The sequence below is a fragment of the Anopheles merus genome, chromosome 2R (assembly GCF_017562075.2).
Source record: "Anopheles merus strain MAF chromosome 2R, AmerM5.1, whole genome shotgun sequence".
In the NCBI taxonomy this organism is placed as follows: Eukaryota; Metazoa; Arthropoda; class Insecta; order Diptera; family Culicidae; genus Anopheles; species Anopheles merus.
The window spans coordinates 6155564-6261340 of record NC_054082.1 but is presented as its reverse complement, the minus strand read 5'-3'; the positions used below and the strand labels follow the sequence as shown (position 1 = coordinate 6261340).

Here is a 105777-nt window from a genome sequence, read left to right as displayed (position 1 = left end):
ATTAGAAGATCCCCTATTCAGGCAATACTCTTTTTACACCATAAAGGAAATCGCAGATAATGCCATTTCCGGTTTAGAGATCATTGCTTTTATTCCACCAAAATGGATTTCAAAAAAGGAGGAAATAGCAAATATTTTAGAAAACTATCACATGTCACCTTCGGGAGGACATGTCGGACAGTATCGATTATACCTCAAAATTAGAGAAAAATATAAATGGAAGAATATGAAGGAAGAAATTAAAAATTACGTTAGAGGCTGCAAAGTATGCAAAGTGAACAAAATCGTAAGACATACAAAAGAAAAAAGTGCTGTTACGACTACACCTTTAAAGCCTTTCGAAGTAGTCTGTATAGACACAGTGGGTCCCTTGCCGAAAACCAATAAAAATCATAGATACATCGTTACAATGCAATGTGAACTCTCGAAATACATTGTTCTTATTCCAACAGAAAATAAAGAAGCGAACACGATAGCTAGGGCCATGGTTGAGAACTGCATATTAAAATACGGGAGGTTTCTTGAGATGAAATCGGATCAAGGCCTTGAATACAATAACGAGGTATTAAAAAAGGTAGCGGAGTTGCTGGGGATCAAGCAGACTTTTGCCACTGCCTATCACCCAGAAACCATAGGTTCCTTGGAAAGAAACCACAGAACACTCAATGAATACTTAAGAGCATTTACAAATGAGCATGGTGACAATTGGGATGATTGGCTAAAATTTTACGAATTTAATTATAACACAACACCTCATACAGATACGAACTATAGCCCATACGAATTAATATTTGGAAAAAAAGCAATTCTTCCCCAAGATTTATGCCATGGTAATATTGAACCAGTATACAATTATGATGCATATTTTAATGAAATTAAATTCAAATTGCAAAAATCAAACGAAATAGCGCGTAAAAATTTAATTGAGCAAAAAGAAAGAAGACAGATTAGAGCAAATAGTAATGTAAACCCCCTTATCTTAAAAATAGGAGATGCGGTTTATCTAAAAAACGAAAATAGAAAAAAATTAGATCCGATATACTTAGGACCGTACATAGTAGTAAAGTTAGATAATGTTAACTGTACAATAAAGAATACAAATACAAACAAACTAAGTACAGTGCATAAAATAGATTAATTAAGGGATGAAAAGCATACGCTTTTCATTTCTAAAGGGGGGAGGTGTAGCGCCTGCAAGATAGGCAAAACGCGCGCAGAATAATTATAGCTAGCTAGGTTTAAATTATACACATATACACTTACACACATACACATAGTTAGATTTTTATTATGCATATATATATTTACACACATACATCTACAATTAAGGTTACACGTAGGATAGAATAGAATAGCATAAGATAGGAAATAGGAAATAGTAAAATAGGCGATAATTAGGATTAGCCAATGAGGAATAGGATTAAGGAATTTTGGCGCGAACGAGTGAGTATAAATTAAGGATAAGTTGAGGTTTAGCATGATTAACAAAAGTCCGATCTAAGAGGAAACGCTGCCCGAGTTAACATAGAAGAAATAAACTCCAAGTAACTACACAAATTCAAGCCACATTATTCTTTTGGGTAGTTAGAAGATTTCATATCACCACACATTCATTTGTTCAACTTTATTATTGGTAGTTCAATTGATGGATCTTCGGAGCATGGTTCAGGAGTTTATTTATATCGAAAAAATATCATCTAACCATCTCAATTTATTACGTTCGTGGAACATTATTTCCAAAGAATACTGCAACGTCTAGCATAAATCGGAATGAATGTTAGCAATCTCCCGCTGCTACCAGGAAGAAAACATGGTTCTCGACACTCGCCCTTCCCCCTGCTTCGATTGCTCAAAAGAACGACACCCGAGATTTCCGGCACCCAATATCGATTCCCCCTTGCTGCGTGCGATAGTATTGCACATCGATGACAGCTCGCAAAAATTATTTTCCCATAAATTACCCATCGTCCCGTTGGGTTTCGCTTCCGTTACAGCGGCGCTACGGGAGTAGACGTATGCCCATGCCGGAGAGGATTCTTCTTGCGAACTTTCCCCAAAAAATAATAGAAGGAATGCGTTCGTTCATTTCGAGCTTTCGCAACTATGGAAGTTTCTCCTTTTCATTTTTTTTCTTTTTAGTCGCCTTCCTTTAACAATGCTCGTTTTAACTGGTAGTGCTCTGACGGTAAAACTTTGTACTTACTGATGAGTTGGTGCAAAATCGTCCAGTGAAAAGTTTTTGGCTTCCCCAATTGCCGCGGCGAGTAGTGATGAAGATTTTTCGATGACATTTACGCGAAAGTTTCCATCGTGTCTCCCCTTTTACCTCCTAATTTACCGACACAGTCGGTAGTGCTTGGCCGAACTAAGTGGAAACTATCCAGCACACTCGGGGCGGCAAGGGCTGGGATAAAGTATTGGAAAATCCGAAAAGTAATAAATCTTTCATTTTCTGTGGTTGTATGGTATGGTGAGCGTACGGTATGGTTGTATGGTACGGTGAGCGAATATTTCGTACATTTGCTCTACGCACGGTGAAATACTACGTTCGGGTGCGTTTAATCAGCTTAAGTAGTTAGCTAAATTGCTGACGGTGGGGTAAATTAAGATTTAACATGCTGGCAGATGTTCCGGCCAGGAGGCTTTATCCATGAATGGACTGTACTTGCCGAACGGGATATTTTTTAAAGTTTAGAGGTAAATCTTTAAATGTTTTTTTTTTAAATTCGATTTTGAACGACTGACTTGTGGTGAATTATCTAAAAAAGACCACATGAGACGGTTAGTGTAATTCTTGATGATTTTTCAAAAACCAAATCAAAGTGGCACACAAAGTTGCACACAACTCGTACTTCACCATACAACTCACCTCAAAAGGTCAAAAACGATCCAAATCGGTACGATTTTCCCTCACTGGCGAGCCGTTTTGTAAGTCGTTGAACATGTTTCATGCATGATCACCATACTCCATGCATGATTCATATATGAAAATAATACGTGATATTTCAATACATATAATAGGTCTCGGATTTCTTTCCGTACCAAAGTTCCGGAAGATTTTCGCACCTCGGCTTGTTATTTGTTTTTTGCTCTTGGAAGACTACAGGCAACACTGCCATGATATCCATGTTCGATGGCAACACCATTTTCCGAGCCGTATAGACAAAAAATACTTACTTTTATCAAGTAAATTAAAATTTTCTCAAATCTTTCATTTTCCGCAAGTGACACATACTTTAAGGAAGTTTTTATCGTTTATTTTATTTTTTTCTTTTTTAATTACAAGCACAATAACGACGAAAAGCATTAAGAGTAAAGATCGTAGACAATTGTTCAATTTATTTCTACCCCCTTGAGGGGACAGGGATCGGGCACAACATCTCACTTCGAAACGTGCACCCTAACCAAGAAAAGGACGGGTAGAGAAAATGAGCGAGATGCAGCGATATTCGAACGTCAAAAACCCTCGCCATGTTGTACGGGCTGGGCGTCCATTAATTTTGACATTTCGTAGAATTGTGATTTTTACAGGGCTCGAAGGATGATTGGAGAAACATAACTATTTTAATTATTTTATTGCTATGCATTTGATGATTTTAAATAGCAAAACTACTTAAAAAAAGAACAAAAAGCTTTCAGTTTCTCCACGTTTTTCACTTTTTTTGCTGTTTAGAAGCAATTCCTTATCGGATGACATTGGTACATTCAGCAGCAACGTGCGACGAGCCCTGTATTATGTCCAGCGGGGATTTTGGTGATTTTTTTTTCTTCTACACTCTCCTCCCCAACAGAAGAAAGATATGCTGTTGTGTTGCGGCCGCAAAAGCAAATGAAAAGTTGAACAGAAACTTCCAAGCGCACAAAGTCGAGCCGTGAGGTGTTTTCCTTGTTTTTCCGTGTGTGTGTGCGAGTGTGTGTGGTGGTTCTGTGTTTCGTACGTGTGCGGTGCGCGTTTGTGTTGGAGGTGTTTCGGTTTATAATTTCTTCGTGTTTCCAGTTTGTTTTTCCTAGGTTTCGCTCAAAGGTAGGCAACGCGGGGGATTGAAGTGATGATGGGGCAGCGGGACAAATCTGACTGGCAGCGGCCCAAAACACGCACACACCGAATGGCCGGACAGGCGTTGTCCCTCGGATTGGTGTGTTTGCCCTTCTGGCAGATGCATTTTCATCGGTCTCGACCTGAATGTTGTCGTTTTCCACCGGCATACACTCACACACACCCGCACAGTTCGGTGCTAATTGGGAAAACCCATTCATGCGTGACAGTTGCTACCGGAAAACCCGTCCTTCCGGTTGTAGTACACCTGTGGCCCTGCCCCGGCCATGCGTTTTTGGCGTACGAGAGATGATCGTGTGTGGATGTTAATTTTGTCCTTTTTTTCTGCTTTTCTTTTCCATCACCGCGCCCAGATGTCATCCGGAAGACCTATCAAATGTGTGGTGGTCGGCGACGGCACGGTGGGGAAGACGTGCATGTTGATCAGCTACACGACCGACAGCTTTCCCGGCGAATACGTACCCACGGTGTAAGTGAGGCGATGTGTCATCGTCGCCACAGTGACGTAGTTGCCTTGGCACACCACGGAGAGATTGAAAGAGAGAGGAAGCGATAAGCCAAACGCATTGTGTGCCTGTGTGCCTGTTTGTATGCGCTCTAATTTACTTTCTTTATTGCGGCTTCCAGCTTCGACAACTACTCCGCCCCGATGGTGGTGGACGGTGTGCAAGTGTCGCTCGGGCTGTGGGATACGGCCGGGCAGGAAGACTACGATCGGCTAAGGCCCCTGTCCTACCCACAGACGGACGTGTTCCTCATATGCTACAGTGTGGCCAGCCCGTCGTCGTTCGAAAACGTTACCTCCAAATGGTATCCCGAGATCAAGCACCACTGCCCGGATGCGCCCATCATTTTAGTCGGTAAGTCGACTTCAGTCGGACGAGAAATCCATGACCTAACCACCTTGGCGCATTGCCTCCCGCTTCTTGTACCCCCCCGGGCAGGAACCAAAATCGATCTGCGCGAGGATCGGGAAACGATAAGCTTGCTGGCGGACCAGGGCCTTTCCGCGCTGAAGCGCGAACAGGGCCAAAAGCTAGCGAACAAGATACGGGCGGTAAAGTATATGGAATGTTCGGCACTAACCCAGCGGGGCCTAAAGCAGGTGTTTGACGAAGCGGTACGGGCCGTACTCAGACCGGAGCCTTTGAAACGACGCCAACGAAAATGTGTTGTGATGTAGTGTGTGCGTGTGTCCGCGTGGGAGCACTGGATGGGGAGGAGTGGAGGAGCACTCCATCATCCCCCCCTCTCACCACTCAACAAAGAAAAAACAGGAAAAGCGAACAAAACATACATTTAGCGAAAAAATAATTGTACATAAGTTTAGAATGGGCCGTGGTGGCAGCGAAGGAAGAACAAACACACGAGCAGAGAGCGGGAAACAGGGAACGGAAAAGCAATTGGAAGCAAATTTTGAGGGAGTGTGGTAAACATAGCAGGACCGGGGACAACAAAAGCATGTTGGAAGGACGGCGTAGACGGCGAGTGAATGTTGAAAATCGTAAAACGGTTAAGGAATCAAACACCAAAACGCAGCAAAAACCGTGAGCATAAAGCTGACTCTCCCCCCCCCTCCCCCTCCCCATCACTGCCCCTGGTCCTGGCAGAAGTGTCCCGTTGTGGTGTGCGTGTGCCATTTTCAGCGATAAACGGCGGTGTCGCGATAAAGCCGCCGTGTAAAAAAAAAAACAGAAACGAACGCAATCAAGCAAGAAATCAACGAAAGAGCAAACCTACGAAGAAGGGCGAAGGGCGAAACAGTGAAGACACACGTTATTAAAACAAAACAAAAAACGATCGCGTATGTCCGTGTGTGTGTGTGTGGGACAAAACATAGAACAAAGCGTAGTAACAAACAAAACACGGTAGAACTCTCTGCGCGATAAGCAATCGCACACAATGAAGCAATGAAGCAGGAGCAGGAGCAGGGCGGGAGTGATTTTGGAGTTTGAGTGATAGCGAAGAAACGCGAAGGGGAAGCTTATTCCGGACGCATCAGACGTAAAGTGACGTATTAGTAGCAACGTCCCGCCTCAACCCCCATTCCCAACTCCGGGAACCAACCAGCCGAAAATACCTCACGTAAAGTATTTCATTTTCCAAAAAAAAAACAAAACCGAACAGAACCGAAGGAGAGAAGATTGACAAAATCAAAACAATGCCCTGCTGGCACACACACACTGAAATTGCTATTTAGGGAAGGCAGGACGGCGCGCAGCATGTAGGTGAGGTGTGTAGTAAGATCGCCTGACCGACATCGATCGATCCATTGTTGTTGAGCAGTTTTCTTTCTTTTTTTACACATTTACACAACCGTTTATCGAGGGAAACGCTTCGTTTTGTTTTTCCTTCGATAGTCCCTTCCTTCGAAGCAGCGAAAAAACGTATGACAAAACATATTCCAACCCGGATCCGGAGATCAGGAGATAATTTGCAATATTAAACGTATACACGTGTGCCGTTTGGCTCCTCGTTGCGCAACTAGGAAGCGCTATTTTCCTATGCCACGGGGATAGATGGAACAATGTGGTGAATAGGCGCGACGGCAAGACGGATGCAAGATGCGTTTGTGTTCTTTCGCTCTAAAAAATGCTTAAGCCGCCTTGCTGCACACGTCTTCCCACTGTGGGGTGAGTGAGAGATTGTTCTCTTTTTTATTTACCTATTTCTTTCGTAGCTACGCGCCACGGAAGAGAAAAAGCGAATGCCGGTAGAACAGTAGGAGGGCGGGCATGGGCCTCTCATGAGTAAATCTCATTCCACATCCGCATCGATGATATGCAATGAATCTATCTATATATATATTATTTTTTTTACAAACTACAAAAAGCTACTAATGCTGCCTGAACAAATAGTTGCAAAATGCTTTTGTTTTGTGTGTGTGCGTGCGTGCCGTGTTGCGGGCACGCGTCGCGTAAAATCCGCCTTTCCGCGTAAAATATGCAACAAAACGGAAACCGAGTCAAAAGGATGTGTTGAAGGGAGTGGGGAAGAAGCGAGCCAAAGTGTTTTTTTTTTTTAATTACTATTTTAATCGGTTTAGAGTTTAAGTGCAATGCGGAGTCTGATAATTTGTGGTTTTGGCTCTTTGTGCTGGAGTTTTTGCGTTTCTTTTTTTTAAATATGAGATCAATCGAGCGATCACCTTTGAGCCAATAATGGAACGGATCGTAGCTCAGTCACATAAAAATGTCTCGATTAGATGAACCCATTCATAGTTTCTAGTCGAAGCGGGAAGATGAAGGCTCTGTGTAGGGAAAAGCAAACTACAAAAAAACTGCCAGAAATTGTGGGCGATTGCGTTGCAACGATAGGCGTCAATTATTTGCATGAAGTAGTGGATCATACAGCGTGAGAGAAGAAGGAGAGCAAATCATCATCATATCCTAGTCCGTTTGCTGACAGTTCGGCCACGCGACCAACACCACGTTCAGCGTGTGCAGGGCCGGAGATTGTTAAGGGCTGCCATAATGAGTTATCCTTTGAATAAGTTTTTTATATACATATACTATAAACAAAAGATGCACAATCATGACATTTTACATTTGTATTACAATTACCGTTAGGCTTACGTTACGGTTCGGTTAGTCACTCCTCGGAGCAATTCCTACCGGCAGCATTTATTAGGATCCATTTTCTTTTCCGTTTGCTTGTTTGAAGATCAGGCTTTTCGAAAGAGGAGAGAGAGTGCGAGACAAAACGACAGAACTGGGTGTGTGTGTGTGTGTGTGTGAGGGGACAGTGAAAGTGTGAGGGCATTAGGGAAAAGAAGAGAAAGAGGCGCATATTTCGATTATACAATTCTTTGTTGTATTTTGATATTTATTTTGCCTTTTGATTATAGAGAGAGAGAAAGATAGAAAAGAGAACAAAAAACCCCTAGAAAACCAAGAATTCTAATTAAATGCCAACGCGTCGACAGATAGAAAAAAGGGCTTTGAAGGAATTTCTTAAGAAGCATTGAACAAACCACACACACACACACACACACCGCGGCGTGCGTGCGCCGTAGAAAGAGGAGCAAAACAAACAAACAAACAAAACACACACAAGAACAAACAAAAACGTACTAACATCTTGCATCTTGCTATACAGAATAAAACAAAAACTAATCCTCGTGTTCTAGTTGCCGTTTGCAAAAGTCGTTTTCTTTACATTGCAGCGTCGTCGTGGCGTCTAGTTCGTTTGCAGCCAAACGTGTGAAAGAATTCCCACATAGGGAGGGAGCAATCTATTGGCAAAGGAAAACACTTTTGCACTAATGGGTGGGACTAATTAGAGTGTTGGTTAGTGTTAGTGTTAGGTTATCATCCGCATTGTTTTGTGTTTGTATCCGCGAGCCGGTTCCGTTTTAGACGCGGGACACACGCGTCGAGCTTCGGTTTAGGCTTAGTTAAGGCGTTACATAGCGTTACTCTGCACATCTCGTTGTTGTCGTTGTCTCGATTACTTGTCGCCCTATTTTCAGCTACCGAAAACAGTGGCACAGTAATGTCCGTCCTCCATTTGGGGCGATTAACGATTTAGCTTCCCTATTTTTGCATTTGCTTATTCTGGTCCGGTTTCTGATTTCAAATTTTCTCACCACCGGGAAAAGATGTTCAGTTGTTGGGTCGAAATCGGTTTCATTGACGGCTTCGCATTGGCTTTACGGAACGGCCTAAGACTTTTGTGGACACTCTAATTTCTTGAGCCTTGCTTGTTTTTGAATTATTTGTTTTAAACTACAAACATATAAAAGCACTAGCGTAACGGGTTTAGATCGTTTACTACATTAACTTAAAACGCTCCACTCTAAAAAGAAAAGTCTACAACCGTGACTATTAATGCCAAATGTGGTTCGCTTCGTGTCGGCACAGCGTCGTGTAGGCGTGGAAGATTAGGGTATCAATCGTTCGTACACCCATCCTTTGAAGGTTTTGTTCGATGTTGTCCATACAACGATCCCCACGATACATCATCGCACCGGCAAAACATAACCTTGTGCATCGTTTCGAGACCGTGCCTAGTACGTCCGGAACGGTTTCGGGTGTATAGCGCGGCCATCCTTGCGTATGTAGCACGGTGCGTCGGTCGGTTCCAGCTTCTGCACCTTGCGCTCCGGACTCGGCTCATCCGCCACGGACAGCACGATACACTCCGCGGGGATGGAGAGGGAAGCGGTCAGGGAAGCAGTGGCGAGCGGTGGCGCCCGCACCGGCTCGTAGTCGATGCTGCGACACAGATCCGCCCCCGACACGCTGGCCGTCATGCGGCGCATCGACGAGGAACGCTTAAACTGGTAACACGTGCGATAAGTTGGGGGAAAGGAAACGATTCCGTTAGTAAGTATACCCGAGCATTTGCGAGAGTGGCAAACACACACTCTAGTTATGCTAAATGTATGAAATGGATCAAATGTACCCTCTCACGATTAAAATGTGCTTTTGTTCGAATCATTTTAGGTGACCAGACGACTGTTTACGCTGCAATTATTACAAAACCAAGCTTCAAGTAATGGCACTAAATGGTGTGGTGTGTGTGTGGTGCGTGATACGAATGAACTACTTACGCAATACGGCAATACACTTACGGCGGGGAAGATCGGCACAGGCTCTTGTCGCAATACAGCACATGCACAACAGACGGGAGCGCTCTACATGGAAGCGCGCCGGAGGCTTGCATCGACTGCTGCCCCCGACTGCCTTTACTGCGCGGTTCCACGATTGCAGTGGATTTGGAGTGAGGAGGGGTCGCAGGTGGGCGAGCGAGCAGTGTGCGAGCACGGTCAACTCGGAATTAGTTATCAGATCAGAACTAGCAACTCACTACTACACGGCTACGGCTTACTGCTGTACTGCTGTTTTACTGCTAGTGGTGTGTGCACTTCAGGATAGGGGGAAGGACGGCGCACAAACAGAAGGCGGGAGGGACGCTAAATATTTCGGTAAATTTAGAACTTTTGAGGGGGGAAAAAACACGCGCCCCAAACCAAAACCAAGAGACCCCCGAAAGACGTTACAACGAGGCATCAAAAAAGGAGTGTTTTGATTAGTAATTGTTTCCGATCGTTACCGTTTATTATACCCAATCGATTTAGCCATTTTGATTCCATTTCCTTTTCCTTTTTTGGATTTGTTTTTTTTTTGTTTTCCTCTATGTATCGTGTTATAGTAATATATCGTTTTTTCTGTTGTATCATATTCATTCAGGTAAACTTTTATAGAGTTTTAGGTTCGCTTTTAGTAAAACGGTATTTCGTTCTGCTCACACAACGTCCACAACTTCCATTCCGTATTTTTTTTTTGCGTCAATCATCAATCAAAGTTTTAGTAGTCAAGTTAATGTATCTTCTGTGTCTTTTCTTTCTTCTTGCATGCACGTTATTTGCCATCATTATCAAACGCCTCCTAAAGGACACGGAACATCTTCTTACACCTCACGGATAGATAGCGCAAGGACGACGCCATAGTTGCACCGGATAGTTTTGGCGTTTTTTGTTTTTTGGTCTCCGCACTTACGTATGTTTGAACTGAAATCAACAATAATGTTGCAAATCGTTGCAGGGGATTATACCGCAGTTGGAAGATAAAAAGCGTGACAGCTAAATAATTATTTGCGTTTCTTTTTTACCCCGCATAAGCGCAAAACAGCTTTTGAGCTGTGTGACTAAACTGACGCAAACGAACGGGCGAATCGAAAAGGGACGCAAAATGGAACGTTTTTTTCCCCAAAAAAATATTTGGGACTTGTGTAGTTATTCGTGTTTCGTGTCCGTTAATTTGTGTAATGTTCCAAAATACCAAGCTACAAGCATTCCATTTTTAGCTCTCCTTTCGCTTCGTACCGTGCGTTTTGCAATGGAAAGCTGCGTTTTTTGTGTGCAAACGTAAGTGAAGGGAATTTAAAGTGTTTTAAAAAAAAGGATTACATTGTAAAAACTTTACACTAATATGCTTTACATATGCGCTGTGCTAATATTATGAGATGAATAATTGTGGATAATATTGTAAAGATAAGCAAACGAAGAGCGATCACTTCTTCAGACGCATTTTGCGGTGCTCGAACAACAACGATCACACATTGTTCTTATGGTTTATGGTATTCTTCTTCTGGTTCTATGGTCAACTGTTACTGTTAATACTACTGGGTGTGTTTGTTTGTTTCTTCTCTCCGTATACATCGGTTTGGTTTTTACCTTCATGTTCTACTGTGCTTGGCTACTATCATTTCTCCGTTTTACATTTGGAGACATTACGAATGTTTCTAAACTCTTTTGTATGCTTTTTTGGGTTTTTTTGTTTGTTTGTTTGCTGTGTTACTGCTACGCAATGTGCTAAAAATGTATTTAAACGAAGGTGGAAAACGCACTGTGTTACAACAATATAACTTAAATAACACACTTTTACTTTCCCCTCTACCAACTTGCCAATCAACTAGCTAACAAACAACGGAACAGAATTTGATAACAAAAAATCTTGCAAAAGGTTCTTATTTTCATTTTTCATTTTTGCACCCTAACTTCCGCGTAAAACGTAACACTTTAAACACGCGTAACACAGACATTAACGATGATGGATAACAATGAAACCAAACATACAAAACGCGATTCCAATTTAGAAAGGTACAGGAGTGGTTGGCTGTAAAAAAAGAAAAGAAGTAAAGAAAGAAACAAAGAAAACAAAATTAAACTGTAAAGTACAAACAACAAAAGGTAAAAAAAAAGAAACAAGAAATCCAATCGAAAATAAAGGGAGAAAATATACAAATTTAGGGGTAAACTTTAATTTTAGAACGCGAAAACAAACAACAACACAAACAAACATCACATCACGCACACACATATAAAGACACGCGCAAACAACATTCTTTTCCTCTTCTAGAACAACGGTTGAGCAGAGACACTACAATTCGAAATGAAACGAACAAATCGATGTTGTACTGGTGCCAGAGGTACTTTGTGTGCAGCAATAGCGATCGACTGCTCTGCCCAAACGACACTCTCTCTCTGCGGGGTAGAATCCACTACCGGTGGCGTTGGACAGTGGCGGGGCGGCGTGCACATCGAGCTACAGCAAGCAGATCAAGAGCAGTGTGTGCATGTGTGTGTGAGTATGTGATTGTGTGTAGATATAAGCCAGCATCATGATTTAGCAAAGCTCTCTACTCCAGCTCGGCTTCGGCGGCGTTGCTACTGTAGCTGCATTCTTCCGTTCCATCGAGCTGTGAAATTGATCCAGAAACACATTCACGGTTTGACGACCGCGCATTAGTGGACAGTTTCGTTACATGCGCCAAACAAAACAACTACAGAATGAGTGGCCGGAGATGGAGAGGGAGAGATACGTGGGGAATGACTGGAATAGGATCCGCTTGATCGTTGACAGATGGCGACGGAGAGGAACTGCGACTAACGACTCCAATCTCACAGGTTAGCGGTAGTAAGTGCGGCGTTCGATTGTTAGAGAGGACGCTACGAAGGGATAGGACCGAATGCCATTATTCTACATCATGTCCAATGGTCTCAAGGTGAATGATCATCACAAACGTCGTTACTACTTCACTCGAAAACCACACGCACACACAGAAACCGCAAAACTAAACACGCGTGAACAGCACGGAGTTGTAAACAGATAACTTACGGCGAGCAAACACGCTGTTGCTAGACAACACAACAAGCACTGGAAGAGCACGAACTAGATCTAGCGGAAAAGGAACGAAGATCGAGGAGCCCGTTTTGGGAGTAGCAAAACGGCAGAAGAAAAAGCTGGCAGCGTACGCGCGTCACGGCCATGCAGAGTTTAGAAGGCTGGGATGATGATGCTACTGCTGCTGCTGCGGTTTGGTTTCGACGGTTTCGGGGGAGGTTTAATACTAATAGAATTTGTACAGATACTCCTACAGGACGGAGGACGGTGGAAGGAGTGGTCGGGTGTGATCGGGCGTGCGATCGCGTGGAGCAGAAAGTAGAAAAGAATGGTTGAAACACATTAACATTAAGAGCAGATTTAAAGAGGATAAGGAGCTTAATGCTTAATAGGAGCATAAGGACGCAAGATGTGCCAATCGTATTTGCCTAACTACAGAGCTACGTATAGAGAGTTTCAGAATTCCTGAAGATCAGGAGACTAACTAAGACAAAGGAGTACATAACTAAACGAAAGATATGCTTTTACGCTACATAACAAGAACAAAACAAACACAAAGGAACATAAGGAACTAGGAACGGGAAGAGTTCAAATTACACAACAGTATTTATATATATATATTTAGCAAAGAATATCGCTTTTGCGGAGTTGAAATCAAACTACCATTGGTTTTATGCGCGGGAGAAGAGAGCGAACACAGGCTTCGGCCACGGACGACCGAAACGACTTTCCCGCGATTTAAATACGCGACCCAGGAAAGCTGCACCCATACACAAACACACACTGATGGAGAGAGTGAAGGCGATGACACTCTCCCATCTTGGGACGTGTGTGATTTACTCTAGCAAGTTTTCCGCCGACCCAGCGCCCGACTTTACCTGCGAGGAAGGACTGGGCGTGATCGGATGCTCAATGTTCTTCAGATACTCCTTGTCGTCGAAGATCTTCTTATCGCCACCGCCCGGCTTGTGTTTGAGGTTGTCCAGTGAGCCGATCTTACTTTCCGCCTTGATGTCTAGCTTCTGGTGTACGATCTAGGTTTTTTTTGGGAAGAAGTTGTGGGCATTACTATTACCTCTATTACCTTCAAAGTTTCAACCCTTACCTTCACGTCACCACCGCCGGGTTTGTACGTGATGTTATCCTTGGAACCGATTTTCGGTTTTGCCCGCTCCTTAAAGTCCGTCTTGATCGACTCGATGCGCTTGTCCCCGCCGCCCGGTTTGTGGCTGGCATTATCCAGCGACCCAATCTTGGGCTTTGCATTCCACTGCAGCTTTGTGCTGATGATCTGTGGAAGAAGACATGTGCCTAAAACCAGGAATCTTTATCCGCAACACGTACGTACCTTCTTGTCGCCACCCTTCGGTATGTACGCATCATTCTTCGCTTCGATTCGTGGGGCCGCCTTGATGTCGATCTTCTTCGTTTCAATCTTCACGTTGCCACCGCCCGGCTTGTGGCTGGCATTTTCCAGCGAGCCGATCTTTGACTTCACGACCTTCAGATTCGGAGATGGTGCCCCACCGACCTGTATTTTGTTCATTGGTACTTCTGCACAAACATGAGATTGAGATCGGTTTTGTTAGATGTTTTTTATGCAATAAACCCTTCACAAAACACACACACAGCCACAGCACACTCTGGGACACATTGCTTACTTTTGATTAGCGGCTGGTCGGAGGGCGTTTCCGGTGTTTTCGCGTTGGTGCGCTGCTTCGAGGTGCTCCGCGATCGGCTTTCGGACGAAATGTTTTCCGGCCTTCTGGCTAGTCCCGGTATCTTGCTCGGCGACTTCAGTGGTGACGCTGGCGATGCTAGCGCATTGGGACGATCCTGTCAAATGGTGGCGCAAAGATTAGTCGACCCACTCGGCACTCTTGTTTGGGTTGTAGGGGTTCCGCCCGTTCTGCTCGGCCTCACGCTCTCAGTGCTCTTCCTCCCCCCCCCCTCCGCCCCTCCACCCCTCGAACACAACTGCCCTCCACCCGGCCACTGCCTTTTAAAGCTTGATTTGATCGATTGTCGATCGTGTTTCAATTTCGTGCAGTTGGAAATAAAACGTTCCCAAGACGTCGTCGTCGAACGACGAATGATGACGGCGACGATAAAAAAGCATTAAACAGTTATCCACTCCCCCCACACCGGAAGGGTACCCCATGTGCCAGTAGTGCGTATCGGCGTATGTGTGTCCCATTTATGGAACCTACCCCGATCTGTTGCGGCATCACACTCCCTCCCCTCGCCGCGGCAAGATCCGATATCGCACGTTGTATTGTATGGTATGATCGTCGTCACCTTCGCCCAAACGGCTCGGGAGTTTTGCACCACAAACTTCCTAAACGGTTCAACAAACAACAACAGAACCGGCGCACCAACGGAGCAAACGATCGATTCGAGCTGGAAGGAGGCGACTTCTTTTACCTCTTCGTGCAAAGACGCGAGCATAAGCAAAAGGCACCCGACTCGGGTCTGATGGACCGGCGGACTGACTATTGGTGCGTAACTATTGGTTGGTTGCGATCGTTATTAGCGATCACAGTACCAAATGAGCACAGAACGCCGTTCGGCAAAGGGGGGAAATCTTCAGTTATTTCTGCAACTCTGCAATGTTGTTTTTTTTTGGTAATTTTTAACATCATAATCTTCGGGGCACACCCCGTTTGGTCTGGGGGGAACTTGGGAGCTGGAATGATCGAATGGAAAGGTCTATGTCGTGCCCTCGACGACGACGACCTATGAACAGGGTGCTCCACGCGGGAGTCTACCCCTTGGGGAGCACGGGAAATTAGTTCAAGGCGAAGTTCTTCATCTTGAACGGATGGATGGTGAAATTCAAGAAGTTGTTTTAACTCTACATGATCATGGGTGATCGTTAGTTTTCAAAATGGTTTAAACTTGTATGCTCGTGAAGTGATATTAGAAATAAATTGGAGCTATGTCCAGAGAAGTTGCTGTATCAAGAGGAACCAATACAATACAATCTCCTGTACGCTAGTTCTGACACACTAATTGCACTTAGCTGGGTCTACGTGACAGCTCTTCCCATACCCATCCCTATTCTAACCCGAGCACGAGTTGCGCATTGTTTGTACAAGAATTCCTTAACAAAGTTAATGTTCCCTTCCGCCGGCATGATAGCACCGGAAATGGTGTGGAATCACAATCCGCAGGACCGGGAAATTACCTCCGCGATGGATGGCAAGCAATTGCAAGCCTGATTTCTTCATTCTTTCCGTGGCAACGGGAAGCCGTGCGGTTTTGCTGGGAAAACTTTGCTCCAGTGTGTGAAACGTACACACGCTCCAACAAAGTAACCATTGCTTGCTTGACAGCGCTGTCTAGTTTTACCTTACCCATTTGCGTGTCGGGTGTGTTGTTGTTGTTGCGCTGTATTTTTGTGCAAAACTTACCTTTTCCTGAGTGTACTCGTCAACGCCGCTATCGTTGTCACCTTCTGGAGCGCGAGTGAGAGCCGTACGATGAAAAGATTAACCAGAAAAAAAACAGTGAAATTAGTGAAACGAACCTTGGACAGCTGTGTTTAGTTCTTTAGAGAAAGAGGATGTTTCTGCAAAAAGGAAATCGATTGAGAATGTTGCGTTCTGGCTTACTGTGATCGGGCGCTAGCGATTTCGGTCCAGTCCGGAGCATGCTGTGCTGCTGTGGAGGTCTGGATCGCGAGTTCCACTCCTGTGATCCCTCTCTACCACCGCCACCACCTCCACCACCACCACCGTTTGGAATCTGGAAGGTAACTTTATCGCCCTCGGTACGTCCTCCACCGGGGCTAACGGCCGATGATGGGTTCGGTGCGTTCGGCCGACCTCCAGGCGGGGGTTGCAGTTTGTATTGCTGTTGTTGCTGCTGTTGCTGCTGTTGTTGTTGCTGGCCAGAGTTTGGCTTCGCTCCTGGCCGGTAGCTAAAGTTTTCGTCCGTGTTTGCCGGTGACAGCGACTGCTGGCTGCCAGGGGAAGGTGATTGGGTGGGCGACTGCGCTGGACGAGGCGGTTCTTTGTTGATAAAGTCCTTCAGCGCGTGCAGTGGTGGTCGCCCACCGGAACTGTCCAGCTCGTGGTCGTTCGGCTTACCGTAGCTGCCGGCCACGGACGGTGGTCTGGAGGGGTTAGATTTTTCCCTCTCGCCAGTACCCGGACCCGGTCCGGGCATGGTGAAGTTGCGCGGTGGAGCTCTCGCCGGATTGGGACTGTTGAGGGCGGACGAGTTGTCTGCTGGGAGTCGTCCAATGACCACATCTTCATCATCATCAACCGATGGAGTGGCGGATGATGGTGGAGGACCTCCGCCCACGTTGTCGTTACCTGAGGGCGGTCTGCTTGTCGGGTCACCCATCGGACGGTTGTAGAAGTTGGGTCGCATGCCCTGCGGAGGACCACCAGGTGCTCCACCCTGCATTGGCATGGGAGGACGAGGCGGTCCTACCATTCCCGGCGGCATGCCACCGCCCAGGTTTGAGTTTTGGGGCGAAATTTGCGGTCTCGGTCCACCCATTGGGTTGGGCGGACGGATGGGCGGTGGCTGCCCCATCATGGGCGGTCGCTGCATGCCCTGTGCGGACGGTGGTCGGGGCTGCATTCCAGGCTGCATCCCGGGAACTGCTCCGGGTGGCATTTGTGGCCGCATAGGCATCGGTACGCCTGGAGGCTGAGGATACATACCGCCCGGGCGCGGTGGCTGTGGCTGTGTCGGTGTTCCCGTTCTGGGCGGTCCAACGTTACCGGGTGGTCGCATCATTTGTGGCCCCGGCGGCATGCCAGGATTGGGCCGTGCTGGATCCATTGCAAAGGGAGCTTGTTGGTGAGCGATGGGTGGTGGCCGATGGGCAATAGGGGCCAGAAACAGGGCCGGACCCGTGTCACGTTGATGCGGATGTTGCTGCTGCTGTGGCAACAAAGGACGCACCGGCGGTGTCTTGAGCGGCACCGAAGGGACAAACTTAACCTCGGCACCTGGTTCTGGAGCAAAGCGAGTCGTCGGAGGTTGAGATGCACGGGCCGGAGGCGCAGTAACAAGAGAAGGTACCACAGGAGCGAGTGGTGGTTGTGGCGCTGGTGATGCCGCTAACACCGTAGGCTGTGGACGCTGAAGCTGTGAGCTAACGGCGGAAGGTGCAAAGAGGTTCGGTCCACCGAGTACTGTCGGTACTGGCTTTGTGCTTTCGGTACCAGAGATACTCTGTGGCGTAAGACATAAGACAAACAGACAGTGGGTGAAAGACGGTTACTTCTGACATTCGTGTGGTCTGCGCTACACACCGTCACGCAGTAGCATTGAAAAAAGTAGATAATGTATTGTACAAAAACTTGTGCAAACAAAGGCCATGATTCCCCAGCGAATTCCCACGGTAGTAGGTACTGTAACTGTAACTCACGCGTTCGGCACGCACACCCGCACCACCAGCCTGCTTAGACGGCTGCTGCTGCTGCAGCGTGCTTAACTCCATCGCCTGCTCAACTCCACCCGACACGAAGCTTACCGTACGCACGTCCATCTTTAGCGACGCAGAGCAGAGCGTCACTCGCGAGAGTCACTCAAACGGCTCAACGACACGACCACACGAGTCTCAGCGACTCCAATCGGATCGCTTTGCGGACTGAAAGGACACAGAAATTGGGGACCGGCTATGGTTTTTTTTGTGTGTGTGGGTTCGTTTTCTGATTGTTTTGGAAACATTCCTATTTCTAGATGCTTTTTACACGCACACGGTACACACACATATATCGTTCGTTCTGTACAGTGGCCACCAGATACGCGGAGGATACGCATCACGCATTTGCCATCGTCATGCACCCTGATGGGGAGGCCCTGATGTCCGCTGCATTGGACAGATTGGCCCCGGCAAAAGGTTGGAAATAGGGATGGGATGGGATGGCGGTCAGCGTCGGTTTGTCACTTTGCTGGCGTGTCGTTTGCACGTGTTTGCCGCCCATCGTGGTATCCATCCATTCCAGTTTGTATCGGTATGGTGTGGTGGCAAGCATTTGCTTAGCTGGTTATGTACAATGCAGATACAAGAGGGTAAAAAGGGCAGGAGGTCCAAATCCTTTGTCCCTATCCAGCTTGCCAGCGACTTGTTTTTACAGCGTAGTTGTTGTAAAACGACTTCGACAGAAGGAACTATCCCAGATTAGTACTACGTTGAGTGTATAACAGTTTTGTGTTATACATTTGGCAAATGTTTATACTGCTTTTGAAGTGCCGTTGGGAAGTTTTGTTTAATTTGGGATCAATTATATACAAATTAAATGTTAAGCTACGTTTTAAGCACTGTTTACGACTATTTTAATTTTACTTTATGTCATTTACACTTATTTCAGTGGCTTTAACTCATATACTAAAGCTATAGAAGAATATTAAAAATAAGAACTAATTATAACATACAAAGGTTAAATAATTGAACAAAATAATCAAAATACATCTTTACATAGTTTGTGTTGAATTTCATACAAAGTAGCAACAATGTTAGAATAACTGTCTTCAAATTTCAGTTATTGATGCACTTCTATAACTGACTTACAATTTAAAAGTGAAGCCTAAGAACTGAAAACAATATGCATGTTTAGAATTTCATGTGATTTCTCTTACAATATCCATCGTTTCTAATCGTTCATTACCTAAATTAAATTCTTTATACAAAATGAAAACTAATTTACCATCTCTATCAAGGCAACCTCCTTCCAGCCTTCGCCAACTACGACTACGTATGAGCATAAGAAATCCTTCCTTGTACGACGGCCCCTTTACTAATGCCTCTATTTGCAGTAACATAGATTGCGACGCCCCACCTAATACGCTCTTTGGCGCATCGTATCGCACGCTCGCGATCCTAATCGACAAATAATGGAAATATCAATCACCACACACCACACGGTTAAAATATTCAACCACAGTGTGTGTGTGACGGTGGGCAACGGTAGATAGCGGTTCCCGGTGTTGAAATATGTATCGATAAGACCGCAGAAACGGGAGGCACCGCAGGAGACAACAAGGTTCCAGTCACCGTATTGACATTTAGATCATTAGTTCTTACGACGGTCGTCACGTCACGCCACCCGGTAGATGCGGCAGAGGAGACCGTAACGTGATACGGTCGTTTTCTTTTTGTGGGTCCTGGGATGGGCGTTGGGTCCTTTGCATTGCCAACAATTCAAGGCTCTCTGGCTCGCCGCGCACTCTGCACACCCGCAAACATATATATCATCTCATGTCCACCCGCTGCAGAGAGAGAGAGCAGAGTTGAATCGGGTCGCCTAGTTCGAACATTGGATGATAGAAATAACCAAGAAGGAGGGTCGATTTTGTTGACGGGTTTGTTTGTGTTGCTGTTTCTTATATGGGGCCGCATGCAATCTTTTGCAAAAGCTACACTCGTGCCCCCAGAAAGTTAGTTCGTTTCTTTTTTGTTGTTGCGTCCCCTCCTCGATCATTGTACTCAATTCGCGATATAGAATATGGATGGATTTTCGACCCTGGGGAGGCGGCAGATAAGCCCTCCCAAGCCCTTCTTCGAAGGACACAGCTACACATCGCAAGACAAACGTCTGCTTGGGCATGGATGCGGGCTCGTTCCAAGCTCTGGTCTGCAAGGTTTGCGGTCGGCAATCCCACGACCACCACCACCACCACCACCAGCAGGCAGCGGGTGTATGTTTGATCAATTGAATATACATAAAATTTATGCAAAGTGGAAGTCATATTTCTATGCGAGATAATAAATGCTCGCCGGCTTTCGATTTCTCGCTCCGAACCACACGGCCTTCGCCGGTGTGCGGGACACTTTTTCGTACCCAATAGTACCCGGTGACACGCCACCCCCACCCGCGTGTGTGTGTGTGTGTTGGGCCGTACTTGGGCCTGTTCCTGTGACTCCAGAAAAGCCTAAAGTAAATACGAGGAAGAAGCACACGAAGGTGGTTTTGTTGGTTTCGCAAATGTAATCGCACACAACACACACACACCGGATAGGAGGAGGGCACACCATCGGCCGAAATTCCCAAAGTCGGCCCAAAACACGGTGAGACCCCGAACGTCATGTTATATGGCACCCGTGGGAGTGCGCGGGAGGAGGGCAGGGGGCAAACAGTTACACGCGGAAAGCGGGTCAGTTCACATGCACATCCTTGCGGAGGAGCGGTGATGTGATTGAACATGGAACGGAGGAGCTTTTGGGGTCTTCCAAGTGTGTGGAAGGGAAGTTTACTGCTGGTGGGGTCTCCTGTCTTGGTTGGGTTGGTTTTACTTATTTGTTTTATCATGCTCTTTTCTTTTTTTTCTTTTTTTGCAAATGTCACGCCACTATCCTTCTCTCTTGTGGGGGCTTTTTTTTTGGGGAGTCTGAATTCTGAGGTCTGAAGTTTAATTTCCCGCTCGCCAATTCGAAGGTGAAACTTTGCATTTTTCACAGCTCATAATTAGAGCTTCGCGAGCGCCTGCCCTGTTTACAAATGGCATAGCGTGTCGAGCAGGCGTATCACACCCCTTGGGTCCCTTGGGTGGTCAAACATGGATTGGCGCGTTGCCCCCAAAATGGGGAATAAAGTGGTACGGTTGTCTGAAGCTTTTTCGCACATTTAAATGCTTTTTTTTTCTTTTTTTTTTTAATTTCTGTGGGAGGATTCTTTGAAGTGTACCGCAACCGCGTTGATCTACCGATTAGTAGAGTAACGTTAAACTGTAACGCGTCTTATTAGGAAACATACCGAAAATGGTGCTGCTGTACTAACGCTGGATCCTGGATTCTTTACCTCTCTCTAATCAATGATGATGTGGAATCGACATTTATGGTTATGGGTTGATTTGTTCTCTTCCTTTTTTCCTGTTCGTAACCACCTCGCAACACTATTGGTAGCACTGTTATACTAGTTACACTGTGCCGGACGTTCAGCTGCGTCTCAGGTAGTCTCCACAGGCATATGGCACAGTTTCGCTTCCGTCCCACAATGTGTCCCCCACACGTACGCGGGTGATTGTGGTATGGATTAAAGCACGCACGCAAAAAGGTCACTCAAGTAAATCACGTCAGTCCTCTTCATCAGTTTTCACCATCACAAACACAGCCAACGCTGGCTCTTCAACCGACTCTCTTTCAAACACACTCACACGACGACCACACGCCACTGTCGGAAGCTTTGTCTTGTTTCGCACTTCAATCGCGCAACGTTTCATCACCTACTATTTAGCACTACTACCATAGCGTGTACTACTTTTACCACCTACTTTAAAGTATTTGTGAATTGTTTTAGCACCTTCCACGCTACCTCAGAAAGCGCTCAGCGTGGGAAGGGAATGCGGCGGTGACCTATCACTTAATTAAATCGACACACTTCGATGAAGTTCGCGCACGTCAGCGGTGGTTTTTCCTTGCTTGAGGAAGCTTGTCGCGGAATGGCGGGCCCACAAAAATGCCGACACAGGGTGCGTTCAGCGGTTGCTGAATAGTTTGTACTTATGAGTAAGGATAAACCTTTGTAGATGCTTCAATCTTTAGGTCTCGTTACAATGTACTTTTGCTCCATTTTAGGGGGATTTTTTGTACAGGAAATTGAAACTTTTTATACATTTTTACCATTTAACAGGTACAAACTACCCAAGCGCCGTAATAAGTGGGACAATCTCGTTGTGTGGTTGTGTATGTGAGTGGGTGAAAATGAACCAAAAAGTACGGGTGTTATGTTACACTAACCCTTCGCACATTCCACTACAGTCCCTTGCGGTCGATTGAGCGGGGATTGAGCTGGGCGTGCGAATTGAAAAGATTCAAAAACAAAACAGCAAAAAGGTGAAAAATTTACTTCTACGGAGTAGCAAAAATCAAAAACTCAAATACTGCTTGCTTCGAATCGACCCACTGATTCGGAGCTCGTGGGTCAATGTGCCCCGCCAAACTTGCCCTACCTGCCTACCTAGCACTCCCAAGGAGAACGGCGAGTGCCTCCGGGAGATTTGTACTTTCCCGGGAAAGGTCCTCCCGGCGTCACCAAACTTCAAAGACTGAGCTGCCTTCACCGTGGGTCGGTCGGCCCGAGGCGGCCGTTAGGACCCGGCCGTGGAATAGGGCCGGAAGAATAGGAAGCAGTGAACCTACCGTCAAGAAAACCCGCAAGGGCTTGTTTTGTCAAAATGCTAAGGAGACGGTTGCTTCTTCGTGTGGCGTCGGCGCACCAGAGGACGCACCGTTCCGCGGTTAGGGCAAAGCCTTTGGGTGGCGATTTCTGGTTGAGAGGGGAGGGCTAAAGAATCAAAAAATCAAAACAAACTCGGCACCAGGACCCGAGCGGTTCTGGGTTTCGGGTATGCTAAAGGGCGCGGACACGCATACGAAAGAAAGTAGGGCTAAGAATGGTTTTCCTGGGGCCACAGGGAGAGATGGAGCTTAGGGGTACGCGATGTTGCCACAGGGTGACCATGAATTAAGCTTACACTGTTAATATGCTGTGCAATGAAAACATGTGCTTTTGTACCAAACCGAATAACAATTCGGCATATTAGAATGGAACTGTTCTTTTTGAAAAGTGAAGTAGGTCAAAAAGGTTCGACGATAATTAGATAATGTCTTAATTATCTTCCCCAAACATCCGATGGCAAACTTTAACTCTTGAGCTATTTAGGAATTAACCCTCATTAAGTTCTTGGCTGCCAGTCCCCTCGACGTTGCTTTAATGGGCGATAAATCTATACGTTTGGTTCAATTATGTTTTTGACGTTATGTCCAATTATAGAGCACATTGTGATCTTCTTAATTAGGTATCAATTAACGCTTTCTGATGATGGGCGTTTAAACCTAGTAGATATTAAGCTAACGAAACGCTGGCAGGTTCCATGGCGTGATCAGTAACGCATGGGCCTGTTAGATCACACGTCGCAAGATCAAATCCGATTCCAAGGGTTCTCAAAATATGATGCATGATGGAGTATTTTCTACTTCCTTTCTCTCTTTCTCTCTTTCTCTCTCTCTCTCTCTCTCTCTCTCTCCGTTTCGATTTCCTGTTTGCTGTTTCGCTTCCTTCTCACCCTCTCTTGCGCTGTATTTCTATCATCTATCATCATAATAAACAAACCAATTTTCCCGGTCATACTTCTAGAATTCCAGCAGTAGTTCAAAAAATACATCGCTATCACACAAATTCATCAAAACGGTTATTACATACCCCCATTTTGACATTATTAGCTTGCGCTTCGACACGTCCATTACAAAAACTTTACGCCCATCATCACAAACGAAGGCTTCCGAAAGTACCGCGCAAAACTGTGTCAAAAGTGGCGCAAAGACATCACAGACAGAGTGGTGTGTATAGCAGTTGCGTCCCTCGGAATTCCACCTGTCGTGACTGGGTGATTATGCCACTCATCGATTATATCCTGCTAGCAACATAATTGGTAGCAGCATACGTGCACATTGCTTTTTGGCGTGAGAGAATCACGGTTAGCCTTTTTTATGTGTTTTGACTCCCTATGGGAACCGGGTGTGTGCGGCTTCATGCCGGACAGATAGGACGATGACTGCTGCGCCTTCGGGCCGCTCGGTTCGGGTGTCACGCAATCAACATTTACCCATTCCGGAACGAGCTGGAAGCTTCCATAATTTGCAGCACCCACGTTCGCAACTTGATGGCGATGGAAGATTTGAATGCCCATCCCGAATTCTGCGACTTTTGGAGCTAGTTTTGTAATGACTGACGAGCTCGAAGGGAAATGTAGTTGCTACACGAGGCGTTGGTGAATACATTAGATATAGAGGATATGTTCAAAGTTCTCTGAAATGTTGTAATTCATTAAATGACAATGTGAATATGTTAAGCAATCGATTTGAGTTTGTTGAACATCCTCTTTCTCTGTTATTATTCAATGGAGCATTTATGTTGGATCATACCTGAAAAGAGAAAAGCAAAACAGAAGCTCGTATTAGTTCATTGTTCTCAGCACTTGGTAGCATTATTTTAGCTTTCACAATGCAATGCCCCTTCATAACCCATTAAAGACTTTGCGTGGAAAATCCGGAAGACAAAAATAGGCTGCTTTCTCCCACAACCCCTTCCCAACCACTATCCTCCAACAGCTCGTGCTTTCGAAATCGATTAAACTAATGAGTGAAGCTCTATCGCTACTAACGATCGTGACCACGCCTTATCTTGTACCCGTTGCACAGGGGCCGGCTAGATGGCAAGGGGACGGTGGCAGTGGCCACCATGCGGAAGACGTTGACGCGCGGCACGCGAAATAAATCGATGTCGAACGCGGCTATTTCTGTAATAAGCCATCCTCTCCAACGTGCAACACCGATAACAGGGCACATTCCTCAACATGTCTGCCACTTTCACTTAGAACACAACAGGCACACAGCAGAAAGCACAGAAGCACCGGCAACAAATGATAGCAAAAGGAGTTGAAGGAGCGAATCGATAGCCGAAATCACTGCACAGACTGCGGGGGAAAGGCCATAACATAATGCCTTGCATACAGCCTGAGTACTTTGGCGATTCGACGAAGCCCTTCGAAAGGCAAATACTTAAACAGCAATTACATCACGACATTAGCCCGGGGCTAGTACGGACATTATCCAACATTCGGGGACGGGGCTGTAGTATTCTAATTAAATTAACCACTTGTTGGACAAACGGTGCGCAAAAGTGACCCTTTTCAAAACCCCCTTTCACCTGAATGTGCGCGTTTGACGAAGAAAAACAAATCGGCTACTAAACGGTAGCTCTTTTAGGACTCCCTTTGGCTGCAACCAGGCTCGTTTCGTGACGGACACGGACGACACACGACACTTACTGACAGCACGGGACAACTAGTCCACCGTGCCGAGAAACAATCTACGCGTGCCGAGGCTTTCTGGCAGAGCGTAAACCATGTCCGGTTTCCAGTCCCCCCATCCGCAAGCCTTTTGTTGCTGTCGCTTTGGCAAATGCTGGCAAAACCTAGTCCCCATAGACACACACGGCACGCCACGATCCGATAGTCATCGAGGAAAACGAGGAACGGGTTGGATTCTCTCTTTTGCACCTGCCCTTACACGCACTACGTTAATCCCTTAGGCACAACGCATGGCGTGGTGATGGTGGAGACATGGCAGACGGGAAACTTGGGCACTGTTTTAAGACCCCCCAACCCACGTTGGATACATCGGTAGAGAACGCTTGGGCGAAATCAATAGCAGAATCAGAAGGGGGGAGCAGGTTTCGGAGTTGGGAGGCTTGAATTTCGGATTCACCTAAACTTCCCAGGGCAGACATAAAACGGGGAGCTTCCCGCGGTCATTAGAGTGCATGTATAGCATGGATCGGAAACCGGGGGCACCGCCACGTAGCCTAGCAACCGTGGGGCAACCGTTGTTTTCGGCGATAAACTACGGGTTTAGTGTCATTAACAAGGAAGTTCATTCACCAAGTCGCGTGCTACGCTGTGCCAAAGCATTTCCAGTTCGAAACGTTTTGCCCCGTTGGGTAAGCTGCACTAGAAACTGGAACAAAACACGGCGCTGCTTTCTGACATAAAAGTTTGCAAGAAACACAGCTGAAAACCCCTGTTCGGGTAGCGGGTATGGCGAAACAAAAGTCTAGCGGCCACAACGTAGGCGGTTCCGTTTGTTTGTGCTTATCAAGCGGCATGGGCGCAATGATCATCAGTGATACCAGTTTATGGTCATGCTCGGCACCCTCCACGGAGAGTGTGGTGCTTGTCAAAATCCGGTATAATCAGCACATTTAATCAATCGCTACAAGTATGCGGGAGCCGGCCGGCGCGAGAGAACTGTACGGAACAACCAGGGTTGTTTTACTCTACGAAGTCACTAATGCAAATTAGACGTGACAGCGGTGTGACGATGAGCTACAGTGTCTGTACAAATGAGTGTCAGTACATGTTCCCGAGTATTGTTAAGAATCGAGTAATGTAACATCTCCCGTAAACGGCTGTCTGTCGTTTGTTTATTTAGTGCATCTGTCACATTTTGACAGTTGCACTACTTCACTTAGTATCTTAGTATATCATTCTTTGTGTCTATAAGTTTCTGAACTAGCCCTATGCATCCTTCATTTGCGCAATATTTCTACAATACTTATCTCTCAATTGATTTTTAACCTGTTTCATAACATCAACCTCAGATCCTTACCTGTATTATGGCGCTGGAAGCTCGCAGCATCCGGTAGAGGCGCTGCTGCTGCTGGTTTATTCTCACTTGCCGTCGCCATGGTGCTTGGAGACCTTTCTCCCAGTCAAGCGTGTACTTCCTTTTATTGGCTCTCTTTCCTTGTTTACTCTTACTCTCTCTCTCTCTTGCGAGATGCTGTACAATGGACGGAAGCGGACGTTGTGTATGTGTTCCCTCCTATCCCGTTTTACCGCACGATGGAGACGCACGGTGTTGTGTGTGTTTGTGTGTATCTCGGTGGCTGGTCCGTCTGGTTCCTTTTGGTTGTTGTTGTTTTGCTTTCTATCTTGCCTGACGCCGACACGACAGAGCGATAGAGAGAGAGAAAGCGCGCGCGGGGACACGATAGAACACTCTAGAACCGCCAGTCGACACTACTTTTTCCTCACAAACACACCGTCACACACACACACACACGGACACTTTGTCTCTGTATCCTGGCACTTTATTTTTTGCTGGTCTGTTGGTGTATTGTGCCTTTTTGTGGCGTTGCTTTTGCACGTTTCACATTTACCGACGGCCAACCCTCTCTCACTTGGTGCCCCTCGTTGTTTGGCTTTGAATGTCGGTGTCGATTGTGTCGTCGGGAACTATTTTTAAATTGGCCGCTTTGGCGTATTGGCGCTGTGACCACTAGGGCACTGTCACACTAGGGCGCGATATGACCGAGTGTGTGTGTGGGTATGTATTTTTTATTCAATTTTTTATCCCCCTACCATACGCGCACTCTGCAGTTGGGACGCAATCCGTCGTCATCCGACTCCCCCTGCTCCGTTGATGGCGCGTTAATATTTCAACCCTCGCCCCACACACACAAACACACACTTCTCTTTTTGTCTGAACTTCACCTCACTTTAACAAAACTTCACTCCAAAGCGTCGCGATTACTCGTACCGGATGCTCGAGGACACACGGGAGCACAGGCAAACCGTGCCGTGAAGATTCGAAATGCAAAACGTAAATGGCAGCCAAGTGGGGTTGATACACAGCATCCGCAAGGTGTCTCTTCACCCCCACCCCTCACTCAATCTGGCGCGCGTGCTTCGTTGTTGTTTCTGTGTGTATGCACGGTTGGGTTGTTTTTGACGCCCCGACCCGTCGACCCTCGGGGGAACACACGTGTGTTTCGGGGGCGGATGAAGCACAATTTCAAACGGACAACGGACAGCAGTACAGTGCACACTGTTTGAATTTGCACCTTTTATGCGGGTTTTACTTTGCAGCACGCTAACCGTCTGTATCTTGCGCTCGGATGTCTCGTCTGGCTGCTGGAGTTGAAATGCTTTGTGTGAAGCAAACCGCTTGGGGACACACTACCGTTCGGGTAAGGGTTGAAGAGAGCGAGAGAGAGAGAGCGAAATTATGGAAAGCGTTTAGGGCTTGTCCGATAACACCGCCAAGAGCGAATGATAAAACGTTGATGAGCACAGAGGACAGAGCAGCGTGAGCGTGGGGGCCTGTTGGACGGATGCCCGCGGACCAGGTGCGCACGCGCGTTGTGGGGGAGATCCGTCTCCTATGGTCTCGTCCTATGGCATGAGATGAGATGAGCAACAACAAGGAAGTGTTGTTTCACTCTGCCTGTATGCTCACTATGGCGGCAACGCTTCTCACGCATTCGTTGATAGACAAATCACAAATGAGGAAGCGATAATCATTGAACTCATTATCGCCTTTTGCTTGTGCGTCTGGGAGATGCATTTGTTTACAAGGTTTACGCTTTAGATGGCACGTTGGGTGAACAATTGCTCAAAACAACAACAAAAATCAGCTTGATTATTGGCTTCTGTAACGTGATCAAAACGACTTTATCAAGAACAACGTTACTTTTTTGTACTGAACTTGTACTCAATTAACAATTGAAATGAGAAACGTTCAAGTGAGTCAAAATATATTTATGATAAAAATAGACATGTGAAAAAACGGAACTCACGATAAATATATGATTACTAATAAATATTAAGTACCATGTTCACTAAATCGAAGCAACATTCGAACCAATTTGAAAACATGTAACGCTTCTTTGGCGTTACTTCTCGCGCACCCAGCGACAGATGGCGCTGGCGTAGCAAAAAAGCACTATTTCGTGGGAAGCTTCGGGGAAAACGCTGCTTTTGCTTAAACTTTGCACACACTCTCGTGCAAAATTCTTTGTTTTCTAACCGTTTCTTTTACTTTTTATTCATTCTGGGGTGTTTTGCCACAAATTTTCAAATTAAATTTTCACAACAGAAGTTAATGAAATTGCCCTTTTAAATTTACAACACAGTCAATTGAACTTAAAAATAAATCCCATTTGTTCCTTGTAATCTAAACCATCTTTTTCGAGCATTATAGTTGCAGGGAAGTATTTGAAATGCAAATATTCTACATACAATCATAACATAATAATAGAAATATGGATATTATTTGAACTCGAAGTTTTCTCAACTACTTATGTGATTAAGCATCATTTTAGAAATAGAGAGAACTAAAACCATTTTTGATTCCAAACTGATTACCGAAACTCGAATCCCCAAGTGTTCGGACATGTTGATATTCCCCCCTTCCCCAAAGCAACAAACGCGCGCGCAACCGGCACGATGACCTCTTTATGTAGAAATTTATTTAAATCTTAACAGAAAAATAGTAATAACCGTTTCCGCATGTTCCCGATCTTGTTGGTAAACACGGTGAAATCGTTTTGCTTTGCTGTTTTGCACAAATATTGCTGCTGCACTTTGTTTGTTGTTCAGCGTTTGTGTTTGCTTCTTATTTTTGGTTTGTTTCTCTTTTTTTTGTTTGTTTGCTTGCTTGTTTGTTTGCATTTGTATGTGTGTTCACTTTGCTGCTGCTGTTGCTGCTGACTTCAACTGGAAAAACTCAGTGTTTGCTGGTGTTGTTCGCAGATGTGTTGCTGGTGTTGTCAAGTTCGCCAGGTTGTTTCCATCGTTGCTGTCTGTCTTGTTTCCGATAGTGAGGATGGTGTTGTTCTCTCTTTTGATATTTTGTATTATATAAATAGCTCGCTTAAGGCTTGTGGTCACACAATCTCTGAAGAAATGCTGAAAATAGCAAAGATGGGAAAGAAGAAAAGAAGAAGAAGAAGAAGAAATGTGTTATTTGTGTAAATGAGAGAGAAAGAGAGAGAGAGGGCAAATAGGGCGATAGGCTCAGCGCGAACGCCCCGTGCGCATGATGCGTTATTTTGCGACGGCGCACGGGCGCGCCGCATAAGCGATTGCGTAAGACAGGCAGGATTGCGCGAGTTTTGGTCGCCCCATTTTTGGCAACCGCTGCTGCCTACTGCTCCGCACCCACGCAATCTGGGCGAGCGCTTGTGTTGGGAGGGGGGGGGGGGGCGGTAGGCTCGGTAATGGGAAGAACAAGTTGGATGGACGATGAAGGGTAGAAGTTTTCTTAGCGTGTGACAAAATTAGCACAGGAGAGTTTGGTGTTCGTGTGTGTGGTTTTTAAAGATGGTGGAGATGAATTCCTCATGCAGCCGACGAGGAGCAAGCGCATAAGCGAAACAAAGTATTTTAAAACATATACTTACGAATACTCTTTTGTGTGTGTTTGCTTGTATGATGACATATTAAGTGGAGACTTTTGAAAAGTACACAATTGAGTTAGCGACGAATTTACTTGACGTGGTCAATGACGACCATGTTGTCCATCATCTTCTTGAGGAACGCTGTTGGGCGCCGATTGAAGTTCCGTCCGATTCGTTACATACATTCATGGTTTTACGTACAACATGGAAGGTGTGTGTCACATTTAGGTTCGTGGTATAACACAACAGGATGGGGGGAATACGGAATACGTGATGACGAGGTTACAAACAGTTTTGTTCCAGTGTGTCGGATACATGTACATGTAAATAGATATAGATGGTCGTAATTAGCACAGATTCCCAGGCTTTCCCCCTAGATCCCAAGAGTACTGGCCTTCAACAGGCACTGACAACGCTGACAGACACAGTCTGAAGTATATATATATATATATATATATATATATATGGGAAGATCTTGGTGGCGATACTTACGTGCGTATGGGATGTTGCCGTCATCATCCTCCGGGTCCATGCAGTCCTTCATGACGTTCTCCAGCTCCACATCATCCAGTCGCTCACCTACGACAGGGATGCAAATACAGTCGGTTAACGTTTGACTCCCTGGGCGAACGTCATTAGCAGCCCTCCCGTCCACTTACCGAGAGCCGTTAAGCTGTGGGTCAGTTCTGCGAGCAGCATGGTGCCATCCTCATTCTTGTCGTACAGCTTCAGACACTCCAGGAAGTCCTCGAAGCAGCCCTGTTCCTTCTCCTTCTTGACCTGCGAGAAGATTGGCAGGAATTCCTCGAACTTGATCTTCTTCTCACCGCGCTTCTGGGTGCCGCCCATCTTGCCGATCAGCTCGATGGTTGGGTTCAGGTTCAGGGCGCGAAGAGCGTTGCCAAGATCCATGGCATCCATCTGGCCGGAACCTTCCCAATCGTAGACGGAGAAGACGAACTGCGCCTCTGCAAGAGGTGCGTTAACACGGCGTTAGTAAAAACAAAAACCATCCATAACCACCACCACTGTACACTCCTGGCTACTAGCACACTACTCACTCTCAATTTCAACATCCTTCAGATCGTGGGCCTGACAGCGGGGAACGGATATGCAGCCAGATGTTCAGGGAATACCGGGATACCGCGGCCGGGAATGGGGGAAAAAGTGTCCCCCAAAGACAGGGAGAAAAAGAAAGATAGAAACCAACGTTAGCAACTTCATTTTCTGCGTGCGCATGCCTATTGCTGGGGCGGAGGGGCTAGAGTCATCTAGCGACTGCCATATAAGGTCACACCAAACGGGAACTTCCATTCCGTTTCTTCGCTTCTAAACTTCTAAACCACACAGCAGCGTATTTCGTACTTTCGCGTCTTTTGCTATCACACTTATCAGTCGGTCAGCACTGAATCAAATCGAACAGCAAGTCTTCCAATTCAGACAAACAATCAGACGTTGCGCGTGTATTCTCCAACCAATACTTTGGATGCAGCGCTGTAGCAAGACATCAACTCCCTTTGGATGCCTTTGCGCCAAACTCACCATTTTGTGATCTTGTGTAGCTCGCGGACCGACTCGGACTCAACTGCGTACTTTTCCAAACCACTGTTCACAGAGCACTGAAGTGATCACATTCACGAATTATATTTAGCATTCGCAGGTTGGGTAGACGGTGGCCCGACCCCGACCGATCGGTCGGTCCCGCTGCGCTTCCCTGTCGGGTGCGCCCGACCGTCGGACATGCGCCCTGCACGCGCGCCGTTGGTGTGCGCGCACACCGTTCTCGCCCATCTCTGTCCCGTCCACGCGGCAGAGGAAGGGTGGGGGGTGGGGTTCCTTGGCACTGTTCGCCAGTGTGTGTTGGTCAAGCCATTAGACACGACGATGATGGGGTGGCGTTTCCAACGGACATTTTCGGGCTAGTCCCCGTCGTCGTCCCCCTCCCCTTTTGAACCGCCGTCGTCTAGGGTTGGTGGGACTTGTTTTTCTGCGCGCTGTGTTTCTGGGGCGGGAGGCGATGTTTTCTCTCGCTTTCGTAACAGCGTTTTGTGCTATTTAGCGAACCAAAGGTGTGCGTAATCGTTCCTATCTTTTCCCGCTCCCATGCACAACTGCTCTTTGCCGTTGTCTGTCTCACTTCCTCATTCCCGCAGACGGCCGGCGAAAGGCCCCGCATTTGCCCAGAAACGGACTCGTCGACCGTTTGCATCCTCCCTAAGCATCTCTAAGCCGGCTTGGGCGTTCGGTGCCACCGCGCGCTCGCTGGTCTATTTTTAATCCCGAAGGCAAACTGTGCCGCACTGGCCGTACCATGGCAAACACACACACACACACACACACACACACACACACACACACACACACACACACACACACACACACACATGGGGCTAGTAGTTATCGGCAGGGAAGAACAGACCCGCCGCTACCACTCCCGCTTTGCGCCGCTCTCCCCATTGACGGAGTGTTCTGGATCTGAGCCGATCGTCGACCAGCGACTATTTTTACGAGAGTCTATGGCCAAAAACACAACACAGCGTTGCAATGGGAGAGGGGGAGGGGGTAGTGCAAGGGGACAAAGGAGGATGGATGACGATCGCATCCTTGGCATCGGCATCGGGCAACAGCAGCAGCAGCAGCAGCTATGTTGGGCCATCTGCCCGGAATGAAGATGATTGGTTGCATCGGAATGTACTGCGATCGTCGCTCGGATGGCAAAGTGCAACCGCATTATTCGGGGGTAAAGGGCGTTATGATGGATGATGGCGTTTTTTTTTTTGTTTTTTTGTTTGGAAATTTCGGTTGCTGCCCAAGAATAAGTAGCATTATAATATTTCTTCAACGGTGGGAACGATGGTTGGTCGGGAGAAACGCAAACATACATAGTGAGGCATTTGGCCTTGGCGTGTTGGGCATGGCAGAGGTAAAAAAAAAAATCACTTTAAAAAATGTGCGAAACGTAAACAAGTTGCTGGTGGTTTTCCACCTCTACATGAAAAGACCCTCGAGTAGCTTTAGGTGTGTGAATTTTGAACTTAAATTGTAAGTTATTGGATTTATGTTTTAATTATTTATGATATTAAACAGTTCCTAAACAGACACCTGTTATTCGAAAAGAACGTCTTCAAAACCCGTATTAAACGACCAAACATATGCGTATAGACAAACGTTTGTGGCTAAATGTTGACTCTAAAGTTCAAATGTTTGACCGATGCATCAATCTTTGCCTCTAACGCTCTTATTTTTGTCCGTAGGTTTTGAATTTAGTAGAAATCATGATGAATTCATGCAGAATTTATAAAAATATTTTGTTTTCGGCGGATTATTATTATTATTATTATTATTATTATTGTTATTATTATTATTATTATTATTATTATTATTATTAATATTATTATTATTATTATTATTATTATTATTATTATTATTATTATTATTATTATTATTATTATTATTATTATTATTATTATTATTATTATTATTATTATTATTATTATTATTATTATTATTATTATTATTATTATTATTATTATTATTATTATTATTAGCTTATTTTGAAGGAGATTTTTATTCATTAAATGCATGTCAATTAAGCGGACTCCACTGAAAGGTTCAAATTCTCAATGTTCATCATACTGTGTTCGTGTCTTTTCATTTATTTGAACTTAAATTCACTAATTTTGGAAGCAAATTGATGGCAACGACATCAAAACTGACACTTTAGAGGGACACATTTAATGGCAACGAGCGTAAAGATGTAAATTATACAAATTGAAATGCAAGCAACAGTTTCCAACCAGTTCTAAGCTGAACCAACCATCACAAACATAACCGATTGCAGCCAGTCTCACGCCACAGTCGATGCGCCTCGGACACAATATATTTAGAAACCGAAACCGAAGCTTTCCACACTACTGGTCAGCTGTAATTTAATTAATGTTGCTTCCTACAGCACTCTCTGCACATTCGATTGGACACTGCTGAGTCGTCCTCCGCATCAGAGGTGCCCATTAATTGCCGCTCGATGGAGGAAATATGGACCCGAGTACGCTTGGATATGCAGTTGAAACGCGATCGTGTGATGGTGCAAAAATAAATGTCCACCCATTAATGAGAAGGCGTGCGAGCATTGGTGAGGCTGAGGCTGTCGCATGCCCTAACCGGGTTGGATGATATATGAAGACAAATTAAATCACATCGAAGCGAAGGAAGCAAAAAAAAAGCTGAAGTTGCTTTCGGCTGGACATCTTCACTCGGCTCCCAAAAGAATTCCTATCGCCATCTCCTTCTACTACGTTGGCACCCGCGATCAACGTCACGTAGAGCTTGCCGACTCGTCCACACACACACCTGTAACCGATGTAATAATACGAGCGCATGCTGCTGTGCACATCCTCCCACACACTTGGGTGGAAAGCGGAAAATACCGAGCACAGAAGCAAAAGGGCACCCCTCTCCCCCATCCCACACACACACACACACACACACCCAAACCTCATCAAAAACCTGCCGACCAATCCCATTCAGTTCTGGCCGCAATGTGAACCCGGGCGGATTTTTGATGCTCGGTTTTAGTACGCACGGGCATACAAACACACCCGTGCTGTCTACACGGTGGCACGGAATGTACGAAAATAATACCTCCGTGATTCACCGTGTGTGTTGTGTGCTCCCCCACGATCTTGGTGTGCGTGTGTGCAAAGGCGGTTGCGGTGAAACGCTGAGGCAAAAATTGCGTAGCACAGATTCTATAAATAATCCTTCCCTATCGGGCGAGCGCGTCGCACACACCGTTGCACAGTGGTTTGAAGCCGGTCGAAAAAATGGAGGTCGTCCGGCACACACCGAAAGAGCAAGAAGAAGAAGAAGCAGCAGAGGTGCTCGATCCTCGGTACGGTGAGGAAAGTAGAAGAAAGTAACCGCCAGCTTCGCACTCACACGCGTACGCATCGACGCAGCAAACGATAGAAATAGGCAGTGACGGGGAAAGGCCTCCCAAACTGACACCATGGGAGGGCTTGGGCAGCGACGTGGCAGCTCTTATCAGCGCGGCAGAGACCCACCCAGCACTCTCACACACACACACACACACACACACACGCAAAAAAAATCTGACCTACGTCGGTAACGACCCCAGCCGTCCGTACCAGATTGGCGCTTTGCGATGACACAGTTTGTCCGCAACCTAAATTATCAATTTTATTTTTTTTACTTCTACGACTCCCATTCACCCCTCCCATGGCGAAGGGAGAGAGAGTGCTATCCAAAAATGGAAAGCGGAAAAATAACCGTTTGTTACGAGGGGTTGAAAATTGTCCTGAAAACATGACAAATTTAAGTGAAATATTGAAATGCCCCAGCTCCGTCGCTGTGTTACGCTTAGTTACGGCTGTTACGTGTAATGGCAATGCGTTTGTTACGGGTTTAAGCTTGATGCATGATGAAGATGAGTAAAGCAAAAAGACTACAAGCCATTTATGGAGGAATGGTACTTTAAATAAACCAATTAGACGCGGGGGCTTAGGCACGTCATTGGCGATGGCGCCAGACAAACCGAAAGTACATGTCCAAATATCATCCATCTTGGTTGGAGCTAGGTTTTCATGCATTCTAATGGTGTAATTGCTTTAGTACCTTGGTGTCCCTTCCAAAAACTCCTCATCTAACCTGTTTAGTGAGTCCACATTGTCGCATTAAATACATTTTGGATTCTAACATAATGCTGAGGAAACATTTCGCTCAAAACCAATCACTTACTCGTCAGCTTTAAGCTGTATGCAAGCCAAAAACAACTTCAACCTCCAACGGAAGCAAGGTTAAAGGCCCAATTTATGCAACAGCATAAGAAGCATTTCCGCCACTGCAATTTCATTACCAAACCAAGCACAGCAATCGATGGTGCATGTTGCATGTACGCCGCTAGATCGATGCCAGAATGCAGAATGCAGCTGCGAGGAAGCGCCACAATCGACGGCCTAACATACACCGACCGACGGCAATGCACCACGGCTGGGAATATATGCCTCTGTCTATCAAGTGTCCCTGTTTTTGAACGAGGATGGGGGAGATATATATTATTGCTCTTTCCAGTATGCCGCCGCTTTCACCCCTCCACAACAACAGAGCCCGCATGGCAACGGTGGTGCGGTCGGTGTCCATTGGTAACCTGTTTATCGAGCCAAATCGGTATCGGCGCATCGTTTCGGGCTCGACAGCGCTCGAGGCTCTCCAGCACCAGGGACTCGGCACAGTGCGCCACGGACGGAGCAGTGACCAGCGGTTCCAGAATGATAAAGGAGCTGTACCAGCAGACGGAACCGAAGTCACACCGGCCGAGCTACGCCAACAAGGCGGTCCTGCTGAGCAGTGCCAAGTGGGAGCAGATGTGGAAGAAGGTGGTCAGCCCGGCGGAGAAGGAAACGGAGGTGCTGTGCCAGCAGGAGCGCGAGTTCCGCGAGTACCTCAAGAACGGGTCAAAGAAGATGACCAGCACGTGGGAGAACACGGTGCAGAACATACGGGACAAGAAGGAGGCGGAGCGGTTGCGCCGCGACAAGGCCAAGGTGGAGGAAGGTGTGTTGGATAGGAGTGCAGGGAAGATGATGGGGCTTTTTTTTGTGATGCTAAGAATGGTGTTTTTGTTCTTGTTTGTTGTGAATGTTCCAACAGACCAACGTCACTACCGTGAGCTGAAGGCGGCGGACGAGATCAAGCGCCGGGAGCTGATACAAAAGGCGGAGGATCTGATCCAGAAGGACAAGGTGGGCCCGCGGGTGCTGGAGAGTGCGGCCAAGTTCTGCGAGGTGCTGAAGGGCCGGGAGATGCAGCGCCAGTTCCGGCTGGAGCAGGAGCAGCTCCAGCAGATGCGCAAGCAGTCGGTCGACACGCAAACCCTGTCGCAGGCGAACCACTGGCTGAAGTCGCACGGCGACCGGCTGCTCGAGGATCGGCAGCGCTTCGACAACTACAAGCGCGAGCTGAAGGAAACGATGATCCGCAACCAGCAGCTGCAGCGCCAGCGCAAGCAGGAGCTGATCGCGGAGGAGCAGCAAAGCCTGGAGGTGATCGAGGGCGAGATGCGCCGGCAGCAGGAGCAGGACCGGGCGGCCCTGGAGGCGAGCAAGGAGATGCGGCGCAAGAACGCGCTGGAAGCGATCCGGATGGCGGAGGACAGACGCACCCGGTTGCGCCGCGAGTCGGAGATCGAGGACGCGCTGCTGCAGATCTACTGCGAGGGGCAGCAGAACATTGCCAGCTTCAAGCAGGCGATACACGTGAACAAGCACCGATTTCGGGACAACTCGCACCAGCTGGTGGACGCGATCGAGCGGCAGCGGGCGGCCCTCGCGCAAGAGGAGCGCAACCAGGCGCGGGCGGCCGAGGAGAAGGACCGCCTCGCGTCGATCAAGGAGCGGGAGCAGACGGAGCAGCAGCGCCAGCTGCGGGCGGCCCGCATGCAGGCCCACCTGGACGAGATCGAGTGGCAGCGGCAGCGGGAGGCGGAGGAGGCGGTGCTGACGCGCCGCGAGTACGAGGAGCGGCTGCGCAACATCGACGTCACGTTCGGGTTCGACCGGCACAAGGTGGCGGACAAGACGGTGAAGACGTACGCCCAGCGCAAGCTGCTGCTCGGCCAGATGGTGGAGAAGGAGGTGCGCGAGCGGCGCGAGGCGGACACGGCGGCCGAGCTGCGGTACGCGAAGGAGCACGCGGACAAGGAGAACCGCCACTTCCTGCAGTACGCGCAGGATCTGATCAGCGACGCGAAGGTGAAGGGCCGGCCGATCCTCCCGCTGCTCAAGACGGTGCAGAGCTACAAGCGCGAGCACTATCACGACTTCAAGGAGGCGGACGTGCTGCCCCAGCACCTGCTGTCCCGCGTGCCCATCCACAACAAGCTGATGGAGCAGGGGCTGCTGGACGCGATGCCGGCCCGGCAGAAGGCGCTCGTGCTGCCGAAGCGCAATGCGCCGAAGGCGCTGGAAGCGCTCGTGAAGGACGAACCGAGGGAGGCGAGTGACAAGGGTGGTGGCAGTACGCCGTCGGGCGACGACCCGAAAGCCGTTGTCTGAACGTACATTCCATTGCTTGTGTAATTTTGTAATTTTGTACTGCTCGCAATAAAGCTGCGCACCGCAACGAAAAGCGTGAAAGTGATGCACCATTTTAAAATGGCCGTTTGCTTTTCAATTTCAAACTGACAGTTGCTCCCGAAGTAATGTGGTACGTGTTGTCATTGGATCGGAGGGCATGTCAATTGTCCTGCTTATCGTTATCTCCGAACTGACTTATCCCTGCAAAATGTCACTCTCGCTTCAATCACTGTGCTTCCCCTCCCCTCCCCTCCCCAGCTGCTCTATATTTCCGGCTGAGTAAAGCTTCTCTTTTCGCTCGCTCTCGCTCTCTCTCTCTCACGAGGACCGCCAGGGAAGCGTCAAACAGCCGGCACCAAGTCCACGGCAACGGCAGCATCGGCCGAAATCACGTGCATTTGTTTGTAAATAAAACGCTCCAAAATCGGGAGCCAAGTCGGGGGGGGTGCAAGTGCGCCGGCGCGGACCCACTTACTGCGAGCGAGCGGAACCACGCGCGAGCGAGCGAGCGAACGAGCGAGCGAAACTCGACGTTTCAGCGTTTGCAGGCACAGATTCAACAATTTTTCCAGCAAAACCGTAGCCGTGCAGCGCACACAGTGCAGCCATTACATCGTCCCGGGACGGGGGTGTGTTTTGCCTTCGCTCTAGCTGGCGGGTTCACTCTACCGTTTCACCGTTTTTTCAGCCCCCCCCCCCCCTTCCTATAAAGAGGGGGAACGTTGGACTGTGCAGTTTACTGGTTTCAGTTTCCTTCTCCATTCCATCATGTAACCGTGCTTCTGTTTTTGCCTGTGCACACACATTTCGGTAAGTGTAAGTCAATCCCTTTTGGATCGGATTGAAGCTGCAATTTGCTGGCCAGGGAAAATGTGCGGACGTGGTCAAGTGTGTGCGCGTGTGTGTATGCGTGTGTGCTTGCGTGATAAAAATTACAAGCAAATATCCATGTCAGACCGTGGGCGCGCGTGTGTGTATGTGGCAGCGATTTTATCTGCACGGTGTAATGGTTATATAATGTTCTCTCCAGCTGCTTACCTTACTGGAACGAACGGGTGGTTGCGAAAAATCGCGAAAAATTGTGCAAAAAATGCTGTGACAAAATCGTGTGCAGTGATGCTGGTGAAAATTTTCCCAAGTCAGTTTCCCCCCCCCCCCTCTTGTCCATCACTTCCGTGTTTTCTAATATGGCGGACGGGAAGTTGTAATGGCGATGGCTCTTATCTCGCTTCTGTAAAAAGCGCCTCCTTTCAGCGCTAACGCGTTAAAGAGTTAAAAAACGCTTCCAAATCCGTGCGAATGTTGCAAGATTTGATTAGACTTGAGCGGTGATAAAAATCGAATTTGATCCAAGTGAATGACCGCTGGGAAGTGAAAGTGCTGGCAAACAATAACCACCGCCCACCCTACGCGCTATCAAAAAACAACGACGGGATTAGAAGTAGCGAGTAGTAGTGCCCCGTGAAGGCCGTGTGTGTTACATAAAACTTTTATGCTCAACAGACAGTAAAAATTGAACCACTCCCCGAAGAAGAGTTGCTCTCGCCCTTCTCTCGCCCCAATTTCACCCGATTTCGGGGTGCCCCACCTATGGAGGTGGGGGGCAGGTCATACACGGCCAGATCCATCCATCTATCGGTCCCTCTAACCTGCTCTGCTGGACGAACGTGTGTGTGTGTGTGTGTGTATGGCATGTAAAACGCATCACGCGCACAGCAACGTTTCCGTGCTGCGAAGGAAAACTGAGCACCAGGGGAGGAAAAAAAGAACACCCCAAGCACAAGCATCGCGCACAGTTACGCTCACGGAAACGACGAAATCTCCAGCCAGCGAATGATAAAAGCAACCTGGATCGATAAAATCAGCTGTTGAATTTGACACTTGCTAGCGCTCTCTCGGGTTTGCTCCAACTGGGCACACACACACAAACACACACACCGAACTGCACGCCACACTCCGCTTCTCCATCGATGGTGGAGGCGCCCAGTACGGCATCACAACATCGAGCAGCAACAGCACAGGCGGCCGTGCCACGGTAACCAATACCAACGGGCAGCAACTACTTTTCAATGCAATTGTCAGTGCCAGTTTTGCCCGAGATGAATAAAACGCTACGATCTGGAGTGGGGGGGGGGAGAAGAAAACCATAAACCTGGGGGGGGGGGACATAATCGATGAAAATCGAATCAGATAATCCCTCGCATTTCATTACCCCCGGAACGAGCGCGAGCGCATAAACGATGCGGCCCCATCTGTTGCTGTGCGGGTATTGGTGGCGGTGTGGCAATTTGCTCATAGAAAAACCAGCAAGAAAAATTGAACGAATGAGACACACAAAAATGAAGCTTTATGTTGGGTGCCAAAAATTTTGTGATTTTCGTTTGCTTTTTGCTTGTTTTGTAAAATACCCTCCCATTCGGTTGGAGTTGTACGACCGCTACCAGCTCAACAGGTTCAAGTGTATACAGGGCTGGGTGGGGGGGTGAAAAAAAAAATGTATATGCATGTGTGTCAACTAGTGGCTGGACAGTTCAACTACTTGATGAATGCGGTTTCGGTCGCAAAGCGGTACGGCGCATGTTTGGCCTGGGAAACTTGGCACCGGATGATAGCATGCCCGAATGCAATTACCGTGGTCGGTGGCGGCTTCATGATTGAAGATAAATTAATTTGTTGTTCTTTGGGCACCGGTGGCACGGGGTGGCGCTGTGCCGAACGATGGCACCGAAACGCGGTGTTTATTAGTGCAGTTGAAAGTTGATGCCAACCATCGAGTCCGGGGGACCGAAAAGTTAATTATCTCGTTATTGGAGGCTGCTTCCGTGGGAACAATGTTTACGTACTTTATTGGAGCTCTATTAAAGGGGGGGGGGGGGGGGAGTGTGTGAAATTTAATCCGATTTTATGTGTGCAAGAACATTACTGTCGAGAGTTGTTTGAGGGCTTTCGGTTGAGCTACATAACTTATGTCCTTTACCTCGTTTCGACAGTGCTCTTCGTCATCCCCGTTATCTACGCTACGCTAAACCATGGCGAACGCTTCGTCCACCAATCCCATCGACGAGGGCCTGCAGGACCTGGGCGTCCCGGTGCCGGTGCAGACGTTCCTGTGGCAACAGATAGCGCCCTTCATCCGGCCGAAGCTGGGCAAGCTGCACGAGGCTAGCTGCATGGTACGTAACACGTTGCCGAACACGGTCCAACACAGTTCTTCCTATCTGGAAGAAAAGGGAACGTCATTCCCACAGTGAATTATTATCACTAACTATCATCACCATCTGCGTCCGGTGTGCAAGAATGCAAATTGTAAATAATCATACGAGATAGAGAGTGACAGAGAGACAGAGAGAGAGTGAGTTCTCGTATTTCATGTGGCAACGAGCGTCACGTTTTCAGTTCAGCTCTTGTTTCGAGCTTTAATTTGATAAAACAAAGCGATCAACCATATTAAAATTTGCTTTAACATTCCATTCTGTTCTATGTGAATTATTCGTGTTTCGACGTATTTGTTTATTTACCAACAAGCAAACATAAACAAATAGCGCTCTCAAGCTCTCTAATTGTTCCATATGTGTGTTAACAGTGTGACAAATCGGTGTAAATAATATGGAAAAAAACGAAGCGGTGGTGACGGACAGGACAGGTTCAAAATTGCATTACAAATATACATTTAAAAAATCGCATTTTTCATGCCCATATTACAAATATACAAAAAAACATACCCCTCAAACATATTGAACATATAGCCGTGTGAATTGATGTTGGTTTTATTGCTTCTTTTTTCTTTTTTCCTTTCCGCCAAAACCAAAACACAAAAAACGAGAACAAAAAAAAACACCATATCCTTATCTCTTTCTCTCTTTCTGTGTGTGTGTGTGCGTGTCGCTATTGTCATCATGTGTGCCAAAAACCAAAACCCCCTAAACAACAACAAACAACAACATCAACAACTGAAACCGACACTTAAAACAAATACAAAAACATCAACCACCCATGCGTCCTTCCAAATAAACAAACACTCCTTGTGCTCATGGTGTAATCCAACAAACAACTACACAACTAAAATAACATTAAAAAAACAAAACAAAAATGCTAAATACTCAATTCGAACGATGCAATACAAAATTTTGGTGTACGATAGTTCTGTCAACACGCACCAGGACACCATGTAAGTGTAAATAAGTACATGTCGGATAATGTGCTGCAAAAAGCTTATGCTTTGTACATCTTCGTTTTGTAGTATTTATTTTTTCTTAGCTTTCTGGTACTAGGAAATAGATAGTGCTGGATTTTGTTTGTCGATTGCCATTACACATCCACCTAGTAGGGCCCGGTAGAGCCACAGCGTTGACGAGTGTACAAGTAGTTGCTATCTTGAGTTTATCATTACCACATTTGTTTGTGTAGCTCTCTCTCTCCACCTCTACCCATTAGAGCAGTTGGATTTTCCACCAATACGTCCAGTAATGTGAAGTTTTCATCCTGTGTCAGTAAAGCACATGTCTAAATGAGCGTCTCATACTATCACCATTATCACCTTCATCTGTAGATAAGATGGTTGTTGTTAGACAGCACAATAGAAGTAACGATATTTGCAGTATTTCTTTCCTACACTTCATAGCTCCATACACATTAGACATTTACGTACACGGTCTGTTTTCCAATTCCCATTTCTTTAAACACCACGTCACATAAACTTCAAAGTAGCGATTTGTATGCGTAGTGCAGTGCTTTACAAGTAAATCTACTTCATTTTTCCTACTAAAATTGTTCATACCGCATGATATATTCTCAATAAAGCCGTAAAAACATAACCTTGTGCTGAATATTGCATACTTTGAGGGGTACATACAAACGGAGCCATCAAAGTATGCAATCCCAATCACAAAGCGCCTGTCGTTATGCAATCCTCGCTTGTGTATTCTAGCCTTTAAAATATGTGCAGCGCATTCGTTGCTTTACGTAGAATTAAATATTAGAAATAGTTTTACCATCATCGTGTTGTAAACTGCTTGAACTATCGCCAGCGGCAGTACCATTCTATCCTGTAGCGACGCATGCATGTGTACGTTACCCTGTTACGTCTTGCAAGCGTACAATAGAGCCCCGGTAAAACGATATGTATATCGATAACTTCGATCCAAACGATCCCAACGCCCAAACAACCAACAACACTGGTCCAAAGCCATGTTTACTAATTCAAGCTTTCATCCACAGGAGCTGAAGGAAGCGTGCAAGGTAAGTTGTGATCCGTGAGCGACGCCTCACATCAACTCACACACCCACTGAACCCTTTTTGTTTTCTCTTTCGCAGTCTTTCGAGAAAGTGCTTGTGCAGAACATTCAGTTCGGACTGTCGCCCTCGCTAACGTCCGCGCTGGAGTCGATCCCAAGATGGCGCATCGTGCAGGCTGCCTTACCGCACGTCATACACTGTGCCGGAGCGCTGATGCACAATCGGTAAGAGGAGAACGTTCAATGCTATCCTGCAGGATGTGACTTAACCTTGGCACTTCTCTTTCACTTCACTTCCCAGTGTGAAAGATCTCCAGGCGCTTGGGTCGGCGGAAACCAAAATACTCTACACGCTGCACTGGATACTGCTGTTTGCCGCCGAGGAGTGTGCCGATGCCGATACGGACAAGGATAACACGACGAACAATTACCTCTTCTCGATACCAACCATATCGGTACGATATCCTCGAACATCCTCCGATTGACCGGTTTGAAAACTGATTCCGCATTCCCATTTTTGTCCCAGCTGTTCGTCTTTCTGTTCGCTCCCATCGCACACATGCTGAAGGAGTCCGATTTCCAAAACTTTCGTCTCGAGAACGGGTTGAAGATGTGGCAGGGTATGTGGGAGTATCGGGCCCCGAATGCGCCCTGCTTTACCGCACCGGTCAAACCGAAGGCACGCAATCTGCTGAGCTCCGTTAGCACCACTCCATCGCCGGAAGTGTTTTCGCCCAGTAAGTTGAACTGATGAAGTGATCGCTTGTAGTAATCAGCAGCTTGTAAGCCACTGTTTACCATTCTACCATTCTGCTCCATTTGTAGAGAAAATGGAAAACATTGAATCTCCGCCAAGCATCTACTCCGGCATCATCAAGCACGACGACGAGCTGTCGTTTGTGTCGTCGCCGAAGGATTCCGTCTTTCCGGAAACCATCCCGGAGGAGGCGTCCAGTGTTGAGGAGGAGCGTGTCGTCATCTTCCGCCTGCCGATGGATGGTGGCGTACCGGATCCGTCGTACTATACGGCCGACGCTAGTCTGCTGCATCATGGTGCCAAGTTTAACAAACCCGCACACCAAACGCCGACCAGCAGTGGGATCGGCTCGAGGACGCATCCACTATACCAACCGGATCATCGCGCAGAACCTACCAGCTTTGATTTTGACAGGATCGACACGTACAGTGTAAGTGTATTGGTGGCACTGAAGCCAAAGAAATTCGTTCCGAAATCAGCGTTTCTCTCCATTAGCAAAAGGACTCGAAGCCAAAGACCAGCTCTTCGACGGAGCGTGAGTCCTTCGACACGGATCCCAAGCTGTCCCAAGGTCACAAGTGTGATGTGGTCGCTGCCACCTTTCTCGACGTTGCCGTACTGCGCTGTCTCTTCATCTCACACTGGCAGGAGGAAGGTGTCTACTGGAGTCTGCACTATCTCTACAATCGGTAAGAAAGTTAAAGACGACCTCATCTCGACACAGTTGTTTTGAGAAGAGTTTGTTATTTCCCCACCCAACAGCTTGCGCGACATTAGCGAAGAAACTTCAGCCCTTCCGTCGCACCCAAGACGACGCTCCAACTCGTTGCCCATACCGCAGATTGAGATATCGCTCTATCAAGGTCCTACCAGCAGCCGCGACAGTCCCAGCATCGGGTCGGCCAACAAGGACTACATCGAGATACCGGACCCACCCATCCCTGCCCTGCTGGCCGATGCACCGTACTACGTTTCGAAACTGCCCTCGGACGAGTCCTCTCTGGGGCCGTTGAGCGAACGGAAGGGTAGCGAGAAGAAGCGCCGTGTCAAGATGGCCGACCTTCGGACACTGATCGAGACGCGCATCCTGTCCAAGTCGGACCGGGGGTTGGAAAAGATTGGCCTCGATGCTAACACCAACGGAAAGCGGCTGCAGCAGATGGTATGGTTTTGGTGGGGGGGGGGGGGGCAGATATAAGTTGAGCACGAGGTGCACTAACGTGACGTTGCTTTGACAGGAGTGCCACCGTAGCTTGGACACGGGTGAGCGACAGCTATCCCGCTCAGCGTCAATGATATCGCGGGCTCCATCAACGAACCTGGTGAAGGGCAAAAGTATGCCTAGCTTAAGGTATGTATTGTAACGTGATAGACGATATCATTGCTTCACCATCATTGTTATCATCATCAGAGCATGTATCAGTGGTTGGTGGAGCATTGCTTAAGACTACTCAATGGATAATCTGCTAGATCTGTGGTTAGTTAGTATCTGTCTAGCCGAGTCAAGTTGTGAGTTGTGAAGCTCATCTATTGATCATCTGAAGTGTGTGTGTGTGTTTAGCAAGATCACATCATATAAAATCATTTTCTATCTCTACTTTACGCCTTCTATCTGTCGTATCTATTCCTTTAACCATCTGTAAATCTATCCCAGCTGTCTCATTGATAGCGGGTAAGTTTCTTTACGAACTCGAACCGAGAACGAATCCTCCAAAAATCAAACCTCAACCCCCTGTTTGTGTAACGTTCCCGTTCATTGATTGTGCACATCCTTCATCGGGATAGCTGACGTTTTCAGTTTGTGTCCACGTTTTAATTGGAATATTCCCACAACCTGCTTGTTGACACATTGGAAGTGACCACGGTTTTAGAATGTTTGATATGCATTTTCTAAATTCATACTTGTTTCTTTCTGGCCGTTATTCCTTTATACATAGTTGGTTTGTGTTGTGTTCCCTTCCCCTTGATCCTTCAGCGATAGTACGTGGCGTATTGTAGTTGTCAGGGTAACAAAGTTTCGCTCCGTTCCACAGATGCCATCGAAACATCGAACCACCGCCGAAGGTTATACGCAACGTCCAGTCAACTGTGCCGTCGAGACAATCGAGCACAACGCCGAAGTATCCGATCATTACCGTCACAGAGCATACGCCGACACCGTCACCGGACTACATGAAACGTCAGGTAAGTAGGCTACTCCAAAATACGTTCCAAAGACTAATCCGACGCCCGTTCCACCGTAGGGTTCCATCGATTCTCAGCTAGATGCATTGAGTGCTGGTGGTAGTACTGGGATGTTCAAGTCGCAGATGTTGCGCTCCCATACAGACTCTCACATCGGTAGGTTTGCGTTGAGCGATGACATGATCACTACTAACCATTCGCGCGCTCTCCCGCTTAGGTTACACTTGCATCTCGGATGAAACGGAAGCACCCGGGTCGTGTTTCTACATCACCAAGGAAGGTACGATTGACTACGAAGTTGTCCTGCTTGCCGTACACTGCGTGTTCAAGCGCGACTCGAGCGTCTGCACTCTGCGCGTCCTGGAAGCGGGCCTGAACATCTGCGAGATCTTGCTAGATCTGGGCGTGCTGAAGTTTGGCGATCATGCACACTCGCTTGCGATCGGTATCGTGAAGCGTGCCTTCATGCATCTGGGCTGTCCGCATGGGTGTAACGATGGTATGCAGGCTGAACTAAACCCAAACAATTGCCCAGAACAACTCCACGGCTAATATTGCACACCCATTCCATTCCAGCAAACCGTGGCCCACCGGCCGAAGTGCTGCGAACCACCTGCAACTCGATCCTCTCGCGGCTGCTGCGCCAGAATGGCAAAATTCTGAAAGCGAACCTGCGCGCCTTCATCAAGGAGTCGCCGATGCACGAAATTACCGACTTCTTTCACGCGTATCTGGGCTTTTGCGTGGATCCCAGCTCGCTGCTGTCACCGTTGAGTAAGTAGAGCTAGTAGTGTGAGCACCTGTGATTAACTGTGTTGAACACGTGCGCAAAAGGTGCTTTTTGAACTCTTTGCGCCACGCCAGCCTTTGCTTCTTTCCTGCTCGATGTCGTACACACTTCTTGCCGTTATAAGAAGGTTGAGAAAGTTGTACCGTGTGTGGTTTTTCCAGAGTTTCTTTTCCATACCGTTTGCTGCATTGCTAAAGTATTCGTTCGTAATTTTGTACACACACCCATTCTCCACTGTCGCCTCCACTGTACCATTTTTTTATTATCTAGGTGTGTTACTTTACTTGTTTTTATAGCTCGAGTTCCATAAAATGTCATCTGCTTTTTTCGAAATTCACCCTTAAAAAACGTCGCAAACGAATGCTTATGCCGTATGTAAACGCTCCACCTTTACAACCTCTGTTGCTTCCTGTGCGTGCTGCAGTAGCATTTGGAGCGAAATATGTGCTGCCTGTAAGAGTGTAGCCACTTGATCTGGTCTGTATTGATTGGGTATCATCCGTTTTGCAGTTTCTGTTGTTTCTTCAAGCGCGAAACTATCGCATTTCGTTAGTCCTTAATTCACAGACACAACATACACCGACACACACACCAGTCATAGTCATCGTTGTATTTGATCGTGTATCTGATCTGCCTAACATGCATACACACGCTCACCAATATGTTAACACACCCACACACATATATATACCACTGTTTTCCTGTTGCTTGGTCCGAAGTAGAAAGCTTGCACGTATATGTGTTTCATCTTCACCTGATTCAGACCATAAGAGATCATCTGGCATAAAATCGTTCAACGCTGACTTTGGCGGTATATCAGGCGGCCAGGGCGGGTACGCGACCAACTTCGGCAGCGGGCTGACCGGCGGCACCGAGAGCCAGCTGATCGGGGCCATCTTCAAGACGCTCGCCACCCGGCTGGTGCAGTCGCTCAAGGAGCTCAAGTCCCAGGACAACCTCTCGCTCTACTGTGACGTTCGGCAGCTGGTCACGTACGTCAAGGGAGCTCACGGCGGTCCGTTCCGCGTGGTAGCGCTGAGCGGCATCTTGGCTGTAACTCCCCGTCCGCACAAGCAAGCGCCTAACATGCAGACGACGCGGGTGATACGGTAAGACGATGAGTCTTGGACGAGTCTCCATAACGCAACAGCTCTCGCTCTATATCTCTCTCTCTCTCTAACTTTCCTCTACGATTCTTCCCGCAGTCACCTGCCGACTAATGACATCCAGCTGATACAGCAGGATGAGAAGGCGCAGCGCAAGCTGCTGTTCAAGAAGAAGAGCACCTCCTCGACGTGTGTCGTAAGTAAAGCTAAATGTCCTCTTGGTGTACGTGACTCTCAATAAGTAAATTGCTTAAACACGTAGATCGTTCCTTTCCTGTTGCAGCTGTTAGAGACGGAAGGGTTTGAGGAGCCGAGCCGGGCCAGCCAGAGCCCGTTAAGCAATCTGCGCCGTAAGGGGCCGCAAGTGCGGCCCACCCTTACCCCTCGCCACAGCGAGCGGGCTTTACTTTCTGACTCTACTTCCAGCTCGGAGCGCAACTCGGTCGGCCGGCTGACGGGGATCGTGCGATGGTTCCGCCGCTCGAAGGACCGCGAGTCCGTGGACCTGGAGTCGGGCATACTGGCGGCGAGCGGGTCGGACTCGATGGCAAACTTCATGCGCAAGGGTTCGCTCAACTTCCAGACGCGCAACCGGGCGACGGAGGGCATCGGGCGCTCGATACAGAAGGCGAAGCGACGGCTCAACCGGTTGGGGCTCGGCAAGGGCAAGAAGAAAACGGGCGGCACCGAGGATGTTGGCGGTAGCTGTAAGTTGTGGTTTGAGGGGTGTAAGTGAGGGGAAGAGTGCGAACATCATTGGTTCGTTTTCCGCAGATTTTAGCAGAAGAAGTTCGCTTGACGTGAGTGATGGACCACGCGAGTCGGAGGTGGTGGTGCTGAAGGAGCGTCGTCTCATTCCCATAACACCGGTACGGGAAGGAATGGCTCGGTTTGCATTGCTGCTGGAAGTGTGCGCTCCTGGTTCCGTTCCCGATCCTGCACTGATCACCGCACTTCTTGATCTGGTAAGTGATCTTGCAGAAGTTTGCGATCCGGAAGACGTCAACTACAACACAGATTCACCTGTTCCACAGCCTCAAGCTCCGATCGTTGCCCGGGCGGCATTCCTGATCGAGTGTGCCCACTTTGTGCATCTGTGCAATCGGGGCCAGTGGCCGTCGTGGATGAAGCAAAACCTACCAACCTTTCGTCCGTCGGGGCCGGCAATGGGCCCCAGGACGGCAATGGCAGCCGGGACGCGGCGTGCACACGTGCTGCAACGGTCGGCCGGCAAAATGTTCCATCAGTGGGGTGAAGCATTGGGCGCGCGCCTGAACGAGATGGTCAACAACGATAAGTTAACCTCGGAGCAGATGGCGGCCACTTTATCCGATCCCGAAAAGCAGAAGCAGCTGCTGCAGCAGGATGAAGAGGAAGACTTTCTTGACGAGAGTAAGTGTGGGAGTGGAGGATGTCTGCAACAAGCAAAGTCATTTCATGCGGGACTTTTGATTTCAGCAAGTGTTAATCCCCACGGAAATGATTGTCCGCCGGCACTGAAACTGATTGCCTGTGTGCTGCTGCTCGAGATCACTGCGTTCTTGAGGGAAACATACCAAACGCTGCCGAAAGCATCGCGACTGTCCACCAAAGAGAAGCACACACCGTGGGATAAAGTGTGTCGGTAAGGAAACGCGGAACCTGAATAGAAGCTTCCATTTGTTTTTGTTCACTTACCTGACCCCCGCCCTTTGCTTGTCCTTGCAGTGGAGAAACCAATCGCCGTTGGTCTATGGCACTCAGCTCGATGGGCGGCCATTCGCAGACGTCCGCTCAGAGCCTGCAGTCGATAGCGGGCCAGACGGAGCGTAAGATCTCCTTCGTATTGCAGGAACCGGACAACGAGTCCGAGAACAGTAGCAACACCACACTTACCATTCAGGGCGAGGAAAATGTTCAGCGTATGTAGTTGGTAACGGTCATTCCGTGTGATGGGTGGATAACTGGGAGTCCGTTTTTTTGTTCCGTCCGTTCCATTGCAGAAGGTCAGAAGCGTACGTTGGCTACATCGAGAAACTTTCTGTTGCGCCGTGGAACTTCCGCAACACCGGCCGGTGGTTCGTTCAAGCGACGCTCGCTGAAACTACGCCGCGGTGCCAAAGATCTGAAGGAAGTGGAGAATGAATGTAAGAATTACAGTGGCAGTGTTTAGTATGGTTTGGCATGATAATTGTTCATTTATTCCCCTCTAGACCCGGTAAGACGTACTGACTCCATACAATCGAAACGCAAGGTGTCTTCACTCTCCGACAGAAGTGACAACTCCGAACCGGGACAAATCAGTGGCGGAGAAGAGTCGCCAGGCATTCTGAGGTGGGTTGGGCCATTAGTCCCCTTTTTACTTTGAACTATGTAAAGCATCTAACTGTGATTCATTTCACACACTCTTCGCAGTGACGATCAACCGCCGGAGTCTCCATGCGATTCAAACGATTCGGATGAAACGACCAAGAACTTGCCGTGGCTAAAGTCGGTGTCGAACTTCCTCGGCTCGTTCAACTATTACTGTGACCATCAGAACTTTTGCCACCCGTACTGCTACCGACGGCATATGCGTGCTGCAACCAAGCTGATCCGAGCAATTCGCAAGGTAATTTATTTTTATTTTAAAACAATGTACTGCTATGCGTATTTTGCATGTAAAAAGGTGTTTTCGTAAAGTTACAAATTATTTTATTTTTAGCATAAGAAGCGCATTTTATACTTTTGAGAACATATTGTCCACTGCAATCCCACTGTGGCTGCTTTTCCCCTTCTCTGTTCTATATTTGCCGAAATGTTTACAGTGGTCGGGTACCGCTGTAAACAAAGCGCAGGGGAAAAAACAGAAACAGACCGAAAGCATGCAAGCGTGAATGACGCATGCGCTCACGTAGCTGTGTTAATATAGCGTAATGAGTGTGCGTCTCTCATCGGGCCTCTTTAGCTCAGTGGTAGAGCGCTGGTCTCGTAAACCAGCGGTCGTGAGTTCAATCCTCACAGGAGGCAGCACCGCGAAACTTTTTTAGCAATCCCGTTTTTGTCGGAACTCCCTTTAAACTCTACTGAACGTGTGTGTTTTCGTTACTTTTTGCAGATCTATGGCGACGAGTTTGGTGTCACACCGGTTACCTACGCCCAGCCAAGCGAGTCCGCCAAGGGAACAACACGTCGCGAACGGTCCAAGCAGGGCCGCAAAGTTTCGGACCAAAGTTCGTCCCAAACTTCACCCTCCAAGCGCAAGGACAGCGTAACGAAGCGTGATAGGTAAGTTTGATGCTCCACAAAACTCCCTGTCTTACCTCCCATCTAACACGCACTCTCTCTTACCCTTTCAAAATATAGAATCATACTGCAGGACGAGTCCGAACCAAACACCTCCCAGTACTCGACGTTCATCCACGAGCCGAAACATCACCAGGAGGATCCACCGGTGCTGAAGTACATCAAAAATCAGGTTCGGGATGTTTTTCACGCTCCCATTGCTTCGCTCGTCAAGGGTGCGGCCGTACTGACCGAGGAACAGTTCGTGGAGGTCATTCCGATTGCCTGGGAACTGTTGCTCGAAACCGATCAGGAAGTGTCGGCAGCTTCCGCCGCCCTCTTCATACTGGCCTCGGTGAAGGCACCCAACACTGCCACCGACATTATGCAGCGTTCGCTCAAGAACAAGTGTCCCAACACTCGCATTCAGGCGATTCTGCGCTACCAGGTGCTGTGGAAGAACCGCTTCCAGGTGTGGCCACGTATGGAGGAGGGCGCACACCTTTCGTTTAAGGTGCCTCCGCCCGGTATCGAGTTTACGCTGCCGTCACCGAAGATCGGCATCGAAAGTCTGCCCGTTGTTGATCCACCCTGGATGCCTCGTCAGCAGAACAAGGACATGGAAGTTACACTGAACCAGGAGCGGCACGTAAGTAAACGAAATCTATCTTTTTAGAAGTGGAAGATCTTCATGATCCTCCATTCCTTTCCAACATAGCGTTCGTTGGTAACAGCGACCAAAACGCGCAAGAAGCAACAAACGGAAGCAATACGCCACGCTATGCTGCAGCAGGAGGACAAGCAACGCTCGGAGCGTCAAAGTTTCTTGATCACCACGATTCCCATCACGCAGCAGGCTGCGCACGAGCCGGGTCTCGATCATGGTCCAGCGGAAGATCACGTCGAGGAGGAAGAGGACGGTACCCGGTCGGCCATTCACATGCATGCGGCCCATTCGCTCTTCCCCTCCTGTCTGTGTTCGTCCGTGATGCAGATCGTGGCCTGCTTGGACGATGCTGCAGTCAACTCGGACGGTTGCGCCGTGTACGAGGTGGCGTACCAGGTCATCTGGATCTGTTTGGTAGAGGATTCGGCGCTGTTTCTGCGCTACGTGCTCGAGCGGTTGACGCGCGATCATCAGGATCAGATGTTTAAGCTGCTGCGGCACCTGATACGGTTTGTGCCGCGGTTGCCCCAGCAGGCAGCGTTCGCCCTGTACAACTACATCATCGGGTACGTGATGTTTTACGTACGCTCGACGCATGAATGCAGCCAGCAGGTAAGTGTTTCAGGGGGACCTTTGAACGAAGAAACACACTAAATACAAACATTTGCTTTCTAGCTGGTGGGATCTGCACTGTCGGTGCTGTGGATGGTAGTGCACAGTGTGCACGGCATTATGTTTAAGGATTTGAAGCAGATCCTGCGCAAAGAGCAGTGTGATGCATCGATCCTGCTGACAGCCAACGTTCCTTCGGCGAAGAAAATCATCGTACATGGACCAGAAGGTAGGACACTCCATCCACAGTAAAAGGTTATCTTTGCCCTTCATCCTCCATCGGCTTCCCTCTGTTCCCACAGATGAGGGCGGCATACCGTCCCAGTTCCCGGTGCAGGAAGACACGCAGTTCTCGCAGCTGCTCAGCGAGTCGCTCGATTTCTTCGGCATCGACGAGAAAAAGCACGCCCAGCACGTGCTGGTCGACTACAAGAGCCACCAGATACTGAACCCCAACTGGTACGTGCGCGATTTGTACTTCTTCAAGCGCTCCCAGTACCCCCAGCTGCGGCTGGTGGAGATGAAACCGGAGGAGTCGTTCAATGCGCTCCAGCGCCAGGAGCTGTGCAAGAAGTTTGTCGAGATCGGTAAGGTCCACCTGACCTGGGCTATCCTGAAGAACGTGGACATGGTCGTCCAGCGGGTCGTGTTCCTGCACGAAGAGCTCATGAAGCTGCCCTCCTTTCCGCGCAAAGCGCTGGAGGTGGATCTCGACCTGCACCAGGGCGGCGAGCTGGGCAAGGAGCTGCTCGGGCTGGACGTGCTGCACAAGTTCATGTGGGTACGGTTGATAGCGCGCATGTTCGAAGCGATGGCCGGCAACTTTGCCTACTCCGCCGACATTCAGCTCTTCCTGAACGTGCTGTCCGGGGCGGCATTGCTCCACTCGGAAGACTCGTGCATCATGCGCTACGTGACGGCCACGTTCATTAACGCGGCGTCCAACTTTAAGAATATTTTCTCCACCAACGGATACTTCATGATCATGCCGGCGATGCTGCAGGTGTACTCGCTGCACCAGACCAACAAGCTGGTCACCACCACGATCGAGTATGCGGTGAAGCAGTTCTATCTGCTCAACCGCAAGCCTTTTATACTGCAAATGTTCGGCTCGGTGTCGGCCATTCTCGATACGGACGAGAATGGGACGTACGGCGAGGCGCACAAGGTGCAGTCGAGCTGTTTGTTCAATTTGCTGCTCAGTCTGGAGACGCCATCGCCGGATCCACTGAACATAGCGGAGTTGGTGAAAGAGCCGAAGCCACTGAAAGCGATCGATTTTTGCTACCACGATGAGGACGAGATGGTGACGGTGCTGGATTGCATTACGCTTTGCGTGATGGTTGTGTCGTATTCGGCGGAGAGTACCCGGGGATATCAGATGCTGGTAAGTGAAGATGCGTGAAGGGGATCAGTCGAAATTCACTAGTAACTACAGATGAGTAACACTGATTCATAGTCATAAATCAGACTTAATCTTCAAAGTCTTTCTATGAATGTGAATCTTATGCCTTGAGATTCAGGAATCTAAAGATTTGTGAATTTCTGAAGATTCATGAATATCTACAGGCTCATGGTTCTCTAAAGGTCCATGTATCTCCAAATAATCATGAATAAGCGGGCCCAGTCGTCCGAAGATTACAGCTACACGTGTATTCATGAAACACAACACTACTTATAAGCCATCGCCTTACCCACCTTACCGCCGATCATTTGCAGATCATTTTGGAAGCCATTTTGCCATGCTACATGCAGCAGATCCAATCCTCCTCCTACATCCCGCTGGAGGGAAAGTGCGAACGGGATATCATACTGCAGCTGGCCGTAACGATTCGCACCATGGTGCACAACTGTGAAGGATTGTCCAAGTATGTATCTTGTAGCTTGCTGCTTAAGCTTCTTAATATTAATCCTCGCTCTTCACTTCACTTCAGGAGCTACAATGGACCGTTCCGTAACAGCCCGGAGCATAAAGGATCCAGCCAGCGCAACTGTTCCCGCGGTCCGCCCTGCTCGCCGGGGCTCGATTATGACGACGAGTCACACGCCAAGTACGTCAGCGACATAGGCCGCTCGAAGATGCTGAACGAATCGGTCGATGATTCGGAAACGATCCGCGAATATCGCCGTCCTCGCGATGTGCTGCTCTCGGTGGTTGGGGAGTTTATCATCCAGGCCTCGACCCGGCTAGCCGAGCTGGCGCGCAAGCAGGGCGAACCGAAACCGATGGAACTGCTCGACGTCAAGTGTCACGTCCGGTTGGCAGAGATTGCCCACTCCCTGCTGAAAGTGTCTCCGTACGACCGTGAGTCGATGGCTTGCCGGGGCCTGCAGCGGTACATGCAGTGCATCTTCCCTCGTGCCGAGTGGGCTGACGATCACGGCATGAAGCCGACCCTCGTAACCATCCTGCGCCGGCTCGACAAGGTGTTTCTGAAGATCTCGAAAAAGTCGTCTGTCCGGCGGAACACCAACTGGGAGGCCGCAGCCGGTTTGTTGAAGGGCGTATCGGAAGCCATAATCCGCTACCCGCACATACTGCACTGGCGCGAAATGAAGGCCCTGCTCACGAACGTGCAGAACCTGATCGTGAACGAGCCGGGCAACTTCCCGGAAGGTGTATCCGGTGCGGGTGCCGCCCTGATGTCCAAAAGTCCGCCCGCCTTTTTCTGCTCCAACGTGGTGCGGCTGGTCGCGCTGCAAGTGGTCAGCCCAATCGATTCCATCTCACACGGGTTGGAGCAAATCTGTGGCGGAAGTGCCGATTTCCCGTCGCAGGAGAAGGCGGAAAACTTCCTGATGCATCTGCTGATGCCGCTCTGTCTGAAGGTGTGCAGTGGGCGCGGTATCTTTGACGTGGGCGAGCTGAAACAGTCGGACATTTCGTTCCTCGTGACGGCTGTGCTGAACGCCATGAGCCCCGTCGCTGGACGAACCACACAGATGGGCATGCAGACAAACCGTACCGGGGCGGACTTGCGGGCCGGTTCCTTAACGTTCACTGGCAGCAGAGATGCGAAGCGACCGTCGAAGATTTCCAGCTCCCTGTATCAGGCCACATTTTTGGCGCTGCGTGTACTTTGCATCTGCTTCGAGACGCGACTGTCCAACGAGTGGCCACGGATTGCGCGGGTAATGCGCGATCTGGGCCGCCGGAATGAGGCTGCGCCGGAGCTGTGGAGTTTCCTGGAGTTTGTCGTCACGCAGCGCACTCCGCTGTACATCGTGCTGATGCCGTTCATTATGCATAAGGTAGTGGGAGCTTCCTGGTCCCGTATTTTTGAGAGTCATTCCACATGCCATTCGCTTCTTTTCAGATCTCACAACCACCGATTGGAGATCACGAGCGTCACATGCAGTTCCTGATACGCGAGCGAATGCGCGGCACTCAACCCATTGGAGGGACTAAGTCACGCGGTGCCATCCTGCTGGAACTGTCGCGGGAGTTGCGTGAGCTCCGGGAAGAGCTGGAAACAAGAAGATATGGTATGATTGTCCCATTATGTACCAGATGTCCACATGTGTCTAATGTCGCTGTTTCGGTTCTCCCTTCCACAGATCGCGACATGTCCACGGAAACGTCCAAACGAGACATTCCCAACATCCCACCGGCACCCGAGCAACAGCCCGTACGTCATCAGCAGCGCCCATCGCTGATATCGATGCTGACCGGTGTCCAACCGCCGGGCGGATTCCCCGGCTCGCTGCAGCAGCAACAGCAACAGCTAGATGCCCGCAGCAGCACCGGTATTTGCACCTCCAGCGACACCCTGTCCCAGCAGACACTCCAAGCACCGAAGGGTGAGTCTCTGTCCAGCTCCACCACAACCACCACCAACAACCGGGACGGCGGTCTGATTGCTGACTCGCAAAGTGCCGACCTGACGCTAACCTCCTGCACGCTGGCCGACGCAGGCTCGGTCGATCTGCAACCGCCGGCAACGCCAGTAGGTCGCGAAGGTTCCGGCATCGGTGGTAGCATTCCCCACCTATCCCACTCCGTCTCGCTGCAAGCGTCCGTCAAAACGCAACCACCCCGACTGCGCTTCGTCTCCTCGGTCGAGTTTAAAACGTCGTCTGGGGAAACGTCCACTACGCCCCTGTCCCCCGACAGCCTGGCGGACGACAGTTCGGGCGAAAACCACAACAAGCATCGGCTGCAACGGTCACGCGCCCAGAGCCGCAAAACGTTCCGCAATCGGCGTGGCATGCGGTCGAACAACTTCAGCGAACCGAGCTACGCCATTCCCACCGTTGCCGGTGGCGCTGGGCTGGCGATGGTTGGCGCCGCTGGTTCAACGGTACCGGGGGCGGCAGGAGTGCCAGGAGTTGCTGTTGTGCCAGGTTCGGGCCTACCGGCCGCCACTGCCAGCGGTGCCCCTTCGGCAATGCCACCGATCGTTAATGAGCCGCCGTACGTGGAGCCACTGAACCGTGCGATCGCCACGCTGGGCGATCTGAGCTGGGATTCGGTATCGCAAACGTCTTCCACGTCCGGCTACCGGGACAATTACAGCCTGCAGACGGGGCTGCTCTCGCCGGACGGTTCACTTTCCGGCAATGCGATGGGCGGTCGCTCCTCGTCCCAGCATTCGCTGCTGATGCTGTTCGAGACGCAGGACGAAGATACACTGATTTAAGTGATTCGTCAACCCCATTTTGAACCCACCACTGTAGTACGAGGGATGTGTGGACCCTGTCTGTGTGGACAGCCGTTTTGTTTTTGTTTTTACTATGGGCACTCTTTCACTCTCTACTTCACGATCGATATCTTCGGAATTTTATCCAACAAAGCAGAGGAGTAAGAGGTGACACACTCGAATAGTGGACAGAGATTGATAATGAACACACAAGCGTTAACAAAGTGAAACGAATAACTTTTTAATAATCAATGCACTTACAGACTCCACCAATAATACTACTTACAACACGACAAATTTTGTGCGACGAAAGTGTACGTCCAAATAGGGTTAGTAGCGGTAGGCGTCTGTCCACTTAGAACAACGCCACACCGTTAATTGACACGACGTTAACGTTTTTTGTAGTTTTGGGAGAAAAGCGTTGTTTGTTTGAGGAATTTGGACACACTGGAACAGTGGATTTTTGTGCTGTAGGAAATGTTAGCAAAAGTAGGAAAAAGAGAACCAATGTGTGTGTGTGTGCGTTTGTGTAAAAGCGTCGTTGTTTAGTGGATGTCGCCGGAAGTATTGAATTCAGTATTAAAAACGCCTGACTAAGTGGTTAGTGTAGTGTAACGAAAACCATATTTCATGTTGATAGCCGATGTTTAGAGAAGTGTTACACACACACACAGCAGTAGTACACACTCAATCAGTATTTTAAACAACAGCAAAATGGGAAAACGAATGATAACCGACATGATAAAATAGCAAAAACCGTATCCACCATAGCGCCAATAGGCGCGGCTAGAGAGCGTAGCAAAACGAATGAGGATCGAACGAAGGTGTTTTACTTAGTTACATTTTAGAACCGGTGCTGGGTTTACGCCAGGTTTTTATAGGGACGAGCGAGGGTTAGATTTTAACGAAACTAACACACATAACCAATAGTAACGGAAATAGATACAGCCAATGGTACTTCCCTCCGTTTGTGCGATGCCATCATACGATAACATCCCACCCGAGAGAGAGAGAGAGAGAGAGCATCGATGGAGTATTGAGAGGTGTACGGAGGCCAGTACACAGGAGGGATTTTAGTACACACTCGACTCGCCGGCTGAAGATGTTGTTCCGATGATAAGATTAAAACACCTCCGAAGTAACAAGTTTGATAGGTTTTTTTTTCGTGCGTTATTTTGTACCAGGTACGAGATTTATACATATACAAATCTTAGGGTGGGTGTGTTATACTTAGAGTTGATGTTGGTGAGCACATGTTAGCCGCTATCTGTTGTCCGTTAATTGTGGTTGGTGGTAATGAAGTCTTTGGTGGTTGTTGGTTTGTTTTTTGACAATAGATAGTAGCAGTTTTTTGTGGAGTGAGTTAGTGACAACCGGATGAAAGGCAATAGATAAACCGAACCAAAAACAATCAGTTCAGCAGGAACACATGAAACAATGAGAGAGACAGAGCGGACAGCACCGGAGAGTTTTGACTAAATAATATTGGTTTGATAAGTATTTTTCCTCAATGTTACAAACAAATGTTTAGAAATTACTGTTAATTGTTGCGTATACGCTGTTGTTGATTTGAACGTGTCTCGGTTTCCGTCCAAAACGGGAAAAACCTTGTTTTCTCTGTGGATGATTTATTACCGTCTTCTTTTTGGCTAGGGCCAAACACTCCCGCCCTCGCTCCAGTGGATGTGTTGTTGCATTTGAAAATAGAGCGTTTTAATAGAACAAAAAAAAAAACACAAATCCATCTAAACGACTGTTTAAACTGCACCAGGCACCAGTTTTTAGTCCAAAACAAACAAAAAATAAGAAGAAATCATACATCGATTAGCAGCTAGCTAGCTACTACACCCAGCCACCGGAATAGAACAGAAGCAAATAGTTAACTTTGGGGGTAGAATAATGGGGAAATGAGTTTCGTGTTGTTTTTTTTATATATTACTATATATACCAAATGGACAAGTGTTACACATTGTATGATTACCGTGTTTTACGTGTTTTAAATGCCATGATGGAGGGAGGAAGATGTGTTTTAGATGTGCCATAACCAAAGTAATTGTATTATTAGCGCTGTTGATGGAAAAGAAAACAAACTATAACTTTGGAAAGGAGTGTCACAGACATACTCTATGATGAAATCATATAAAAAAACACATAGACAAATATTTGCGCATTTTAATGCTACCGCCAAAAGGGCAGCTGCATCCAGCACACAGGCCCCTGCAGCACTTTTGTCTAGCAAAAACAAACCAATATTCAACACCGCCTATCCTATGTGTAACTTGTTGCCGTTGATGTGTCGTTGATTAATAGATAGATAGTGTTGAGCTAGAGCTAGGGCTAGGGTTCCGTGGAGGATAGGAAGAGTGGGTGTTCCATCCCCCCCCCCCCCCCCCCCATTTAGAGAGCGAACGCCAGCCAGCCAGCTAGCCAGCACCCTAGGGAAAAGGAGATAGTCTGATGTGAATGTGATAGTTGCATTGTGTGTTTTGTTTTTCGGTTTTGTGTGGCTTTTTAATACCGTCGATCGTAAGTGGCGAAAAAGTCCGCCTGGAAAAATGGGGGACACACCGCACACTCACATACACACACATATTTAAACAAATAAATTGCCAATTTAGCTTAGAAATGTGAAGCGTTCAGTTTCTCTCTCGTTACAGCCACTTTATTATACTATCGCATCGGGTGTTTTTCGTTCTTAAAAATTATCTCTAAAATAAAAAAAAAACAAGGAAAGAAGATTCATTTTCCCACACCCCCGGTTGCACTTACCGCCGTCGTTGTCGTTGCCGCCGCTGCCGCCGTCGTCGTCGTTGGAGGTTTCGGAGGCTGCAGCTTCTTCATTGCGGTCATGCGATACTCCTTGATCTTTTTGCGCCACTCCAACCATCGCGCCACGTCTGGATTGTCCGTGTTGCCGCGCTCCTCCAGCTGCTGGTAGTACGCTTCGCGCAGGATTTTAAACGCCTGCATGTTGCGGTAGGGCAGCTGCGTGATCGGGTCGTAGTAGCGGGCCGGTAGCCGCGTGACGGCACAGATCTGCCGGTGCTTGCGGGCCGCGTCCGGCGTGGGGAAGTACGACTCGAACAGCTTGTTGTCGATGTCGTTCTCGAACGTGATGAACGTGCGCTCGTACTGGCCGGTTACCTCCATCAGGGTGGTTTTCTTGCTTCTGCTTCGTTTTACAGTCTTTTCTCTCACGCTGCAGCGGGAGCAAAACGGGGTTATTTTGTGATTTTTTCGGTACCTTTTGTTTATGGGATGATGCAACTAGCTTACGTTTTTTCGTTCGTATCTTCCACCTCCTTCGGGTCGCTTATGCTGAGTGGGTCCACCTCGGTGTTGCTATCGTATACCTCCTCGATGATGGGCATGGCGGTGGAGAAGTAGCGAATCGTCGGTCCGGTGAACTTCTTTTTCGTCGGTCTAATTTTCTGCTTTTCCAGCTCCATCCTTCGGAAGCGTTCTAAAATTGCAGCATGACAAACTTAGTATTAGTAGAAAGCTTGCACACAATGCCCGGGCGTGAAGCATACCCAAAGATTTAATATTTTCACGCTCGGTAATTTCCGCCTCCTCCAGCAGCTCCTCCTGCGTCGGGATGTACTCCTCCGTTCTGATGACGCGCGTCCGCTTCCGTTCCGCCTCGAACCGCTGCTTCAGCCGGCTCTGCGTGGCGGCCGTTTTGGCCGCCGTCGACTTGCGGAACGATTTGCGCCCCGAGTCGATCACGGTAAACTTGGGCCGCTTGCGCAGCGTCGACTGTCGTTCGGCTTTTGCCTTCGGTTCCTTCGCTTTGGGGGGGGTCTGCTTCTTGGGGGCCGGTTCCCGATACGCCTTCGTCACCGTGCCCACCTTCCGGCGTTTGCTACCTTTCGCCGGTTCCTCCTCCGCGTCGGAGATGGGCTCATCGTTTTCGTCAATACTGAAGTCGGAATCGACGATATCTTCCTCGTCGTCATTCTTTTGACTGTGCAAAAAAACAGAGGGTGGGGGGGGGGGGCATGAACACAAATGAGAACCATTGTACACTGGCTTTGGCCGTTTGGCTTCACCTACACGTAGTCGCCATCGTCGGCAGTCTCGCTGAAGCCACCGTAGGAAGTTTTGTAAAATTCGTCCTCTTCCTCCTCGTTCAGCAGGGTGGCCATCCGTCGGCCGGCATTTGAGCGGCGTTCCCGTGTGGCAGCCATTCGGCACAGGCTAGTGAGGGTAAAGGCTGTATTTGCTGCAAAAAATTAGAATAAAACTTATGCCGCTTGCTGGTTCCGTAAACAACTTTTCTCTTTGTAAACAATCCGCCCAAACCTTCCGGTTTGACATTAGCAAGGCGTTCCGTGTGACCAAGGTTGCTGCATGACAGCTATGCTCGTTGGGGAATCTGATAAACAAAGAGGACGTTTCTGTTTGACATGCCAAAAAGCTGCGATAAATTGAAATTCACATCCAAAATATGCTTTCAGAGCTTTAAAAATGGATCTGATTGCATAATAATCTTCACTCCGAATAATATTCCATTTGTTATGCGCAGCATTCAAACCGGCCACGAGCCCTGCCCTTCAAAACCTGTGCACCCTTGTCATCCCTGCCCACAGCAACCTTGATCTCGCATTCTGAGGAAAGTGCCCGTCTGCCATGCTATATTTTTTCGCCTTCCATCGGGTCGCATGGTAAAACCATTTCGCAAAGTAGCACCGAATTTGTGATAAAATACCAGCAGAAAAAACGGGCACCGTGTGCGGTTGGGCTGGCGTGATAAAAGCATACTATCGGCGGCGGAGGCGGCGGCTGTTATTCGGCAGGGCCATCCCTTTTGTTGGCGTTTCCGGCTGGGCTGGCGTGTGTGAAATAATAGTTTTACAGCAGCCTGGGTACGGCTGCCAAGCGTGTGTACCGCGAGAGGAGATTTCGGGAAGGAAAGAGCCGACCCGCTGTGTGTCAGAAGGCAACACGGAGGAAGAAAAAAGTTCGGTTTTTGGGAACGGGGGATTCGGTGGGTTTTTTTTTTCTTCTTCTACACCCCACTGTGTGGCCGAATCTTTACCACCTGATATTTCTAACATTAGACAATCAGAGCGGGACTTTATAAGCGGAACGGAGTGCGTGAGGGTGTGTGTTAGTGATTTCGCGAAGTGTTGCAAAGAGAGAGAGAGAGAGTGTGAAGCAGCGGGTGGAGGTGAGAAAATTTTCGCAATTGTATTCCTTTTTTGTCGTTAGTTGATTCTTCTTCGCGTGTGTGTGTGTGTGTGTGTTGCTGCAGCAGGGGTGGTGGTGGTGTTCTATCTCCGCGCTGTCCGAGAGATTAGGCGAACATTACACGTCGCGTTGTGCCTTGCGAAGTGGAGCTTGCAGAACGGGGAAGAAATTAACACCTACCGCAAGTTGTGCATTACGAAAAGAGTGTACTTTTGCGTGCCGGAGCGATGCATTTCATTTAGAACAAACCAGATTTTTGAAAAGAAGGTGTGCGTGCGTGTGTGAAGAAGGCAAAGAAGAGGTGCAGTAGCAGCAGCAGCAAACAGTTTGTGGGTGAAAAGACAGAAGGAGAAGGAGGATAGAGAAAGGAGTGTGTAGAACGGAACTGTTCGGCAGGCCAGAATCCGGCTACCAAGTGTCAACGGGAGCGTAATTCAGCTAATACAAGGACTGGTTTTTTCTCCTCTAATTGTATTTAGCTGTCATTTGGATGTGCAATCTGCTCCCGAAATCTCCGCCCGACACACCACGATCGACGAACATCGACGTGCGTTTTCGATGCTGTTGCTGGTGTGTGTGTATATATGTGTGTGTGTGTGTGTGCAAGGGAGATAGCGGAAATTTCCAGGCGATTTGCTGATCTCGCTGCTTGCTGTGCACACACGCACACACGCACACTAACACGGGAAGCAGCTCAAGCGCCGTCTAGACACGTACCGAAGTGTTACGGCAAGTGGAACACCACTCTGCCATGGGGTGCAGTCCCTGTGTGTGTGTAGTGGTGTAGTAGTGGTAGTGTGCGCTACTGAGCGAGCACGTGCCGGGCAGAGGTTGTAGTAGTGTTGGTTTCGGTCTAATTCTGACATGTGGATAAAAATGGCCGAATGTTAGAAAACTTTGTTATGAACAAATTCGGTTCGGATTTGACACCAGTTTTGATAAATTTTAAACTGCTGTAATGTTAAATTATCAATGTTTTGGGGAAATATTATAATATTGTAAAAAAAAGGATGATATTTATCATTATCATAAAATGTCGTACCTCCGCTTAGATTGTGCGTGTTAAAACTGTACTTAAGCTATGGTTTTGAGCGAATAAACAAGACCACACGAGTAGCGTGAAAGGGACGGTGCGCTGTTGTCAAATAAAAAATATCTCACCATTAAAAGAACACACATTTCTCTGCACACACAAAAACATCAGCGGGATAACACGTGCGCAAACACTTTTGAAAAAGTTTTTACACAGCTCCGTTTACTTTCAATGTTATTCGTGCTTGCATTTTAGAATGTAGAGACAGGACGATGGTAAGTTTGTCGGAGGGAAGAAGGTGGTGGGAAACGATGCACAAAATATAGCACCGAAAGGTTTTGGTAGAGAAGGAGCAGCAGTAGTAGTTGGCATTGAGAAAAAGCGTAGAACCTGTTTGTCACGGATCGCTCAGCAACAGAATCGCTCAAGTGTGTACAGCGCCGCATTAACCAGCTACTAACCGACCGAAAATCATGCCGGCAGCAGTTGTTCCCCATATTTGTGCTGCACACAAGCACATACACACACACATACACACACACACACACACACACACACACACACACACACACACACACACACACACACACACACCGATACATGAAGAATCTCTTTACCACCGACATTCACTTTTCATGCAACGGGGCGGCGACGGTGCGCGCTGGTCCGTGTGGGGTTCTAGTTCTCTACAATCGTGTCTCATGCTTTGCCATCTTTTCTTTCCTCCCCAGATACCGATACCGCTCAAGCGAGGTAAACTCTGACGTCTGTGGTGCTGACAACGGGGCAACCAGAAGAAAGGGGAAAATAAGGTGCCCCCCGCCCCCCAAGTGCGTAAAAGCCTGCTGATCGTGCGAGGACCGTTTGTGCTAAACGCGCATTCCCCCCGCCCGCATTTCCGAAAGGATTTGGTCCGAGGCGAGCGCACCGAGAGAGGTGTAGTGCACACACGAAACGACCCTGAAAGCGGTGCACGAGACGACGGTGCAATCATCTCGCGAGTGCATTGCAAGAGAAAGAGATAGAAAGGGAGAGGGAGTGTGGAATCCCTTCGAAAAACACTTCACCAACACAGGCACGTCGACGGGCGCGCAACGCAGCAATACAGCGCAGTTACACACACACACATATCGTACTGAGCAGCGCGCAGTAAGCCGAAGGCGCCTAGGAAAACCCAACTGACCGACCGGGGGTGGGAACCGCCACCCTTTTCATTGGAGGGTTGTTGGGGCGTACGCGCATACACGCACATCATCAGCAGCAACGAGCACAGCGGCAGCACCTGTCGCGCGCGCGAGGAAGCAGCGCAACAGGGCGGCCGTGGTCGCGTCGTACGCAATCGTACGTACAGCCTTAGTGTGCTGTCGCACCTGCAGGGAGATGGTTCTGTTTCTCCTTTGACGCGCCGTGTCTCGTGGCCCAATCGTAAGAACGATCGAACGTACGGAAAAAGGGGGTAGTGGAGTGCCCTTAGTGTGTGTGGTAGAGGTTAAACAAAACTGCCAGCCAGACGAATTAAAAAAAGCGCCCACAGTGAGAGAGAGAGAGATTGAGAGTGACAGACACACTAAAGCTGTCTCTGGCCCAGCCAAAAACCCTTCATCGACCTTGCATTGTCGACCCAGTGAGCACGTGTGTGTGTGTGTGCAAGAAAGGGAAAAAGTGTGTGAGTGTATGTGCGCGGGCATAATTAAAGCGTGATCTCGTCCTCTGTTGAGATAGCAAGATCATCATTGAGGCGCGATTCGGGGCTAGCTCACCAACCCCCCCAAAACGTTCCCGCCCTTGAATAGTGTAATATAGCGCCTGCAAGCACGCACGCACGCACGAAAGCACGTCGTGTGTGTGTTGTTTTGTGCGCAAAAAAAAGGCGCACTGACAGAGTTTTTGGATGCAGTGGAACTTTGCCATCGTTTTGGATGGTTTCTCTTCAAAAGTACGAAAAGGTTCTACCGTGACGCAAAAGGCGTGTCAAAATCGTATATTCAAAATCATGTGATAAGCGAACATATTTTTGCTCCACCTAATTCGTTTGTGTGTCGTGTCGTGGGCCAGCCTCATTGCACGAGTGTCGAGCGAGCGAGTGATTCCAAGCAGCATAAGAGTAGTGTGTATATCGCGTGCGTCGTTATCCTTCGTTGGTTAACTTAGTGTAAAAAACATTACCTTTAATCGTGTACTTGGCAGTAGTAGGGAGCGATCTTCAACCGGATATCCTGTTTGTTTTCACGGGTGGAGATCGGTTTTACAGTAGTGTTTAAGTAGCGAACTGCAAAGTGGTGTACGTGTGTACGTGATCGCGTGTAGAGCGATTTTAAGCATATAAGCGCAGCGTAAGTCGTTTTCCACAGCGCATCGACGCAAAGTGTCATTTTTTCACGCGTTTGAAAGTGTTTGTGTGTGTTTGTGTATGTGCACGTGAAAACTGTGTGTTTGCCCCACTAAAGTCAATGTGTAACCCCGTTTTGGGATAGCGCTCTGGTGTGCGTGTGTGTGTGTGTGTGTAGTACGATAAAGCAAGATCAGTTCACGCGCAAAGTCGCGCAAACGCGAAGCGAAAGTGCACAGCCATTTGCGCACACGATGGACCCTGCTGTGGCTTGGTATCAGGAGGAACAGGACGGTCCGGCAAAGCACACCTGGATGCGCATTTGGGAGAGCAATTCCGATCTGTACGGCCCACTGCACGCCAACTACGGTCCGGGCAGCAATAACGGCCAGGAAGGGCTGAAAGGTCCGGGAGGCGCGCGCGGTGAGCTGAAGCAATTCGACCTGCCGCTTGGCAATACCGGTAACAGTGGGAACAACAACAACAACGGTGTCGGCAATCACCAGCAACAACCGTCCCCTGTGAACGAAGGCACGGGGAAAACGAACAATAACAACACCAACAACAACGGCTCTAACGCCGGTGCAACTGTCAACAGTGGTAGTAGCAACGCCGCCCTGTCAAATAGTAGTGTACTGAACGGAAGTAATAGCGGCAGCGCCACCACCACCACCACCACCCCGACTAACCCGGGCAGCGGCAACGGGGGAAGTAATAATAACAATAATAGTAATTCTAGCAGCAGCTGTAATAACCACGTTAGCAGTAATACTAATAACAATGGTACGACGAACGGCGGAGGCGAGTTGACGACGGGCGGCGGTACCAACGGTTGCACCAAGGCGGGCGGTGGCGGCGGCGGCGGCGGAACCGCAACCGGCGGTGGTCTAGTCAGTAGCAGCGAGAAGAACTACAACCCGGTGCGCAAGAAACTGGGCAGCATGATGACGGAAAATAAGGCCAGCACGTTCAACATGAACAAGCAGCAGCAGCGGCTGACCGGCGTCCACGGTGGATGTCCCTGGCGTCCGCCCAACTTTAAGTACGGTCGAGGCATTATTGGGTGAGTGGTGATGAGGGGTGGGCAGGGCAAAAGGGGGAGGGCAATAATACATATTACGTTAGCGTGCTTTTATCTTATCTTGGCGCGTTTGGTAGTAGTAGTCGCCCGATCGGAGTCGGAAGGACGGTTGGTGGGCTGATATTCGGTGCGTTTGGGGTTTTTCTTGCTTTAAATTTTTTGCTTTTAAGCTTTTGTTGTCGTTTTAGGCAGCGCTAAAAGCCGCGTCATCTTACCGAATTCAGTGTGGTTCAAACATATTTGTTACTTTGAAGCTCAGCAAATGTTGGAGTGACGATTTGCAATCGATCGTACTTTACCACGCCCAAGTAGGGTGATCGTGTATGCACTTGCCTACGTGTCAATGATTCCCAGCGAGATGATGCAGAACACAGCACACCAACACCAACACCATCTCGGCGAAACATGGCGAACATGGCGCAACGCGGATACAAAGTGTCGAAAAAAGTTGCGGCGCAGTTTTTCGGACGTCGGCAGGCGAATGATGATTGTTCCTCCATCCCGCGAGCCAAAGGCGCATATTCCAGAACAACTATGGCAAATGGGAAAGAGAGATAGAGAACTTAGGAAAGGGGAGGGGGGAGACGTGAAAGAGCGAACAGAAAAAGGGGCCAAAAAGACAAACAAAAGGAACTCGATGACCTTCGTTCGCTACCATAAGTATCTCGCGGCACTGCGCGAGGAATGGGTGGGTTGTGTTTTTTGTTGTTGTTGCCTTTTACTCCTCTTATATGCCGCGTTAGCATCGGCTCACGAATCTGCTCCGCTCTTCGGGCCTTAGCACGCAACGGGAAAGACAAACAAAAAAGGTGGTTAATCTTTATTTTGTTACATTGTAGTGGCAGAATAAGAAGTAAGATGCTTTAAGGATGGCTGTTCAATTCCCGATCAGCTGAGTTGCTGTTATCGTTCTCGTCACCGGATGTGTTGATACACTGGGTAACACGGGAAGTGGTTTTTTGGTTTACGCTAACCAAGTGGGCATCGAAAAACAACGCAATTAAGTATCAGTCCGTAAACCGCTACGACCCCCCCCCCCCACCAATCGGTGATAAACGATTATCGACAAACAGTGTGCAAAACAGAATCAGAAAACAAGAGTCGGAGAGCAATGATGACGCAGTAAGGAAAGTCGCAAAGGATGTGTGATGATTTGCACTTATTCCCCAGGTGGCTGGAAAGGACTGGAATGCGGGTCCGCCGAACCCTCCGAACCGTGAACGCGCACTCGATAAGCGCAAGCGAACGTTCAAATGACAAGCGTCCAGTTTGTGCGCACTTCCCGTTTTCACGGAGGTTCACGATCGAATACTCTGTGCGTGTGTGTGTGTGGTGTTGTGTGCGTTTTACTACTCGCGGGCCCACGATAAGAGACACACCTGATTGTTATTATACAATTTGGCCCGCTGTGGTGTAATGTCCGGCGCCGTGTGTGTGTGTAAGAGTAGGAAATTTGGCGTAATGCTTTTACACCAGCCCATTGCGTTTCGTCTACTACAGCTATATCTACTACCTATCACCTTCCGCGTCTATCTCTGCTGCTGCATGTGACACTGAATGTACGATTGTCATCAATGAGTGGGGGAGTGGGTAGTGTGTTCAAATTGTGGTCGAAAGCATCTCCGCAAGGCAGTATCAGCTGAAACTGTTGTCTTGCATCGCTTCTTTTTTTATGCAGTTGTATCAACATCGCTTGAGTAAATGGAAGACACAGAGGGTGTCGTTTCTTAGTACCTTGCGTACCTTGAGGCCTATTGGTTGGGGAAAGGATTCAGCTTTAGGTACGGAGGTTAATTTTGATATTTAGAGTCGTGTTTGGGAACGAACCTTAAATCTTCAGTTAATTAAGAACATCTTTTTAAGATTGAATTCGACACAATAAGGCCCTGTAGAATGTGTGCTGGTGACGTATGACACTACGAGATCGATCCCAGCGATTACCACACAAAAAAAACATGCAGATTATAATTGCACGTCAGTATCGCCCTCACTCAATCACACGCCATCCATTTCCTGAAGTTCAACCCGCTCAAGGCTCCTTCGCCTGCACTGTTGTCCACAAATGTCATCTAGATGTAGGTAGTTCGATTTTTTCCTTTTCGTTTTCCAATATTAAGCTCTGCTGCCGCCGCTCGATGGCGCTCGGAAGAAAAAGGAAACACGCACACACACACACGCGCGCGACACGGACCGGCGAGTTTCATTCAATCCGTGCCGTAAATTCCCTTGTTGCTACCCCAATCTTCTTGGCGTTGTCGTTGACTGACTGGTTTGTCTCGTGCTGCTGCTGCTGCTACCATCCGCATACCGCAAAGCGCGCAAGAAGAGGCCAGGGAAGAAAAATATGTAAAAGATTACCAACCGAACACCCACCCCCCGGGGTCCCCGTGTATCACCCAACCCCCCTCACTGTGGGTTGCGCACGCGGATTATTTTGCGTGATTCTATAATCAGCCGGGGAAGAACGCGGTCCGTCGGTCGGTTGGTCGGTCGTGGTGTGCGTTCGCACTGTTTGACGATTTACAACCTGTTCGCTGTTCATTACTGACGATGCGCGGCGGTGGCCACTGGCTATAGGGAAAGAGTATAATGTGTATGTGTGACCCGGTAACGCTCTCTGCTCCTTTGCTCTAGTTTCACTCTTTTCTTTGCCTGATGGGTGCGCAAACGTTGTTACGCGCGGTCGGTTTGCAGTAGACGACACACCACGGTATCGCTGGCGATTATGCACAAGAGTGGGTGGATGGGTGGGTGTATGTTTTCGTCCATCATTTTAGCACCTTCCGTCCGTTTGGTGGCGTTGCGCTTCCGGGCCCGGTTGTACACTGCCACTGCCCTACCTTTTCCCCCCTTTTTCCCTACACGGGATGTGATGCTTAGTTGACAATCAGGCAGCAAGACAGACCGGACCACCCCACCCCTCACCAAAACACACACCTTAGATATGGGTCTGAGATAGCAGCAGCAGCAGCATACGTTACAGTGTACGAACGGTTTCGAAATTCGAGCAAAACAGGGCCCATTCGTGTGTGCACTCTTATCATTAGCATGTGGTAGCTAATGCTGACCTTATAGTTTACCTTACTCTCTGTGTTACTTTGCTGCTACCCTATTACACACGAGCTCCCTTCTGACGTAGTGTAGAGTAAGTAGCGCAGGGACTGAAGAATCCAAACACAAATATGTGGTACTGCTTTACGCCGGGGCAACAAGCAAGAAACCGCCGATAAGATTGCTGTAAAACTGATTTTGAAACATACTGAAAGGCCGAACCCTCCCCTGGAGTGGCTGTTGTTTTGCCAATGTCATCAAAAAGTTATCAACGCTCTAGCAGAACAGTTTTTCAACCCCAACTTTTCTCGCCTTTCGTGTATTGGCTTCCATTAAAAGTGGTGGGTACGTGCGATAAGTTCATATTTAAAAACCTGTACACCGTGCGATGGCCTTTCCCTTCCCTTCGGTGACGTGCAATGACGGGGCGGGGTGGCCAATCACACACATACGCGCCCGTGTCAAGCGAGGGGCCAGTTAGCAAGTCAAGGATGTCGACTCGGGCTGCAGAAGAAATCGGGTCCGGTGACCCTCAGCTGTCGCGGATGTCGCTTTTATTAGGGAATTGGTCGAACAAGTCAGATAATCAGTCAGGCAAATAGCGTTTGTCGTCATTGTCGTTGAATCCACATTATCGCAGCAGGATATCGGCAAAACTTCATGGTCATTTTCATATAGCACTATTGCCTGTTCCTGTTGCGCTTTCCGTTTAATTTTTATAATAAAAAAAAACATGGAATAGCCATCATTTTCCTCCTTTGCCATCAGAGAAAATGAATGTCAGATGTAACAGAAAGAGACACGATTAGACATTTAAACTGACCATGTTAGCTCCCTATCTGTCTCTCCCTCTCTTAGGATTGGTTTTGTAGAAGATGTTACAAAAGAAGGAGCAAAGAATTAACGCATAATCTGTGTTGACCTATTTTCTTCCACCCTGGTGTTGTAAAAAAACACATGCGAGTCGAGTGCCACTTTATGTCGAGCGTTTTCTTCTCACTTGTACGCACTGAACGGTCGATAACTGAAACCGATAGCAAACTGGGAAGCAAAGAAACGTACCAAAAATCACAATTAACTCGACAAGCTACACCTGACAGGCGGACGTACAAGGAACAGGGTTTTTTTTTAGCACACCACCTTTAGGGAGAATTAATTACACATTTAACTCCGGATGACATATTTTAAAAAATTGTTTTTAAAACATCAAACCGTTCTCAAACAGCTACTCGAACCCGAACAAGTGTGTGTGTTGGCTTACACTTGAAAAACGCATGTACTGACCCGTGCCCGTAATAATAGCCAGCACGTTTGCGTGTCTATTGAGTGCTCTTGACAGTTCCGCCCGTCCTTGTCATGCTGATGAACCGGAAACGATACGGCCTACTGCTACTACTACTACTACTACTACTACATCGCTGTGCGAAAGTGTCGGCCACAGAGACGTCTCACGGTAGCCGAGGCGAGGGGAGAGGCTTCCGGATGACAATGTGACGTCACGTGGTGTAGTATTGTTGTTAGAATGGTCGGCGGCGGGCTCGGTTGCTGCAATCATGAATGGAGATGAACCCCGTTGTGTTATGAATGATTGTGTGGGGCCCTTTTTTTGCTGGGCGTTAAAAGCTCTTTATGTTTGAAACGATAGTAAAGTACGTAGTGTTTGTTTGTTTGTTTACCTACCACATCCACATGCAATAATGCATTCAAGCAATCGAGATTAATTTATCTGTTTTAAATGCAGCATTGTCCCGTTTGCTGGTGATGCGAAAGGTGTCGGGTCCCGGTGCGACGGATGCAGATGATTGATCTCATCCTCCGATCGTAGCGGACGATCTCCCTGAACCTCGCTGAATATTAACACCACCAAAATAAGAAAAAAAAGAAGCAAAAAAAAAAACTCCCCATCAATGATTGTCGATGCAATTTGCAATTGTTGTAGCAAACCCCAGTGTGTGAGAACCTGCAAACCTGCGGCGTGTGTAGTTATTTTTTGCAAAGTAAATAGCAGTGCTGTCGTATTGGACCATTGGCCCCAAACAAACGCTTCTTCCTTGCGTCAATGATGACGGTGAAAATAATAATGCACCCTAGCTGGCTACGATTGCAACAGATGGTTGTGTGTGGGGGGGTTGATTTAAAAAGCGAACGCCCAACCAGGAGGGCTCCCAAATCCAAGCAAGCGTCCGTGCGAATGTACGTCAAAGGGAAGCCTTGTTGTGGTTCAGGCAGCGCAGACGTAAGAACAACCAACCAACTAATCAACCATCATCCTTCTCCTGCTGAAGGGGTTGGAAACACGGGGCACGGAATGTACGAGAGCTACTGGAGCCATCCGTCCATCCGTCCGTCCGTCCGTCCGTCCAGGCCCTAGGAATGGGTTGGTGGTTGCTGGGAAGTTCGCCCAGACGTACATTCGTGTGTCTGTGTACTTTGTGTATCCAGTTGTTGTTTGTTCGCGCACTGCATAGTGTTGGATGTGTGTGTTTGTGTTCGCTGTTTTTACTTATATTTCACCTTTTTGCTCAAACAGTGTTGTTGTTGTTGTTGTTGTTGGTCCAAAGATCGGCACGATTCTGTGACGCGAGTGTGGCCGTCATGTAGAATGGCAAATGATCGTCATGATCTTGTTAGTGGGGGGGAGCGTTATGGGTATTCTATGCTTGCGTTCCGTGCACGCATTATTCACGCGTAACCGGAAGTGTGGAGCTTGTGCGCTTGTGCTGTCTGTCTGTGTTTTGTCAGTTGTTGGAAAACAACACGATTTAGGTTCGCTCTGTGTGTGCTCTTCCTTATTTGTCAGAAGGAGTACAATTCATTTGGTTTCGTTTGCAGGTTCTAATTGCTCGTTCTAGAAATAATTTGTTTGCCATCCTGTGCCAGCAAAAAGTGTACGTTGTACGGGGGGTGGGTGTAACACAGTTGTACAAGTAAAACAAGACACAGACACAGAGAGATGATGCACACCGTTACTGTTACGTCTCGGATGGGTTTCATCGAACTCTAGCTCTCGTCAATTCTCAAGCTGATGCTAATTATTTTCTTTTTAATTTTTAGGGAGATCTCCAGAAGAAACGTACGAACGGAGATGGCTCAAGCGTCGCCTCATGCTTGTCGATTGCGGGTTCTTTCCTCCGTTCGAAAATGAAAGCCAAAAAACTGCCACAAACTTACTGAGCATGAGTTAATTGGGCAACAAAAGGGTTGAAAAAAGGGTGGTTTACACCTAATTGTAGCCTGGGCGAGGAGATATCACTGTGAATCCAAACGAGAAACGCACCTCAAAACGCGCGTGCCGCAAGGTGCCGGAAAAGGGCAGCAAAGCATGTGCGCAGACTAACAGAGCCCGTGTGTGTGTGGTGGTAGAGGTAATGATGGTGGTCGGGATCCCCATTCACCATCGCGCACATAATTCGTCCAATTCGGTCGGCTAGTTAATGCGCCTGACGATGGGCGCGCGCGCACCCTTTCACCACCATGTGCTCTGCCGCGCATGTTTCGTGCGTGTCGCGTTGCGCTGCCATTGTGCTATTGTGCTCTGGCTGGAGTCCGGCCGGAAACGCATCGCCGGTGCAGCCAGTTATGGAGTTGCGCGGTACCGTCGTCTCTAATCACTGAAGCGTTCGCTACTTTATTTTATAATACGTCTGTGTCTGTGTGTGTGTGTGTGTGCTTAAGAGAGTTCACAGCGCTCAAACATTATCACACCCTGTTGGTGTTGTGCGCTTAAGGTGCAGCGCCGTAACTTATTAACTTAGTTTTCCTCACCAAAATAGCAATTTTATTATATCGCTAGTGTGGCTGTGTGTGTGTGGCACATCGGGGAAGAGAAAGGAAGAGAAACGATCACGTTCGGAAGACGCTTACCGTAAATGGTTTTTCGTTTTTTGGGTGTGAGGGCCCAGTTGCGCTTTCTCCATTCCGAAGGAGAATTGTGGTGTTTTGAGGAAAGGGGGTGATGTATAATGAATTGTGTAAAGAAAAAACAAAAAATATCGTTTCTGCTGTATTTCATTAACACGAATCTTTCCACGAAATAGGATCGAGAAGGCGATCGAATGGGTGGCGATCAAGTTGATGTGCGCGCTTTTGCCTTATTATGGGTGGATTGTAAACAGTGGTAACAATCAATCGCGAAGAGTAAAATTGGAAAATTAAAAACCCTCTTCCCCCTAAACAACCAAATGGAAAGGAAATGAATGCAGCCGAACACAGTGCCGAAGAAAAAAGACGAACAAAAAACGCAAACAACAGAACCGAAGACGATATCCATTTTCTTCGATTAAAAGATTCATTACTATACGCGGGAGCGCGTGATTGGGGATTGGATTGGAGCTGTAGCAATCGCATTTGAAACGATTTAATGAAACGAAATCTCTTGCCTCTCCTCCATCCATCCGCTTCCCGCGTTTCATCCGTTCTGTGGGGTCGTGCAAGATTACGCGCTGCTATCATTGATCCGCAAATTCGTGCACGATTAATTATTGCAACAGGTGGTCGGAACGCACACACAAACACTCTCTCGATCACTGTCCAGGTCGTATGGTACTAGAGGGTCTGCGTCTTGGAAAGTTCGTAAATTTCGTTGATAAAGCGTGTAAGGAAAAAGGGTTGTTATCGTTATCAATATCTTACCCCTTTGTACAATTAATTCGTTATTTCAGTCGATAGGCGAAATTGCTTTTGCACTGAGATTGATATATTAGAATTTTCAAGCCATTTTAAAAGTATAAAGCTTTAACCATTAGTTTGTACTGAATGAGTTGGACTTAATATGGTAATCTCAACTTTCATAATGCATATTGCAAAATGATGATGATCACATGATAATTGAACTGTGCCGCTTGCCAGGGCCAAATTGAGATGATTTTTTCACTGCTTTTCCCCTCCGTTTTGGAACGTTGTAGAATCACCCGCTGTGGTGAATTTTTCCATTTTCCAAGCATTGAACAGGGGACCAAACATACACAGCGAAAAGTCCATAAACATACGCCAAGGATGCGCTCGGGGAATTTGGTGTTGGCCATTTGTTTATGAATCATCCGGTGTTAAATAACGATCCCCCCCCCCCCCCCCCCGCATACCACCGCTACCCAAATCCCACGTGTTTTTGGGTCCACAACAGTACGGTATTACAATAATGGGAAGAAGCAGACATTTTCTTTGCACACGTCGACGTGTCGAGGCGCGCGCTGCTTTCTTATTGTAAACGTAACGTTACTGTGCGCTCCGGTTATGCGAAAGACGATCTGCTTCTCCACATGTGTGTGTGTGTGTGTGTGTGGACAGAGCACAATGCGATCATCATCATCCGGTCGTTTATCAACAAGTGGGTGTATATGTGTGTGACCTCGAGACGTAAGCAGAGAAGAGTTTGGAATTTTCATTTCAAGGTCGTCCGATGAGATTTTGCAGATGTGTGACATAATGCTTAAATGCTGTTTTTTTTCTGTACGATTTATTACAATTTAATACAATAATACGATCGTATGTTAATAAAAGTGTTGTGTCTCTTCCTTTACCAACTCACAGACTGCACCAGGAGATAGAGCAATTCTATGCGCACATGATCGCCACTCCAACCGAGCACGCGCTGCGCGTCATGGTGGTCAGCCGGATAGAGAAGATCGTGCAGAATCTCTGGCCATCGGCAAGGGTGGAAATGTTCGGTTCGTTCCGTACCGGGCTGTACCTACCAACCAGCGATATCGGTAAGTACCGTCTCCGCATCAATTATGGTGGCAGACTGAAAAACGGCATATTCAAACGGTGCTTCTCTCTCTCATCCTCCAGATTTGGTTGTGATCGGGCAATGGACGATGCTGCCGCTGCGAACGCTCGAGATGGAGCTGATCAGCCAGGGCATTGCGGAGCCGAACTCGGTCCGCGTGCTCGACAAGGCGTCGGTGCCGATCGTGAAGCTGACGGACCGGCAGACGCAGGTCAAGGTGGACATTTCCTTCAACATGGAGTCGGGCGTCCAGTCGGCCAAGCTGATCAAGGGCTTCAAGCGCGAATATCCGGTGCTGGAGAAGCTGGTGCTGGTGCTGAAGCAGTTCCTGCTGCAGCGCGACCTGAACGAGGTGTTTACCGGTGGCATTTCCTCCTACTCGCTGATACTGATGTGCATTAGCTTCCTGCAGCAGCACCACCAAAAGCCAAACGCCTGCTCCAATCTGGGCGTGCTGCTGATCGAGTTCTTCGAGCTGTACGGTCGGAAGTTTAACTACATGAAGATTGGTAAGTAGCGGGAAACGGCTCGGGGTGTAGATTGGCAGTGGTAGTGGTGCTAATGGGAGACTGTCCTTTTCTTCGCTTGGCAGGCATTAGTGTAAAATCGGGACGATACATACCGAAGGAGGAGCTGCAGCGGGAAATGATTGACGGGCATCGGCCAAGCTTGCTGTGCATAGAGGATCCGCTAACACCGGGCAATGATATTGGACGTTCTTCCTATGGTAGGCTTCCCGGGGGCTGTCTAATAAGCTTGTTATTTGTTCCATTATTTTTTTGTTCAATTGTTATTAATATCCATTTGTTCCTTGTTTTCTGTACAGGTGCGTTACACGTGAAGCAAGCGTTCGAGTACGCTTACATCGTGCTGGTCCAAGCGGTGCTACCGCTGGACAAGAATCTGAACGACTGCAACCGCCAAAGCATACTGGGGCGAATAATCCGCGTGACGGACGAAGTGATCGAGTACCGCAAGTGGATAAAGGATACGTTCGAGGACAAGCTGATCCGGCAGCCGAGCTTACAACAGCCGCTTACCACAACGACGGTACTGCTGAGCGACCATTACCTTCCACTTCAGCAGCAGCAGCAGCAGCAGCAGCAGCAGCAGCAGCAGCAGGCACGTCACTTACCTCAGCAACAGGCCATCCATCACATCCACCAGCAGCAGTACCCGCGGCAGGTGATTCACAGGCGGCCCAGTACGTCGAGCGTGGAGCTGTCGGAAGAAAGCATGGATAGCGACGGGGGCGGCGCTAGTGGGGATTTCCACTGTCTCCCGTCGGCGACCGGCCGTGATATCTCGCCGTCAGCGTCGGCAGCCGGCCTAACGACCCGTTCGCCACCGATCGAGCTGCACGAGCTGCAGCAGCAGCAGCAGAACGGAGGCCCCACGGGTACGATCATGATGATATCGACGGCAGGCCCGCACCATCCGCACGATCTGCTAATAGAGGAGAACAATATGCTAAACATGACGCACCATCAGCATCAGCACCAGCAGCAGCAACTGTCGGCGGACCCAAACGGTATCGTCGATGCGCCACAGGTGATCAGCTACAACAACGTAAGTAACAAGCGGCCGGCCACGCGCAATACGATAATAAAGCATTTGCGCAAAGATGCACGATCCCAATGTTGTTTTACCTCTCGGTAGATGAACAATCGGCGCATCGTACCGTCACCGAATCAGCAACAACAGCAACAGCACCATCACCACCATCTGCAGCAGCAGCAGCAGATCGTGGGCAAGAACACCCTGTACAGTCGCAACAGCTCGGAGCGCATGCTTCCGGGCGGTGCGACCGGTAACAACAGCACCAATAGTGCGTACAGCATGCAGTCACATCATCAGCAGCAGCAGCACCACCAGCCGTCCGCGGTCACTAACAGCAACGGGCTGGTGCGTCACAATAGCAAAAGCCGCCGGTTGATCACCACCACCGGCGGCATGCTGAAAATGCCACCCAGCAGCAACTCGTCCCCCTCGTCCTATCCTTCCCCCGACGTTGTAGTAAGCGGGCTGGCGAGCAATAACAGTAGCAGTAGCAACCTAGTCGCCGCCGGGATGGTTATAAATGATGAAAACAACCTGCACTACCACCGTTCGGCAAGCCCGAAAGCCACCGTCGCTGGCGGGCTACCGCTGCTACCATCGAATGCGCTCGCGGGCAATAATGGGGTCATCATGACGGGCGTCGGTGGTGGTGGTGGTAGTGCCGGTGGCGCTGGTAGCACCATCAGCAGCAACACCAACTCCTCTAGCAGTAGCGGCAAAAAGTCCTCCCACAGTGGTACAAACTCCTCGAAGCGCAAGAAGACCGTCTCGCCCGGGGAGAAGAAGGACCGTGGCGGCCCAATGGCGGCGGGAGGACCACCGTCAGCGACGGCCATTAGCTACGGTTTGACGATGGCCGGTGCGGCCGGCAGTGTGTCCAACGGCCCCGTACCGGCCAGCCTGGACAGCCGATGATAGCCATCCGTGGTAGGGGGGTACCTGCAAAGGTTCCGCTACTATCACTATTAAACAGTTGTGTGTTGGGTGCGCAGCGTTCCCCATCCCTCCACTTAGGCGCCTTCCAATTTTAGTGTGAACCGAGAGAGAGAGAGAGAGAGAGAGAGAGACAGTCAAAAGAGGAGCGAATGTTCATTGCTGCCACGCTAGGCACGGCAGCAGAACGCGATATGCAAGAATGTGATGCGCGAGGGATTAAATAGTGTAGTTATATCGAAAGGGTAGGGAAACAGTGAAAAAAGGAGCAAAAGCAGCGAGAAGCGCGTGTCGGGATGTGTTGCCCGATGGCCTTCGGCAGGCCATTGTATCTACTACTACGGCGCGATGCCTGGACAAGAGAGATTAGCAGCGCAACTCTTTACATTCACTCACACCACTAGCCAAGCTACCTTACTTATTTTTAATCGTATATATTATTACTGATGTTATTCTGGCTGCCATTGCGACGGATAGTTGCCGCTGGTTTGCTAGTGCTGCCGATCTTCCCGTGTTGTTGTGCCGGTCCGTGTGTTGTGCGCCGATCACTTTGACCGTTGGATTTGAAATTTTTACGCATGATTGATGTTTACGAGCCTCCCTCTCCTCCTGTCATTCGTCAATCGTGTATCCCCGGCCGTTCGATGATTTTAACTGGCCGTATTTCAGTCAACGCTTCACGTTCACTTTGTGTTTTGTGTTGGAAAATGGTGTACTTTGTTCTATTTCTGTGTACAGCGACGTTGAATGATTCACTTTGGGCATTTGGGCCGTAACCAACCGTAACAATTATGTTCCGTATTTGCGCGTATTGAGGTTAGGCTTAGAGTCCTCGCATGTTAAAATTTACATGTGCAACGTGTTTGCGAGCAACATCCGGCAGAGATACAGCTACACTAACCTAGGCATAAGTAGTAGAACCGAACCGGCATAAAACTCGAACACAAAACCCCGTTCTTGTAGGCGTAAGTAAGGCGTAAAAATACAGTGAAATCATGCAATTAGTGCTTACTGTAGGGCTATATAATGAGCAAAGATTTTTGGAACTGTTTTGTTTTGTCCCTATTATTGTTCGATGATGATGATGATGATGATGATGATAAGCTCTAGCGTTGCCAGACGTTGTCTGCATCCCACAATGCAATCTTACAAAACAGTTTTGTGTATGCTTGTGTGTGTGTGTGTGTGTTTGCGTGTGCATGAGAACTACGTTTTCTATCGATCGTCTCTGACTGTTACCGTTACGGATCGTTGTAGTAGAAAGGTATATCTTTCGAGTAGCGCAAACGTACAGAATCACGCGTAAAATGAACCTTACGGAAAAAAGGGCAACGGAAGCCTGTATGGCGGAAGGTTTTTTATTTGGTTAAACGTTCAGTTGATACATCATTTGCCACCATTATGCCGTGAACGATGGGGTACGCGTCGTTAGTGGTCGAATCGAGGGCAGCAGCAGCAGTTTGTAAAGATTTGCTATTTGATTTTGCGAGTGTTGTATGTAAATAGGAGATATATTCCACGGCGTGTGGACGGTGCATAAGGTGCTTGGCCAGAGTAATATTTAGGCTCCTGCATTCGGCTACCACAACCACTACTAGTTGCGTGCAAGTACTATTGCTTCTATTACTACTACTACTATTACCACTACTACTATCGCGCCTAGGACAAGGATCAACTACTGTAGAAGCGCTACTATCGCTAATAATCCTACCGATGTGCTTCTGAAGCAAACCTATATCGCTTTATATCATCGACCCCTCGCCCTCGGCCTAGGTAGAGGAGATAAACCAAAACCCCCTGAGTTTAATCTTTCGCCGTGCGCTGCGGAACGTGTTCCGATACGGCCCCGTGAAGCTTGAAACTTTATGTTTATTTTCACTCAAAAAAACAACATCATTCAACTATCTTCGCTTGCAAGGGCTGTTGATCTGTACATATACATATAGCATTATTCGGAAATTGTTTTCATGCATCGTTGTTTGAGATTGTTTAGCCTTCTGTTCGGCTCCTACTTTGCGTTCAGGGTGTGTCGGTATGTGTGTTTGTGCGTGTCCTCCGTGTGCTACTATGCATTGCTGATAATAATCGAAACTGGGAAGCAGAAGGCAGTCGAGAGAGACAGTTACATTGTTACATCATACACTGAATGCATTCAATCAAACTCTCTCACCAAGAATGATCATTCTCAATTAGAAACTCACTCACACAGAACAACAGAAGAAAAGAAGCAAAACAAACACTCCATCTCTTCTGCCTAACCTTTTATAGTAGTAGTGCGTAAAATTTAGCATTGATACGAAGGAGGGAAGGATAAGAGAGAGCATAACAATAGAATCATCAAACCACGCGTTCCAAAATCAGCAAGTTTTCAATCAAAACATATACGTAACAGTGAACCTCTCTCTCACGTGATCATCGTGATCATGCTGCACGATCATCAAACTGCCATTTGTTGTCGTCGGTGTGTGGGTATGTGTGGGTGTGTGTAAGGGTTTGTTGTTGCTACTTGAACGAACGAAAGCAAAAGGGGGGTGTGTTTCAATCTCCTGGCAAAAGCATTTACAATACTTATAGAAATCACAAATATGTTCGCAATGAATGAAAATCATAGGCTAGGAAAGGGAACTGGAAATGCTGTTTTATACGCGCGTGGAGGAACACGCGTTAGTGTGGTAGAAAGGCAATAAAAGTTCCATCAACCTTTAGCTTTACACAAACCACAGACAACACAACTCGTACAGGCACAGGCGTGCGTTATGGTTTAGTGTAGTTATTATAATGATCAAAGGAAGAGAAAAAAAAACGAAAAAAAAACGATCATACGTACCCAAGATATAGTGAACTCAGAGAACGGCAACAGGTGATCATGGTGATTATGAGTAGGGAAAGTAGTAGTGTTTAAGATGGAATGATATCCATCGTTCCTCGCAAAATGCCCGGTTTTCTCCCCCCCCCCCCCCTTGTAGCTGCCGAGTAAGCAAGCAACCTGCGTTGCCAATGCGAAGAATGATCATCCCGTTTCGTTATGAGCGGTTTTAGCGACAGTTCGGTGGGAAACCTCTGCCAGCTCCGTTTCATAGCTAGTAACAGAATTGTAGACACATAAAGGTTCCCAAAAACACCACCACCACCTACTAGCAAGAGTGCACAAGATCGATCGATGCGGCCATCCGCTCCCAAACCCGCTATAAGACCCAACAAGACATCTACTAAAAATCGTAAATCTGTAGCGTGTGCAGTGAGCAAAACTAGGGGGCGCAAGCGAAAACGACAAACACAACAACAAACAACAGTTAAAGAAGAAAAAAAACCAGTCATTTTGAGTACAAAGATGCACCATAATTTATGTGTAAAGTAAATACCTTTAGATACATACCGTAAGGCAAAACGTGTACATATACCGAATGGAGAATGGAACAGGAATGCGATGAAAATAAAAATAAAAAAAAAACCAACGACGATTACAAAAAAAAAATCCCGTTATGGCACTAAAATGCCAAATGGAAAGGAATATTACTGTTGTCCAGCTGTTTCATTCTTTCCTTCTAAGAAAAGAAACTGGAAGACGCGCGCAAGTGTTAATTTCGTTTGCCCAACATTGGCCGAGATAATTTCTGCGAGCCCGCAGTTTGAACTTTGTTACTGACGTCAAGGGCGGCTGCGTACGCCGCGTACCTGGTGTGTGATCGTTCTCGACGCCGATCCCTTCACATCATTACCCGTGCGGTTTGAACGATGGGCACCGAAACCGATACCCAGGGTACAGCGTTTTATCGCGCACCAAAACCAATCGGTGGAATGTGGCGAGCGGCGGCAAGGTCGACAAGCGCACACTGTGTAAGATTAGGCCAGCTTTACAGCCAATCTTCGATTACTACTCCCTTCAGTTGTTGAGTGTCGCCCGTGCGTGTCGGTTCGGCTGGGGACGAAATAATCGCTACAATTTAAACTCATTACACTGCGGCTTGCCGATACGACGGAGTGCCATCGCCGCCGCATAAGACGCCAGACAGAGACCACCCGTGGTGTGGTGGTGGTGGTGCGTGTTATTTAATTAGCTCTTTCGGTATGTAAATATTTAAACCGTCGAAAAGTGTCGTAGACAATCTGCGTGTGTGTGTGTGTTTGTGTGTCTCAGTGGGACGTATCCGGTCATTAAGCGTGTACTTTGCCCTCTATGCCCCCGTACCGTTCCCTATGCGGCGCCAATATATAGGCGTGTCCGATCGGTTTGCGTTATCTTATCGGTGGAGAGTTGAATTTTAAAACTTGCATTATCTTTGCAGCTGTGCCGGCATTAAGCTCTGGTGGCACGTCGCGTGTGTAAACTTTGCCCCCTTTTTTATGCAGAACCGAAAGAACACGTGTAACAGCCGGGGGAAGCGAGGGTTGACACTTGCATAGAGCACTTTTTTTTTTTAATTTCACATCCTCGACAAGAAAGTAGCGCTGTGAGTGAATGTTGGTATGACGTGAACAAGGTCACACCACTCCCCCTTGTGTGAGCTTTTTACTTTTTGATGCGGTGGCCACCGTGATTCGCCACACGTCGTCGAATGGCGCTTTGGAGGCTCGTCCTCGCTTTGGATGTGTTTGTTTTGCGCTGGTGTAAATGACGTATACAACTGTGTGGTAAGCCCAGTGTACAAAGCCACTGTTTAGGCTGCTGTTAAGGCAATGACAGGTCCATAACAAACTGTTGCTTTGGTTTGGCTCCCATTGAAAAGTGGGTCTCTCTATTATACTGCTGATTTTTTTTTTTTTCATCAAATAATGTTTCAAGCTTCGTGCATCAAAATGATGCGATTTCAGCGCTCATGTCTTGTTACGGCCTTAACAGCGCCATACAACCTTCTTTTGTCAGCTGGGTCCGCATCACCACCGCAGTGACGTCGGAGGTTAGCTGAACTGTAAAGCGTACAGCAAATGTGAATGATGCAGAATGAATGTTACTTTTCTTACCGATAATAGTGAAAAAGTCACGTCATTGTTTGCACCACTCTCTCCTTATTTATTTCTTTTTCCACAATTTAAAAATACAATCCATTGATTTAACGCACCATACAAACACGGGCCCTTGGCCCGTTTGTTGGCCCGTACTTGACATGCGTGCGTCAGTGTGTGATGTATGTATGTGTATGTGTTTTTCTTCGGGCTTTTCCACGGCTTTCTCAGCGTGGCTGTCAACGTGCGTGGTGCGATTCTGGTGGAACCCGAACCAACTTGGCCAGAACCGAGATCCGGCGCCCGCTCTCTGCCTGCCTGCCTGCCTGCCTGTCTGGCCGTCGGCATAATTGCGGCAAAAACCGGAACCGGCGACGGCGGCTGCTGCGATAATCGGTGTTGTCGGTGGTGGTCAACACGTCACAGCAGTGTGTCTCTACCACCGCACCGCCAAAACTGTGTGTTTGTGTGTGTGTGTGTGTGTGTGTGTGTGTGTTTGTGTTTGCTTAGGGAGGGGAGAAAAGGTGATAAAACCGTCACGATCATCGGTTGAGCGCGCCAAGCCGGTTTGGGATTTGGGTTTGCCGCTAGTGCGACGGCCGATCAGTGCAGACGGTAGTGGGGAAGGGACGGGTGACATGTGTTTGTTTCGATTACGCGGCCGGTTTTTGCACTGAAGGAATGTCGTTTTCGCGAGCAAGCTGACTCAGCTCAGTCTAGCGCGGACATGCGGCACGGTCGCCTCGGTTGAGCAGTGCGGTGCATCATCATGATAACGTGGACGAGGTGATGATAATTTTCCTACACTCGACAGACACACCTTCTTGGCAGGGTTCTTCGCTGTGCGCTGCACAACACCACACGTGCAGCACGCGGAGAAGCAACGTCGTCGTCATCGTCGTCGGAGAGTGACATAATGCAACGTGCGAACTTACGAGCAGAAGCGGTCTCCGATACATAACGCGTTTGTGTGTGCTAGAACGGCCGATACGGGGTGCGAGTTGACCGACCGGACGAAACACAGCTCTACCGAGAGAAAGAAAGAGTGACAGAGAGCTAGCACAGGGAGAAGGCGAAAGAAGCGGCACACCAGACAGTAGTGATTCGGACGACGGCATGGCCTCCTTGGAGCGCAGCAAGCTGATCGGTGTGATCGATGCGGGCACCAACAGTGTGCGATTTGTGGTAAGCAGAAGAGCGCCGAACCTCAATCCATTCAACCTCTCTTGAGACACGTTCTGCGATTACATTTGCTTTCCCTCCTTCTGCAGATCTTCAAATTGCCCGAGTTCGAGGAGATTGCATCGCACCAGATCCGCATTACGCAGATAGTGCCGCGCGATGGCTGGACCGAGCACAACCCGGTGGAGGTGCTGGAAGCGGTACGGCTCTGCGCGGTCGAGGCATGCCATCAGGTGGAAAAGCTCGGCTTTCTCGTGAAGGATATCGCTGCCATCGGTATCACGAACCAGCGCGAAACGACCGTCGTGTGGGACAAGAACACGGGCGAACCGCTTTACAATGCCATCGGTAAGAGGCGAAGGAAGGCGCCGCAATAGAGCAAAATGATTTCATTTCAACTCCCTCTTCTTTGCAGTATGGAACGATATACGCACGGACAAAACGGTGGACCGGGTGTTGGCCCGCCTGCCCGAGCAAAACCACAACCACTTCCGTGCGCTGTCCGGGCTGCCGATCTCGCCGTACTTCTCCGCCCTCAAGCTGAACTGGCTGAAGGACAACGTGGTGGCGGTGCGGAAGGCGTGCCGGGAGCGGCGCTGCTATGCCGGCACGATCGACACGTGGCTGGTGTGGAATCTGACCGGTGGGCCGCAGGGCGGCGCGTTCGTGACGGACGTAACGAACGCGTCGCGCACGCTGCTGATGAACATCGAGACGCTGCACTGGGACCCGCTGCTGACGAAAACGTTCTCGGTGCATCCGGACATGCTGCCGGAGATACGCAGCTCGTCCGAGGTTTACGGCAAGGTGAAGGATAGCAGCGTGCTGGACGGCATACCGATCAGTGCGATCCTGGGCAACCAGCAGGCGAGCTTGGTCGGGCAGCGGTGCTTGAAGGAGGGCCAGGCGAAGAACACGTACCGGAAGGGATGCTTTCTGCTGTACAACACGGGCACTAGGGTAGGTTGCGATGGCTGGCATCACGCTTGAGGTTTGGCTGGTAATGTGATAACGTTGGTTGGTTGCTCCCTTTTTTCTTCTGTAGTGCGTGCAATCCACACACGGCCTGGTGACGACGGTGGCGTACCAGATGGGACGAAACGCGCCACCGATCTACGCGCTGGAAGGTTCGGTAGCGGTCGCCGGCGTGGCCATGAACTGGCTGCGCGACAACCTGAAAATCATCAAGGACATTAAAGATTCCGAAGAGGTAAGTGTGTGACGCGCGAGTGATGTTGGTGCAGTAACAGTAGGCGACGCCTTCTGTGAGTGGTGTTCTGATGGTGATGGTGTTCGTCCAACGATCGTGCTTTATTAGTCTGACAAAAACAATTTAAAGATGGATGAAGCGAACGCTTATTAGACCATGTTAATTTAGTGCAAACTGATTACAGCACCAAGATGAAAAGACGTTGGTAGAGTAATTTGTGGTGTGCCTTTGATGTCGTTCTATCGGGGAGTTATCAGTGTGATTACAGCTTTACAATGTGCATTAGGTCGTATAGCCAACCAGTGCGCTGTTTTGCATTTTCCCCATTATTTGTAAGACAATTAGGTTCGTGTGTTAGCAAAATGTTTGATGGAATATTCCACTCCTCGTGCTCTAATATTTACGACTCGCGCGTGTGTGTGTGTGTGTGTGTGTGTGATTTCTAACGACTTCTGTCCCTTTTTGCAGATCGCTGGCAGCGTGTCATCGACGGGCGATGTCTACTTTGTACCTGCATTCACCGGCCTGTACGCCCCCTACTGGCGAAAGGACGCGCGAGGGTAGGTGTCGTCGTGTGTCGTTTTGTTTGTTTGTGTTTTTTGTTTTTTCATTCGTTCGTTCTCGCCCCACGTTCCACTCATAAATTCACGTTCCCCGTTATCAAGCGCATTAAAGGTGGAGTTAGATTAAAAGCGACTGATGAGCGCCGGAAGAAGAAGGAGGGAGGGTGATGTTGGGCTTGGCAAATTGACGCCGTCAAGTGCCAATCGCACGAACCATCAATATATTGCCCACCGTGTTAGGTTGTAAATGCGGTACCACTCTCTTATTAAGATAGCAGCGCCAGCAATACCGCGGGCAAGACACGCGGGAGATAAAAATTACCGTTGGGAAAAGCGCAAGATGTTAGACTGGTTTTTGGGGATTTTTTTTGTTTTGTGTGTTATAATATGTGACGCATGAAGAAGCAAGAATTTCGTTACAATTTAATGTATGTTAGCGACAGACTAACACCGATCGCGCACACAAAACCTTGCGCTAACGATGTAGTCGCGCACGTCCGATGAGGGTGAGATGACGCTAGCGCAGGATTGCGTGATGTTTTCCCCGTTTCGTGATTGACTATTTTTATTCCTGCTTAAGGTTAAAGCGATCTTAAAGCGAACGTTGGTGACAGCGCCGGAGGCGCAACAGAGGAGGAGGGGAGAAGAGGAGCAATTGGCTACTAAAGGTTGCGCTCGGTGCTTCGAAGCCAAGCCCCAGACACGTTTCGTGCTTCCGTAAACGAAACCGTCACGAGACCAAACCACACCAAACCAACCCCGATCGATTAGCACAGGGGCTGTGGGGGGGTATGTGGGGTTCCCCTCACGGGGTTTTTGCTCTACACGACTTGATCGTGCTGTGTGCCCTTTGTCGGGTTGTAGTGGGGGATTTTTGTTTTTGCTCTTCTTAAGCCAGCTTAATGATAGCTTTCATGTACACAGTCGCTCCTGCTTCCTCTCTCGTACTCGTTCACTATCACACACGATCACGATTCGCTCAATGTCTGATGGTCGGTGTTTCCCATTTGCAGCATATTTTGTGGTTTGACCAGTTTCACTACCAAGCATCATTTCGTGCGGGCCGCCTTGGAGGCGGTCTGCTTCCAGACGCGCGACATTATCGAGGCGATGAAGAAGGACTGCGGGTAAGTGTTGTGCGTTTGGGCAGCAAAGTGCTGCATTACCACCGTCCTCTCGGTATCTTATGAATGTTCATTTCGTTGCCTATTTTACAGCATAAACCTTAACAAGCTCCACACGGACGGTATCATGGCGAGCAACAGCCTTCTAATGCAGCTGCAGGCGGATCTGAGCGGCATTCCTGTGTGTAAGTAGACGAGCGAGCAAGCTCTCACGGGACGGCGGGTTGTTACGTATTATCTGTCGTGCGCCGCCCTCCACAAACGATCGGCGCTCGCACCATCTCTCAACACTCTATCATTTTGTTTGTAACCGGCAGTGAGGACGGAGGTGCACGAACCGGCTGCTCTCGGGACGGCGATGGCCGCTGCACAGGCGAACGGGGTGGATCTGTACAAGCTGGAGGCGGAAATCCGGTAAGTGAATGACTGCCTGTGTGCGTTTATCTACGCGTAAAGTGGAATAATTATTTTCCCACCATCACTGCCTACTGCTCGATAAAGATAAGACCTTAGTGATGGAATTGGTATTGGATTTCCCGATAGTGGCGTGCTTTGTTGCTGCTGTTTTCCCTCTTTCTTTTTTTTTTTTTTGGCAACCACACTTGAGCTAGATAATGAACGGCATTGTGCGTGTGTTTTGTTTGTGTTCTTTTGGCAGTGGCTACGCAGGTGTTCAATCGCACCATGAAACATTCCTTCCGACCACCACCGAGGAGGAACGGAACGCTCGGTACACCAAGTGGAAAATGGCAGTTCAGCGAAGTTTGGGCTGGGCAGTTTCGAAGAAGAGTGAAGCGATGACGGGTAAGTGGACAATTTGCGGGCAGTTTTCGGCATCCATTGTCACTCACTTTCGGTCACTAATTTGTGGATTGTTTCTTTATTTTTGCAGATGAACGCTACAGCTTGCTTGCTTCGATACCGGCCGGTCTGTTCCTGGCCACGACCTTCCTGATGTTGGTTCACTCGCAACGGCGGTGATTAGGTGCAGCGACCGACACAAAGGCGACATACAACGAGCAGGCGTATGTCGACCTGCTTTCAACTAGTCTGCTAAACCCGTTAACAATTCAGTTTCGGATACGTTCCGTACACATTCGTCGCGATAAAAGACAGGACCACAATGGCCGAAGCGCTATATGTCCAGGTGCTATAGCTAGCTTAGATGCTGCAACCTTGCAAAACGTTGCTGCTGTTGTTGAAAGCTACTCAGGAAAAAGTTTATATGGTAAAACAAGGCCCGTTCTCAAAAGGTGCTACTTTTGACATCCCTTTTGTTCCGTAGAATGTGCTTGTGCGTGTACCCGCTCACTAGTGGGTAAGAAAGTAACAGAGAGACAAAGTAGGTTGCTGTGACAAACGATTCGCTCAACAATCGACACATACATCTATTCCAAAACGTGTGCTTAATGTGGGAGGGAGGGGTAGCCGGGACGCGCGATCTTTAGATATTAATAGTGATAACCGCAAACCAGTCAGAGGCAGACGTACATTATTAGCTAGAAACGTGCTAGATTCCAATGTGGCAGCAGAATTAGCGTAGATTTGTTTGTTACCGCGCGGCTACATGAGGTGAAATATACATCGAAATGAACTATTCTGACAGGTGAAATTTCTGACAGATTCAGCTAAAGGGTTGGGGATACACAACATCCGCTTACGAAATTCACTTAAAAATAATATCTTCTTGAGCAGAACATTCACTAATTGGAAGAAATTATGAACTGTCGGCTCAAAATTTACGAAGTACTGGATATTGAAGTTATTCAATGGATTTAGTTACGATTTTGTGCACGTTATTTGTTTACATGGCACATTAGCTGGTTGCTATGAGGCTTTATCCGTCAGATATTTCGCCTGTCAAATAGTTCAATTCGCTGTATATTTCACCTCATGTAGCCTCGCGGTTACGGAAACGATGTTGTTTTTGGAGTAGCGGAAGGTTGTTTTTTTTTAATTGTTATTTATGGGTGGTTTAGATAGTGCTTTTTCCCCCCTCTTCGCGGTACTTTACGAAACAAAACACACAAACAAGCTGTGTTGAGAGGCCTATTGTATTATTAAAAGAAACTGTTTTCAAAGTTAATAAATCAAATAGCATGAACGAAGAATAGTTTGCTCTTTTTATACTGCGCTGTAATTAAGATTCGAAATAAACATTCAACAGGAATATTAAAAGTTCACCACTGTGGATGTTTTTGCATCACGCACTGTAACTCTTATCGGACGCGGTACCGGTCTGTGAGTGTCGCTGTGTGTGAGTTGCTCACCACCGCTCGCTGCTCGCACTCCGTGGGGGAAGAGCGCTCACGCGCGCCCGATTGGCATTGGTCGCGGTTGCGATGGAGACGCATGGTTTCTGGCTGGAGGCAGCCTGCTCCAGTGAGTACTGAGTGTGTGTGTGTACTACATCCTTTACACCACTACAAGAGCGCACCTCACACAGGTTGTGTGCGAACGGAAAACCGAAAGTATGTTCGGTTAGTCAGCAAAAGCAAAAGCACTGGGAGGGAACTCATCTTCGGTCCCGAACGGAGCAGAAGAACAGTCGGCAATCGTACGGGTAGCGAAGCGGTCGCTCGCGTTAACGTCGGTGCAAAACGTTTTGTGGGGCGTCGGGCCCATTCCTTGGTGTTTGCCGTGTGAGTGTGAGCGGAGGATAACGATGAAAAAGCACACACTTGAAGAGGAACGGCAACGCGGTGCACAAGGATGAGATGAAAATTTATCACCACCCCGTGTGGACGACGGCTTTAGTGCAGTAGTTGGAGCTGTGGTTTGTGAGGCGTGCTAATGTGATAAACGCTCTTTTTTTTGTTGGGAGCATCCTAACCCCCGAGATTCCCAGACCCAGGGCCCTGCCAGAACCTGCCTGCCAGTATCGATTATGCGTATCGCGTGCGGGAAAATGACCTAAGCTGGTGGAGGCACTGTTGTGTATCGATGGACCGGGGAGAGTCTGATGACCTGAAAACCTGCTTGCCCAAAACCTGAAGAACAGCAGGCGGTGAGGAGCGCGCGCCTGGTGTCGTCTAGCGTATTTCTGGTCCTAGTCTTCCAAGTAGCAGGCGCAGTAGTGTGTTCACTAGTTGATGTGTTTACTATAGGATAAAGCGAGTGTTTAGCGTGTCCTGTGTGTATGTGTGTGTGGCTGTTCTATGGAGTAGTAAATTGATGAAGCCGAGAGCAATTGTGAGATGTGAACGGGCTGATAGCTGGTGTTTTTAATTGAATCCTATCTCACACGGCGACAGAACTCTGCGACTTCCTATCCATCCCGCACCACATCTAATCTAGCGTTCCTGTGTGCAAGCGTACACCTTCATCCGGGATCCGGGCTCTACCTACGGCAGACATCAGCCTCAGCATCATCATCATCACCATGTTGTCAAGGATCCTGTTTCCGGTGCTGCTGTTGCTGGTGGTTCAATTTTCCGGCCGACTACGTGAGTACAGGCACGAGATTGTAATCAAAAGGCGTGTGCTGACGGAGGTGTTGGTGGAGGTGCTGAAATCAACTGGATTCAATTTGCATGCATAAGTAACAACCGCTGCCGCCGCCTCAGCGGCTCTCCACAGGCAGCCAGGCACGAACCGAACCGAACCGAATGCTCTTGTTGCTTCCTTTGGGTCCGTCGTCTTGGGCTGTCTGTGAGCTGTCACCACGATTCGCGCTATCACCCGCCACAGCCTGCTAGATGTGTCATAGCTTTACGGGGCAACAAAACACTTAACCGTTTTGACTTGCGAGGGGGGCATGAGTGAGGTGGCCTGAGGGGTTTAATGGTGTCTACGCAATAAACGGCATCCCCTCCGGAAAATCCCCCCCACGGGTCCGTGAGCTTCAACTTTGCGTCAGTCATTTCGTGTAGTTTCGCGGTTGCGGAAAGCGCCACTCAGAAAAAAAATCAATTTCCCGTTTTTGGGGTGTAATATATAAAACATACAAAATTAGAATTTACAAGCCAGCTCGTCTGACCGGCAACGGCAAACGGTGGTTTGGCGCGGGTTGCGCTGTGTTTGATCAATTTTCGCACGAGCGCGTGCTGGTGGTGGTTTGCGTGCGTTTCGTCCCTCGCCTAAAGTGGGTCAGGCTCAAGTGGGTCGTCGCCTTTCTGCGGCGAGCTGAAAGTGGACGCAACGATGGACTCACACGACAAATATGTTCTTCCGGTTTGACTGTCGTTTTAACGCAATTCTTACTGCAGCGAAGAAGGTGTGCTGTATGGAAAATACCTGCAAAACCACCCAATATCCTTGGGGCATACCACCAACACTGGGTACGTGACAAGTGTTACACATTAACTGAGCGGCACTCGAAACGCTCTTGTAGCCCCGGGAACCGTCGTTGGGATTCGATTGTCCTCTGGTTCCTACTGTACAGGAGTGTGCTCCACAACGCGCCACAACGCGTCCTTTGATGGCCTGCGCCAATGGAGCGGCAGGAGAGCATCCTTTGAAGCAGATTGCGCTTACGCTGCTAAAGCCCCCGCAGGAGTGAGCAAAAAGAAGGATGCGACGCGCGTCAAGACACTTGAATGTCGCAGCACTTGCAGGCCCCGCAGGAAATGTCGTCCTTCGTCCTGGCGAAGCATGAATGAATGCATGAATGAATGTACGAAGAAAGAGAGTCCTCCAGGAAGAAGCGAGGACAATTGGGTGGGAATGGGGAGAACAATTGTGTCACAGTCGAGAACAGAGCCACCGAACAGCCTCGAGAATAGGAAGCACATTTGCGTTTTTTTTTCTGTTCTTCCTTTGCCCAGTTCCTTCTGGTCCCGTTCTTTGCGGGATATTTTTGGAATGCACTCAACAATAATGCACTTTATCGGGAGTATAATTGCAATGAGTAGCCAGAAGCATGTTGGAGGGAGAAAGGCTGACTAGCGCTCCGAACGTGGGCGAGATTGCAATGCAATTTATGTCAGTGGCTTGCTGTACGGGAGCATTGTCACGCCAGAGGATATTCAATAATAAATGAAGCATGACCCGGCTGTGGATGACACCGTTGGAATGCAGCAGTTTTTTTCTAATTTCTTTTTGTGGATGATGCAGACAGAATAGGTTGAAGCTTCCCACTCTTTTCTTACAAATTATGCACGCTGGATGTTCCTACCGTATTCCCACATGGCTCATGACGTCATTTAGGAACTTTTGAAGAGCTGTTACCGAACCGACGCAGCTTAACAACCCGTGCAGAGGAGGTCCTCTTTATGCTTTCTATAATCTTGATCCACTTCCCATGTGTGTGTGTGTGTGTGTGTAATCGCTGAAATCATTTTTTTCCTTCCCATTCCCAGAATGTGAAGGCATACGGGCCAAGTTCGCCAACTACGAGACGAAGTTTATCAACGACTTTATCAACTTTACCCGCCCGGCCGGTGATATCATGGAGCCGATCTACTACGACTACGACGGTGGCACCAAAACGTCCGACTACGAGACGGGCATGACGCTCGGTGGGCTACCGATACCGGAGGAAACGGCCGGCAATGTGCGGGCCGCAGCGGCTGGGGAGGTAACGCGCCCCCCGGACATCTTTCCCGATCCGGACAAAATCTACGCCTCCTTCATCAACAAGAGCACGATGAAGCGGAACCACTACCCCGGGGAGGAGAACGTGATCAAAGTGTGTAAGTATGAAGTATTTTCTGAGTGGAGTGGAGTGGATTTGGGGTGAATGCCTGGGATGTAATAGGAACGTTGTTGCGCTTTCCATTGGCTAGATTCCTCGAAGTCGCTGCGCAAATCGCCCCAAGCCCACACGACGGACGACGAGAGCTCGTTCGACAACCTGAACAACGACATGAAGGGGCACGACTTTATCGACAACATCATGTACATCTACTACGGCACCAATGGCAATCTGCGCAAGGATCTCGGCGGCAACGTGATCGTGATCGGGGCAGTGTTTGCCCTGGCGCCCCAGATACTGACCATCATCATACTGTGCCTGCGCAATCGCCGGCTGCGCCACTTCAACGCGTTCTATCCGATCTGTTTGAATCTGCTGCTGGCACTGATCGCGTCCAACCTGTCCTTCATTTTGGGCGTGCAGGCGACCCGGAACGTGATCCGCTGCGAGCTGATCGCGCTGCTGCTGCACTATCTGCACCTGAGCACGAGCATCTGGTGCTTCATCTACATCTACGTGATCTACGATCTGATCGCGAACGAGTGTACGCCGAAGCTGAAGTACCACTACCTGATGGGGTACGGCATTCCGGCGGTGTACGTGCTGGTAGGTTCGGTTGAAGGTGCGTCCCCTTGCGAAGGATCTAACTGTCTTCTTCTCAATCCAGTTCTCGTACGCTTCCTCGATTGATCGGTTTGAGGTGCACCGGTACTGCTGGATGTCGATCCAGAAGGGCATGATCGTGAGCTTCATGGTGCCGATCTCGTTCCTGATCATACTGACCACCGTGCTGGGGACGCTCAGCCTGAAGCGCATCTCCACCAAGCAGACGGAGCTGCTGTGCGAAAGCATCGAGAGCATCATCGAAACGACGTCCAAGTGCAACGACATCATCTATCCGCGGTTGCCGTCGCTGGCCGGCGTCAATATGGCGATGGTGTGCCGCAGCAACAGCTACCCGCAGCTGGAGCAGGTGAGGGACCGTCCCGCCTGCTGCCAGGAGTACGCCGACTGCGCCAATCGCCATTCGGTGGTGACGCTGCCCCAGCCCGTCACGGCGGCGGGCGGTGGTGTGGTGGTGCCGTTCACGCCGGGGCTTCAGTGCGGCACCGGCGCCGTCAGCCAGTACGCGATGAATGCGGCGAAACGGTCGTTCGACTGTTCGTACGATACGCGCATCGATCTCGGGCAGCTGTCGCTGGCCGAGCTGACCACACCGAGCATGGCGTCGGACGTGCAGGACTTTACCGAGTTCAAGCGGGCGATCAAGTTCGGGCTGTTCTTCCAGCCAATCTTCTCGGTGTGCTGGTTCCTGGAGGTGATTGCGCTCGAGAACGTGCATTCCTGCGTGATGCCGGTGATATTTGCCATCTGCTTCAACATACTGGTGAGTGCCGGGATGGGCGCACGGAGTGCTTGCCCGTGGCCGATTCTTACCGAGCGGTTCTTTTTCTCTGCAGAACTGGTGCATGCTGGTACGTTCCTCCAACGTGTGCCCGTACGTGAGCTCCACGATGGAGAAAACGCTCGACAGCCAGCAGGCAGGATCGTGCGGCGAATCGCTCAACGGTACCGTCGGTCCCGGCGGCGATAATGACGCGTCACAGGCCAACCTGTGCACCGATACGATACCGTTGCTTTGTGCTTCCAACAGTGGGTCCACTGTCATCAGCCCGAACGCTACCGTCTGCCCTATGAGCAAGGGTACGACGGTGGCCACCCTGCCACGCAAGTTCTCCGCCACTTCCATCACCGAGGAGCAGCAGCAGCAGCAGCAGCAGCAGCCCCTCTTCTACAGTAACTTTATCGGCACCACCAACATGCCCATGTCGTGGGAATCGAGCATCGATCTCGGCGCGTACCATCTGCACGAAACGAAGAACGCGGACTGCATCAGCACGATCAGCAACTAAAACTTTGGCCGAGCATTTGTGTTTTTATTGGAATTGTCGCACCCGAGTCGCAGGAGACTAAGGAAATTGGAAGCAAAGGAACCATATCAAGCACGATACTCCTCGTAGTTTTGAAAGGGCGATATGCTTTTTAGCCGCCGGCGGGGTTTTGATCTTAGATCATGCGATAGATAGGCCGGCGGCTCTTTGTTTGTGATAAAAAAAAAGTTGTAGTAGCGTAGTTCGTTTTGCCGATCGTTATCAAATGGTCGCTTCGCTAGCAAATAGCATTGCAAATAAGCGCCAGAGCTAATATCCTTTTTCAGCACTAAGCGGGAACCATTTAAACATATTCAAATTGATGGGCAAGAGAGTGCAAGTGTTTAGAGCAAGGAGATGTGGAGTTAGCACAAACTCTTTTGGGCCTGCAGAAAAGTCAAGTTAAATTGGATTCTTTAAAGCTAAAATTTGGAACTTAAGCTAAACATTTTTTAAACAGTTTGCTTTTGTTTTTTACCCATAGTTTGAGTGAACCATAGCGTCTGTTTTAAACTGTACATAGTTTCGAGCAACCTTTCCGCTAACATCTCTTCTTGGGACACGCATTAAGGAAAGAGCAATGTGATTTCTCCATCACCTATCAGTGCAAGCACACTTCACCCACGTTCGGTGACGGGTTTTAAGCAATATTATACCAGAAAAGGGGAAGGAACATGTTTGGACACATCTTTAGTAGTGAACGAGTCTCGGTAACGAGCGCACACTGTCTAGTAGAGCAGTTTTTACCCACATCCATTACTGTAGAGGCTAAGGCAGGCGGGAGTAGAGCGCCGAACGATGGTAGAACTGACACCTTCCAACAACACTCCACACAGAATCGCAGGTCCTCCAGTGAAACCTTTTGATCAGGTAGCTGTTGCTAGCAGCTGGTCGGAGTTGTTGCAGATAACACAAAACCAGTAAAGTTGTAAAGTTTTCTTTTATTGGTGCGTTGCCACTGATAGTACAAAGGATATTCTAACACGAGCAAAACTATACACTATGAACAGTGAGACAGTTGGCGTTTGTGTAACAGTAGCAGACTTCCGCTATCATTGGAGTGGAGAAGAACATGAAACGAAGCGTCTTGCTCCCCGTGGAGGAGATAACACTTTGAGGTGCGCGAGGAAAACCAAATGATTGTGAAGAAAAAAACAAACGACCGTCTTAATCGAATATATCAATTTATACTAGATACCCACTACAACTGGTCTCGGCACTAGAGAGGCTCCATTCACGTAATCCATTTCAGCAGTCCTAATCATAGAGCGTAATGTTGTACTTAGCGAATCTCTCAAATACGCACCTTTGTGAAGCAAAACTAAAACTCACACCCATACACACACACAAACATATTCAGACTTTGTACTCCTATAACTTGTTTCTCCAGTTTGAACCAATTGGTAGCAGGATACCGTTACACCGTACTTTAGGATATACTGTTTGGTGCCAGCCAGGCCATGGTGTGTGTAACAAGCGAAACGTGTTGAACTGTTCGTTCCCATATCCCTTCGACACACGTTCGATAGGAAGGTTTGAGTCCGTTTGGGGAAAACAGGCGATACAAACAAAATCGTTCGCCAAAGCCATAAAAGACGACGTTTGTGTTGCGTGCTGCATAACTTCGGGCGCTTCGGCGTGTGCTCGTTTCGGGGTTATGCAAATTGCACTATCGAAATCGTCTTGTTATGGGGTTTGGGTTAACGATTTCGTTTGTGTTTTCTGGCAAAGGCTACCACCTTACCTGGCATAGAAAACAAACAAACTGATATCCAACTCCATTATGGTCGTGGTTCCGGTTTATTGAAGCAAAACAAAAACGTAGTGAAGAACTATTTCTCCAAAGGTGAAGTATCCTAGTGATAATATTTACATTGAAATAAAGATATTAGACGAGTGTAGCAAACAATGCTGAGCTTGGTTTTCTTTCCTTTCGTTTTTAGGTTTCATCATCACACGATCGGCAAGATATTTCAGATTTACTAAAAGTCCACACTGAACTATTCTAGTAAGTTATTTATTTTCACTGTCTTTTTTAACGCAACTCTTAAAATCGAACTTGTTTCCCAAATGTCAGTCACCTCTCGGGGGTTTGTGTGGCAAACAGACACATCATTCGCTTCGTAACTTTGCTTTGACAAAAATCCAATAAACTCTCCTTCCCTCGCTGTCAAAAAGGCTACGGAAGTGGCGATGAGTTGGTCGATTTCTGCATCGGTGATAGGGCGGCATCTACCATGTTGAACCGCTGGTTGCGACTAAACATGTAGCGTATCATGGTGCGCAGATCGCTGCGGCGGCTCTTCTTCAGCAGCACGTAGATGTACGGATCGAGCATAAAGTGCACCAGTATCAGTATGTCCGACACGCGGAACACCCAGGATAGCTTCAGCTTCATGGCAGCACTGAGCTGTTGCAACAAGATGATTGAGATCTGGGAAAGATAGACCAAAAGGGAAGACTTTAATAGCAGGACTTCTGTTTTTGGGGTAGCTCCACCACCCGCCCCCTTTACTGACCATCTGTGGAAGCCAGCAGATGATGAAGAACACACTGAGGACGGTCATCAGCTTGGCGAAGCGTATCTCCTCCGTCGTGGGCTCGTTAAACATGCGTATGATGTTGGAGTCGGTAAAGCTAGACGATTTGGGCGTTTGGCTCATGGAGCGGTTCAGCATGGGGGTCGGTTTGATCGAACCAAACTGGCGGCACATCTTGCGGTGCGATTGGTACAGCACCTTCCTTACGCTAAGATTACAGATCACGATCCCCACGCACAGCAGCGTTCCTAATGGGAAGGAATTGGGTACACAAAGAATGGGCTTTGCAAATTGGAATCCGAACAACCAACAGGAACACGACGGAAGCTTACCAACAGCGAAGAACAAATATGCGTACGCCACGTCGATCGGTTCGGTGGCGCTCCGGTACCGGACACACGTTTGCTTCCGTTCGTCAAAGTACACACCGAACCCAAACAGGGGCAGAAACGTTATGAACGCTCCGATGCCCCACAGGATAAAGATCGATTTGCGGATCAGCTTATCCGTCACGTACTGTGGGGGCCCGTAAGAAAGAGCAGCAACAAACACCGTTAGAGGATTTAAGGAATTCACTTTCTCTCTCTCGCTTTCTTACCTTATGATAGAAGAACGGTTTCGCCAACGCTATGTAGCGTTCCAGGGCCATGACGAACGCGACGCAGCCGGAACTGATGCCGAATACACGCCAAATTACGCGCAGGACGCAAAGGTGGTGAATGTTCGCCTGCACCACGTCGGGCGAAAGGTAAAGGTGCAAACACATCTGGACAAACATGCCGCTCAAGCCGATGAGATCGTTCGTGAGTAAACATCTGAAAAGCGCAAATAAAAGTGCACACATTGGAGGGAGGAGCACAGGCAAAGGGAATGGAAATGAGCAAAAGCGAGCGTGCGAAGGCAAATTAAGTTAATTAGAAAGATATAACAACAGTGAGAGAGAAAATTACAGAATGAAACGATTATTCTCCTCCGATCAAAGTCCGTGATTCGAACCTCATGCGAGCATTGTCACTAGTTACTACACGCTCGTCGCTACGTGTACGGCTATCAGCTCAGTGCGACTGTTACAGTGCTTGAAAGCAACTAGGTTGCAACAGTATCAAAGGAGGCTACAGCAATGCACCTTAAATAGCTGAAAATGGTATCACATCCCTTCCTTTACACGATTCAAATCACATTTTTTACCAAACATTTGATTGCTACTGTAAACAATTTTTCCACATCCTGTAATAATAATAGCTTTATCCGAAATGGAACCGATTACGCTTAACGGTGCGTAATGTGATCCTTAATTACCAAACACAACCAAATGGGTCGGCACATTCCTACGGACATTCCGCTGGATGTGTGTGTTTTTTTCACTTCCTCTTTCATGGGAGTCATTAACGCCATTGGCTATAAAATCGTTTATCGCTTCAGTGATATTGATTTTCTGCTCGCCAAAGCGGCACCCAACACACACACACGCTGCTTGTATTGCTTGATGAGTCTATCCATCATCGATATTGGACGTGTTAAGACGCCACACATTTGATTGGCTCTCGCAGCGGGGGGTGTCCTACTGGTGTATGGCGTCATGGGCTAGCGAGATACTTCATTCGCAAACGTTATCTGTTCTGCAGTTTGGAGTTTGAAAACCAAGGAGAATAAAACCAGAATTCCGACCAGATATTTGGAAACATTCTCACTTCTTAGCTCGCTGCTGTGATCTCAGTCTCTCCCGTCTCGGGGATAGCAACAGCAGCAAACCAGTTCCCGTAGCAAACGTGCCCGGCATGTAAAGCGCTACTTATTCCCGTTTGGCTTTTGGTGGATTAACTAACTAATCCGCGTTCCGTTTCGCAGAACTTACTTCAACATTAGCGCATGTTTCGTGTTTCGCACGTTGCGCCACAGATGGATGAGGGCCGTCAGGTTCCCGACGCAGCCGAAAATGTACGAAAGCATCACTATCACCATGCAGGGCGTCATCAGCGAGGGTCCACTCTTCGGTTGCGTCCGATTGCCGGCCGCCAGCTCGCCCGCCTCCGTACCATTGCTGACGGTGGTAAGCAGGGCGGCGGCAGCAGCAGCAAGCTGTGTATAGTTGGCCAGACCCGTCCCGTTCACGGACACTCCAGGAAGGAAACTGTGCGATGCCATGACCAATGCCTTTACGTTCAGGGAAGTATCGGGACGTTTGATCGTTGGCGAAATTCACTTCACTTGTTCGTACTTCGTATGTTCAACTGATTATTATTGCACGGGAAAGTTCATGATGCTGATTTGTTTTGCAGTAACACACACACACTTGAGACAACTTGAAGACTCCACCGTCTTCAACTTTGTCTATCAAATACCCCTTTGGGGATGATTCAGCTCGCGTTAGCTCGTGCAACCGCACGGCATCAAACCCGAAGCGTTACTGAGCGCGTCTCTTCGGCGTTGCAGCCGCGTAAGCTGGACACCGAATGGATCGCGCCTGTGCTGGGAGTCTTTTGGGGGGTAGTGGTGAAGCAGAAGCTACTCCTAGCCCGGCACAACCACCTAATGTGGCAAGGATGGGCACATGCCTTCTGGAAGTTTACCGCAAACACACAGGACAGAACTACGCGCGACTGCTGCCGATGATGCCGCTGAGCAGAAGGAGAATGATCGTGTGGACTAGCTTTATTGATCGTTTGTATTTAAATTAAATTGAAATGCGATACCTTTTTACCTCGCTTCATCCATTTCGCCCCCTTTCTCATTGCTTATTGTTTTACAGTGTGTTTTTGTTGTTGTTGTTGTTGTTGCTCTCCATAATTCCATACCCGAATGCATTATCGAGCGACACTGACCGAGACGCACCTTTGTAGAAGATAAGAATGCAAAATCGATCCATGTCGGTGGACGTTGAGGTGGGTGGGTGGGTGGCTGGTGGTGGGACTAAGTACTTCGTGCAAATTGGTGCACAATTTGTCCCACAAGTCACACGCTAGAAGGGGGGGGGGGAGTGTTTTGAGGAACCGATTTTGTGCGACTCGTTGTCCGCGAGCTGAAAACGGAAATCGTGCCCATTGATGGTGTTGTTACTGGAGCGCGGCACGCCGGGAATGCAGAAGTATTTGTACGTAGCTGCTCGTTCGTTGCGCTTCTTGTTTTCTGTAAAGGGAAAGAAGCTATAGGGGGTGTGGTCCGAGTGAGCGCATTAGGGTGTGCTTCCGGTCTTACGGGCGAGGAATGCTACGAGTAGCAGTAGCACGCTGTTGCAGGATTGTTGTTTGTAGCTCACTGCTTGAAACACTTGTTGGCATCTAAATGGAGTGATGGGTGGGAGCTCGGGAGTTGCTCGTTGATTAGTTGAGGTCAATAAAATACGATATAACTGATTATAAATAATAATGGCATCGAGGCATGTAGCGCTGGCATCAATGAGCAAACCATCGAATGATGCCAGACACTTTGGAGCTGGTCTTTGTAGTGACCTTGTCATTAAATATTGTTATTGTTTATCGGTAGATACAGCACACAGGATGACTTGTTAATGGGCCGGACTAAAGTCTTTATGTTGTGTGCCATTAAGAGTGTAAACGTGTTTTCTTCAAATAGATCAATCGAATTTGGATGAGAATTCTAAAACGTCCTCTTCCCTATCAATCTTTTGTACATTAAATCAAACTGTAAACACGTACACAACAACTTCCCACCCTGTTGTATGTACCTGTTGATTGGCTTGAAGACAGATCGAATCCAGCATAAATAAAAAAATAGGATCAAAAGACCTTCTCACTCCGACGAACCGTGTGAAAGGATACGATTAACTCTGGGGCTATGAAAATATTTTGGTTTTTCCCATCTTGTCCCCTTCGAGCTTCCGAAAAACCAAACCCAAACAAACGGCTCAGTGCATTACACCATCTATCAAAGGATGATTTCAACAAAAAAAAGCGATACGATCGATCGTGTAGGAGGCTGGTGATCGATTTGCCGATCGCTATTGACACACGGGATGGACAAACAACAACAACAAAAAACACACCCTGCCCGAACCAGACTCCCGGTGACAAAAGCCCGCAGCCCCGGCTCTTGTAAACAAGCGCAAGTCCCGCCAGGACGGGATATTACACTCGTTTGTTGGATGCCTGTGAAAAGCAAACAGTAAACGATCCCGAAAAGAGTGATCTCGATGTAATCGTTCCGGCACTGCCTGGGCTTCCTTTTCTCCTATCCCGAGGGCAAATGCGTTACCATGGTTACCGACACAGAAGCGTCCCATTTACTGCGGCACCGAGCTGTGAGCTGTCAAACGCGGCAAACACACGCGGAACTTCCATCGCGCGCGCACCGTGTCCAATTTAATTTGATATCAGTTTATAATTTTAATGAAATTTGTTTGTTATCTTAATTTCATCGTTAATTGGATTAAGCAAAAGGGCCGCGTACCTTTTTTTTCGGTGAGCTTGCTTTCCAAAAATCGTGTTTCTATTGCTCGCTGCTCTTCCTTCCGACAAAAGGTGAGTAAGCAGCAGCAGCAGCAGCAGCAGCAGGCACAAACAAGCACGGCTGGAGCAGGGCTCTGCGTGCCGTCCTGCTGTCCTGGGTTGTGTTTGTCCGTGAGGTCCACACAGAAGAAGAACAAAAAACGGCCGTGGTGTGAAGAGGAAAATCGACCGGAACGAACACCGGCCTCGGAACGTTCCGGGTGCCGTACCGGTGTCGGCCGTTGCAAGAACGTATTTAGAGCTTAATTTCGACACGCTGCTCGAGTGGTTGGCTGGGGGGAGGAGTGAAAATTGCTTTCGAAAACATCTCCAGCCGTTTCGGGGCGCGCTCAGCTGGATCCTTCCGTGTGTGAGCCCTTTAAGGTCCAGAGTGAGCACACCTTTGCTGTGATGATCTTGATGAAGGAAATAAACAATTCGTAACAGAGGAAGGAGTTGCTTGGTGTCCTAAACATATCCTTTCGAGGGTGCTTGTAGGACGTAAGATATCAATTCCTTCCTTGTTACGCCATCGAATGTGCGCACAATCTCACGCTGTTACTACTGGACGTAACAACTTGCAAAAGGGGTTGTAAATCTTACCTCAACAGAGTCACAAACCCTTAGCTGTGTCATTTGAAGTTGCACGTAGAATGGACAGTTGAGGACGCAACATTTCAACGAAAGTGATAAGTTTTTGTTACCTTATAAGAATGAAGAATCCTTCAACCACTTCCTGGCGCGACTGCCATGCCTTTGGAACGGGTGGAACTATTGGAAGCTTATTAGGATGTCTTTTGTGGAAACGTTTCTCGGGGATTCACCTTTCGGACATTCCTGAGGTGCGATTTTCAGTAGGAGCTTCCTGCTCACTGCAGTCCTTTATACTTGTTGAATGCATTTTGACGAGGGAAAAACTGTTGGAAAGGAGTCAAAAAAAAGCACAGCACATAATTACACTGAAGACACTCTCTTCTTTTTTTGCGGGATGCTCCTACCGATCACTCAAAAGTGGACTGGCGTGGGAGAAAGTAAGCGTACCTGCGATTTTTTTGTGGCTGCTGCAATTCCAGCATTTAGGAAGGAAGTACGGATTTGTAAAAGTCGTGCGGATCACTCCGGTGGGAATTATTGGTCCTTTTTTCTGTAGAGAAGACACAACAGATCATCTCGAAACTGATCTTGATGAAGTTGTAAGTGGATGACAGCAATTTGAGCGAGAACCTGTACGCTTTTTTCGCAGATCTTTGTGCAAAAAGCCGTTCCCAAGGCCTACTTGAAGTAAGGACAAGACTATTCCCTTCCCAAGATGACTACTCTAAAGTGAGTCCCCCGCTTGATCGTTTCTTTATAGTGCTTAATAATCGATATCGATCGATTTATAAAAGCAACCTTTTCCGCAAACATTGAGCCTTTTTTCCCTTGGAGATGATGGATTGTCTTTGCCATTGATAAACAGTCGGTACAACAGGTCCGCAACAAACCAAAGCACCAAAGTGCATGATGAAGCAGTTTCAGCCAGGTTAGTTGTTCTCTCTTCCGCACTTTGGGAATACGATTGAAAATTGCATGCACATTACCACAGTGCCAACGCCGACCGTTTGCGAATGCGTTCCCACGATATTATCGTCGTTACATCGGAGTACGGCAAAACGCTACACAGGTTCTTACAATTCCTGCAGGTCACCAAAATTTTACATCACCAGCAATGACTTCCCGCGGTGCAGGACGCTTCCATCGAAAATTGGCATTCCATTCCGGGCTCCCGGCGGGTGGTGACAAATTCAAATCCAATAGCAGAAGAACACTCCACTCCAGAAACGCTCCAGGGACTCTGCAGGGAGGCCAAGTCAAGTCAAGTGAACAAGGATGTGTCCTTGTGTGGGTTTACGTTCAGTCCCACTGAGAGGTGACTGGTGAGGATGGGCTGGCAGTTTGTGTCGCACCAGACGCACCTGGAGACATCGAAGGACACCCTACCGGGGGCTGGAGAGGCCGTCTCCTCTCTGTTCTAATGGTCCGCGATACACCTAGTTAGCCAAAGTCAGTCGGGGTGCGTGTTGAGCTATTTTCCGCCCGGCATGTGTCCGCCCGCCTTAGGTAAGTGTCCTTTTCTCTCCTTTCCTACGCCTTGTAACAGGTTCGAAGGCAGAAGACAATAGGGAGAAAAGGACTCACACACACACACACACACACAGACATGTACAGGAATGTCCATTGTCATCGGGCAGGAGAATGCTCAGCTGTATTCGTCTGCCTTTTGTGGCGGTGCCTCGGGTGCCCATGAATGGGTCTGCGCGAACAACGGGCACCGAAAAGCGATGAATGAAGCTGGAAGACACTTTTCATGAATGGAACGGGCACTTACAATTGAGCGTTGAGGGTGTAGGAAAGGAAAATAAATTAACAAAAAAAAGCGTAACCTACCTGTGCCAATGCGAAAAGGATCAAGCACAGCGCGATCCTCTCTTGTGTCGTCGATCGGTTGTTTCGATGTTTGCTGCTTTACGGGCACAGGTAGTTTAGAAGTGTAGCAAAGGATACGCTCCGTGTACAAGGATCCAAGCATTCATTGACGAATAGCGCTTGCGAGTCGGGCCAGACAGTGTGTCTCCTGCGCACAGTCTCTTCTTCGATCGAATTTTCGCCGACAAAAGGATCAAAAGCGTCTCGAGTTGAAAACTTGGGTCCGGTTCATTGGCGGGTGTAATGATAATAAATTAACTTCCCTTTTTTTTTTTGGTGCCTTCAGAGTAACCAAACAAAACACAAATTATAACTCCCCGTTTGCGGGAGCGGGGATGGCTTTTCATTGCTGGTCGCGCTTCATGGCCTGCTTCGGGACACGTTTGCTCTGTTGTTGTTGAGTCGATGGTTGAGTCGAGGTAGCTTTCGGTGGTTTATTCCTTCGAATTTCACTTTAATTGAGGCCGCGCTCCGCGTGTTTTCGGTCTTCAAGGTGCTGCTGCTGGTCAAAGGTGCGTTTTTTTTTGTGTGTGGCAACCAAAGGACAGAGGCAATGTTTGTTTACACATCGCGTGGCCGGTGGACACCTTTTTTTTATGATCGTCTTCTGGACTCACGCTACAAACGCGACGCTGACCAACTCGACCGCCGTCGGTGTTTGTGGCTGGGGAAAAGCGCCTCGAAGGCGAATGGCCGTTTGATGATAAATCGATATGCGGCGTTGTTTTGGAGAGCGTTTTTTTGTGTGTTTTTCTTGTGTGTACCATTCCAAGTGCACGGTCTAAATTCCCACTTTGTACGTCGTTGCGGTTTGGATTAGGGGTTTTTTCCTACGCCGATCGGAGTTTCAATCGGTTTTTTTGTTGATTTGTGGTTTGTTGACACTGCAACTCGGGGCCGTCGGGGCAAATGGGGGCAGCGCTTGTGTTTGTTTTGGCTTTTCTTCGTGTTGCTCGCCCATCAGCGTCCTATTAATCGTTTGCGCTAAGGGAGCTCCTGCTGGGACAGTGAGGCCTATTGCGTTTTAGCGCGTTTCAATGGCGCAATTTATCGCGTTCGAAGTGTTCGGACCTTTGACGCGTGGAATGATAAATGGGTAGGATTTTC

At 48.4% G+C, this 105777-nt stretch overlaps 11 protein-coding genes, 2 long non-coding RNA genes and 1 other non-coding gene across 26 annotated transcripts; 8 read left to right on the top strand and 6 right to left on the bottom strand.

Moving 5' to 3' along the window:
• Positions 1 to 3747: 3747 nt before the first annotated feature.
• On the top strand, positions 3748 to 7986 carry LOC121587976 (ras-related C3 botulinum toxin substrate 1). The gene is made up of 4 exons (XM_041905397.1): positions 3748 to 4024; positions 4411 to 4526; positions 4685 to 4917; positions 5002 to 7986. The coding sequence occupies exons 2-4, from the start codon at positions 4411 to 4413 to the stop codon at positions 5238 to 5240; spliced, it is 588 nt and encodes a 195-aa protein (XP_041761331.1). The 5' UTR covers positions 3748 to 4024; the 3' UTR covers positions 5241 to 7986.
• A 407-nt stretch (positions 7987 to 8393) lies between these two features.
• On the bottom strand, positions 8394 to 9537 carry LOC121587978. The gene is made up of 2 exons (XM_041905400.1): positions 9464 to 9537; positions 8394 to 9338 (listed from the first exon to the last, which is right to left on the bottom strand). The coding sequence occupies exons 1-2, from the start codon at positions 9497 to 9499 to the stop codon at positions 9066 to 9068; spliced, it is 309 nt and encodes a 102-aa protein (XP_041761334.1). The 5' UTR covers positions 9500 to 9537; the 3' UTR covers positions 8394 to 9065.
• Positions 9292 to 10622, top strand: LOC121587979. The gene is made up of 2 exons (XR_006004142.1): positions 9292 to 9384; positions 9505 to 10622. It is a non-coding gene; the product is annotated as an uncharacterized LOC121587979 (long non-coding RNA).
• Positions 10623 to 11697: 1075 nt separating this feature from the next.
• Positions 11698 to 22693, bottom strand: LOC121587973 (basic proline-rich protein). 3 transcript variants are annotated; one of them, XM_041905388.1, is made up of 9 exons: positions 22603 to 22693; positions 18080 to 18301; positions 16302 to 17883; positions 16101 to 16144; positions 14349 to 14523; positions 14036 to 14241; positions 13793 to 13978; positions 13566 to 13721; positions 11698 to 12262 (listed from the first exon to the last, which is right to left on the bottom strand). In XM_041905388.1, exons 2-9 carry the CDS (start codon positions 18197 to 18199, stop codon positions 12203 to 12205), a joined length of 2529 nt encoding a protein of 842 aa, XP_041761322.1. In that variant the 5' UTR covers positions 18200 to 18301; positions 22603 to 22693; the 3' UTR covers positions 11698 to 12202. The 3 variants fall into 3 exon arrangements, with proteins under 3 accessions (XP_041761322.1, XP_041761324.1, XP_041761323.1); XM_041905390.1 differs by lacking the exon at positions 11698 to 12262 and adding an exon at positions 12269 to 12937 and having other exon boundaries at positions 22603 to 22692; XM_041905389.1 differs by lacking the exon at positions 11698 to 12262 and having other exon boundaries at positions 12944 to 13721; positions 22603 to 22692.
• Positions 16353 to 38596, top strand: LOC121587974 (trichohyalin). 4 transcript variants are annotated; one of them, XM_041905391.1, is made up of 3 exons: positions 16353 to 16441; positions 34348 to 36968; positions 37065 to 38596. In XM_041905391.1, exons 2-3 carry the CDS (start codon positions 36227 to 36229, stop codon positions 38465 to 38467), a joined length of 2145 nt encoding a protein of 714 aa, XP_041761325.1. In that variant the 5' UTR covers positions 16353 to 16441; positions 34348 to 36226; the 3' UTR covers positions 38468 to 38596. The 4 variants fall into 4 exon arrangements, with proteins under 4 accessions (XP_041761325.1, XP_041761326.1, XP_041761328.1 ...); XM_041905392.1 differs by having other exon boundaries at positions 16380 to 16459; XM_041905394.1 differs by having other exon boundaries at positions 16427 to 16459; positions 36486 to 36968.
• Positions 29627 to 32047, bottom strand: LOC121587977 (myosin light chain alkali). 2 transcript variants are annotated; one of them, XM_041905399.1, is made up of 5 exons: positions 31938 to 32047; positions 31457 to 31487; positions 31055 to 31363; positions 30888 to 30974; positions 29627 to 29904 (listed from the first exon to the last, which is right to left on the bottom strand). In XM_041905399.1, the coding sequence occupies exons 1-5, from the start codon at positions 31938 to 31940 to the stop codon at positions 29870 to 29872; spliced, it is 465 nt and encodes a 154-aa protein (XP_041761333.1). In that variant the 5' UTR covers positions 31941 to 32047; the 3' UTR covers positions 29627 to 29869. The 2 variants fall into 2 exon arrangements, with proteins under 2 accessions (XP_041761333.1, XP_041761332.1); XM_041905398.1 differs by lacking the exon at positions 29627 to 29904 and adding an exon at positions 30455 to 30536 and having other exon boundaries at positions 31938 to 32045.
• A 428-nt stretch (positions 38597 to 39024) lies between the features above and the next one.
• Positions 39025 to 59266, top strand: LOC121587972 (protein unc-80 homolog). 3 transcript variants are annotated; one of them, XM_041905384.1, is made up of 35 exons: positions 39025 to 39298; positions 41479 to 41661; positions 42630 to 42656; positions 43706 to 43726; positions 43803 to 43948; positions 44025 to 44178; positions 44250 to 44460; positions 44549 to 44910; positions 44976 to 45169; positions 45243 to 45642; positions 45719 to 45831; positions 46135 to 46152; positions 46514 to 46664; positions 46724 to 46820; positions 46882 to 47163; positions 47241 to 47438; positions 48218 to 48563; positions 48660 to 48756; positions 48823 to 49267; positions 49335 to 49525; positions 49595 to 49952; positions 50019 to 50184; positions 50268 to 50461; positions 50543 to 50686; positions 50753 to 50873; positions 50955 to 51150; positions 51637 to 51806; positions 51885 to 52452; positions 52522 to 53082; positions 53146 to 53311; positions 53385 to 54469; positions 54802 to 54950; positions 55017 to 56334; positions 56400 to 56568; positions 56641 to 59266. In XM_041905384.1, the coding sequence occupies exons 2-35, from the start codon at positions 41518 to 41520 to the stop codon at positions 57720 to 57722; spliced, it is 10044 nt and encodes a 3347-aa protein (XP_041761318.1). In that variant the 5' UTR covers positions 39025 to 39298; positions 41479 to 41517; the 3' UTR covers positions 57723 to 59266. The 3 variants fall into 3 exon arrangements, with proteins under 3 accessions (XP_041761318.1, XP_041761321.1, XP_041761320.1); XM_041905387.1 differs by lacking the exon at positions 46135 to 46152 and having other exon boundaries at positions 48275 to 48563; positions 48844 to 49267; XM_041905386.1 differs by lacking the exon at positions 46135 to 46152.
• On the top strand, positions 51477 to 51548 carry Trnat-cgu. The gene has a single exon. It is a non-coding gene; the product is annotated as a tRNA-Thr (tRNA).
• A 1104-nt stretch (positions 59267 to 60370) lies between the features above and the next one.
• On the bottom strand, positions 60371 to 62046 carry LOC121587975 (vacuolar protein sorting-associated protein 72 homolog). The gene is made up of 4 exons (XM_041905396.1): positions 61779 to 62046; positions 61256 to 61689; positions 60999 to 61185; positions 60371 to 60921 (listed from the first exon to the last, which is right to left on the bottom strand). Exons 1-4 carry the CDS (start codon positions 61910 to 61912, stop codon positions 60462 to 60464), a joined length of 1215 nt encoding a protein of 404 aa, XP_041761330.1. The 5' UTR covers positions 61913 to 62046; the 3' UTR covers positions 60371 to 60461.
• Positions 62047 to 62330: 284 nt separating this feature from the next.
• On the top strand, positions 62331 to 81423 carry LOC121590672 (non-canonical poly(A) RNA polymerase protein Trf4-1-like). 4 transcript variants are annotated; one of them, XM_041910538.1, is made up of 7 exons: positions 62331 to 62895; positions 64680 to 67340; positions 75939 to 76117; positions 76200 to 76646; positions 76730 to 76864; positions 76964 to 77706; positions 77797 to 81423. In XM_041910538.1, the coding sequence occupies exons 2-7, from the start codon at positions 66532 to 66534 to the stop codon at positions 78610 to 78612; spliced, it is 3129 nt and encodes a 1042-aa protein (XP_041766472.1). In that variant the 5' UTR covers positions 62331 to 62895; positions 64680 to 66531; the 3' UTR covers positions 78613 to 81423. The 4 variants fall into 4 exon arrangements, with proteins under 4 accessions (XP_041766472.1, XP_041766475.1, XP_041766474.1 ...); XM_041910541.1 differs by lacking the exon at positions 62331 to 62895 and adding an exon at positions 62925 to 63182; XM_041910540.1 differs by lacking the exon at positions 62331 to 62895 and adding an exon at positions 62925 to 63216.
• Positions 81424 to 82031: 608 nt separating this feature from the next.
• On the top strand, positions 82032 to 89298 carry LOC121590673 (glycerol kinase). 2 transcript variants are annotated; one of them, XM_041910542.1, is made up of 11 exons: positions 82032 to 82696; positions 84389 to 84759; positions 84846 to 85104; positions 85172 to 85716; positions 85802 to 85966; positions 86435 to 86526; positions 87543 to 87656; positions 87747 to 87838; positions 87971 to 88067; positions 88312 to 88457; positions 88546 to 89298. In XM_041910542.1, exons 2-11 carry the CDS (start codon positions 84691 to 84693, stop codon positions 88632 to 88634), a joined length of 1668 nt encoding a protein of 555 aa, XP_041766476.1. In that variant the 5' UTR covers positions 82032 to 82696; positions 84389 to 84690; the 3' UTR covers positions 88635 to 89298. The 2 variants fall into 2 exon arrangements, with proteins under 2 accessions (XP_041766476.1, XP_041766477.1); XM_041910543.1 differs by lacking the exon at positions 82032 to 82696 and having other exon boundaries at positions 82723 to 84759.
• A 755-nt stretch (positions 89299 to 90053) lies between these two features.
• On the top strand, positions 90054 to 97122 carry LOC121588715. Its single transcript, XM_041906991.1, has 5 exons — positions 90054 to 91099; positions 92954 to 93286; positions 93380 to 93894; positions 93956 to 94675; positions 94749 to 97122. Exons 1-5 carry the CDS (start codon positions 91036 to 91038, stop codon positions 95199 to 95201), a joined length of 2085 nt encoding a protein of 694 aa, XP_041762925.1. The 5' UTR covers positions 90054 to 91035; the 3' UTR covers positions 95202 to 97122.
• An 89-nt stretch (positions 97123 to 97211) lies between these two features.
• Positions 97212 to 100355, bottom strand: LOC121588716 (prostaglandin E2 receptor EP4 subtype). Its single transcript, XM_041906992.1, has 5 exons — positions 99615 to 100355; positions 98358 to 98574; positions 98092 to 98275; positions 97739 to 98007; positions 97212 to 97653 (listed from the first exon to the last, which is right to left on the bottom strand). Exons 1-5 carry the CDS (start codon positions 99902 to 99904, stop codon positions 97399 to 97401), a joined length of 1215 nt encoding a protein of 404 aa, XP_041762926.1. The 5' UTR covers positions 99905 to 100355; the 3' UTR covers positions 97212 to 97398.
• Positions 100356 to 102314: 1959 nt separating this feature from the next.
• Positions 102315 to 104891, bottom strand: LOC121589307. The gene is made up of 4 exons (XR_006004291.1): positions 104632 to 104891; positions 103246 to 104567; positions 102909 to 103121; positions 102315 to 102620 (listed from the first exon to the last, which is right to left on the bottom strand). It is a non-coding gene; the product is annotated as an uncharacterized LOC121589307 (long non-coding RNA).
• Positions 104892 to 105777: the final 886 nt, after the last annotated feature.

What these genes read in the sequence shown, in the direction of transcription:
- LOC121587978 (XM_041905400.1), bottom strand. Translation starts at nt 9,499, where the DNA reads ATGATTCGAACAAAAGCACATTTTAATCGTGAGAGG. An exon ending in CACATTTTAATCGTGAGAGG is followed by an intron (nt 9,339 to 9,463) that starts GTACATTTGATC and finishes ACGTGTTACCAG; the next exon opens with TTTAAGCGTTCCTCGTCGAT.
- LOC121588716 (XM_041906992.1), bottom strand. Translation starts at nt 99,904, where the DNA reads ATGGCATCGCACAGTTTCCTTCCTGGAGTGTCCGTGAACGGGACGGGT. An exon ending in ATATTTGTTCTTCGCTGTTG is followed by an intron (nt 98,008 to 98,091) that starts GTAAGCTTCCGT and finishes CCTTCCCATTAG; the next exon opens with GAACGCTGCTGTGCGTGGGG. An exon ending in TCTGCTGGCTTCCACAGATG is followed by an intron (nt 97,654 to 97,738) that starts GTCAGTAAAGGG and finishes TATCTTTCCCAG; the next exon opens with ATCTCAATCATCTTGTTGCA.
- LOC121590673 (XM_041910542.1), top strand. Translation starts at nt 84,691, where the DNA reads ATGGCCTCCTTGGAGCGCAGCAAGCTGATCGGTGTGATCGATGCGGGC. An exon ending in ACATTAAAGATTCCGAAGAG is followed by an intron (nt 85,967 to 86,434) that starts GTAAGTGTGTGA and finishes CCCTTTTTGCAG; the next exon opens with ATCGCTGGCAGCGTGTCATC. An exon ending in AAGCTGGAGGCGGAAATCCG is followed by an intron (nt 88,068 to 88,311) that starts GTAAGTGAATGA and finishes TTCTTTTGGCAG; the next exon opens with TGGCTACGCAGGTGTTCAAT.
- LOC121588715 (XM_041906991.1), top strand. Translation starts at nt 91,036, where the DNA reads ATGTTGTCAAGGATCCTGTTTCCGGTGCTGCTGTTGCTGGTGGTTCAA. An exon ending in GGAGAACGTGATCAAAGTGT is followed by an intron (nt 93,287 to 93,379) that starts GTAAGTATGAAG and finishes TCCATTGGCTAG; the next exon opens with ATTCCTCGAAGTCGCTGCGC. An exon ending in TTCCGGCGGTGTACGTGCTG is followed by an intron (nt 93,895 to 93,955) that starts GTAGGTTCGGTT and finishes TTCTCAATCCAG; the next exon opens with TTCTCGTACGCTTCCTCGAT.
- LOC121587977 (XM_041905398.1), bottom strand. An exon ending in GAAGGATGTTGAAATTGAGA is followed by an intron (nt 31,364 to 31,456) that starts GTGAGTAGTGTG and finishes CACCTCTTGCAG; the next exon opens with AGGCGCAGTTCGTCTTCTCC. An exon ending in CCACAGCTTAACGGCTCTCG is followed by an intron (nt 30,975 to 31,054) that starts GTAAGTGGACGG and finishes TCCCTGTCGTAG; the next exon opens with GTGAGCGACTGGATGATGTG.
- LOC121587972 (XM_041905384.1), top strand. Translation starts at nt 41,518, where the DNA reads ATGGCGAACGCTTCGTCCACCAATCCCATCGACGAGGGCCTGCAGGAC. An exon ending in AACTGTGAAGGATTGTCCAA is followed by an intron (nt 54,951 to 55,016) that starts GTATGTATCTTG and finishes ACTTCACTTCAG; the next exon opens with GAGCTACAATGGACCGTTCC. An exon ending in GCTGGAAACAAGAAGATATG is followed by an intron (nt 56,569 to 56,640) that starts GTATGATTGTCC and finishes TCCCTTCCACAG; the next exon opens with ATCGCGACATGTCCACGGAA.
- LOC121587976 (XM_041905397.1), top strand. Translation starts at nt 4,411, where the DNA reads ATGTCATCCGGAAGACCTATCAAATGTGTGGTGGTCGGCGACGGCACG. An exon ending in GGCGAATACGTACCCACGGT is followed by an intron (nt 4,527 to 4,684) that starts GTAAGTGAGGCG and finishes TGCGGCTTCCAG; the next exon opens with CTTCGACAACTACTCCGCCC. An exon ending in TGCGCCCATCATTTTAGTCG is followed by an intron (nt 4,918 to 5,001) that starts GTAAGTCGACTT and finishes CCCCCCGGGCAG; the next exon opens with GAACCAAAATCGATCTGCGC.
- LOC121587974 (XM_041905391.1), top strand. Translation starts at nt 36,227, where the DNA reads ATGCAACAGCATAAGAAGCATTTCCGCCACTGCAATTTCATTACCAAA. An exon ending in CAAGGCCAAGGTGGAGGAAG is followed by an intron (nt 36,969 to 37,064) that starts GTGTGTTGGATA and finishes ATGTTCCAACAG; the next exon opens with ACCAACGTCACTACCGTGAG.
- LOC121587973 (XM_041905388.1), bottom strand. Translation starts at nt 18,199, where the DNA reads ATGGACGTGCGTACGGTAAGCTTCGTGTCGGGTGGAGTTGAGCAGGCG. An exon ending in ACGAGTACACTCAGGAAAAG is followed by an intron (nt 14,524 to 16,100) that starts GTAAGTTTTGCA and finishes ACCATTTGACAG; the next exon opens with GATCGTCCCAATGCGCTAGC. An exon ending in CGAAGGGTGGCGACAAGAAG is followed by an intron (nt 13,979 to 14,035) that starts GTACGTACGTGT and finishes CTTCTTCCACAG; the next exon opens with ATCATCAGCACAAAGCTGCA.
- LOC121587975 (XM_041905396.1), bottom strand. Translation starts at nt 61,912, where the DNA reads ATGGCTGCCACACGGGAACGCCGCTCAAATGCCGGCCGACGGATGGCC. An exon ending in GCCGACGATGGCGACTACGT is followed by an intron (nt 61,690 to 61,778) that starts GTAGGTGAAGCC and finishes TTTTTTGCACAG; the next exon opens with TCAAAAGAATGACGACGAGG. An exon ending in TGAAAATATTAAATCTTTGG is followed by an intron (nt 61,186 to 61,255) that starts GTATGCTTCACG and finishes CTGCAATTTTAG; the next exon opens with AACGCTTCCGAAGGATGGAG.
- LOC121590672 (XM_041910538.1), top strand. Translation starts at nt 66,532, where the DNA reads ATGGACCCTGCTGTGGCTTGGTATCAGGAGGAACAGGACGGTCCGGCA. An exon ending in CCTACCAACCAGCGATATCG is followed by an intron (nt 76,118 to 76,199) that starts GTAAGTACCGTC and finishes CTCATCCTCCAG; the next exon opens with ATTTGGTTGTGATCGGGCAA. An exon ending in GTTTAACTACATGAAGATTG is followed by an intron (nt 76,647 to 76,729) that starts GTAAGTAGCGGG and finishes TTCGCTTGGCAG; the next exon opens with GCATTAGTGTAAAATCGGGA.